The sequence below is a fragment of the Anastrepha obliqua genome, chromosome 4, assembly GCF_027943255.1.
Source record: "Anastrepha obliqua isolate idAnaObli1 chromosome 4, idAnaObli1_1.0, whole genome shotgun sequence".
NCBI lineage: Eukaryota > Metazoa > Arthropoda > Insecta > Diptera > Tephritidae > Anastrepha > Anastrepha obliqua.
In genome coordinates this window covers 78,675,670-78,819,848 of record NC_072895.1, presented here as the reverse complement: position 1 = coordinate 78,819,848, position 144,179 = coordinate 78,675,670, and the positions used below count along the sequence as shown (strand labels likewise).

At 36.4% G+C, this 144,179-nt stretch overlaps 2 protein-coding genes across 2 annotated transcripts; one reads left to right on the top strand and one right to left on the bottom strand.

The window, feature by feature from the left end:
- Positions 1 to 89,096: 89,096 nt before the first annotated feature.
- Positions 89,097 to 91,515, top strand: LOC129245602 (chitinase-like protein Idgf5). Its single transcript, XM_054883869.1, has 3 exons — positions 89,097 to 89,233; positions 89,881 to 90,438; positions 90,503 to 91,515. Exons 1-3 carry the CDS (start codon positions 89,128 to 89,130, stop codon positions 91,141 to 91,143), a joined length of 1,305 nt encoding a protein of 434 aa, XP_054739844.1. The 5' UTR covers positions 89,097 to 89,127; the 3' UTR covers positions 91,144 to 91,515.
- Positions 91,516 to 104,457: 12,942 nt separating this feature from the next.
- LOC129244435 (tubulin beta-3 chain) lies at positions 104,458 to 140,086 on the bottom strand. Its single transcript, XM_054882059.1, has 4 exons — positions 139,664 to 140,086; positions 108,224 to 108,332; positions 106,903 to 107,147; positions 104,458 to 106,838 (listed from the first exon to the last, which is right to left on the bottom strand). The coding sequence occupies exons 1-4, from the start codon at positions 139,718 to 139,720 to the stop codon at positions 105,885 to 105,887; spliced, it is 1,365 nt and encodes a 454-aa protein (XP_054738034.1). The 5' UTR covers positions 139,721 to 140,086; the 3' UTR covers positions 104,458 to 105,884.
- Positions 140,087 to 144,179: the final 4,093 nt, after the last annotated feature.

The following is a 144,179-nucleotide window of genomic DNA, read 5'->3' as shown; positions in this document are numbered from 1 at the left end:
AAAGTTTGGTTCATCCTTTGTGATACCATTGCAAGAGGGTGAAGGAAAAAAGGGGAGAATGGTGAGTGTTTGTGGACTACGAACGGTGACTAGTCTGCGGTTGTGTTACCCTCTTTATGGTGCTGTTCATCAGATTTTTGTTATCAACACCTGCTATATCAGCAGGCGCAGAAAAGAAGTGAGAACCAAGATGCTTGAATCTTAGTCCCGCGAAAGCTGGGCAGCTAAGGAGCAGGTGCTGAGATGATTCCACCTCATCCTCCATACAGCTGACGCAAAAAGGAATCGAAGTAATTCCGAGTCTCACGGCATGTATACCTCGCGGACAGTGCCCCGTGAGGATGCCCACGAAGTTTGAGAGATGACATTTTGTCATCCCCAGGATATCCCTCGAACGCCTCCTATCCAAACGTGGCCAGAAGGACTTTGCGACCCTACACGTTCGTGTATTTGACCAGCGCTCGCTGAGTTGGTGCAGAACCCATCATTCCAGGAGTAGAGCGCAGGTTGTCAAGGGGATCCTGATCCTCTCCTTTCGCGGGCACATTACCTCACAGGTCCCTTGTCCTGCCAGCTCGTATATAATAAGATTGGTATTATTATGGTATTATAGAGCCAAAATACAACTCTAGGCGAGAGGCCCCATCTTTTGCCAATAGCGCCCTTGTACCCATACAAGGCGATTGTTGCCTTCCTTACTCTCTCCTCAATGTTGGGCTTCCACGTTAGCTTACTGTCAAGGTACTTCACCTTGTCAGAAAGCACCAGCGGAGCGCCCCCCATCGAGGGGAGTTGAGCTCTGAGTATTTTATATATATTATATAATAAAACTAATTTTAAATTTGCTAAGCTCGGTCCACAAATTTAGGTATGTAAATAAATTTGAATTTTATTTTTTGATGCCTTGACCACAAGAATGAGGCAGCTACTATTTATTTTTGATTTTTTTTTTTGTAATATATAAAGTGTTTACAGATCGGCATTATTTACACACCTCCTTTGATTTCTCTTCCCAATTGTCTCAATAATTAAGTCATGTTTTTCATTATGAAAAAGGATACTTTTTTTTTAATTTTTAACATTTCCTTAATTTTTGAAAGTTTTTCAGAGTCCCTATAAAACTAATGAGATATGCCCATTTTTGGTGGTTTTATTTTCTTGCTTTGAAATCAATTTAAATAAATTTTAGACGGTGATTCACCAGATTCAATGAATGCATCTCATTATAAAATATTCCTTCAATTCGGGTCACTAATGCTTGCAAACGTAAAATTACCAATAACTTTTCACCAGATAAAGTCATGATTCAGCTTTCAACGGAAATTTTAATTCTTCATTATTGTGAAACTCAATTTTTCAATACTACTACCTGTGAGCACACATACACATATATATATATTTTCTTATCTGTTCACAAGTTAACCAGTGCTATGCGCATGCGCCGCACGTAGATTCGTCGTTACGAGCTTTTTGGTTACAATTCAAGTACATAAAAGCCATCCGTAAATTGGGCGATCCAATTCCAATGTTCGAATTATAAATGCAAACAAAGGCAGAAAACGAAAGATACCACTGCCGTAAGCAACAAAGCCACCACGAAAATAAATAAAAAGCGAAAGTGTGACATCTTTTCACTTTCAAGGCCGTTTTACTGCATAGAAATCGAAATCAAAAATTTTAGCGCCAATTTGAATAGCACGATCGCGACCAACGTGAACACAGAAACCAGTACCTACGACAAAGAAATTGCGCCCGTACAACTTTTAGAGAAGGGGCAGAGTAAAATGGCATTAGCAACATTTACATTTAATAAATTCGCTACGCACGGAAAATACAAGAAATTTGTTTATAATTGGAAACTTATTAAAAAGGTTTTATGAAATTCAGCAAGAGAGCCACGTTAGCCCACAGAGCGCTGTTTATTATTTTAGAGTTATATCGATGGTTTTCGAGAAAAGTGACATAATTCAAAAATACAAAATACTGAGTTGGGCCAGTTTTCTAGATAAGTGACGCGTCAATTCGATCACCTGACAAAACGACACTAACGCCATAACTCAGAATTGCTTCAAGATTCGCTTATGACGCTTTTCCAGATAAAAATATATAAACTCTGTAGTTGATTTTTGCATTTAACGGCAAAACTCCGAATTTGGAGTTAATTTTGAGTTGTGTCGCTTTTCTCGAAAACCATCGATATGGTGTTAGCATTGTATGTTATATGTGTGTATGTGTGTAGATACTACATAAATAATATTTCTCTCTTTGTTTATATGTCACAGACTTAAAACGAGAGTAATTGTTAATTTAAAACAATGTCCCAAAAAATCTTTTCCAAAAATCTATTACAAAAATCTGGCTAATAAATTTTCTTCTAAATTTGTTATTCTTTATTTGCAAATTATTAATAAAGAATGTAAGCGATCACAGTAATAAATTCTTCATTCATTTTAATACGTATTCTTCTTCTTCTTAATTGGCGCGATAACCGCTTACGCGATTTTGGCCGAGTTTAACAAAGCGCGCCAGTCGTTTCTTTCTCGTGCTAACCGGCGCCAGTTGGACACACCAAGTGAAGCCAAGTCCTTCTCCACCTGATCTTTCCAACGCAGAGGAGGCCGCCCTCTTCCTCTGCTACCACCAGCTGGTACCGCATCGAATACTTTCAAAGCCGGAGCGTTTGTATCCATTCGGACGACATGACCCAGCCAACGTAGCCGCTGGATCTTTATTCGCTGCGCTATGTCTATGTCGTCGTAAAGCTCATACAGCTCATCGTTCCATCGTCTGCGATATTCGCCGTTGCCAACGTGCAAAGGTCCAAAAATCTTACGCAGAATCTTTCTCTCGAACACTCCAAGCGTCGCTTCATCGGATGTTGTCATCGTCCAAGCTTCTGCGCCATACGTTAGGACGGGCATGATGAGAGTCTTGTAGAGTGTTAGTTTTGTTCGTCGAGAGAGGACTTTACTACTCAGTTGCCTACTTAGTCCAAAGTAGCACTTGTTGGCAAGAGAGATTCTACGTTGGATTTCAAGGCTGACATTGTTATCGGTGTTAATGCTGGTTCCTAAATAGACGAAGTCTTTTACAACCTCGAAATTATAACTGTCTACAGTGACGTGGGTGCCGATACGCGAGTGCGCCGACTGTTTGTTTGAAGACAGGAGGTACTTCGTTTTGTCCTCGTTCACCACCAGACCCATTCGCTTTGCCTCTTTATCCAGTTTGGAGAAGGCAGAACTAACAGCGCGGTTGTTAAGGCCGATGATGTCAATATCATCGGCATACGCCAACAATTGTACGCTCTTATAAAAAATTGTGCCTGAGCGATTAAGTTCTGCGGCTCGTACGATGCTCTCCAACATCAGGTTAAAGAAGTCACACGACAGCGAGTCACCCTGTCTGAAACCTCGTTTGGTATCAAACGGCTCGGAGAGGTCCTTCCCAATTCTGACGGCGCTACTAGTGTTGAGCAACGTCATCTTACATAGCCGTATTAGTTTTGCGGGGATACCAAATTCAGACATCGCGGCATACAGGTAACTCCTTTCCGTACTGTCGAATGCAGCTTTGAAATCGACGAAAAGGTGGTGTGTGTCGATTCTCCTTTCATGGGTCTTTTCCAAGATTTGGCGTATTGAGAATATTTGGTCGATGGTAGACTTTCCAGGTCTGAAGCCACACTGATAAGGTCCAATCAGTTGGTTGACGGTGGGCTTCAGCCTTTCGCACAATACGCTCGCTAGAACCTTATAGGCGATATTTAGAAGACTAATCCCGCGGTAATTGGCACAAATTGCAGGATCGCCCTTCTTATGGATTGGGCAGAGCACACTTAAATTCCAATCGGCAGGCATGCTTTCATCCGACCATATTTTGCATAGAAGCTGATGCATGCACCTTACCAGCTCCTCGCCGCCATGTTTGAATAGCTCACCCGGTAGTCCGTCGGCGCCCGCGGCTTTGTTGTTTTTTAGCCGCATTATCGCTATTCTCACCTCGTCATGATCGGGTAGCGGAACGACAATTCCGTCGTCAACGATTGGGGTATCGGGATCTTCACTTTCTCGGTGACATGCGCAGTTGTCACTGTTCAATAGGTTCGAGAAGTGTTCCCTCCATAATTTAAGATTGCTCTGTACGTCAGTCACCAGTTCGCCGTCTTTGTTCTTACAGGAAAACGCCCCGGTCTTGAAACCTTCTGTAAGCCGCCGAATTTTCTGGTAGAATTTTCGGGCGTTGTTCCTGTTGGCCAGCATCTCAAGCTCTTCGCACTCACGTATTTCGGCCTCTCGTTTCTTCTTTCGGATAATACGTCTCTCTTCCTTTTTCAGCTCTCTGTAGCGATCCCACATGGCTCGCGTTGCGCCCGATCGCAGCGTGGCTCTATACGCGGCATCCTTTCTTTCTGCGGCAGCATGACATTCCTCGTCGTACCAATTGTTTTTTCGGGCTCGCCGGAATCCGATTTCTTCTTCGGCGGCGGTACGTAGAGAACGAGAAATGTTGCTCCATTGTTCGAGGATGCCGGTTTGTTGGGCAGTGCTCTCCGAGAGCAGGAGTGAGAGTCGAGTGGCGAATCTTCTGGCTGTCTGTTGTGATTGCAGCTTTTCGATGTCGAACATTCTTTGCGTTGGTAGATGCACGTTTTTTGCTGCACAGAGGCGGGTGCGCAGTTTGGCTGCAACAAGGTAGTGATCCGAGTCAATGTTGGGTCCTCGGATCGTACGTACATCTAATACACTAGAAGCGTGTCTTCCATCTATCACAACATGATCGATCTGGTTTCGTGTTTTTCGATCAGGAGACAGCCAGGTGGCTTGGTGAATCTTCTTATGCTGGAATCTGGTGCTGCAGACTACCATGTTTCGGGCCCCGGCGAAGTCGATCAGCCTCTGTCCGTTACCGGATGTTTCGTTGTGCAGGCTGAATTTTCCGACTGTGGGACCAAAAATTCCCTCCTTGCCCACCCTGGCGTTGAAGTCGCCAAGCACGACTTTTATGTCGTGGCGGGGGCAGCGCTCATAGGAACGTTCCAGGCGCTCATAGAAGGAATCTTTGGTCGCATCGTCCTTCTCTTCCGTCGGGGCGTGGGCGCAAATTAGCGATATGTTAAAAAAACGTGCTTTGATGCGGATTGTTGCGAGACGCTCGTCCACCGGAGTGAACGACAGTACTTGGCGACGAAGTCTCTCTCCCACAACAAATCCGACACCGAATTTGCGCTCCTTTACATGGCAGCTGTAGTAGACGTCGCAAGGTCCTATGGTTTTCTTTCCTTGCCCCGTCCATCGCATCTCTTGGATGGCAGTGATGTCAGCCTTTACTCTCACGAGGACATCAACCAGCCGGGCAGAGGCACCTTCCCCATTAAGGGACCGGACATTCCAGGTGCATGCCCTCAAATCATAGTCCTTAGTTCGTTTGCAGGGGTCGTCATCAGTATAGGGAGGTCTCATCCGAGGCTTTTTTAAAGTTTTCATTGGGGGGGATTTTTAAGTGGCGGGTCCCAAACCCAACGCACAACCAGCTATCCTGGAATGTTTCGCCTTCTCACTTTAGCTCACTCCCGAACGGGTGTTCGGAAGCTACCCAGAGGATACGTGGGCTAATCCCGGCCGTTGTGAGCTGCTTGAACCATATGCAGAAGAATCGTCCTGGCCATTCCCAAGTGAATGGCGATCAGTAACTTTCCCCACTTGCGTGGACTTCTACACATGGAACCATCCTCCAATACGTATTATGGTATGGTAAATGTCTGCTTCGTGCTGCTTCAGCCAACTGCCACATAGTCCTTAATCCTTTCAGAAGTGACAGCAAATTTCTCTGTCATTTGTCCATGCTTCGCTAAGCCAACATCCTAGATACTTAAATCGGGATACTCTTTGGATCGGCTTGTCATATACATAAATGTTGGAATTGGTGATTTGTAGAGAGTTTTTTGAAACAACCATAAATTTGGTTTTTAGGGTGTTAATACTTAGGCCGTATTGCAGACTTTTTCCGCTGACTTCTTTAAGGGGATATTGCAGGTTATTAATTTTGTCAGCCACTATTGCGGTGTCATCGGCAAATCGTATGTTATAGTTGACTGATGCCAAAGCATCTTCAAATATACATACATATATTCTGGGTATAAATTGAAGAGCATTGGTGGCAAAACATATCCTTGGCGAACTTCTCTTTTAATTGAAACATCACTCCTTACATCATTTTGTAGTCTTACGTTCGCAGTTTGGCCCCAATACAAGTAGGAAATGCACCTTATTTTTTTTTTCATTTTTGTCCATTTGCATTAAAGTGTCAAATGGTATGTTATTTTATTTATTATTATTATTTATTGTTCGACTTTCTTAAAATAAACATTACATTTCATTTTTAATCATTAACATTAGAACGTACGACAGTGACACTAGGTCGTTTGTCGGAAGAAAAAAGAAAAAACAAAATCTTACATTTTACATATCGCACCCTAAATACAAAAGGGTCAGAAGTCAAAATTTTCCACACTCGAGCTTGACTTGTTTACAGTAGCACAGAAAACAAACTATGTGACATATCACGCTGAAATTTGCCATGTAAGCTTATAACAGTCCTACCAAAAAAACAAAAAATTTATTTTTGCCATATGTCATCCGCGGACCGTTTTATTGATAACGTCTCGTTCATATTTGAGCAGAAGCTACATTTTGAGTTGTGACCCTTTTGTATTTAGGGTGCGATATGTTACTATGGTACTATGTATTGAATTCGCTTAAAATTAATTTTCTATATTCTATAGCACCAGTGACGAACTTAAATAAGTTATTATATCATGAAGGGCCAACACCATTTAAAATATCTATGATTTCATCTCGGTTTAAACTATATTTTCCGAAAAATCTTTGACGAATTCTTTTAAGTATCGGGCATTTTCCTAAGAAATGTGTGATGTCTTCTAATTCATTTAAGTTATTGTACATAAAGCGCAATTTAAATCCCTTTGGCTTCCCAAGTATATTAAATCACATCTGGCTTTCATAATCCACATAATTTTATAGATTCCAGTATTATCGTTTAAATAGCTTCTGGCGTTGTTATGGTCTAATTCCTCATATAATCGGGTGCTTTGGTGTGCCCTTTCCCATAAAGTTCGAATATTCGAATCATGAAGATTTTCTATTATTGAAATTATATTTCTATTCCACTCTCTTTTATTTGAAGTGCCCCAGTTACATGTTATGTTTAACTTTTGTGCTAGATTACTAATTTCTTCAACCCAAAATATCTATTTTTCTAAAATCTTTTTTGATAGTATATGAGGCAGTCTATTATCATCATATTCAAATAACGTTTTGAATATATATTTTAAGTGAAGCTGCAGTGTATACAAATGAAAACTTGGAACATTTGTCTCCTTTGGCAGCGGCGAATATCGCAGGCGATGGAACGATGCTTTACGACGACATAGACATAGCGCAGCGAATAAAGATCCAGCGGCTACGCTGGCTGGGTCATGCCGACCGAGTGGAGGTGTTCGATGCGGTACCAGCTCCGGCTCTGAAAGTATTCGATGCGGTACCAGCTGGTGGTAGTTGAGGAAGAGGAAAACCTCCTCTGCGTTGGAAAAATCAGGTGGAGAAGGACTTGGCTTCACTTGGTGTGTCCAACTGCCGCCGGTTAGCACGAGAAAGAAACGACTGGGGCGCTTTGTTAAACTCGGCCAAAATCGCGTAAGCGGTTATCGCGCCAATTAAGAAGAAGAAGATCAGCAATGATTCAGCAAAAATTAAAAAAAAGAATTCTGCTTAAAATTGATTTTATGTAACCTTTATAGACTCATTTTTATCCTTTGCTCCTTGACAAAAATGGTCTGGTGCATCCCTACAAATTTGCGACAAATTTTATGCCACGACAAAATTAACATAACACTTTGTGAATGGTGAGTGGGACGCACAATTCGTCTCTCCCCATCTCGACTGGGCCATTGCTAATTCGTATACTGGTGCATACATACATACATATGTATCTATGTATGTATAACAAACCAATGAATCCGTGTCTCTGACGAAGTATAACCACTAAACAAATGTATGCATATTTGTATGTATATATATGTATGTATGTGTTTAGTCACGGCTACCAGTTTGTACATATTATACATATTAGCCATTTCATTGTTTTTGTGGTGCAATCATGTTTAGTTCGTGTCTATTTGGCGGGATGCGTGCATCTATAATTTTCCACGTTTGAAAGCTGTCAAAAATTCGTTGCTTTCGCGTTTTGTTTTTATTGTGTTTGCTACGTTTTCTTTTCGTTCGATCGATTACGTCACATTCGTAATCATTAGCATTACTTTTATAACAAAATATTATGTATATTTTGGTTAACCGTTACACGGATGACATTCCCCTAATTTGAATTTAAAATGTGGGTATCTCGCCGACAACATCATCAGTTATTATTATGCTTACCTGTAGTTATGTATATTTACTATACACAAATGTTTGTCTGCATATAAAAATATGCTTTGATTATAAATAGAGGTTGAATGTCGGATGCGGCTCTTTATTCCAATTTCCTTTTTTAGTTACTTCTCCATTTCGGTGGGTCAATTTACTATCATTTTTATTATTTCGAATTTTAGTTTTGGGTTAATGAAATGCAATCTGAGTGGCAAACTTAACCTGCCCTAACTTATGGACTCGTCGGGGATCAGCGCCGTAATAATTATAATAATTCACGTGGAAAAGTCCAATGGATTCAAACTCGATAAGAGTTGCACCAATTTCTTGTAATATGAGTTGTGTGGCTTATTTCAAACACAAGCTGCAATAAAGTAATTTAGATTATGTAAAGATGCTTCTCCATTATTTATTTTCATCTAAATCACTGAAGATTAACATTAACATGCCTTTTTCAGAGTACACCTAATTCTCTTTATACTCAAGAGATACGTTTCCAAAAAATTCGAGTAGAAAGAGAATTAGGTGAAAACAATATTAAAAATTATTTTAGAGTTCACTTAAGAATTTATTTCATACTTACACATTATAATTCATTAAATATATTATAAGCAATAAATTATTAAACGAGGAGAGCAAAATCTACCGAGCCTGAGAGACTTTTCGTGAGACTAATTTAAACGATTCGTAGATGCTCGAAAAATCCCACTATATTTGCTTATGAGATTCAAGAAAATTTCATAAAATATTGAAAATCGTGTTGAAACAAGATTTTTTTTCTTTTTAACTAGTCTTAAATCAAATTCGTGTTAAAAGAGAAATACCTAATTCGTGATAAATGACGTGATAAATACTTGTCGTTCGCCGATACTTATAGCACCTTGCCAATTTTCTCACGTAAGACTTAATTTTTTCGTAGTTGAGTTATTTATTCGTGAACATGACTGTACAGTGACTTCCTGAACTCAGTAGACTGACGATTTTTTTTACAAACACCACGCACATATACTCTTACAACCAACCTGCTTTGAAAAGCCGCATGATTCAAGTTGAATAGGAAGCATAGACAATAGACCGCACCAAAACAAGTTCGACGTACACCCTTAGGTTGGGTTAGGTTCACGCGGTTGCCCTGTGGAACACATTCAGGCTCAGAGTTTGACCCATCTCCCCTAAAACCAATGTATTATTTTCAGAAATTTTAGAATTTCCCTTGAATTCAAAGTATTTTTGCAAAGCAACTTAGAAAAAAATTAGTTTCTTTTGAACTTTACATTTTTCATTTTATCTGAATGATTTTTGCCGAGCTTCAATTTACTGTCATAAGAGTGGTATCTCATGATGTAGGAACTGTGATCTGGTGGATAAATACTTGAACGGGGTACCCGAAGTGAAGTAACTTAAAAAAAAAAAAAAAATTATGTTCTCGAGACAAGAACATCGATATGTCATACTTTAAGATCCGAGTGTAAATACGATATAATATAACGACAAATATAAAAAGGTGACCCTTTCGTTTAAATAAAAAAACTTTGTTTTTCGAAATTGTCTTGTAAACATATTTCATACTCACCTGTACCTTTTCTTTGTAAGGTGATACAGTCTAATGGATAGACATTGAGCAGTAAACGAATATTCTGAAATAGTGGTCAAAATACTCCAGAATTTACAAACAAAGTGCTAAATGAATGTCAAAATGCATTACATAGTTTGATTTGTTTTACCTCACCATACCAAAGCTCCATATAGTACAATGGGTCCAGTACCATTTGGGTATAGATCCAGAAGGTCATTTTAGGTCAAAGACTTGTTTTGTTGTCCAAAGGTTTTTCGTTGTCTTTTTTATTACTGAGCTAAAGTGGGCATCCCCAGTGATATATATTTAACCGCTTCCTTTAGAGGTACCTCTATTCCATTTATTCCCAGGGTGGGTATATTTAGAACCCTTTTCCTGGTAAATGGGATAATAGTGGTTTTGGAAGGGTTGATTGATAATCCCTCTTTTCTTCACAGCCAACTTTCACATATTATGTTCGAATTAAAACTGATAAAGAGGCTTCCTCTCACTTGAATACAACCTTGTACACCAGTGTCCTTTTTGATATCTAAAATTGTGTGAGCGAAGTTTTCTCAAATTTTTGTGTTTACATTTTAAAAATTCAAATCAGTTCAGCAAAAAATCGTTTTCATGCCATGGCCCGTCTTGCATATTTGATTATCTGATGAATAATTATTCGCTCTGGCAGCTGGCCCTCTCCCGCTTTTTTGTAATTAAATTTTGATAGTAATTTTTATAACTACTTACTCGTGTGCATACCTTCGACTCATATAAAATGAGTTCTCTCTGCACGTTGTGCGTTATTTCTTTCTCGTTTTTGTGTGTGTTTTTTTGCATGAAGACGAAAAGGTTTTGGCAAAATTTCTTTATATCCGTACTCATACGAATTTGTTTACGTTCCGCACACGCAGTTTTGTGGCCCATATAAAGGGCGCACACACACATCTACATGTGAATTTATTGGCTCAAATTAAACCTGCGCTAAGCCAACTACTTTAATGCACAAGCGGAATCAATAATAAATCGAAAAATACCTATGGACAACGCTTCAACACCTGACCACACGTAACAGCAACAGCAACAACAAAAACTATATTTACTATTCACTAGAAAAACTTGCACTTTTCAACCATACCAAATTTTGTTTCATATGTAAATTACACACCTACTTACTTACATAGACAAATTGTCCACTTGTTTCTTTAAATATATTCACGCATTTACAAGTTTTATTGGCTATTTTACTCACGTCGTCACATCGTGTTGGATGGAATATTAAAAGTTTTTTATGTTATTTTGAGGCCTACCTGCACAATGCGCTGGGTGTTGATGAGCCCTCTAGTGCTCTAAAAACTGAGGAAGCGCTAGTACGCTGCAATATTTACTTTTCAATTAGAAAGTCTTCGTCGAACTAGCTCGATTATTGATGATTTTTACCAATTTAATAACCTGACTATTAATTATTATTATATAATTTAAAAGTATTTGCATTTGTGTTTGATTTATTGATTATCGAATTACGTATGTACATATGTATCTTGGCGTATCCGAAAGTCGAAAGTTGGCTCGCTATGGGTTGGTAATTAGACATTAGGTGAAATGTTGAATCGAAGCTAAAATTTTTGAAAGAAAAGCATTTTACATCCTCCTTGATTTCAAAAATATTTTTTGATTGTATAATTTACTACTATTACGGATCCGCCCTCGGAATATTATTTATTTTACCATAACAAAACCGGAACTAAAACTGTTTTAATATTTAAACAACATTAATTGGACTCTTACTTACTTACCTTTAAATAAAACAATTTCAATTGTGTTCTTAATTCACATCAAACTTCGTCACAAATGCAATTTCAATATAATAGTAGCGCGGCGAGTTACCAAGTTTTAAATATGTTTTTTTTTTATTTAATTTTTTTTTTATATTTTTATAAGAGTACAGTGTCTAATTTTGTGCAAAACTCACGAAGATTTTACAATTTAAAACAAAATACATCAAAATTTTCAATTAATATACATTTCCCCTAAGTTGAATAGGTGGTATTTGGCCGAGGTTCTTCACCAATTTGTAGTGTTCGTCTTGATTTTGCCTAGGTGCGAATCGAATATGATTTTATGAGAGGCTTTTTTATAGCAGAAATACACTCGGAGGTTTGCCTTTACCTGATGAGGGTCGACTGCCAGAAGAAACAACTTTTTTCATAATTTGATGTCTCATATCCACAATAAGCTTCGAAATCGGACTCAGCGCATTGTGTTCACGCATGTATCCACTCGGCTACTTACATAACGGTACAATCATTTTAAGCACCCAACGAAACCAACTTCAACTTCTTAATATCCATGCGTGGTCCACCTAATCATACTTTTATTTTACAGTGGGCTAAAGTTTCAATAATGTCTAATTTTAATCGAAATATTATAGTTTAAAGAGAGTTCCTGCCTTCGAAGTCCCACACCTCAGTTAAATCCGATTTAAATATTATTGAGATCGCCCACGCCCACTTTTTATATCTTAAGACTAAATTTCCGACGCTTCCTCTGATATTAAAAACTATATCTCTCATTGTCTGGGAATATCTTTGATTTCATAATTAAACTAAACTAAATTTTTTTAAGTAAAAAAAAAAATGTTACAGGGTGGTCCGTATTTAGCCGCATACTTCATTGTTTCTATTTCTCTTAGTAGTTCTAGCAAATTATCACACAGGCCCCTATTAAAAGTTGGATTCGATCTTCGATATTCGCTGGTTATCGAAGACAGAAATTCGAATGTCAATTTAGTATTATGAGCGGTGCAACCCTATCGAAATTTTCGTTGTACACCGAATTCAGAGTCGAATGCAATTTTGCTTTCGATTGTGTAGCGTATTTATTGTTTTATAGTAACCAAATAATAAACATATACTAATTTTGTTAGGTTTATGCAGGAAACACTTACTGTAATTCGATAGTCGACACTCGTTTGCTCGAAACTTCAATTCGATATCGAATGCGCGACGACCCCATTTTGGTTCCCGTATTTCGATATTTGTACTATGGTTTTCATATTTTAGGAAGTATTTGAAAAGTGGTTTATAGCTGTCAAAAAGTGCATGAAAGGAATAAAAATTAAAAGTAAATATGTACAATTGGCGTTATTTTTTAATTTCGGAAGATTTTAATGAGGAAAACTCTTCAATAAATAGAAGGAGAATACGCGATGCGTCGAATCCAATGGAATTGCCCGATTTATAGTAAGATTAATACAAATTTCATTAAGTAAATATCAAAGTATTATATTTCTACTTCACAGCTTCCAAACAAAATACCGACTGACCAAGGAGGTTTTTATGTACGTTCTTAGTGAAGTAAACCTTAGAGAAGGACTTAGGAGTACATATATATCTGCAATTTTGAGGCTAGCTGCAACGCTGGAGATATTAGCAGGTGGCGGTTACCAGTGGCAAACTGGCGGCGCACACACAGCAGCAATGGGGCACAGTACTCTGTCGAAGATATTTCGCAGCACATTTTCGTTGGTGGAGGAAACTCTATGCAACCAATGGATATCTTTTTGCAAAGAGTGGTTCCATGAAAAATATAACTTTCCTGGCAGCAAGTAGTGCAATGTTAACGAAATTTAAATTTTTTACTGTTTTCATTCATTGCAGTTGTTGGTGCCGTAGATGGTACTCATTTAATGCTCTTGAGACCTATTGACCTATACTTCAACAGGAAAGGAAAGCATAGTATAAACGCGATGATTGTAAATATATACTTACACTACCACATAATCCTTTTTTCTTGGAGTTATCGTACTCGACATTTTTTATTGCAGATATGTGACCATAAATTAAGAATCAAAACTATATGCCCACAGTACGGTGGGGCTGCGCACGACTCCTTTGTTTGGAAAGCTTCAAATGAGAGGAAGATAATGAAGCGGCGCTATAATAATGGAGATACAAGTTCGTGGCTATTAGGTGAGTAATTAAATTGAAAAAAAATTATTAAATTTATTTATTTAATTTATTTGTTTAAATTTATTACTGGTAAATTAAATAAAATTTCTAAAGTATAACAAAAAATTGTACTTCATTTATTTCTTTTTATAAAAAGTAAATAACTAAGTTTAAAGTTATCACATACATAAAGTAACTCATTAATAATTCATTTTTAGTTCTAGCAATGCGATTTCACATTTCAGTTTTTCCAAGTCTAGCTCTAAGACTTGAATCACCTTTAGTTGTCTCTTTGTGTCTCCTTTAGTTGCAGTTTCCTATTTGCGATTTCATTGCTCTCTTCGAAAAGCATCAACACTTCACTTTGAAACTTTTCTTGCTTCTCAATCTCTTTTTCATTATTTTGACTTTGGGGTGTGAATACCTTTTTCTTTTAGCAGCTAGTTGCACCTGGTCGATTCCCACTTCCTCACGTATATTAATTTTTGGCGACTCAGTCTTGCTTGAGGTTTTGCCTTCGTCGTCACTTGAAGAATTATCGGCGCTCGAGATTAGGCTCAAGTATTCGCTAACGAAAGTATCGTCTGCTTGAGTTAAATGCGTCGAGCGATCTAAATTCACAGTAGTGCTATTCTTCAGCGAAGAATCGAATGTTGCTCATAATAAGGGCCGCAATCTCCGAAAACAACCTTAAAATTTATTTCCAAAATTCACTGTCAGATCATCTTGCGGTGCATATTACCAGCCATTTGGGTATATCACCTGAGTCGTAGGTTTGATGAATGGGTTAATGGGTATGTAATACCCATAAGGCAAATAAAATCTCCTAAATAAAACCCAAGGGTCACCTTTATAATCAACAAAATTTAGCCGCTGTTGCCGCCCATGAAAAGTGACTTAGGCTTATTTGGTTCCTCATTTGGTGCTAAATGATTCCTGCGATTCCTGCATAATATACAGTGGCATACAATTTGTGGAACCATACTTTGTTGAGGCGAACTCTTGATGACCTCACTTGGTTGCCTGAGACACATGGCATGATTTTTCTACTTTGAACTACTTTTTGGAGAGTACGTCAATTATAATAAGCCAGCTGCGGTAGACAGCCTGGAAGCCGAGGTGCTATTAGAGGAACAAGACCGGTTATGATGGGAGAAAGTGGTGCAAATGCACCGACCAGATGACCTTCTTAGTTTTAATTTAAAATACGATAACCTTGTATTTTATTGAGAAAAGTTAAAATAAAAAAATACCAGTCTAACGGTTAGACGCGATAGAAGTGAAACCTTCCGTAAAACAAACTGAGAGAGAATAAGACGAAAGCAGCATTAGGAGCGGGATAATTATAGGTTCATTATAATATTGCTATAAAGTTCATATTTTATTTTCTTCATTTTATTATTATTCATCCTCAATGTTTTCAATTTCAACAAATGATACGAGTGGCTTATGATAGCTAAAATATGATACAAATGCTTTGGTTTCGATGTTGTCAACATATCTTTGAAATACCGCGTCAATGGTTGTTTTTGATCGTGTTGTCGATTCAGTGCGATTGTTACACATTTTTAAATTGAATGTTGTATTGAGAACGTCAATTAAAGGAACCGCTGTGTCCAATGCAAAATTTACGTTAAAATCGCCACTTAAAATCATTGGAACTTTATTGTAATCTTTTCTAAGTATCCGCGATACTTCTGGTGTATACTTTATTAAATTTCCGTGAATGATTTCCGTGATGCTATTTATTGATTTTTTTTTCTGTCGATACTCACGACACTTTTCTGTATTATTTTTCGGCATAATTGCGGTAAATATTTAAAAATGAAAATATTTACGAATATAAAAATACACACGCGGTTGCTATTATGAGCGTCCCCAGCAAAACCTGCGTGACCGAAACTCTAACACAATTACATTTTTTTGAATGTTACAAACACATATGCACGCAGATTTTGCTGGGGCGTGACCGAAACTCTAACACAATTACACATATGCACTCGTATTTGTTTGAAAATCGACTTTTTTTTGGTTCTCCGTCACCTTTGGAAAATGTGTAAACAGTAAGCAAACTTTATTCATATATTTTTCCTCATTTTTGCATCAGTAAAATTAAACAAACGCCGTAGCCGAATGGGTTGGTGCGTGACTACTATTCAGAATTCACAGAGAGAACGTCAGTTCGAATCTCGGTGAAAACACCAAAATTAAGGAAAACTATTTTTCTAATAGCGCTCACCCCTCAGCAGGCAATGGCAAAACACCGAGTGTATTTCTGCCATGAAAAAAAGCTCCTCATAAACATATCATAAAATAAAATAAAATAACTGTATAAAAAAAATTTTTTTTCTTGTGATTCGAACCAAGAATTTTGGATCGGAAGCTCACATTGCTAGCCGCTCTGCTATCGCGCCATGCTGTCGGCGCTGGCCTAAAAGTTATTTAGTTCGTCGCTACGTTTATATGTAATATTCGTAGCCAAGAGTGTCGCTTTTTTCGTTTCACTTTTTCTCAAATCACTCTCAACGATTCTAAAGAAGTTTTCACTTCAAAAAAATTATTCATAATTTGTTATTTCTGCAGTTTCATAAGTTAATACCACAGAAGTGGTACAAGCACTTTTGCCTCTCAAAGAATTACTTCTTGTTCTGAGTTGCAGATTTTGTCGTTCTTATGAGTATCAAATCTCCTATTCAACTACTACTCGTTTGCATATTTGCTGGACCTTTCATTGGCAGCCGATACGTTGATCCAGTTACTCTCAGGCTGGAATTAGTTGCAACGAATCGCTGTTGCTGCTGTAGTTTACGTGTTAAGCCGTATGTATGTACTTGTAATGTGCTGATTTTTTTGTTGTTGCTTTACTAAACATATCTTTACCATCGTAGTTACTTGTCGAAACTCTACAAGATTTGAATTTTGTCTTTGCTGCTGTCTGCGGTTTAGTCGATTGTTGCCTGCAGCTATGGCTTTTCTATCTAATGAGATTGTCTGATATGTTTGTTGTTGCCTTTTGGTGTCATTTTATCTTTCGTGATCTTTCGTGATGCAGTTCATCAGCACTTGTCTCACTTTGACAGTACCATAAGTCAGCTGACATGGAGGCATGCATGCATATGATCAAATGCATTGTATAACAATATCTTCAGACAAGGGCCTGCGGACTTTTTACTATTCATAGTTTTCAACTATCCCATTTCGTTGATGGAAGACATATGCATACATACACATGTGGAAATATCTGACTCCCCAGCTGATAATACTTAGTTATTTACTACTGTGAGCTTTGTTGTATTTCTTTTCGCTTACCGTTTCGCTGCTTCTATGGAAACAATTCTGCAGTAAAGTATCATTTTGATTCTTTTTGTTATACTTCTGTTTTTGCACCAATTCGGTATTTCTCTTACGGGGATTTCCATTTATTTCAGTTCAGTTCGGTTACGATTTTGTAAAGTCGCAGCTTGACTGGTCACCATTAAAACTTTAAATTTAGTAAATGCAAGGGAAGAAATCTTGTCTACATTCCAGTACAACTGTTGATTGCAGTAGCAGCAATCGAGTGGTATTTCTATAACCACCTATGCTTGAATGAATGATCACTTCTTGGCTTTATGGTTTCGTGGCTATTTTCGTCTGCAGGCAATTCTCGGTTGTTTCGGCACTTCACGCGCCAATGAAAGCGAAAGGAAAACTAAAGCAGCGAAATGCAGTCTTAATTTTCCTCTACAAATGCACCGAATTTTATACCACCACGTGTTATGACGTTAATGCGCTTTGTCATTGAGTGTAAAACTGATTAGGTGGAGATACTACTAAAAAATTAGTTTAAATGGTTTATTTGTTGACTTTAGTATAATAACAAAGCAAACTGAAAATATTTTGGAAAAATTTTAACAATATATAAAAAAATTAATAAATAATACAATAAAATAAATATTTGTGGTGGGCGTCTTTATGTTATTCTACAAATGGAGGGACCTACTGTTTTAAGCCGACTCCGAAAGGCAGATAATTTTTATAAGAAGTTTTTTCATGGCAAAAATATATTACATTCGCACGTTTGCCATTGCCTGCCGAGGGGCGACCGGTATTATTAAATCTTTGTTTTTTAATTTTTTGGGACAAACATTTTTTCCATTTTTTTTTTTTTTTTGTAAGGACAATTTTTTGCAATTTTGTTAGCTTTTTGTATTTGAATGCCAAACAAAAATTAACAAATCTGGCGGTGCACTTTGAGAACTCTATACAAAAATTTTCATATTTAACATTAACGTTTTGCCACTCCCTTCTGCGGCCATCACAGCCACGGTTAGCAAATGGGTAACCACCACCCACAAGCGAGCTTGGCAGGCTGAGAGAGGCTGCAGATGGACTAAACTGATGTTACCGTCATGTCCGATCGACTGTCGCAAACCCTTCTGTCATTAAGCAGAGGGGAGTGCAGACGGCTGGTTGGACTAATGACGGGCCACTTTCTGTGGGCGAAGCACATCGAAAGGTTGGACATCTCAGACAGTGTACTCTGCCCAGCTTGTGGAGAGGAGGATGAGACGGCGGACCACTTCCTGTGCGTCTGCCCCGCCTTCGCTCGAATCAGGTTTGTGGTTTTTGGCACTGATGTGTTAAGAAGCGACCATCTTGGCTCCTTGGCACCAAAAGATCCACTCAGATTTCTTCGGAGATCGGGTAGATTTAAAGAAAATTAAAAGGGAGTCCAAGTGTAGTACAATGGACTTAATTAATGTGTGAGTGCTGCACTTGCTAGTTGTCCCGACAAAAAAAAAACGATATACGAGGGTGGTTATTTATATTTCTGACCTAACAATTGAACCATGATTGAAACCGGTTTTACTATTTTCAAAATATTCTCCATGATAATCGATATACTTTTTCAATCGTTTGAACCAATTTTCGAATCACTTTGACCAGGACGTTTTTTAAATTGTGTGAGATCCATTGCGAACACACATTTTTTACCAATATATGATCAAGCAGAGTCTTATTGATGTTCGTCACACTAATGGCCAATGGTGTCGCAATTTCACGGTATATGACATGATGATCTTGCTCAATCCCTTCGCGCCCACCACCGGTATTTCCACGCATATCAACTAATTTTGGATGGAATTTCATGAAATTTAGTCCAAATTGATTTTTATATAATTTCTAAAATCCTTTGTAAAAAAGCAGATAAAATTAAATTTTTATATAGAATGTTTTGTATATATTATATAATATACTTTATTCGGTTCTTCACATTCTTTACAAATTATTTATGTCTGAAATGTGCATTTGCCGGAACCATATTTTTCGCAATTCGAACAGATCTTTGTTGTTTTATAACTTCTAAATTTTATTTGACAAATTTTTCGTACAGACAAAGCGGAAAATGAATGTGGACGGTGTTGGTAAACGCTTTTTTTGTTGCGATTTTTTATGTGCATCGCCAAGTTCTGCAGTAAACTGGGACAAAAATTCCTGTCTGGAAATGTTTTCGCCCGTCATTGCTTTATACAAAATTCTGGTATTTATTCCGGCTAGGTCCAAAATGTTGAAAAATACCTGAAGTGGTCACCTACAATTTTTCGACTTCATGCAGTATTTCCTTGCCATTGGATCACCACATTATAAAATCTAATAGTTTCCGGGATACGTTTGTTGCTTTTTTCTATTTCTATTGTGTTATATTTTGAACTTAGTACATTTTACTATTGTTGTTTACTCTTTTCATTTGAAACCGACTCTGAGGTAACTATAAAAAATTCACCGGTCATATTGACCGACCGCGGTAGGTGGGTCACATAATACATTTTTCTTGGAAAATGGAAAAAAAACCTAGAAGTAAAGAGTGAAAAAATACTATATGCATATTCTAAGATTGCCATATACATATGTAGTTTGATAACGGTATTATAAAGTTTAAAATGAATAAGTTTTACAAAAGTTTGAAAACGGTAAATTTGACCGGTACTGGTAGGTTTAGTGTTAAAAGGATTTTCAGAGGGTTAAAATTTTCTACAGAAACACAATGATTGCGCAATAAAGTTTAATAAGAGTTATATATACAAAGTTGAGATGGATTCATTGCAGTGTTAAAAGTAACCTACGATTTTTTCAAAAATTTTGTTGTTCATTATTCCGTCCAGTTTTGTGAAACAAAACGCTTATTTTGGGTTTTAAAAACTGTTTTTGGTTTTTGTATTTTTTTGTTCTGAACAACCTTCCTCAAATAAACAGTTATTTAAATATGTAAGAAGTTATTTGTAATTTAAATATGTAACTTTTGGCTACCGTTTTTGAAAATCGAATAATCAGCCGAAATTCCGTTCCATTGAAAGCCCGTTGGACTATTTTTTGTGGGGAGCCGTTAAGGACAAATGCTATGCGAACCATCCAGAGACGATTGATGCTTTAAAACACGAAATCGAAGTTACCATTCATGTAATTGGAGCCCATACAATCGAAAATGTGCTTAAAAATTGGGTTGATCGAATGGCCTACTATAAAGCCAGTCGTGGCAGTCATTTGAACGATATAAAAAAAATAGTTTGAAAAAATATTGATTAGTTTTTTTTTATAGACGATTCAAAAAGCATATTTTACATGGCCCACCCTATAGTTCTAGGCAAAGCCTTGGCAGTTTTTTGACAGCGTGCCTTTGCACTCGGATATGCGGCTACCCTCATATTCGAGTAGCTAGATTAATCACCAAAACAAAGCAGATCTAAACATCGGTTTGCCCAATTTCATTATTCCCATAGGAGAAGACATGATTGATCTGCTTTAATACTGGAGATGCTATGAAAAGCGAGTTTGTGTTTTTTAAAGGTTTTATTTAAAAAAAAAGTCTGCAACGGTGCATAGTTCACATTTTATCGTTTTTTCTTAGTTTCTTTTCGTATTCGATTTCATCTTTATTCCTTTGGTTCCATTTTTTTCCCCCAATTCGCTTTGTGCGTTGTTTTCTTTTATTTTATTTTTTTGCATTGGCCTATGCTTTTTTCACTTCTGCAAGCGTTTTTTTTTTGTTGTCACTGGCACTTTGCTGCTAACATTTTTTGTTGTTGTTTCTGTTAAGGTGGCTCAGCTCTGGAAATTTAGGTCAAAGCATTATTTAAATGGACAAACGCGCGCTCTCACAAACACATTTATTGTCACTGACACAAACTTAAACTATATAAACATACATACACTTATATGTATGAATATAAGTAAACCGTATACAGCGCAAGGCACTAACATTCACGTCATATAAAGAGTAACTCTCTGGCCGGCAATTCCATCGAGCGTCAAAAGAAATGTCCAGCCAACGCCAGCCAAAAACATCGCTGGGCTACAGTGCACACGACGAGGAGCTTCATGTAGTTTCACTATTGTTATCCAAGCGAAAATATACCTACAAAAATACTTATATAGGCACACATACACACTTCTCTTTGCACTAAAGACAAATAGTCAGACGGTCAGATTAACGAAGTACTTGGTAGTTGTGTATAAGTATTTAGTAGACAAATAGACGAAGTGAGCGGTTGAAAGAAGATGCAAAAGGCATAGCGCGGACGCTCGCATCACATATTCGGCGAAACGTCGACGGATCCGCCGTTTGCATAGCAGTGATATAATCGTATTGAACGAGCAGCACTTACTAGCCAGAAACAAACGTAGGCCGAAGGCAGATGGACAGACCCACAAAAACGCAGTCAACGTGGTGCTGAATGAGTGGTACAACAGCAAATAGAGTCAGAGGTGGTGACTGTTTTAGAGTAAAAAAGCTCCGGTGAGTATCGCGACCAGCAACAGCCAATGGGCAGTAGCGTCCGCGTCATCGTCGGCTGAGTACGCCACATCAGTTGCATAATCATATTCGCAGCGCTTCAACAAGCTTTAAACTATTTTTCGGTATTAAGTTTTGGACTTTAGGCTGTGTTTTTACAAATTTTTATGAGTCAATTTTTATACCCTTAAGCAGATTCTGCAGTTTACTAAGCATATCTGTGTAGTTTAAATGTTTAAGCTAAGCTCGGTTATTTCTTCAACGAATTAACCAGACAATCAATGTTTGTTTTCCTTATGCCACATCCCTTATGTCCGCCCATTTAGGGTTTACAATTGTGCCGATAATTCAGATGATCAGGAGAGTCTTTGCACGCATTCAGTAAAATATGTAGCCATTTTTTTTTTTAATTTTTAAAAATTTTCAAAGTTATACTTATTTGTCTTTGACTATGTATGTATGGACTCTATACGTACATTAGAGTATCGTAGATCAAAGAAGAATACATTTTTTGCTGATTAGAAAATTTATTTTTTAATTTGTATATTTAATATTTACTCGTGCCGCAAACGCTTTTCTCATAAAAAAATGAAATTCTCCGTAAATTTGGTACAAAATGTTTACGGCTCCCTATTATTTAATTTTCCTTCACAAATTTCCAATAAATGATATATATATACATATATAATGGCGCGTACACTCTGTGTGGGTGTTTGGCCGAGCTCGTCCTCCTATTTGTGGTGTGCGTCTTGATGTTGCTCCACAAATGGAGGGACCTACAGTTTCAAGCCGACTCCGAACGGCAGATGTTTTTATGAGCAGCTTTTTCATGGCAGAAATACACTCGGAGGTTTGCCATTGCCTGCCGAGGGGCGACCGCTATTAGAAAAATGTTTTTCTTAATTTTTGGAGTTTTCACCGAGATTCGAACCGACGTTCTCTCTGTGAATTCCGAATATTAGTCACGCACCAACCCATTCGGCTACGGCGGCCACCAATAAATGATACCTTGTGATGTATTCAAAAAACGTTTACATTTTTTATGCGAACTCTAAAAACTCCCAAAATTACCAAATAAATTAAAAATCAAAAATTAAAAGAAAAAATGTGACATATAATTTTTTTTATTGTAGGTATAATTTTTTAGACATTGCAATTAGACAAACGTGCAAAACCAGGGGAATTCGATAAGGGATTGGCGGCACACGTAAGTATTAAATAAGAGAAAAAGTTTTAAAATAGGTTTTTAATTTTTGGAGGTAGCATCAAGAATTTTTTTTTGTTGCATCCTAATGTACATGCGTATAATCCTTTATTTGGCATTTGGTCGACCTTTCCCTTCAATTTATAGTATGTGTCTTTATGTTTTCCCCACAAGCTGGGGAGACCTACAATTTTATGGTGCTCTATGGCGAACGACAGATACCATAATTTTTATAACAAGCTTTTTCAGGCAGAGAAAAACTTACTCTGCAATTTGATGTTTTATGTCCAATCTATAGAGGCCTTACAATTGTAAAAATAATAATAAACTAAACTAATGGAATTTAAACACCTATACGCGCATATATACACACATCAATTACACTTGGACCAAACTTCAGCCGATGGATTATGGAATTCCCATTCCATTGTATAAACACTATCACTTTTTGCAAAAATTGGTGAATGCGAAAACCAACTTAACTTTACGTCTTCAAAGCGATTATCGCCATCGCCATAACCATAAACGAAAAATAAACTTGCCACGCGACCCACTGACCAATCTGTGCTTCGAATTCTTACTTCTGCCCACATGCACCCATCCAGTGCTGGACCAGTCGCAGTGCCGCCCAACCGCCGGAGTACTCGTATAATTGGCAGAGTGTTGTTTAGTTTGTGGATTTCGAGTTTCACCGCATCGGCATTTACCACCGCCTAGGCTGTAGTGGGACGAATGGTACTGGTTATATTCTATTTATTTTTATACATAATCATGGCTAATCTTTTAATATTTGTGACTATGTCTGTTTTCCTGACGGCTGTTTATTTTCAATTGCCTAGGTGTGGCTTCCATTCGTGGACAAGTGTTGGCCATTTAAATTGCCTAGTATCCAAACAACGTTTTTATTTCTTTGTTGCATTTTACTTCAAAGCTTAATATTGTCTGTTGGATGTTTGGATAGAAAATTATGTATGTACGTTGCATTATGTATTGATACTCTACCTGAAAGTGGTCAGAGTTGATTGATTTGCTCCAGGTGGTAAGCGTTTACGTTTAGTACTATGCCTGGCTAATTAAAGATTATCGTTAAGTAAAAGATGTTTCATGTCTAACAAATCCATTGACACGATAAATTTTAAACATTTGCTTATTAAATGACATTAGTAATTTGTCTTACGAATCATTTGACGAAGTGATGTGTTAATTAATAAATGTTACAACCTTTCAAAGGCGTGTCGTCAATATAATAAAGAAATATAATTTCCATCCAGCAAACTTTAAACTGGTAAATATTATGTATTTTGACGGATTCACATTAGGTTAAGTTAGGTTGTAGCGACTATTCACTATGAGGCGCACACAGGTTCATAATACATGGTGATGCCGCATGGAGAACTTGTTCTGACCTCCGTAAAACCAATGTGAAATTTTCAAAATTTTTAGAGAATTCCTAATTTACACAGTACTACGATTTACTAACGCATTAAAAAATTGTCTACGTGAAGCGATAGATAAAGCAGGAGAGTACCAATGCGACATCGTCTCTTCTTTTTCTTCGTTTATGCTGAAAACAGTGAACACCGTAAACGCAATCCCGACTCAGCTGTTCCGATCAAACTAATGAGAACCCCATGTAAATGAAAAGTTCCTTCCTTCCGTATCGTAGTACCGTCGATTTTATTTCACGATTGTTAAAAAAATCCCGTAATACCGACTCAGCTGATTGCTCTCTCACCACACAGTGTTGCCAAGCAGTACATTTCGAAATCATTTACAAAATAAGCTTAGAAAAATGATAATTTTCGTTAAAATAGCTTAAAAATACTGTTGAATAATGTTAATTATAGATAAATGAACTATTTGCATTTGTTGGTTTTTGGCTTTGGTTTATTAAACAATGAAAAATTCTAACTGATAACGCGGATGTGTGAAAAAGTGTGTAAGAACAAATATCAATGGCAACATTGTGTAGATACAACCAAACGCATACACACACAAACCGATGATTATACCGCTTCAAAGCCCTGATATTTGTGAATTTGATGAGTATACATATGGCTATAATTCGTTCCGTTCATAATTCCGGAGGCTTCTGGAAGGGATATTTGAACAAATAACCTCGAGTGAAATTGGAGAGTCAATCGCAATTTGTATGATATCAGAACCAATTTTCAGCGATTGAATAATTCTTCTCTTATCTAAAGATAACAGGTTGATTACTGTACACCTGACTTTATAAACGAGCATCGAATACGTGAAATGCCAAGAATGGAACGCAAATCGTACAAAGGTTTTTTCAAAACAAATCAAGTTTTAAATGTCGGTTTAGTTCCTGGCAGTAAAATTAATTCATTATAATAACAGGTGGCGCAAAATTAACCTATTATGGAAAGATTTATAATATTTGCAAATATCGTCCTACAGCAATCATATTTGACACTTGTGAGCACGTAAGGGTCAAAATAAAGATTTCCGTCATTCAAAATATTTTTTTTTTTTTAGTAAAAATTTGAATGGTTAATTTTGCGCCACCCGATTAATTTTACGCCACCCTTTATTATAAATTCTTTATTATATCTAATATTTATTATTATAGCCTCTAGTATGCAGAGTATTTTCTAGAAAGGAGAGAGATTTTAGTTGTGTTTCAGCAAAAATTTAATTGTCTTCAACAAAAAACAAAAAAAAAGAACTCTTCCATAAATCGCTCAATAAGTTTGCTATTGCGAAAAAATTATTTACAATGTAGTTACATAATATATTAGGAGCTTACACAAAAATAGAAAATTAAAAAACAAACTGCAGATGCGTATCATTATTATTAAATATACGGCAGGTTCTTAAAGTCGTGGGGAAGTATAGCTAAAATAAATGAGAAATTTGTCATAAGCACTTCCACTTGTGTGAAGACGAATCAATGCTTCGGGCGCGGGTAGCCTTGGAAAAATAATGTGGCACAGGTTTGAAATGTTTTATAAATGAGAAATATTTTTGTATTAAATACTGATGAATATTTTCTGGGATAAAACACAAAACTATTCAAAATACTAAAAACTTACTTCCAATATGGAAGTTTTATTCAGAGAATTCGAAAACATGTAAAGAAATTATGAAATTATGGTACCACCGTTAAGTATTTCGCCGAGAGGCGGTTTGAGCTCTAGACTCAACGTCCGGTACTGTCCTAAGTAGCACCTGCATGTTTCCACCCACTGTTTAGGTCTTTTGATGGGAGAGCCACCCCTGTCGTATCAGTACTTTCCCAAACGACATGGCCCTGTCCATACCATAGAAAGATAAGTTTCTATGTCTGGTATCGTCAGTTTTCCTGCACTTTCGTGTTTGACGGCTTACACATTTCCTTGCCGTTCGCGTCTTTGCCTTGCATGTTCGCTGTATCGAAGTTGTTGCATTATTTCGGCAGCCACATGCTATATGACGTTCTATGCATCTTTGCTCTTCAGCATCAGCGGCACTTAACTCTCGGGAGTGACGATAAGGGCGAGTTTATCTTCTAACGTTTTCCTAAGTATTCTGAAACGATGACATACGAATGCACATGTTCTGGTCGTCGATTCCTGGCTCACAATGCTCGCAGTATAGAGGATATTCATGCCCAAAGCGATGAAGGTATGCTTTAAAACATCCATGACCACTAAGGATTTGGGTAAGGTAGTAATCGACCTCCCCGTACCCTCTTTCAAGCCATTATTTTACTCTAGGGATGAAACGGAAGGTCCAACTGTCATTTGTTGAACTATCACATCGTGTCTGCCACTTGTCTACGCTGCTCAGTTTTCCCATTTTTAAGTGTTCCATTTTTAAGTTGTTCATATGGTTTTCGTTGCACTTTATGTTTTTAGCTGTACACAGCTCCTGCAGTATCAGGTCAAATAGACATAGGCCAGCTATGATGAGCACCGCATCTGAATGCAGAGCAGACTCTAAGCGCGCACAAACGGTTCGAGGAATTATTGCTTATTGGAACTTAGAAACTAAGCCTAACTCACACTCGTTTGAGAATTATTTCATTAATACTCAATTAAACTAATAAGATAAAAAACAATGAAATATACTAGTGAGATGGTTTGCGTGGTACTCTACTCTTGAAGTCGAAGTGGTGCTCTGAGAGTAATGTGGTTGCGGCGTAATTTTAAATGGATTGTGAGAGAAGGCAGAAAATAGTTGTTTGTAAACAAGAATGACAGAAACAAGATTGCGCCCATCAGAGCGTACGTGACGTCACGTTTGCTGAGTTGTGCAGTATTGCCAACCATTTGCTCTTCGCAATAAATTTAGTGCTTTTTTATACCGAAAATGCGAAAATTTTTAAGTTTGGTGTTTGTTTCTTTTTGCTTTTAATTTAAGGCTAGCGAAACTTTAGGTTAAAAAAAAACTGTATTATTATACAAAAGAAGTTTAAAAAAGGCCACTCTGAGAAGATTTTAGTGCTAATGAAAATTTTTTTATTCCTATAAAATTTGATAATTTGAAAGTGCAAATTTAATTTTTGGCTCCATTTAAGGTTATGCAAAAATATTAAATGCCTATCTCTCAACTCTTCTTAAGATTGAAAACCTTTTTACACATTCTAAAAAGCCTTTGAATTTATTGAATGCGAATTACAACCATAGAGGTGCAATCGTTTCTTCCGGCCATCAATCCTTAGTGGGACACAGGGCATCAAGAGATGTATTCATTGTAAAAATAAGCAACAAAATAGCAGAAAATACTAAAGAAACCTTACTGACATATTTACAAAATGAGTACCTTATCTAGTTACATAACTTCAAATATAGCAAAAAAGTCGTTCCCTTAACAAAAGAGTCTCGCTTAACAAAAAAACCTCATAAATTAAATTGTACATAAGCATAACACATATATTTAAAAAAAACGCACATTTTAAAGACAATTTGTCAAGCATACAAAGTTCTTTGAGTAATTCAATAAAAATTTCGTGTTTTATTTTCTTTAATCAACTCTGCAGTAGCGAGAGAGAAATTTGACTGCCGAAAGCAGAAGAACACCAACAACACCGGCAATCGCGGGCAATGCCACCAGATTTTAAAAAAAAGTAAAGCTAAATAAAACTGAGTGAATTATTTAAATAATTATTAAAAAATGTATATTTTACAAAATTATAAACATTACTTTTAATTAGAATAGGCTAGAAAAATGTCATGTAGAATGAACTAAAACTCCGAGACAAAAAATAATAAAAATAACAAAAAAAATGATAAATCAAGTTACGAAAATGGTAATCTGGCCATACTGGAGCTAAAATCACGTAACTAGTTGTCAAATTCGCTGAGCGCAAAGTGCATCATGGTTTGTAAATAAAAGCAAAATGTGCAGTAACTCTGCAAATACGCCCGTTCAACTCCTGTTTTAATCAAATTCATTGAGAAGAGAAGAGCAGTGGTGCCGCGATATGCGCAATCCTCTGTGTTCTCTCAAATGCACCAGTAAATTCCATACTCCATATAGTCATAGTGTTAACACCTTGGCAAGCGCAACGTCACTACCGAGCAGCATTAAAATTTCCTTGTCTAGAAATATCGTCTTAACCCTTTCGACATGATGCCTTTGGCGGCATCTGCTCATTGTCACCGGCCAAATTAAGACTAGATTTAATTTAATTTAAATTAAAAATATATTTAAATTAAATATATATGTATTTATCTGATATTTGACAGATCACCAGTCAAAATTTTGTGCTGCGTTCACATTTTAAGTAAGAACAACATTTTTTTGTTAAATAAATTAAAAAAAAGCTGAGCTTTATGGATATTTGTTATAGGTGTGCTATTTCTATACTCATAGCTGTGAACTAGTAAGTTATATTACTTCCATTACTTCGTTAGTTATATTACTTCCATCCGTCCAGGTATCGAAAATTGGTAGAATTTCTCGAATATATTTGCTTCTTGTTCATATTCAACTCAATTGAGCATTGTTATATATGTATGTACGTGTGTGCATGCAATGTGCATGTCATTATTCACAGATTTTAGGGTGTCACCAAATAACTCGTTAATTCTTTTAACAACACTTTCAACAAGCTTCATTAGCTCCTGATGATGATAAAGCACCACAGAAGTTAGAGTTAGTGAAGAAGAAGACGACCACAACATCAACGCAGCAGAGCTGAGTCGATTGGCTGCCAAATAAATTTATCTTTCACATGCCTTCTGCCTCTTTACGCAATACTTGCTGGAGAACAGTTTAGAGGAGAATGATTAACAGCGATAAAGCAACAACAAAATAATAGCTTTTGGTATTTGGGTCAAATAAAATTGAAAACATTGGGAAAGTATCGGACTTCATTCACTCTATGAGAGAGTGAGAGAAAGAGAGAGAAGAGAATTCGTGTCAATACTGCAATTGCAGATCAATGAACGTCAATCGCTGCTTTACACAAACAAGTCAGTAACAAAATTAAACAGAACGGTGCCAGGCTTGCTGTGTGGCAATAAAAATCATAATAATTCTCCAAAGATTATGCCACTTAAATAACATAAGCAACTGCAATTACTAGAGTAGAACCACGACAATAGCGAAATATAAAGAAACAATTTTCCTTAGCTTGTCCTTATCCGCTTACGACAATTTACGTATGTCATTGCAACACGGCAGCAATTGGTTGGCTGCGTCATTTGTAGCAGCCCTACGTTTGGTTGCCATCGATGAAAATAATTCCCAAAACTTCGGCAGCCACAACAGTTCTTTACGCTTCGTTTTCTCACTAAATAATTACACAACCGAGCGAATGCGACTGACTAATACTTTCGGTTTCAACTTTCAAAGCTGACTGTGATTTATGTGCCCTACAAATGTTGCGGCAAGCGGCATGCGGATAAGAGTTCGACTCCTGCAACAGGAGGTACGGCTTGCAAACGGTCGGCAAAGAAGCCGTTCTTGTCAATCTTATTGGCAGTAGATAAAGGTTGAAAGCAAATATTTTTCAGAAATTTTTTTGCAGTCACAACTATGTACCTCCCCTTTCCAAGTTACCACCGTAGCATTACTTGCAATCACAATGCCGCGCAGCTAACGAGCGGCGATGACACTGCAACTGCCAACCAACATTTTCTAGTTGCAGTGGGCATAATCCGCAGCTACTGAAACGCGCTACCTTTGTTAGCAACAGTGCCGTCTACACCTCATTGCTGCAGTTCCACTCAAGCTGTCTGTTGGCTGTCTACTTGTGTGACTTCGTCTGCTCCCTTTGGTTAGGCTGCTGGCGAGAAATGAACTCACCTACTTCCACGACCGATAATCAACCATCGGCTGTAGGTACTGAGTGCGCGAGCTAGAAGCAAAGACATCTATCCGCTGAGATTCTAGACCTACATCTTGGATTTTTTTACTTTCATCGTGTCTGCTGGCACTTCTTTTGTTGTGTTTGTTTTTTATATAATAGTGAGTATTATTTGTCGTAATTGTTAAGTCACGTTTTGCTATAAAACTGGCAGTCTCGGTTAGCAGCTCAAGCAGCCAACAATCTGGGCAGCTACCCAACTGCTTCGCTGCTTGGCTGCTTGGCTGCCTGGCTGCTGTTTAGCTGCCTGCCAGTCTATTTTTCTGCTCACCAATCGGCTGCTAACGAAGCATTGTTTGAATGATTTTTCGAGGCATTACAATCTTTGTGTCTTTTAATGCTGCTAATATGATAATTCTTGACTGACGTCTCGCGCGTTTGGAACATTTCGTATATATGCATATAATCAATCGCTCTGATATACAGTGATACGTTTTCGAAATGCAGTAACTCGGAATAGAATTTGCACTTACATATACGAGTATCACTTATTGTATACGTATATGTAGATGTAGGTAATTTTGAAAGCACCCTACCAGATACGATACGTAATACCAAAAGAAAAGAATTTAATTCTTTACACTTTTTTATAACCTCTTTGCCACATAAAATATGTACTAGAAAATATTCTCCTATTCTCAAAAATATCCCTTAAAAATACCCCTTAAAAGTAGACTTGTAAACCTGTTCAACCAAATTTTAACCTGCGGAACTTACCCTCAACAATAGAAAGTTGCCACAATTTTACCCATCCCAAAACCCAATAAATCCACCTCCTATGTAGAGAATTATAGACCAATATCCCTCCTTCCCTGTATGTCCAAAACTTTAGAGAAAATACTTTCTACCCGAATTATGTGCTACGCCAAAGCAAAAGGACTTATAAACCCCCACCAATTCGGCTTTCAGAAAGGGTTGGGAGTTATGGACCCCCTATTCTACCTCGAACATTTCGCCACTTCAGCCATGGCTGCTCGAAACCACACATCCGTATTGAGCTTGGACTTCGAAAAAGCATTTGCTAGAATAAAAGTACATATAGTTCTTGATGAGCTAAAATGTTGGACGATTGGTACCAAAATATACAACACTGTTAAATCTTTTTTATCAAATCGGAAGTTTGTTGTTTACGCAAATAAGCACAAATCTCAAATATACAACCTTCATAATGGTATATCTCAAGGCTCATCCCTTTCTGTAACTCTCTTCACAATAGCCTTCAACAAAGTGAGCTCCATAATCTCTTCTAATCCACTTGTTGACCACTTCATATACGCAGATGATGTTTTAGTTTTCACTAAAATAAAAGACCTGAATAAAGTCAAAAATGTACGCGTAAAAATTTTAAGTGATATCAACGTATGGTCTGTAAGTTCTGGTGCCAATATTTCAGCAAGTAAATGCTCCACATTCCATATATGTCATAAACATAATTGCTCCTTTCCCTACATATCCTTTTCTAACATTCAAATTCCCCATTGTAACACTTTAAAAATATTAGGTCTAATATTTGATAAAAATCTAACATACAAAGAACACTGAAATCAACAAAACACACTAAATCAATTAGATTAAGTTTATTCTCTAGATTAAACATTATAAAATTTTTAACTTCTAAACATTGTTTGTGTCATACGAATTCACTTGTAAATATTACAAAAGCCCTTTTGTTATCAAAAATCGATTATGGACTGCCGATATATGGACACTGCGCCAAGGCCCACATCAAACTACTCCATGCTCCGTACCACATCGCAGCTAAAAGAAGTATTCGAGCTTTCCCAACCTCGCCAACAAAAGTAGTACTTGCAGAGACCGGATTGCCTGATATTTCCTCCAGAATTGCACGTAATACTATGATGTTAATTCCTAAGTTGTTTCACGCCCGAAACGACTTATTGCTTACACAAGTTAAGACCGTCATTGAAAAACCAATCACAACGAACAAACCTTCCACCATAATGCGTTGCTTAACCCTATCGAAACGGCTCCATATCATATCAACTCCGCCATTGGTTGAAACAGCAATATTTCCGACTTGCTCCTCGCTTATACCATCACTTATTAATGTATCACAAAAACAAACCAAAGACTCTACCAGCACTAGTGAATACCAATGCAGCCACAATGCAGCCCTTGAGCCTTTCAAACGTGATTGGGAGATAATATATACGGACGGATCGAAATCCGGCACCAGTGCTACGTTTGCCGTGACAAATAAGTTTGGTGCCCCCATTGCCCTCGTACTGCTCGGTATTTACAGTCGAAGCCGCTGCTTTACTTGAAGCAGTACTTTTTGCCTCTCGCTATAGAAAGAAAACTGTAATTTGTACCGATAGTAAATCCGCCATCGAAGCTGTTTTCAACCAATTAAACGATACGCCAATGACCATGAAAATTCGCAACCTTCTATTTCAGTACACCAATCAAATTAAGATAATGTGGATGCCCGCCCACGTAGGAATACATGGTAATGAAATGGCGGATAAAAGAGCAAAAGAAGCCAATAGAGAACCTCTGTATATGGCTGACTACTTTACCGAAAAAGATATACGCACACTTGTAAATAAGCATCTAAGAGACCCGTTTTCAAGTGAATGGCGCAGTTTTAGCCATTACTACAAAGGCCATAATCCCACTGGCGGAAAACCTACTTACCCCACAAGCTCAGCGTGTAGGAAGATAACAGTATTCGCGCGTCTCAGGATTGGTCATTCACTCGCAACTCACGTTCATCTCTTGAATGGCATCTCCCGACCAAACTGCGTACACTGTGGATCTCCTGATTTCAACGTGACTCATCTCCTCGTTACTGCCCAAATTTACAACCAATCAGATCATCGATATTTGATAACAACAAATCATCAGATTATCTTGCACAAACAGTAGACTGTCATATAGAGCTGATTGCAAAATTTGTTACACTTTGTAAACTTAATATAGTATAACTCCATAATTTTTTCTAACAATAAAAAACAAATATATACTTAACAAAACTTAATTAGATTTAAGAGTCGGGACTTAATATGCCCAGCAGTTATAATGTCCGTTTCTAAATATTTTTATTTGCCTGAAATGTTAATATTTTCGTCTTTAGTTATAAATTCTCTTAACTCATATTAAACGATCTCTATATGTGACCTGGTCTACGAAAAGGTACCTTACGTGCGAAAACAAGTTTTCGAGAAAACAGCAGTTAAAGTTTAAACTTCTAAAAAAATCAGTCTTTTTTGTATTTGTACTTTTCTTTTTTTTTACTTTTAACAACCTTTTAAACAAATTATAACTTTCTGGTTTTCACCATTTTAAAGAGCCTTTCACACACTATTCGAATCAACAAAAAAGTGAAAAATGATTTTTTGACACGTAAGGTACCTTTTCATAGACCAGGTCACATATAGTTATAATAAATATAAATTAATTTTTACTTAAGCCGAAGGTCCTGGCAGCCAGTGCTTTTATCGTTCAAATGACTGCCATGACTGTAAGCTATTAGATCAACTCAATTTTTAAGCACATTTTCGATTGTTTGGGCTCCAATTTCATGAATGGCAACTTCGATTTCATGTTTTAAAGCACCAATCGTCTCTGGATGGTTCGCATAGCATTTTTCCTTAACGGCTTCCCACAAACAATAGTCCAACGGGCTTAAATCACAGCTCCGAGGCGGCCAATTGATATCGGAATTTCGGCTGATTTTCGAAAAAAAATGACCCGATGATGCCGCCAGCCCAAAAACCGCACCAAACAGTTACTCGTTGTGGATGCTTTTGCTTCTCTACAGTAATGTGTGAATTTTCTGAGCCCCAAATCCGACAATTTTGCTTATTGACGTATCCACCCATGTAAAAATCAGAAAAGAAGAAGAAGACTCACCCCTTTGGAAATAGGTTTTCAATATTTCCCAATTTTGTTCAAGCGTATAGCGTCCCATTTCGTAAATGTCAAACCTTTAAGGTACTTGACCACCTTGGAAAGCTAAAAAGTACAACATATTCAATAATTTTTTTTTTCATGTTCTGTATAATATATTAAAATAAATTTTTTTTTTAATTTTTATTTAGAGCTTATATAATACAAAAAAAAAATTGATTTATTAAAATTTCTTTTTTTAACATATATCCAGGAGGCGCCAAAGTCGAGGCCTGAAGAAAATCATGTCTTGCGGCGGACAGTTAATCTTAGAAATGGTAATTCTAAAACAAAAGAGAGAAACAAAATTTTCAAAAGGAAGGTTCCTTGCGTGAGAATTTACCACAAACTGACAAAAAAAAAAAAATAATAAAAAATGGCGGATGTTTGAAAAAAAGTTAAGAAAACACCCCTGTTTTTCACAATGTTATGCTTAAAAAGCAATACTTTATTAACTTTTTTTTTGCAAAATGTGGTAAATTGGCATACAAAACATCTTAACAAATAAAACAAGACCAAAATCATTAAAATCGGCTAAGCAGTTTCGGAGATAAAGTGTCCGCCATTCGAAAAAAAGTAATTTCTGGAAAAACGCGTTTAAAGTTGAAACTTGCTATTTTCTTTCCGCTGAGTCAGCAAGTAATGAGTGCAGGATGCGCCTGCACATTTTCACTGATTTCACTTTGTTAGAATTCGAATTTAAAAAAACAATTTCAGGTGATGATTTTTAAAAGTATAAGGATTGAAAAAATGTAAAAAAAAAAATTTAATTTTTTGAAACTTATAAGGTGGTCAAGTACCTTAAGTAAATTATGAATACATTTGACATGTCATTTGTGTTACCATTCTCAAAAAAATAGATGGTTCAAAAAGCAATCGCTATATGACCCACCCTGTATTATTTAATAAAGAGATGCAGTACTGTAGTTATCGATGGACCTTCTTCGAAACAGTACATTGCCACCTCTGGTGTACCTCAGGGTAGTATTTTAGGACCTTTGTTATTTGTTTTGTATATTAATGATATTTGTTCGTGTTTTTCCTTCGCTAATTTTCTTCTCTATGCTGATGACCTAAAAGTGTACGCTGAATTAAGAAATTCTAGTGATTCAGCCGCCCTACAGTCCGAGTTGAATAATTTATTTTCCTGGTGCCTTATGAATGGTATATTCTTTAATATTGAAAAATGTCACAAAATTGTATTTTCTAAGCTTCAAAACCCCCTTTATACCTCTTATCATATCAATTATACATATCTTGCTTCGTCTGATGTGATAAAAGATTTAGGTGTTTTCTTTGATTCAAAGTTTAATTTTATCACGCACCTAAATTACGCCGTTGCCAATTCTCTTGCTATGCTCGCTTTTGTTAGACGTCACTCATCGGACTTCACTGACCCATATACTCTTAAGATATTATACTCTGCGTTTTTTCGGACCAAATTAGAGTATGCCTCTTTTATTTGGAGACCTTGTCATGCAGTCCATATAAATCGAGTGAAGAGGGTTCGAAAAATTTCGCACTACATTCACTCTATTTCTCAGACCCGACACCATCATACGAATCACGCTATCGTTTGATTAGTCGCTTTCCATTAAGTGACGGCGGTACTTTTCAGGCAGTATCATTTATCTTTGATCTCATTAATGGGCAAATTGACTGCCCGGTCTTTCTAGAAAGAATACAGTTTAATGTTCCTTGCAGAAATTTTCGCCATTGCAAAATTTTTCGTGTTGGCTTTAGTAGGACATCATATAGTGCCAATGCGCCTCTCGTTAGAACATTGTCTGACCTTAATTATCTCGCCTCCCTTTTGGATTTAGACTTTTCTAGGGCCAAACATGTATTTCAAACGCAATTAAAAAAAATATTTTCTATGTTAGAAATATAAATGATACCTAGTATACATTTGTTATTTTACATTATTACATTACATACATACATTATTCATTTTTTTAATAACTTCTATATGTTTTTGCCATTTAATGGTTTCTTATGTTGTTCATCTAAGTTTTCTACACTGTTTAATATTAAATATTGCAAATTTGTATTTTAGTTCTGAAATTTATATCATAAATGTCTGTTCTGAATTTTGTTAGACATTAAATAAAGAAATAAATAAATATAATGGAGGAGATTGATTCGATTTAGGTTGGCGCACTGTCTCAGGGTGTCGAAGAAAGGAGCGCCCAGTGACCTTAGTCGTCTAGCTGCCAAACCCGGACATTTACAGAGAAAATGCTCTACAGTCTCCTTCTCTGAAACGTCCCCACAGCTTCTGCAATGGGGGTTAAATGATAACCCTAGCTTTTCCGCGTGTGTGCCGATCGTCCAGAGACTGGTAAACGAAGCTACAAGTTTGGAAATTGATGGCGAAAAGTCCAAAGGACTTTCTAAGTCCTTCGTATATCGTATTGGGGCCAAAGGGCTTTCGAAATAGCACATGAAGAAATCGAGCTCCATCTTTTCTGGGCTTTCCTGAGAAATAATTTGTGCAGTTCCCCTTTAGCAACTGTCAGGAGGATGCCGATGACCGAGTTGAGGTCTCTGAGGCCAATTCAGTCTCCTACCTGGCAAGCTCATCAGCAATTTCATTCCCCTCTATATTCCTATGTCCTGGAACCCAGGCAGAATCTGTTGCAAAACACGAGGAACGTTCTTCGATCTGCAGAATTTATTCAACAACTGTAAGCAATAATTGACGAGCACTCTTCAAAATCAATGAGGGCCCTTTCGAGAGAGCTTAATGTTTCTGAGGGTATTATGTGTCGAGTTGTCCACAAAGGTCTCCGGTATAAATTTTATGTTATGCGCAGTTTATGCAAAAACGCAAACAGTGAGTTATCCGTCCCAACGCTTTCTAAACAAAATTAAACGTCTCGAAGCGCCTGAGATGTTATGGTTTTTTTTAAATTTCCGAACTTATGGCCGCCTAACTCCCTAGGCTTTAATCCCCTGGATTCCTACGTATGGGGCGAAGTTAAGCATGAAATCAGTAAGCATCTTCATAACACTATTTCTGCTTTGAAGGCTGCAATTAGTACCGTTATGGTCAATAGGATTAAGGAGCATTTAATTCGGGCTTGCAATCATTTCCGGACCCAGATCGAGGAGGTTATTGCAGTTAATCGAAATTTTATCAGATGATTTTATAGATTTATAATAACTTAATGATGTGTTAAAAATTCATCAAATTTCATTAAATTTAATTGAAAATAAAAGCTAATTACAACTGCTCATGCTTGAAACGCCAAGGAACCTAGTGAAGCCAATTTGCGCGTAAGGAAAGTGAATCAACCCATTTTCCATCCTGAGCTTATTTAAGTGTAAAAGATGATGATAGGATGATAGTTTTGCTGAAAATTCAATATTTTTCGTAATATTATAAATGTTGTAATAAAGGAAGAAATTCAAGTATTACAATTTATGTGTAATTTCTCTAATTCCTCAAATGTATAAATGTAAATCGTGTATAAAAAAACAGGCAAGCCAAAAAGTAAAGGTTAAAGAAGAATGATTACATGAAGAAAATTTCAGCCAATTGGATTCCATATCTAACCTACTTTATCAAAGTAGGCAGGCTTATCGCTGAATAAAATAAGCGAATGATTTGTTCATACGAAATTGACGATTGTTTGAGAATAAAGAGACAGTCATCATATTTTAGTATAAATAAACACAAGTATTAATATAAGTATTTACCAGAAATACACCACTGTGCTTGCGCGTCTGAGTAGGTCACTTCAAGCTGTAAAACATACATACATGCATACATACTACGTTTAGTAAATATATGTACGCGTATGTCTCTGCTAATGACGGTCTCTTATTAGTATTTGTTTTGTACCTCGGGTTTCAGAATTGAGATTTTTGTATTGTTTATATTTAAGCCACAGATATTAACTATTAATAAAGCAAAAATATTATCTTTGCGGCAAACATGAAACCAATACAACAAAAAAACAGCAACATATGAATATACATTACTTTTAAAACGAGAATATGTAACGCCGCCATGGAAAGAGGCATTTCGGACAGGCAAACGATCTGACGTAACAAGGAGTTCGTGATCTCATATGCGCTGCTTTGATCCTGGCCCCGACCCCAGCTACGTGCCCGCTTTGTTGGCTTAGATACGAGCGTGATATTTTCGTGCTCATATCCTACCAACTACATCAAACAGTCTGTTGATGTGTGGCACTTAATCTAAAATACATACATAAGTTTTGCCTGCATGCTTTTTGAATGTTTTGGCATGTTTGTGACATTCACTTCGATTTTTTGTATTACATCTGTCTGCCAAGTCGACGGCATCGGATTGATCTCTCCTTTAATATGAAGCTAATATTTTATGAGTTAAACTGCCATCCCGCCTCTGTAAATTATCGAAATGGTGTTATGGTTGTTAGGCAAATTAGGGCGTGTTCTAAGCCTTTATCAGTTTACTTTTCTGCCTCAGTCAGCTCCATTTTTGTTTGTTTGGCTTGAATAATATTATATCATAGTTGAGTGTATTCACCTGAAAACAGTATTCATAAGGTTCTGCAGCGAAATTGTTTTTTAAATATCGAATTCACGATTTTGTCTCAGAAACTTTAATAGTCAAAGACGTCAAAACCGTCATTGGCGCTTACACCCTTTTTGGGTGTTTGGCCGAGCTCCTCCTCCTATTTGTGGTGTGCGTCTTGATGTTGTTCCACAAATGGAGGGGCATACAGTTTTAAGCCGACTCCGAGCAGATATTTTTTTGAGGAGCTTTTTCATGGCAGAAATACACTCGGAGGCTAACCATTGCCTGCCGATATTAGAAAGAAGTTTTTCTTTATTTTGGTGTTTCACCGAGATTCGAACCTATGTTCTCCGAATGGCAGTCACGCACCAAACCATTCAGCTACGGCGGCCGGCTTCAAATTACAATACCTGTAAGAAAACTAAATTCATGAGGCATATTCTATTAAAAACTACTGGGCAATAAAACACAAAATATAGTATTTATGATTCAATGAAAGGCAATAGAGAGATTACCATAGGAAGAACACACTGATTACTATAGCATCCCGATTATTGCAAATAAAACCAGGCTCGGTGCAGGTATCGAGGTTGTCGCAAGCACTAAAGTTTTTTCTATACAAATTAGAATAGTTTTTTTATGGATAACAATCCAAGTTTATTACGAAAAGAAATTGCCTATATGACGCAATGTCTGAATTTGGTATCCCCACAAAACTAATGCGGCTATGCAAAATGTTGTTGCTCAATACTTGCAGCGCCGTCATAATTGGGAAGGACCTCTCCGAGCCGTTTAATACGAAATGAGGTTTCAGACAGCGTGACTCGCTGTCGTGTGACTTCTTTAACCTGATGTTGGAAAAGATCGTACGAGCCGCAGAACTTAATTGCTCTGACACAATTTTTTATAAGAGCGTACAATTGTTGACATCATCGGCCTTAACAATCGCGCTGTTAGTCGGCACGTCCCTGTTGACAGTTATGACTTGGAGGTTATAAGGGGCTTTGTTTATTTAGGAACCAGCATTAACACCGATAACAATGTCAGCCTGGAGATGCAACGTAGAATCTCTCTTGCCAACAAGTGCTACTTTGGATTAAGTAGGCAACTGAGAACTAAAGTCCTCTCTCGACGAACAAAACTAACATTCTACAAGGCTCCATCATGCCTAACGTATGGCGCAGAAGCTTGCACGATGAGGCGTCACTTGAAGTCTTTGTGAGAAAGATTCTGCGCAAGATTTTTGGACCTTTGCACGTCGGGGACGGCGAATATCGCAGGCGATGGAACAATGAGCTATATAAGCTTTACGATGCCATCGACTTAGCGCAGCGAATTATGATCCAGCGGCTACGTTGGCTTGGTCATATGTCCGAATGGATACGAACGCTCTGGCTCTGAAAGTATTCCATGTGGTATCAGCTGGTGGTAGCAGAGGAAGAGGAAGGCCTCAGAGTTGGAAAGATCAGGTGGAGAAGGACTTGGCTTCACTTGGTGTGTCCAACTGGCGCCGGTTAGCTCGAGGAAGAAGCGACTGGTGCGCTTTGTTAAACTCGGCCAAATTCGTGTAAGCGGTTATCTCACCAATTAAGAAGAAGAATTCAAGTTTATTCGTTTTTATTTTATTAATTATGTACCCTTCGCTGCGGCGTCACAACATCGTTTAAGCAAGTATTGTTTTGCTCTGCCCAATCCCAGCATACTTCATATCGGTTGCTGATATTGCCTCCTCCGATGTAATTTTATTTCAGCATTACGTCGTTATCATTACGTCTAAATGAGTCCAAACACCAAAAATGCGACGCAAACGATAGTATTTGGCTTCAATTCTTGCACGAGCTGTACATTGTAGGCACGTAAGTCAAAATCTTTACAAAAAATTTTCGAAAAGTGGTGAAGAAAATTAGCTTTTGCTATCGATATCCACATCAGCATGGTGTTGCCTGTGGATACTAGACGTTATCTCCACAAATTTTTCAAATGCTTTCGATACTGTCTCGGATGGTACTCTATTACAGAAACCTTAAAGCTCAGACTTCCATTCCTCATTCTTAGTTTGGATGAGGTCATATTTCTGCAAAAGAATCGCATATGAGATCCCACATTTTTGAAGTCATCTCTGATAATCCTAACATTATTGGCCCACATTTATTTGTCCTTCATTTATTTATGTTGTTAATTTCTTTATTATTATTTTTTAGTCTTTTGTAATACAAGTACATTAACTACTTCGAAGTTACAAAATTCAGAATCAATTAATTTTTATACTAAGCAAACTTAAAGCTATGTAGCAATTTAGACAATATTATTGTTACGAACAGTCTGGCAGTACGGTCAGGATAGATCCCACTGTGGCTCAAAAGCAACACTGAAATACGTGTCGATCGGTGATTGGTCGAAGAGAAAAGAAGAAAACGGGAGAAATATAGGAAATCGAGAGCCGTGTAGGAAAAAAGGCAGTACGTGAACAGACAGCAGGGCAGACAGAGCAACCAAACTTTTTAATTCATTTTTGTACACCTTAATTAAATAAAGTTATTTGAATTGCAAAAAATGTTTGCCAACAATTATTATTTAAATTTAACTGTATATGTATGCATGCATAATTCAAATTAAAATATACTTAGAGATAAATGTAGGAATGTTCAGATAAATAAATAGGAACATGAAGGATGAAGATTAATGGTAGAAATTAGCAATGGAGTGGGGAGCTAAAGAAGATCGCATTGCAGTGATTGCACTACAAAAGTGTGGTAAAAGTACAAGGGAGATTTACGAATTGCTAATAAAACTTAATATTTCGAGAATGTTTGCTTACCGGACGATCAATCGTTCTTCCCATATGTCTGAAGTGACAGACAGAAAAAGAAGTGGTCGTCCTCGCATGGCTCGAACCAGTGCAGTCATAAAAGCGGTTCGAGGAAGAGTCCACTTACATCCCCTTAGAAAGCAGAAAATCATGTCCAGGCAAATGAAGGTATCGACCTGATCCATTCCAAGCCAAATTGGAAATAATATCTACATGAAAACCTTCCGTCGTTCAATTGGTCATATTTTAACAACGCGCTTGAAGAAAAGTAGATTCCACAGCTGCAAGCAGCTCCTTCGGTTGCAAGCGGGACGAAGTTTTTAATAAGCAAATCAACAAAGCCTATGCTAAAACTTCTAAAAAGGCAAAAAATGTTGTTCCAAGGGTGCAACGTTGCCACCATTAAGCCTCCGTAATGGTTTGGTGGGGAGTGTCTTGTCTTGCTGAATGGCCTAATCGTTTGAAGGTTTGTGTAACAGAAAATGCTGACCATTTCGAATGAAAATTAAATTTGTTATTTATGTAATGTTTACATAATTAAATATAACTAACTTCATTAAAAAGTATGATATTATAATTTCATATCTATAACGGACTTAACTTGTATCAGAACTTATGGCGGAACTTAGTAGAACTAAAATATTCGTGTTTTACCCTTTTAGTTACTCCTACCGATCACAGCCTTGACAGATTGACGAATTGAATTCCAAACCTTCGGAAGCTACTTATTAATGAAGAACAAGGACAAAAATGAAGACAACTAGGAATATCTGGGTACTATCAGACGTTGATGCCTATTCGATCTCATACATCTTAATTTCTCGTAAAGGTACTTGGGAGTCCTTCTCATTAATGACATTCGTGTTTGTTTGCATGATTTAAAAGTTTTGCTTTGTACAGATAATTGAAAGGTTTATACATAGCAGAATTTCTACTTTGTCAGATATTTTATCTCAACAAAAAGATTTGAAAGAATTAATCGACTAGAGTTTTAGAAATAAATATATGTTAATATCAGTGAATGCTAGATCAAATAGGCACTGCAATGAATTCTTTAAGTTTTTCTAATATAATTGATTCCGAGCTGTAATTTTTAGCTTTATTGTACCAAATACCTGTTCTAAATTTACAATTCCCTAGATATAATATTAGAGTGGAAGAATGGATCAATAGGTTGGAATCCGATTTATTCCACGCATTCTCACTCTTTAGTCTTCTGTAGCAGATAAGCTTTAATACTCTTCAAATATCACCGCGTTTTCATTCTACGTTTTATATAAAATTTCCTAATCAGAACCTCGAGAAGCATTGCTTATATATTTCTCAAAGCTTAAAGCTTATGTTTTATTACCAATATCTTGTATATTTTTTCCTCTTTAGTTTTGAGTTAATATAGTATAAGTTCATAATTGTAAAACTACGCTGTAAGGGCGCAAATAAATAACTAAATATTATTTTTTCTTATGAAACATATGTACTTGTTGATCTTAAAGCAAAAACTACTTAAGTCAATTCTTTTTTTTTCCAAAAGCGAACAACAACTTATAGGCACGTAGGGTACCACAAATTACAAACATGCACTGAGGTACAACAACAGCTGCTTCTCACCATTTGTTTGGTATCTTAAATAAAATGTGTATGAATGTAGATACTCCAATCTGTGTGCAAAATATTTCGCTTATAAAAATAGCTAACGTTCTTTATAAAAACAATTACATCAATGTTCAGACCGAATTCACTACTGAATGTGAAACCTAAAGTTTCGCATAGTTAAACTCCTAACGAATAACTACAAAAACTTGTGAATGATTTTAAGAATGTGCTTATATGAGTACGTAACCACATACATACATAGGTATGTACAAAAGCACAAAAAAGTATCTCACTGACAGTCGTACTTTCTGAAAAATTTAGTAACTCTATACAAATCTTACAAACACATACATACATAGCCGTATGTAGGTGTAGGAGTGGGAGTTTGGTGGAGTTCAGCAATGGTGTTCACCATCGTGATATTATAATTAATATTCCATCAAAGTCCATCAAAAGTTCGACCACTTAACCCTCTCCATATCTCCAACCCTTCCTTCCGCATCGGAAGTAATCGTCGGAGTTCAACGGATTCGAAAAACAATTATTTCAGTGCTATGCTTATGAGGCATTTATGATCGGGCACAAACCGAGCTATATGTGCGAGTTCCTTTGTAAGTTGGAGAAGAGAGGCGCGTTTAGAAAAAGAAGAAGCGAGAGGCTGAAAGGCTGAAAGGCAAAAATAAGTTGAGATACTTTTAGTTGGGAGCTGCCCAAATAGTGATCTACACAAACTATATATATATATATAACGAAAAATCCCACTTTGACTCATTTAGAGTGCTCCAATCGAGTCCAAATGTATGACCGACCCCCACTAACTTTGGACTGCCGATCCACCCATGCCAGTGGCACACCCCCTGGAACTCCCCTGGGGGGTTCCCCATACAATCATTTCAAAATATCACCATTTTTGGCCTTTACATGAGAAAAGAAACTAAAAAGTTCGACCCAAATTGGGGGACATCAGAATTCGTTTTAGAGGTATGGTTCCTTCGGCAAATTTTCTTATTTTGATCCCTAGAATATGATTTTCACAGAGCAATGGGCGATTTTTTTGCCTCCCCACAAATCGACCCGGCCTAATATATATATATATATATACATAATAGGAGCGTACACCCTTTTTGGGTGTTTGGCCGAGCTCCTCCTCCCATTTGTGGCGTGCGTCTTGATGTTGTTCCACAAATGGAGGGGCCTACAGTTTCTAGCCGACTCTGAACGGCAGATATTTTTTATGTGGAGCTTTTTCATGGCAATACACTCGGACGTTTGCCATTGCCTGCCGAGGGGCGACCGCTATTAGAAAAATGTTTTTCTTAATTTTGGTGTTTCACCTACGTTCTCTCTGTCAATTCCGAATGGTAGTCACGCACCAACCCATTCGGCTACGGCGGCCGCCACAAACAATAATAATCCTTTAATCCCTTGCCATTGTGAGTGAACTGATTGTTCCTTACCAATGTGGATTTATATCATAGAAAAACTTAGGGCGAGTGCGATAACCGAGATTAATGGAATGTTTGTTACCTTTCCTTCTGGGTGAGCTCGTTTATAACTTCATTTATTTGAGTCTGATAACTCGTAAGGTTTGTTAAATATTTAATATTATTTTAATAAATGTAGTGAGTCTTATGGCTCGAGAGAGTCTTTTGATAAGAGCTTGCTGATATGATGCATTGGTGCAAGGCTATAGTATGCGCGACGTGTACGTTTTAAATTTACCTATCACAAACTTTTTGAGAGTTGACAGCGATCAGCTCGGCAAATGAGCAGAAGCTTAAATTACTGCATACTCGTAGGCGGGACGGTAACTAAGCGCAACTCTCTTCACCCTTTGTCTACCGCAAAAAAATACTTGCATTGCCGTTCGGAGTGTAGTTCTTCCTAGAAAATTTGTTTTAGCGATACCAACAATTAAAAAATAATAATATTACATTAGACATCGAAATAAACAAAGTGATAGAGTTACAGAGCTTAAAAGCTTCAGTTATTGACATGAAAACACATTAAAATTTCATTCGGACTCATTGGACTTGGCCGGTAGAAGAGTTGGTATCGGTTTCGGTGCCACGAAAATGAACTGGTTTCAGATATGGTGATTCTCTATCAATGTGAAACTGAAGCAAATAGTTCGAGCTGTGGAGCTGAACCGCTGCTACAAATCGTCGCAAAAACTAATGGTATCCGATGCGCCTCGTGTGAATCATCGCGCCGTTTGTTTTGCCTTCCGAAAACGAATAAAGGAGGAAAACAGTTGCAGCTGGTGGTGCCGGCACAGGTGATAAGCTTTAAAAGTACTTGAGGTGATGCCCATTGGTCGAAATTGTTATGAGGAGAAAGCATTGGTCTCACTTTGCCCATAAAACGTAAGTAAATGTTACCACTTAGTAAGCCTACTGTGATAAATGTTCACAAATTTCCGGTTCTTAATTAACCTTTGATATGAAAACGTATTTCAACTCAGGCGACTGTCCCATATACAACTGACTGCAATAACCTACTTACTATGTTATTTACACGGCACAAGTAGTCAGATTAAACTTAACTTATATTCACTATCACCACACAAAAATCGTCAAATCAGTGTGGTCAAAAGCAGTCAGTGAAAGATCCGTCCGCTACTTCCGTTTCGGCATTTCAACGGGGCATCTTGTTAATCTGGAATCTCAGCACCGTTACATTAATAAGTATGCTTGCCGTGGCCGTCAGAAGCTACTGTTATTTTCAAAGGAACTGACATTAAAAAACTTAGTATTTATAATGAAATGGTTAACCAAAAATGTAACAATGAACCAAAAATTATAACTTGTCGCACAAACTACAAATACGTGTAATGTGCGCAGATCAACTCTTGACCCTATAAGCTGGTATTCTATCCATCCAGCCGTTCTTCCATCCATCCAGAAGCAATATGTAGCGGCCACTACCACTGCAACAACAATAACGGTACGCGCAAAAACAGAGCAATAATAACAACATGTCAACAACATGTGAACTAATAAAAACGCACTAATTTTTAATTCTACTTAACGACCTAGCCGTCAGTCGGTTAGCCAGCGAGCTAAGCCGCACAGTTTGTCAAGCGGCGAACATATTAAATTAACCGGTCCAGAATTGACCAAAACTCCATCAGCCATCTAAGAAACTACTTGTAAAGCCATGCATAAGTAACTTGACTTATGTGTGTGTTGAGTATTTATACATTTGCGATTGTATTTATACATTCAGGTACTTATGCACATTAGGGGGGGTAGAACATTTTCTCTAGTTACAGTGTATTTAATTTATCAATTATGGATATAGAGTTTAAGCAACATTTTAAATTAAGCCTTTGTAAGTCGGGTAATTAATTTATTATTTACATATCCCTAATTTAGTAATTTTTTTAATAAGTATGATATCGGTCAGTTTCATAATATGATACTTTGTCTGGCAAAATTCGTATCCTGTAGACCAAATATGTAAATAAATAAATAAAATATAAACAAAATTATAATACTTTTTTGGGCGTGGGGGTATAAAATATATGATTAGCTCTAAAACTAAAAAACTATTAGTGCAAGCGGGCGCACTAGCCGAATGGGTTGGTGCATGACTACTACTTGGAATTCGGAAAGGCCGTAGATTCGAATCTCCGTGAAATACCAAAATGAAAAAACAGTTTTTTCTAATAGCAGTCGCCCCTCGGCAGGTAATCGCAAGTCTCCGAGTGTATTTCTGCCATGAAAAACCTTCTCATATAAAAAAAAAACAATTTCAAGTACGGAGTCGGCTTATAACTGTAGGTCCCTCCATTTGTGAAAAAAGGGTGTAGGCGCTAATTATATATACAGGGTGCACGATATGAAGTGTTACCAACTTCACACTGCTTGTATCTGTAAAACAGCTCATGACACCAACGTCAAAATTGTTCTAATGACAGTTTAATATATTGTTTATAAGCCATCAAAAGCATTTGCGTCTCAGTTTTGTTGAATTTTTTTTCTGTGATGGAATTCAAACGTAATAGTGTGATTGCGTTATATTTGGCTGGAAAATCACAACCAGCCATTGTTCGTGAGCTCAGTCATCTCAAAGTAAATAAAATGTTTGTGTTTCGCACTATAAAACGTTACAATGATATTGCAAAACGCTATGGAGGTAGACCAAAAAAAACCGCAACAACGTCAGAAATGGTTTGGAAAGTGAAGGCTCGACTTGAACGAAATCCACGTCGAAGTGGAAGAAAAATGGCCAAGGAACTGAAAATATCGCAAGACAGTATTCGACGCATATTGAAAAATGAGCTCAAGGTCTAGGCTTCCAAGCCCCAAAAAGCACACGATCTTTCACCCCAGAAAAAATAATTCGGTGCGAAAGAGCAAAGGAGTTGTTGTAACATTGTGTTTTCTGATGACAAAAATTTCCCAATTGAGCAGTTCATAAACACTCAAAACGATCGTGTTTACTTGACCGAACGCTCACACGAGAATTTGAGCCTACGTATGGCCACTCGAAGCAATTTTCCATCGCAAGTAATGGTTTGGGCCGCAGTGACCGCTGATGGACACTCTCCAATCGTTTTTATCGAGCCTGGTGTCAAAGTGAATACGACTTATTATCGGGAAAATGTTTTAGAAGATGCTTTAGAGCCGTGGACACGCAAACATTTCGATCGTAGATCATGGACGTTCCAACTGGACTCGGCACCGTCTCATAAAGCTCGCGTGAACCAAGAATAGTTAAAAAATCATGTTCCACATTTCGTTTCGTCCACACAATGCTTTCGAATTCGCCAGACGCAAACCCGATGGACTATTCCATCTGGTCCATTTTGGAGAGCAAGGTGAGGACTAAAAAATATGCCAGTATGGATGCGCTGAAAAAAGCGATTATACGAGAATGAGCCAAAATACCTCAAGATCAAATTCGTGCAGCATGCAACTCATTTTTTGACCGTTCGAAGGCTATAGTCAAGGCAAAAGGTGGTCATATCGAGCTAAAGTGAATATATGTTAAAACTGTAATCATTTTTGAACAATTTTGTCTTTGAAATCAATAAAAACTAATTTCTCACAAAAAAGTTATGGTGTTTTGAATAGGTAACACTTCATATCGTGCACCCTGTATATATATGTATATGTACATCAGTACCCGTGAGCGATGTAAAAAAAGTTCAAAACTTGCATAAATTTCTTACACATGGACATATATGTATTTCAAATAAAATTACTTATTTTAATTTTAATTTGTCTTATGAAAAGTTTCAAAATTACAATAAAGTTCATGTAATATTTTTTTGTATTGTTAAAGAGAGTGGCTGTTAACCCAATTTTTCAGTACATTTGCGGTTGTTTCGGTACTAATTCCCTTAATAACAATTTCGATTTCATGTTTTGACTCTTGAACCGGCTCTGTTTGTATTTTTTATTATTAATCGATTCTGCTGATTATTCGATTAAAGAAATTCGTTTTAATATTTTTCTACTATGTTCATGCAAACTCAACGCATTTTGTGAATACCTAAGTATAAACTCAATTTCTGACTCATCACGGATGGAATTTTAGCAGTCAAAGTATATTAAAAAAAAATCTAAAAAAAATCAAATTTCAAACATCCTGTGGACTATGTGGCATTGCCTCAATTATACAATTAGTTTTTTAAAGGATATGTTTAACATTCGTATTATAAAAGTTTGTACACAGCGTGAGAATTCAGTTCAACTTTTTTATAAAAGACAGTTGAACAAATTCTTGCCACTTAACAGAGACGAAATGGGTTCATTACCGCGACACACCTCTATAGTATTGTAATTTTCTAAAACAAAAACCTTTTTTTTTTTTTTTTATTCCCCATTTATTTTATACATCTGTCCTTTGACATTAAGTATGTTGTTTAACAATTTGATCAGGATTTATATACATCGCTTAATGGCCAGTGTCAAAAGCGATAAAATTAAAATAAACGAAATAATAGCAATTAAATAATATACAATTATACAATAAAAGTTTCACTTTACATGATTACATTTTACAACTATTTTTAATTATTTTTTTTACATATTTATGGTTTTTTAGCTTTTATCATACTAGGTCGCTTGGTCGGGTTCTCTTTAAGGGGTAACACCACTGTAGAAATTTCAAAAAATTGATTTTTTTTTTATAAGCTTAAAAAATTCTTTGAACCTTTTAAAATGCAGAACAAAAAGTTTTATACGTTACCGAAGTCTATTTCATAAATATTTTAAGCTTTTAACCAAGCGTTAGTGACTGCTACTTAACGACTTCTCCAAATTTTCAAACTTTAAACGCGTTTTTCTCAAAACACGTTTTCTGAAATTGGCACGCAGCATAACTCAAACAATTTTAAATATTTTTAATCAGGTTTTTCACTACGTCTGTATAATAACCTTCTTAAGAGAAGAGCGTAGGGGATTTTCGATAGATTAATTTAAACGATTGTTATAATTATTTAAGTGCCTTTTTTAGTCCAAAATAGAGTTTTTTCCTTCAAATGCTTGCTAATTCCACAAAAATAAATATTTTTTAAATCCCCTACGTGTTTCTCCAGCTATTCTTATCTAGATTAAGAAAAAAAATGTTTCTTTGTTCCAGATTAAAATTTGCACCCTCTGTGCTGCGTGCCGCGGAGCTCCTTCAAGAGAAACCACATTACAAAAATGTCTCCAATGCCGCCATTTTGTAAAATTTTTCGATCAAACTTTGTAGTTTTGTATTTTAGTATATAAGTATTATAATAACTTCCCAAATAAGAGTGATTGTTTCCCCTTTCCTTCTATACAAAAAAATTCTTTAAAAATCGTGTTTATTTTACGCGTGTACGGTGGTGTTACCCCTTAAACGCCTTTTCCCGTTTCTTTCCCTTTCAAGAAGTTTGTTGATTGATTTCTGCATTACCTAAAATATGAAACATTCCGAAAATTTCAGATTCCGTTATATCAAATAAAAGTTAAGAATTAATTGAAGATAAATAATAACTTAACTAGTTTTTATTATACAGGTACAAAGTTTTTAATGCGGATAAATAATTACACTTTTTTTCTTCTTCGGCACGTGAATTTTTTATATAAATCACAAACGATTTCTTTCACTTCATGCAGAAAACCTTACGTATGCACACATAATCCTGTTGAAGAATACCGCTACCTGGCCCTTGCTAAAAGCTAAAATGATTGTAGAGTATTTTACAAAACAACTTTTCTGTTATATTCCTTATTTAAATTAACCTAACCTAACTTTTGATTATTGTTTACACAAGTTGACTCTTTCGACACTCTCTCCTTATTTCACTCACACATCTCATATAAAAAGTGACGTTCATTTCTCTACTTTCCAACCTGTGTAATCTTGTATTCTCATCTTCCCTGGGTTTGTGTCATTTCAAGAAAATCAAAAATCGGGTAGAGTAAAACAAGTCGCTTAACAATATCATTTAAAGTTTTACAAGTGAGCGAAATTTTGTGGTAAAGCCAGAATTTGCTCGCATAAAAAATTGCCACCTTAATGTGGACACATACCTACATACTTTCGGAATGCATAAGCAGCAACATATACACATGTGTACATACATATATACATTGTAAAACATAAACCGTACTTCTGTTAAAAAATTAGGCTATCCGCTACTGGCACCAACCATTCCCATTATATTTAGTGCTTGTCTTTTAAGACGGTATTTTTTATTTTTGGATTTCATTGAATTTTTAGCTGATTAAATCTGAAAATTATAAACATGAGCCGCGACAATTTACACGCATTGATACGAACTTTACCAGCATATCTGCGATAAACACGCGCCGTATGTTAACATAAATACATACGTGTATATACTTACACACATACAGACATACTAGTATATAAATTTAAAAACAAAAAATAATAGTTGAATCTTTCGTCTTTCTCATGGAACCATTTTTCTTTAATGCTGCACTGCAAAATACATCCTTCAAATATATTTAGATCAAACTCATCCAATTTGTGGCTTGTGCTTCAATATTATTCTACGATTAGCAGGACCTACATACATTTTTAGGAGTAGAAGTTTTTTATGAGAAGCTTTTTCAGGGTAGAAATGCGCTCGGAGGTTTAACATCGCTGAGAGGAGGCCGCTGTTAAAAAAAGTATGCTTAATATTCGCAGGGGAACGCGCAGAAGGCAATACTTCCGTCCGATATGAATGTTCCATATATCCCTATAAAGTTGAACTACTAAGCGCACTTTATACACCGCAAAATATTTAGAGTGTTTTTATACTTTGGAGGATATAGATGGAATGAATCCATTTTTATGGACAGAAAGTATGTAATTATCAGGTTTAAAGATTCAAACTGTGTTCTAAAATAAATACTGCTATAATCTCCTTCAAATAGGTTTAACTCTAAAAGATTTCTTTTAAGCTTAGAATGAGGTAAACTTGAAAAGGAGGTTTGAGGTGATGTCAACTAAGCGTTTTATATCCGATACCGCTTCGTTAAGGCAATAACTCTTTATTTGATAGAAAGCATTAATATTGATGAATCTGCTATTTACAAGCGTTTTCCGATTCCATTCAGTCGTATATAGTAAATTACTTTCTTTTGCGGTCTCATCTCAAAATATGTAAATAAAAATTTATTGACAAGCTGAACTTATTGTATTAGCCGTATTCTTTTGCAACTGACCTGCAAAGAACGTTTAAAACCGCTTATAAAACGTGACCAATTTAGAGGTATCGGATTTTAAATTGAAATAAAACAACAAAAATTCAAACTGATTGGATGTAATGGCTGGCAATTTTTCTTATTGACGTAGCCATTAAGCTAAAAATGAGCCTTATCCATGTACACCGTAAGTTGGCCTGAGCGCGCGATGAGCACTTTTCACAGAGCGTCCATTATCTTAAGGGGTTACATGGGTTTCGTCGGGTAAAAAAGGCCTATTTTCAATATTTTTTTTGTATGTAAAAAATTATTTATTTAATTCAAACTTTTTTCTGTCTTATAGATACATATTTAGAGAATAATTTCTGAAATTTTCAAAAAAAAAATTAAAACTCCTCCATTGTGACGTCATTTCCGGTGACCCCTCGAAAAAAAGACGCGTCCGCGTTGTCAGCATAACTCCTGACAGGCTCATCAAAAATGAAAAAATAAAAATAAGTGCTTTAGTTAAGACCATAAACTCGTGCTTGAACGAAGGAAAGAAAAACAAAGTAAAAATTGGAATTTTGGCAGACATTTTTCCAAAAAAATTAAAATTTCGGTCAAATTTGCTTGACATTTTGTTTTTTTTAAATAGGTGTAGTTGAAAAAAAAACAAAATCCTTCGTTCAAGCACGAGAAAATTGTATTTCGAACACCTGTGTAAAATTTCATCAAGATTGAGTAGTTTTCAAGAACATTTGACAACCGACTTTGAAAACACAGTTCCGAGAAAAACGCGTTTAAAGTTTTGAGTAACAATGAAAGTGGCTTGGAGCGCACACCTTCCAAAGGCTGTATCTCCGAAACCATTATTCGGATCGACTTGAAAATTTAGGATAATATAATATTTCTGAGATGTTGTAGAAATTAATAAGCAAAAAAAAAACAAATCGATTTTTTGGACCAACGAAACCCATGTAACCCCTTAATACAATTGTACGATTTGTAAACGTTCTTGAGGCGTTAGTCTTTACTTAATGAAATGTCAATGAATGCTACAAGAATTACATATTTATTTTGATAGTAGTAATGTGTGATCTGTCAAAAAGACCCTATTGGAAAAATTTCCTTCAATCTGATCACCCTTTATTTTATACTAGCAAACCCGGCCCCCTTCGCTGGGCACACTAAAATAGAATAGATATGGTTTAGAACAGAAAATATATGGTTTTCATATTATTTATTTCTTTATTCTTTATTCAAGCGCTTTGGCCTAAACAATATTTTTTGTTTTTCTATTTGTTTTTGAGTAAATAAATATAAAATATAAATTGAAAATGAGGAAAAAAGAAGATTGTTTTTAAATTTCAAATCAACGTATATGAATAAACAATCGCCTTTTTTCCTGATCATCCATGAATTTTTCGTTTCAATTTATATGTTCTATTAAGGATTGGAGCTTTTTTAACCACTATCCATTTATATTTTTCAAAAAACGAAAGAAATTGTTTTTTCTACGAACACATAATTTCATTCGGATTTCACATTAAATTCTCAAATTTCGTAAGAAATTATTCACTGTTCCAAAATCCACTCCAAAAAAATTCACAAACAATTTTTACATGTTGCACTTACGTTTTTTCCTTATGGCATCCAAATCAGAAAGAAATATTGACACATTGTAACTCACACTGTCAATTTGACAGTTCAGTTCCGCCCCAAGCGTTAAAAAAGTAAGCGACATTATGGCTGGTTCAAAAGAACGCTGTACCCGTTGCCAGTGCTCCGAATTACAACCAAACTTTACGAAACCCATTTTCAATACTTACTTAACAGTGTGCATAAATTTGGTTTAATTCGATGCAAAGACATGGCGGGTCCACGTTTTGGCATATATTTCGAGACCCTAGTCATCAATAGGTATGAAAATTACCCCGTATTAAAGCACTTATCAACAGCTTTCATTTGATACCCATATTGTACATACACCTCCGAAGGTTACCCGGGTCCACGTTTTGACCTATATCTCGAGACCCTAACTACCAATAGGTATCCAAACTATACGGAAACCATCTTCAATACCTCCTTAACAATGTGTGTAAGTTTGGTTTAATTCGGTGCAAAGACACGGCGGGTCCACGTTTTGGCATATATTTCCAGACCCTAGTCATCAATAGGTATGAAAACTACTCCGTATTAAAGCACTTATCAACAGCTTTCATTTGATATCCATATTGTACAAACACATTCTAGGGTCCACGTTTTGGTCTCTATCTCGAGACCCTAGTCACGGAGCGGATGGAAATACTCTGAACTAAAGCATTCACCAACAGCTTCCATTTGATACCCATATTGTACATACACATCCGAAGGTTACCCGGGTCCACGTTTTGACCTATATCTCGAGCCCTATCCACCAATAGGTATCCAAACTATACGGAAACCATCTTCAATACCTTCTTAACATTGTGTGTAAGTTTGGTTTAATTCGGCGCAGACACGGCCGGTTAGCGAACACACACAAAAAGTTGACTTTATTTTATATATAAGATTTTTTTCAGTTTGTGTCCGAAAAATCCAAATATCTTACGGAACCCTATTTTTTTCCAAAATAAAATGTAATCCATGTTACTCTTGGATAATGTGGTTTTCGAATGGTGAAAGAATTTTTAAAATCGGTCCAGTAGTTTTTGAGCCTATTCGTTACAAACAAACAAACAAACAAAAAAAGTTTTCCTCTTTATAATATGTATTAGTATAGATTGGTGTCATCTGTTAAAATATAATATATTATTATTTATTATTATGCGCCATTACGCACTGCGACCAGAACTGATCTATTGTGAAAGGCCTATTTTTTGTAACCCTAGAGTTTTAGGTGTTTTGAAAATTTTAGCACAATTTTGGGTTTGTTGTTCCAAAGATTGCATGGAGATACTACGATACCACTAAGGTGATGAAGTCTCTGTCTGCCCAACGCAGGACATTCACAAAGCACATGTTCTGAGCTTTCTATGTCCATTTCGCAAAAGCGGCAGACATTGGTCTCAGGTAGACCAATATTATTTAGATGATACCTCATATCCTGTTAAAAGACGCAGATCTACTCTGCTTAGTGAGAGAAGCTTGTCAGATATTCCTTTGTTGGGACTTAGGAATAGTTTGGCTTGACGCTGACCGGCACAGTTAGCCAGAATTCATTAATGTGGCCATTTGTGAGTCCACAGAAAGGCTCAGGACCAGTAAGTTGCATATTTGCTCCTTGTTTTGCAAGGTCATCAGCCATTTCATTTCCCTCATGTCCTTCATGTCCCGGAATCCAGCCTAGCGTTACTATGTTGAGGTTCCCTAACGTGTTGAGAAGGTTTAGGCAATCATTTACCAATTTAGAGGTGATAGTTATTGATAGAAGGGCTTTTAGAGCCGCTTCGCTATCTGAAGGTATGTAGATGTGGGTACCTCTCATTTTCCTGCTAAGGCATTCTCTCACACATATTTCAATGGCATGTATTTCTGCCTGGAATATTGTTGGGTATAATCCCATCGGAATCGATTTTTTGAATTTAGGCCCATTGATTTCTGCCCCTGTTCTACCATTTTCCAATTTGGACCCATCGGTAAACCATAGCTGGGAGCCAGGTTTGAAATAGAGTTAAGAATAGGGAGTGAGATAGAGTTAAAATATATAAATAATATATGACGTGTTTGTAAAATTTGCGAACGAAAAACAATACTAATTCAGTAATTCCGAAGAATCTTTGGTAAAAATATTTTTTATATTCGGTCCTATTAATCAGTTCGCGTATAGTTAAGCCTTTCAGTGGGCTAGTATAGCTCAAGTGAGCCATTGTGCTTTTGCCTTCCACGTAATTCGTTAAATTATCTAGCATTTTTTTGCGGATCGGAGTAATAAGAGCTCTATTTTTGCATAGACGTATGTATATAACTCATTCACCGTGGTCACACTTCAGATATTTATGGTACAATTGGTATGTTTTGGTATTCATATGAAAGCTTAAAAGCTCAATCCATTTCATATCATTCATATTTCTTCCTAGTAATTAGTTAACTTCTTCTTTTCATATGGATGGCTCTATTCACTATCATTCCAATTGAATTCTGGTTTTAGCGTGCCTGTCTTAGCAAAAATTAAAGTGTTTACAATTCCCAGTGGGGTGGAATTGGAGTCCATCTTTTAAGATTCTTTGAGAATGGAACTATGCACCGAATGTATCCTTAAAGTATCTGAGGTATCTAATAAAATACTCTGTATACGCACATATATAAGCTTAAAAGGCACACCTTTACACTCTTATTCTGTGCACTTGACCAATTCAAAACCTCACTTATTTATCAAGATTTCGGTATACTGGTAAAACTTTTCTTTTGGCGCGTGAAATTTCTCGGCGTCTCGTTAATGATATGGCACCAAAATCTGTATTACCTTTGACTATAAGAGCTTAACCAGAAATGTGTTGACATTAGTTTACGGGCTGTGACAAAATCTGTGTGAAAGTGAAGGAAGGACAACTAAAATTTTTCAAGTTCGATGAGGAGATTTTGGAATGAGGAAAATTTTGTAAAATCAAAGTATGTGGAAATTGGTATTTAAAGAAAAATGAGTTTCATCTAAATTAGTGGTCATATAATCGTTGCTTTTTAAAGCTTTCAGGTTTATCCATATTCTCATTTTTTTTTCATAATATAAATATGAATATATACACACATATAGTGATAAGACATGACAATTTTTCTTAAATATTGTACATAAAAATAAACTACTCAATTAGTTAAACTCAGCTATCAAATAATTTCAATAGCGTAAAGCTGAATACAAAAAACCCTAATTTTTCTCCAATTTTCATCGTTTTCTTATGATATTATATAATTTGTTTTTCTGTTAACTCTGTTTTTTTTTTTCTAAATAAATATCGAAGAATAAGCGAATACAGGACAACTTCCAATAAAATGCTTAACATTTTGTTCTTCATTCAGATTGCAAAGGCTACACATTTTTGAAAAATTTCCGAATTTATTGGCATTAACCATAAAAAGGCCACATCGTATTTTGAAAATCATTCAATCCGTATTCCTTCTTTTATGTAGCTAGGCTATAACTGGTGGCGAATCATGGGTATCTGGTTATGACACCGAAAACAAAGCCAAATCGTCCCAATGGAAGAGTCCGAGAGAGCCAAGAGTCGATAGCAGAAAATTGCCGAACACGCAAAACACTTGTCTCATTTATGCCTCTCACAAACAAAGTAAACATTGCTGAAACCGTGAACATATCTTCGAGACGAGTGTACCAACATAAAAAAATATTGTAATAATCGAAAGTCGAATGTACGTAGCCCGCGAAATTCGAAAATTCACCTTAATTTTTTGAATAAACCTCGTGCATATAAATATTATTTGGCCGAGATCATTCTCCTATTGGTGGCGTGCGTCTTAATGTTCAATGTTTAATGGAGGAGTCTATCATATAAAGTAAACCCACAAGACTTATTTGATATTTATTCTATTCTATTTATTCTCCATTCACCGTATTCGCCTGATATGGCTCCCTGCGACTTCTACCTATTCGGAAAATTGCATTAGGCCATGAAAGGAAAACGTTTTCCGACGGTAGAGGCCGTCCCACATCCTGAAGGACATTCTGATCAATGTCCTGAAACACTCTTTCGAAAAGCTTTTAGATCACGCAAAACAGTGTCTCGAGGCCAGAGGGGACCATATTGAATAAATAAACTCAGTCTTGTTTATTTTGTGCTTCATCTTGTATATTAATAATAAATGTCAATTAGCAACAAAACCAAAAGCTTTATTGGCAGCCAATAAGGGCGAAATCGGAATCGAAACAGAGTTGCATAAACAGGTAAAATAATTTTTCAACAGAAAAGAGTAAAAAATGCTTGACCACTTTTAGCAGAAACCGTACTGAGTTCTTGTGGCCGAATAGTCAAAGAATCAATAAAAAGTAGTTGAAAAATAGTTAATTAATTCAAAGTCAGCTAGATTCCTTGCAGGGTTTCTTTTTATGTATGTATGCGCGCATGTATTTATATATAAATGAATTGGCAGACACGCATTTTTGATTTATGGAAAATTCCCAATTCTGGCCACGTTAGCCACCTAAAATCCAACCGTAGAACCACCGCGAAATTGTTTCGGAAAGATCATAATTAACACACAATAAACCCGCGCAGGCAGTGTGGGCCACGTTGGCTGTCAGCTCAGCACCGCATCTCAACACAGATTGACAGCTCGACTACTTTGTGGTGGCAAGAGATAGCAATGCACCAAATCAGAAACTTCAGCGGAGCCGTTGGCAAATATCACTGAATTTCTGGTTTTCTATTCACATGCCCGCTATTTTCTATGCACCTATGCATTTATAAGTAAGTATTTTTGTATATATAAATACAAATGTATGCATATCACACACACACCTACTTACTTATATGCCCATATACATAATTACATATTTTGCTTTAGATACATATATACGAAAGCAACAACTGAAATCACAGTTGATGAACTCAATATCAACCGTGCAACTCATGTCATTCATTCCTACATTCAATCGCTCATTAGATCGCTCATTCAAATTACTTGTACGAGCATTCGACGGAACAACCAAAAGTAAGTTTTTGCCGAATTCGAGGTATCATGCCTTTATTTGCGCTTACAGTGTGAAATTTGTCGCTTGCATCAGGTGCGAAGTAGAGGCAGATTGACAGCCAGTTAGTCAGTCAGTTAGTCGGTTAGCCACCATGAAACACAGATATGTGAACCAAAGCGTGGCATCAATCTCAGGCGTACGTCAGTGGCTCTGATCGGCGTAAAAGTGCAAATGGAATGAAGCGCCAAGCGGCACCAACTAATGCGCATTCATTCTCGTTTGTGCTTGCTCCCGGGCACTGAAGCATCGAGCGATTGGGCAACCTTCGAAAAAGATAAAAAGGTTAAATGGAATAAAAACCTTAAAGGCTCTCATTGGCTAAATTTTTGTCTAATTTGATTTACTGAAAGTAAAAATTACTTAGAATTAAATTGATATTAGCTAACTTTGTACTGGTAAACTGTTAAGTGATCGCCTTATCTGGCAGGTTCTGCACGTTGCTACCTTTCGACTACTCACAGGTTCAATGCCTGCAACACAAATGCCGAATACAAAACATTTTTGTAATATCGTTCGCCTCTCGGCAATGGCAAATCTTCGACTGCACTTCTGCTATGGAAAAGTTTCACCTGCCGGTAAGTTAGGTTGCATGACTGCCCCATGAAAAAGGAGGGTTGGTAAGAAAGCATTTGAAGGAGGAGGAAAAAAAGGACAGGAAGTTCCATGTGCATCCGATACCCAAGCTTGAGAGTTCCTTAAGCATACTTCAAACATTTCAAAATCTAAGCCTTGTAAAAGAAGAACATATTAAGTATAGGGTGGGCCATGTAAAATTTGCTTTTTGAATCGGCTATAAAAAAAAAAACTAATCAATATTTTTTCAAACTTTTCTTTTTATATCGTTCAAATGACTGCCACGACTGGCTTTACAGTGGGCCATTCGATCAACGCAATTTTTAAGCACATATTCGATTGTTTGGGCTCCAATTTCATGAATGACAACTTCGATTTCGTGTTTTAAAGCATCAATCGTCTCTGGATGGTTCGCATAGCATTTGTCCTTAACAGCTCCCCACAAAAAATAGTCCAACGGGCATAAATCACAGCTCCGAGGCGGCCAATTGATATCGGAATTCCGGCTGATTATTCGGTTTTGAAAAACGGTAGCCAAAAGTTCGAGTGTAACTTTGGCAGTGTGACAAGTTGCACCGTCCTGTTAAAACTAAATGTCGGTTATGTCATCCTCTTCAATTTTTGGAAACAACTCGTTGAGCATGTCACGGTAACGCTCGCCATTTACTGTAACCGCGGCTCCTCGCTCATTTTCGAAAAAAAATGGCCCGATGATGCCGTCAGACCAAAACCGCACCAAACAGTGACTCGTTGTGGATGCATTTGCTTCTCACAGTAACGTGTGGATTTTCTGAGCCACAAATCCGACAATTTTGCTTATTGACGTAGGCACCGATGTGAAAATGAGTTTCATCAGAAAAGAAGAAGAAGACTCACCACTTTGGAAATAGGTTTTCAATATTTCCCAATTTTGTTCAAGCGTAGAGCGTCCCATTTCGTAAATGTCAAACCTTTAAGTAAATTATGAACACATTTGCCCTGTCATTTGTGTTACCATTCTCAAAAAAATAGGTGGTTCAAAAAGCAAACGCAAGGTGGGCCATACTGTATAAAAGGTGAAATGGCTCGCTTCATCATCTTTTATACAGTTTTCGCACAAGTGGCTCGTTGGTATGGAGAGTCTGACCGTATGAGTTTCACTCCGGTGAAGACTTTCACTATTAACCCTCAAAGGCCTAATTTTTCTATCGTGTTAAAAAAAATCATGTTGGACTAATTTAAAATGAACGAATCTGAAGTCTGTTTTTCAATATACCTTTAGTTAACTGGTATAGATGAGAATATTTACCCCGCATTATGACAAGCCGGGCATTCCAGAAATAAAACATTTGTTTGTCATCGGGTCCTAATTCATATTTATGTAGTAATTTTAGTTATGAAATTCAAAGAAAAAGTTGTTGAACTTGAATTACATTAATGAGTGCTAACTTTTCATTAAAATCCTAAGCTTTAGATTTGCAACCGTGCATTTTGCAAATTTGTTTGCCATGCAACGACCAAACTGGTCGTAACGAACATAATTAGTTGGGAAATAACTTTGCTTCGGTAATGATCGCGTTGAAGCAGACGAAGCGGAATGTGAATGTCCTGGACCACAAGATAGGGCAGAACTACCCAGCACATTGATTCAACTACTTCACAACGGTTTTTTGGCATTTGTACAGTAGACCGGAGTGAAATACGTAAATTTTTTCAAATCATATCGTAATAGCAGGGAAAAGTTGCTACATATCAATACAAATTCAGGAAAAAAAAGAAATTTCAAATCGGTTAATATCTTCCGTTCGCGCAATGCATTTAAAATTTACAAATTTTATAATAAATTGAACAAATATTCGAAAAATTGTAAGAGGTGGAAATGATGTTAGATAAAGTTCATTTTTTGTAGACTATTACAACATCAGGTATAGTTTGAAAAGAAAAACGTCTACCGCTCTATCAAAGCCCCTACAGCCCCTGAAAAGAAGTGGAAAATGTCATTTTTTGTATAAATTTACGTAATTGCGGGTGGTTAGTTTCTCTATTTTAATTTTTGTGTAAGTCTTCTTGAGTATATAAGTAGAATAAATTATTCCCCTCTTAGCGCGCCCACTAACCACACTATCTTAAAGAAGTTTTGTACAGCTCTTGGCCCGCCCTTTTTGGACGACTCAGAACTCACCGCGTGAAGGTGACTGTACTACGAGTTCCACCCACTCCCTTCCCAACCAACCAACCAAAGATGAAAAATTATTTATTCGGGAGTGGCAAAGTCTGCTTTAGTGTCAAATTGAGGCATAACTGTACGAGAAGTGAGTGCTGCTCTTATAAACCCATCACGTCTCTCGTTCCCATACACTTTTGAGGACGCTTGAGTTACTAGTTTTACGCAACGCTCCACAGCTTGCGTATGGCATGGAATATTTGTTAAATCTATGGTTAATTTAGGTTTTTCTTTATCAGAAATTAATTGCAAGATATCTTCAGAAGAAAGGCTGTCTAAAATTGGGGGGCAGGTAAGTTTCATTTCAGACCAATTAATTAACTCAAAATGTTCATTTGCTTCAAAGTTCAGTTTAGGAACCAAAAAGTTTCTAATATTTTTGTCTTTTGAAGGGATTTCTTTTATTTTCAGAACTCGCCTCAATTCAAGATCGCGGACATGCTCTCTGTCATCTACCACCATCGAGAGAAGAATGTTTTCTGGATGGGCAAAAAAGGAATTTGTTTGAATAACCTTATGAACTACTGCCTGGACTTCTGAAGATAAGATTCTACATTTTTTAATACATTCTAAAATATGTTTAGGTCCGTCAACTATTGACGAATTTGTTTTGATTTCGAACCATAGAGGTGCGTATACAGTCAAAATGTATTTTACAATTTGAATGAGATTTTTAGATGGCTACTGCAAAGAAATGTATAATCGTAGGAACCTGTTTGCAATTGTCAACCAACGAGAGTGTGATATTGGTCCCGGATCTCGATTTGCTAGATCTGGGGAGCAAAAACCAGCATCAATAGCAATGGCAATGTCATGTAAGTATTTCTGATCTTTACTTAAGCTTATTGCGTCAAGCGTTCGTGGAAGAGAGCATTCGATCCTCTGAAAAGCAACGATGGACAAAGATTCACATTTAGCCAGCTGCTTGCCAAGAAGCCCACTGAAAGACTGAGGACCTGTTGTTTTACCATCAAGTATTTCAACTAGATGCCTCAGAGGTAATTCATTAAAATGGAGGAGACAGATAGCCCATTGTACTGGTCTTTTTAAACGCGTTTCAATGAATTTTATTGCACCATTCTTCCACCCAGTATTTGTTGACGTACCATCACATCCAATCACTACAACATTAGATTTATTTATACCATTTTCTTCAAAATAATTTACAATGCTGTATGCTGTGTCCTTTCCACTTTTTGAAGTAGGTACTAAATGACAAAGGTACTTTGAGCCTGGTTCTGCTATTACTGAAATGTGCTCTTCTTTTTTTATAGATTGATAACGTTTGTTTCCTTTTTCAACTAAAACTAAAGTGTCATCCATCCTGCCATCAAAATACACACACATCGGATCGCTTAATTGCTCTATTGCATTCCCCGATTCGATAAGTTTTAGTCTACATTTTTCTTTTTCTCTTCTCATTTTGCTTCGATCAACAACAAAAGAAGTATCTTTGTCCGTTATAAGACCAACGTCTTTAAATGCACTAGACACAATAGCTGCTGCTGCTCTATCAGATACTCCAAAACGATCACTTGTTAAGGCCGTTGCTGGAAGTGATAAGCGCATCTGTGCATTTTTTGAACTTGCTGACTGAGAGGAAATAGAGCGTGGGGTCTGAAAATCGGGATCATTCTTATCATTGTCAACTTCAGGAGTTATCTCTGTTTCAGAATCAATACTACTACAAGAAGGTCCAGGTAAGTTGGTCTGACTTAAGTGACGAGCTTTTCTCTGCAATTTTAATGTAAGCTTTTGAGTTTCTTTGGTATCTACTGTCCCAATCTTTCCTTGTCCGAGATATCTTTGAGCATATAGAAATTTGATTTCTAATGGCGGTATCTTTCTATCTTTAGGGCATGTGCAGTTGATAGTTACCGGCTTGGGACAAATACACTTGTCAAAGCTTCTTTGACAAAAGCAATTGAGTGTCATCTCGCACTTGCAGGACTAAATGTCAAATAATGTACTTGAAGATTGTTCAATAAAATCATTGTACTTCTTTTGTTTCTCAGGTGTGTCTTTGTCCCTTGAATAAGATTTACGAAGAGTGTAGTATCGATCATGTAGATGTTTAATCTTTTGTACAACTCTTGTGTGGGAAACTATTGGAATCGAAGCCTTGGAATAAAGGGACTCAGTTTGATGAGCTACAGTATCTGCTACAACTGTGAAGCTTAACTTCTGACCAGAACTGGCAGCAGAAGATTCTACTGACATTTTGTACCTCACTTCTTGCCAACATTGTATAATGTCGGTATTAGTGGGAAGGACCGATGACAGCAGTGGTTTAGGTGCACCAAAAAATGGGCAGTGTATGTCCTTACAAGTAAGAGACATGAATAAAATGTTTCAAGAGATTTAATGTTAAGTAATTGTGTAAACTATGTAATTCAAAAGAACATCGAATAGAATTTTTTTTTACCAAACAGCGCTGTTCGACAAGAGTGAAAGCAGAACTGGTAATGACCAGAGAGTACTAGCTCTTCCGTGCACTTCGTTTATCGGTATGCCAGAATCAAAAGCAAAATGAAAAGAAAGACGATGGAATACAAGTAACCAAGTGGAAGACGATCTAAAGCACAGACGTGTTGTAGTAGCCGTAAGCCGCTTTCACGCAAGCCTCATTTGGCATAGGCTTCCTTAGTAGATTTGGTGTAAAATTGGTAAAAGTTAATCGCTCAGATCCACAGAAATGGATAGATTAGTAAATTAAAAATCTACTACTCAATGCTGAAAGTGCTATGTATAAAAAGGGAGCTCGATCTTTAATCATTTACCACTTCTACAAGTTTTCGTAAATCAGCTAGATTTGGGATAAAATTTGTAAATTTTAAATGCAATGCGCGAACGGAAGATATTAACCGATTTGAAATTTCTTTTTTTTTCCTAAATTTGTATTGATATGTAGCAACTTTTCCCTGCTATTACGATATGATTTGAAAAAATTTACGTATTTCACTCCGGTCTATTGTACAGTCGGTAATAAAGACCGAGAAAAATTTAGTATAATGTATATCGCTTTGAAAAAAAGTTAAAAGGGGGATAGAGGGGTGTAGCCTTATAGTTTTTAGGTAATTTAATGGTAAAGTGATGAAATGAAATAAAAACGAAGTTCGTATGCAGAGATGTTCAGTGGAGGGTTGATTGTAAAACTGCAGTATTTTTTGCTGTAATTTAAAATTAAGAAATCGAAACTTAAAAACAATGATATTAAGCGTATCACAAAACATAATAAAGTAATTAAAAGCCAAAAATTGATGTTAAGTAATTATTTATGCGCTCACATCAAATGATTTACTTAAGATGTGCAGTATTGAGTTTAGCGAAAAAATAGGCATAAATAGACTAGAGAAGACCAAGAAAGAATTGAAAAGATGTGGTTTAAGGATTTGAGAGAAAATTGTGTTTGTCAAATGTGTTGGCCCCAGTTGCGCTATGAAAAACACTCACCAAGTTGAACTCTGAATATACTAATACTAATTTAAAATTTGGGTATGCTCCCTTCGACTAGCATATGGGTTTAATGGGAAGCTTTTTCTCAGCAGAGTTACACTGCATGGTTGTACAACAACCAGTGATCGTTTTTAAACTATTTTTATATAACTCCCAAAGTTGAAGTCAAACCCAATAATTTAGTATGAAATTCCTTATTTCTTTCAAAAGAATACCAAGCAAATGTTCACATAGGTTAAGTATATTTTATTCCTTCCGCACATGATTTAAAAAGATCCAATTACAAATTTGTACATTCTTCGCTTCCTATGAAGTACCACAACAATAACAAGCACTCAACAAAAATAGACAAATCACATTTAATTTATACGAGCGGCGCATGGACAACACTCTTGCCAGCTAACGGTAACCGGTGGCCGGCGACCGGTAGAAAACAACAAGTAATCGACAGCAAGTGACTAGCAAAAGCAATTTGTCTAATAAGTCGCAAAGCAGCTCTGCTGAGGCAGACTCTTGTCCAGAGGCGGCTAGTTGTCAGGTGGTGGCTGGCTGGTCACTTGGCGTTGCATGTTTCGGGCTCAGTGGCGACTCAGCCTCGTTGTTGGCGTGCCAGCCCGCCAAACATAGCTGCCGAGACGCTTTTAACCATAAAAAGGTGTTAATTTTAATTTAACGTTAAAAAATAATTGAAATTGAGTATTTGTTGCTTGTTCTTTTCGTTTCTTGTTTTTTATTCAATGCATCAGATTTTTCTTTACATATGTACATGTATATATATAAATGTAATATATATGCACCTACACTGTACTGTAACTGTTAAGCAAGTACTAGTCATTCTCGAAATGCAGGAAGAATTTTGCACCATATTTTTGCTTTGATAGAAACGAGTGTCGGGTGGAGTAACTATACGGTTCTGTGTTGGTTGGTTGGTTGGTTTAAGTGGTGATTCTTCCAAAATCCAACTAGCGCTTCCGCACCATTTTGTTGGAACATCCTCGTTACTAACTTGTTTACCAGTTATTTGCAGCATGTCTATATCCAGTCTGTGCGGTTCAGGAACCTTATCAGGTTGTTGACATCTAAGCCAGACAGCTATTCAAGGCCCTCGAACAGCGGTTTGCCCAGGGATAACACTCTGTCCTTCCATAGGACATTCGTAGAGGAAACGGAAGATTGTTTCTCCGGTTGTTTGCAACTGTGACAGTATGCGTTGTGAGGGATGCCCATTTTGGCTGCTTGTTCCCCCACAGACCAAAAGCCAGTTATGACTGCCGTTAGTCTCCAGTCGTCTCGTCGTTTCATGTTTATCAATGTTGGCGGGGCTGTTTACTGAGTCATATTAGGTGTAGGATCATGAATTGAGAAAATACAATGATGGTGTATCAATTTCAGGTCGACCAAGTATTCACTAAAGTCTTAATGTAGAGAACGATTCATAGTGTGGGCTGTGGCAGAGTTGGAGTTGGTGGTAGAGTAGAGTGGCTTCTTCCTCACCCCAGCAGCTGTTTCAAAATCCGTAGCAGAACAGAAAATTTGCCTTGACTAGTAAAACATAATTTATTGTTGGAGTTTGTTTTTTCTTAGAATATCCACAGCCCAAGAAACTTATTTCCTTATTAAATTGGTGCTTTTGTTCGTCCTCTTTATTGTTGGTTTCAACTAAGTATTAAGAGAAGAATTCTACACAAATTTTATATTCAGCACTATCACACAACAGATTTTCTGTAATTTTTGTTGTGACTTTAAGAACTTAAGAGAGAAATTGGTAAATAAAATTATTATTATTATTATTACTATTAGTGCACTGTTTCAGTGAAAAGCACAGATTTTCGATAAAGCTTCTTTTATATAATGCCCAGGGTAGAAGACAGGTTTGGGGAATTCTTATCTAACTAAGCAATTAACCCTGATAGCTAGTGCGATTACATTAGATTAATTTATAATTTTAATTATACATATATTAGCCAATAAACAAAAAAAAAATAAATAAATGTACTTATACCTAAATATAGGTCCAAGTTAACAGATTTTATATGCGACCACCTCGTATGCCAGCGTAAACATAACATTCATATATCATTCAGAAATTATAAACATATAAACCAACTGCCATTTCAAATACGAATTTGAAAAATGAACTTCGACCGTGACTAACCCCTTTTATAGGCGCACCAAATAAATTTCTTTGTTCATATAAATAGATATTTGCGTTATGGTTTTATATCCGCACATTATGTCCTAAAAAATAAACCATCTTTCGGTCGCTTGTATGTAATATTATCAAAAAAAAAGTAAGCAAATGCAAAAGGCTGCCTTATGTTCCATATGAAATATACTTACGTACTTTTACACACTTAACTACTTGCAGTTTAAATACAATAAAACAATTGGGTTCAACTCATAGGCAGCATCTGACAAATGGAGATATCAGCTCACTTTTTAGGGGTATTAAGATAGACAGACGACACTATTTGAATTGTAGATATCTTTACTTTCCACAACAAGAAAAATCCAGTGCATACTCGTTAGAGATCCATCCACTTTTTATCAAACAGAAGAAAACATTAGTCTAAGCGATTTCCTTTCTTCGTCTTAGTTGCAAAAACTACTGAAAAACACAGTTTATTCGCCCCAACAACAAAGCTGATGGATTTCCCCCACAACTGTCTTCTGTGGTCGCTCAGCTCGATGGTCGGTGGCATCGGTTTCGTGTGTACTTTTTCGTGTTTGGCTTTACATGGCATCTGAGCATGATCGGCAGCTTTGGCGTAAGAGGGTTGGCGGGCTATTAAAGTTGGCTTGGTCGTTCGTTGCCTTCTTGAAAACTGGGTCAGTTGTTGTTGTTAGTGTTCATAGTTTTTCAATTATTTTTGTTTTTAATTTCATTTATGACTTCTTGTGCACGTATTACCTTACCGTTTGAGTCTCTTCTTGGCATAACTAACATATGTAAATATGTATTTTTGTGCTTCTTAATATGTACTTATGTATATATATGGTAATATGGCCATTATAGGGTGTTTCAAAGAGTGCTTAAGTTAACTTTAGTACTAATAGATTTATAATTATATATTTCCATTTAATTGCAAATAAATTATAAACTCCACCCTAAACACAGGAAGGGGTTCCTTCTCCATTCGTGGCGTTAAGTGTTAACTTGCTGTCGAATAGCTCGCCCACCCTGAACAAGCAAGAAATCTCAACTTTCTACAAAGCTCTAACATGACCTTCATAGGTGGAGCGCCAGAACTTCTGCGGAGCCCTCTAAGCGATTTTATACCTCTGTCACAGTTGGACGGCAATTAGAGCTCCGGGCCTTGCCTCTTAAAATTCTAGACTTTTGCTGTCATCGATTTCTGCAGGAGATGTCGAAGGGTTAGGTTAGGTTAAAGCGGTTGTCCTGTGGGACACACTCAGGCTCATAGCTCATTGTGATGCCGCGTAGAGAACTTGTCTCTATCTCTCCTAAAACCATTGCGAGCGGAGATCTTCCAACTAATTACAAAATTTTCTACCTAGAATTGTAAATCTACGACTGTCATCTGCAATGTGCCAGTGTCGCAGCGTTCATTAATGCCAAAAGTTCTGCCTGAAAGGCACTACAGTAGTGGGGAGCCAAAGACTGAAAGAGATCCCCAAATGTTCGGGGTATACATCTCCGCCGTCCCTGCCCTCGAGCTTTGAGCCATCTGTGAATACATGGATGGACTCGCCCTGTCTTACATCGTCCCGTTTCCACTTTTCCCTTGAGGGTAGGAGGGTCGTGAACGTTGTATGAGTTGACGAAACAGAAAGAAAGAAATAAGTTTAAGTTTAACTTGAGACCAAGTAGGCAAAAAACATAGGTTTATACTTCTTAAATCTCTAGTGTTAATACCTAACAGAACGTACCTCCAAAGAAGAATTTTCGGACGCTCAATAAAACACAAGATACGCCTTTAACGTTTGAACTTAAGATATAAAGCAAGAAACCTTATTTATTATTCATCTTATCAAACTTAAGTTATTATATATATTACAATTAATCCCACAGGCACACATTAAACACCCGAGAATGAAGTATTAATCCAATGTTGCAAAAAATTAGTTTCTAAAATCAGTAGCCCTCGAAAAGTAGCGGACATTTCTACCACGATTGGCAAGTTTTGACAATTTATTTCTTTCATATTTAATTTTAATTTTTTTTTATGAAAATGTATTTCATTCTCCTATAAAAACCTTTTAAATCCTAGATTCAAATTTTGTACAAGCTTATAAAAAAAAATCAACAAAATTTCAAACTTTTTAGCCAGAATTTTTAGAAAAATATTGGGTATGCATTTTTATGGTCCATTGAATTTTCGTATTATAAAGTGCACGTTTAAAGGGGCTCAATGCTCCTATTGACTCTTGAAAGTTGTTTTATTAGTTGACGGTGTTAGGTATTTTCTTCCATTTAGAAAAAAAATTACAAATTTTTCTGAAAATGTTTTTATTTTATAGGCACATATAAGAAAATATTTCAAAAAACTCTGTAGCAAAGTTTTTTACATTGAATAGATATCACAATTATTAAGTTTTTTTCAAAATTCATTTTGCTTCTTATTGTACACAAACTTACAAACTAATTTTCAGAAAAATTGGCGACAGTGTCAACAATACTTGGATCATTTGACATGGAATCACTTAATCATTAAATTGAACATTTTCGGCAGGTTGATGTACACTGCTAAACGAATACATGCCCGGATGTATGCAAGCAAAGATTGAGTTATTTCTTTAAAACTCATTTCTAATCCAATTCTTGCAAATATCTAACATTCCTGTAGTCTCAGCTGGCAAACGAGTCAACGGGGGTGAGGGCCTGCTCGCAGATATTAAAATTTATGGGACATAATCATAGTCGAAAATATGCTTACGTTCTGTATTTTTTAAACAGATGTTTATGAAAATCCACGTCATTTATTTTATTCATAGTCGAATTAGTTCCGGGTTTGAATTTAAGCCCATCACGAGCTGGTAATAAAGTAGGTTTTTTAGCAAAATAAAATTATAGGAAATTTATTGAAATATTGAAACTAATGAACAAAAATTATTTTCAAAATATTGAATGACTTTTTAAACTTATTAAATATGAAAGATTATTACGATATCCTAATCAATATAAATTAGATGAAAATGTTTTTTTTTTCAACAAAAAAGAAATCACCAAAAGTCAACGCGAATTTCGAGCCAACTTGACTGACATACTTGTAATTTTTATGAAAATTTTTATAATTCTTCAAAATTTTGTACGAAGTGTGATATTTTAAATTATATGATTTTTTGTGGTATGAACAATTATATATATTGTATATTATATTATATATTATATATCCGACGGTCGTAGCCGAACTAGTTGGTGCTTGACGGCCATTCGGAAGTGCGTAGGCTCGAATCTCCGTGCATTAAACACCAAAATGAAAAAAGCTCCTCATAAAAATCCATCTGAATCGGCTTGAAACTAAAGGTCCCTCCATTTGTGGAACAAGATCAAGACGCACACCACAAATAGGAGAAGGGCTCGGCAATTAGGATATAAGCGTCAATATGTGTCGAATCTTCCATTCTCGACATGTACCGACTCGCCGGTGGCTTCACTATTCTGCACTTCACTTCGCTACCGACACGCACTCTTCTTTCAATCGCCATAACTCCAATGATACAAAGTGTACCTTTTATCACACGCGTTTTACTTTTCATATCCTACTTCTTATAATTCGCTTTTTACAGCTTTACTTTCCATAATTTCACACGTATTTTTCTAACAAGTACTCTTCCTTGTTCAAAGTATACCAGCCTTGTTTCGCTCAAGCAATACATTATTGCTTGAAATATCTATTAGGTTTCTGAACTATGAACGATATTTTTGTAAAAACGTATAACAAATTAAAGGACATAATTGTATAACTGCACTGATTGACGTTATCGAAGATATTCGTGAGTCTATTGACGAAGAAAAAGTAACTTTTCCTACCCTACTTGACCACACAAAGGCATTCGATTCAGTTAACCACACAGTATCTTATTAACAAAACTCGACAAATTTTTGGGACTTTCCTCTACCTCTATACAGTTAATTGCCTCTTTTCTAAAAAATAGGTCACAAGCTGTCTGTAGTAGGCCACTAATATCATCTGTTTTAGAATTGCACAGGAACTCCATTCCTGCCTTGACCTATTGGTCCTCTTCTCGTTTCTTTATACATCAACGACCTACCAGCAATCTTTACTTTACTCCACTACGCATTCGCATCCTAATCGTTAAAACATATGCCATTATTGTAGGTTTGTGAAGTCTTTATAAATTGTGGTTATGAGTGTAAACAAGAGCTTAATGTATTGTTTAATAATATTACTCGTTATATGTTCGGGACTAAGGCACGAGACCACGTGTCTCATCTTTCTGACACAATCTACTCCATGTCTTGGATAAGCTTTTTCAGTTCAGATCCGTCTTACTTTTGCAAATATCTACTACTCTAAAGTACCTGGGTACCTCACCCTCAGAATAACTACCACGACGTCAATGAGAAATTCTATACTTCTCGCTGCTAGATGCAATACACTACGGTCAGAAGGACAGGCCTTGGTGCATGTGACTCGACTTTGGAACTCTCTTCCCTAAAGTTTAGTATATATAACTAGCATAAACACATATAGACGAGAACTTAAAAGATATAGTACCAAGATTGATTTATTTTTCTTTGAAACTTAACGTATCTTTGTAAATATTAATATTGGGTAGTCGAAAAAGTCTTTTCGTATTTTGTCAATAGATGTCGTTGGAGTCATCTATCTCCAGTGCTACCAATCACATTGTGTCATATCATATGGTGTTAGAAAGGTGACATTTTAAGCTGCATTTAACCAAAAAAAAAAAATTAAATTCGGAGAAGTTGAAAAAAGTTATAGCTGTTCAAAAATGAATGAAAATAATGAAGAAATTCGCTATATTTTGAAATTTTTGTATAAAGAAGGGAAGAATGCCACGCAAGTCACCAATGAAATTTGTGAAGTTTACGGAGACGATGCTGTATCAGTTCGTGTAGCAGAACAAAGGTTTGCTCGCTTCCGTTCTGGAAATTTCAATGTGAAAATTGCACCTCGCTCCGGTCGACCTATCGTTGAAAAAGTCAATGAAATTATGGAAAAAATTGTCCAAGACCGTCACATAAGCTGCCATGACATCGCCAAGGCACTAAACATTCATCATCAAACGGTTTTGAACCATTTAAAAAGGCTGGTTACAAAAAGAAGCTCGATGTTTGGGTACCACATGAATTGTCTGTGAAAAATTGAATGGACCGAATTAACATCTGCGATTCTTTGCTGAAACGAAATGAAATCGAACCATTTCGGAAACAATGGTAACAGGAGACGAAAATGGATCAAATACGACAATATTGTGCGAAAAAGATCATGGTGCAAGGGTGGTGAAGCTCAACAAATGGTCGCAAAGCCAGGATTGACGCCTCGAAAGGTTATGCTGTGTGCTTGGTGGGATTGGAAAGGAATCATCCACTATGAGCTGCTCCAGCCTGCTCAAACGTTTGATTCTACACTTTACTGCGAACAACTGATGAGATTGAAGCAAGCAATCGAAAAAAAACGGCCAGAACTGATCAGCAGAAAGGGCGTCGTCTTCCATCAGGACACCGCTAGGCCACACACATCTTTGATGACTCGGCAAAAACTGGGAGAGCTTGGCTGGGAAGTTTTGATGCATCCACTATATAGCCCTGACCTTGCACCATCGGACTACCATTTGTTTCGGTCAATGCAGAACTCTCTTAACGGAGTAAAGTTGGCTTCAAGAGAAGCGTGTGAAAATTACTTGTCGCAGTTTTTCGCCGAGAAACCACAAAAGTTTTACACTGATGGAATAATGTCTCTAGAAGAAAAATAGCTAAAGGTGGTCGACCAAAATGGTACATATTTGGTTTATTAAAGTTCATTATAAATATAAAAAAATGAGTTGAAGTTTGATTAGAAATACGAAAAGACTTTTTCGACTACCCAATATTAAAATTGTAACCTGTTGTGAGTAGCACTAATAATTATAAGGTTTATCTTTGCTGTGTTAAATAAAAAGTAAATAAATAATCAAGATTTTCCAATATGTTACGCTGCTATTATTGTAAACACAGATGTACATATAATAATATATTATTAAATATATAACTTTATTCTGTAGTTCTGGCGATTCTCATTTTCTAAGTCGACAGGAATAAAAAAATAAAGTATATTATAATATAACAGATTTGTGCCAAAGGAAAATTGAGGAAAACATAATACTAAGAGGTAGTAAAGAAAATAAAACCAATTCAAAATGATTAGCCCGAGTTGAACTTAACCAGGGTTTAACGCGGGACTGTGATTATACGCCTATGAATTTTGTGAGTACGTCTGCATTCAGCACGTTTTACAACAGCAATTTATGCTACTTTAATGCACGAAATAAATCGACTGTCGATTGGCAGTCTGCGCCTCGGGTTTCACTCTTCAACACTATGTAAATAAGTAAGAAGATAAGTAGAATTTGTAAATAAATAAAATGGAAGGCATGAACCCCGCTTCAGATGCAACGTTAATATTCCAAACCGTCAGTTAGTTTTTACTTTTTTTTTCCTATAAAGTTCATCTATTCTGAAGCTAATAGTTCTTAAGTCTTATATGTATGTATGTGTGGATGTTATGTATGTGTGTATGTAAATGTGTACTTCGTCAACTGGCAGATCTCGAACACGTGCTTATAATTCAGCTAAGAACTAACAGTATATCAATTACAAACACTTAACTGCATACATACATATGTACATATGTCCATTGGCCGTTTCCATTTGTTAAAAGCATATCAGGCATTATTATTTCCTAGAAATAATAAATATGTAACTCTTAAAGTTATCATAAACTTCTTTCTGACAATTTTGGCATCTTTAAGCATACAGCATACATACATGCATACATAATTGTAGGTACATTAAGATTATAAGAACAACAAACGGATTCAGTATGAATTGGCAATGAGACGCATAATGTTTCATTTTCATATATCTTTTCTTAAGATCTTTCCGTATTTTGGCTTATTCTCGGGAAAAGACATTATTAAAATGTTTTGCTGGCAACGACTACCCCCTTAATGTAAGAGTTTGCAAATGGTAAAAGCTGATACCCGGAAAAAAAGCGGCATGCATCTATCCATATTTTCGCTTTAAGTTTTTTCAGTCGGACCGTCGATTTAATTTTTTGTTCGCCGCATTTTGCCGTTACCTCTTCTAAAATTTTTGTTTTTAGGGTCTAGCGTTTCTTTATTATTTCTGAATTTTTTCACTTTTCAATAGAATACAAAGAACTTATATACTCTGGCAGACTTCAAAAAAATTTACAAGTAGACAATCGGTGCGTTTTGGCTGTATTACTTAAACACATTTTGACATCCGAGTAATATTATAAAGGGTTTTCCAATAAGAGGTGTTATTTTGATATTCAAAGAAAAATTATATTTTTTAATATAAATGATCGGATATTTCTTTCATTATAAAGAGGAAGGTATGCCGTTAATGCTTACAGGACAATATCCTTTTCATGAAAATTTCCATAACCGAATTGCAAAGTGGCTGCCCTATGTCCTCGATAGCCTCACGAATTCCATCTTTGAGGTCTTGAATCGACCCTGGGCTGTTGGCGTAGTCCTTCTCTTTCACGTGGCCCCAAAGAACAAAGTCACAAGGTGTTAAATCACAAGATCTCGGTGGCCATCTTTTCCCGTAAAAGATCAATGGTTTCGTTGCTTGTGTGGCACGTAGCGCCGTCTTGTTGAAAATAAACGTTATTCAGATCAATACCATCCAATTTCGGCCATAATAAATCGTTAATCATTTCTCGATAGTCCAATCCATTCATTCATAACACCTGTTATTGGAAAACCCTTTATAATATCGAAAACAATTATTTTACAAAATTTGACGATATGGAACACTTATTTTGCTGAGCAGATTATTTGTCATGCAGAGGCTTGTGGTACCCTCCATGATAAGGTCAATGATATATCTTCTTCTTCTTCGCCATGGTCCCCTGGTTAGGTCGGCCCTCCCCTTACGCAGTCTCCAGGTTACATGGTCCTGGGTTGTCTTTTCGTTAACCGCATTCTCATATAATTTTTCAGGATTTAAAAGAACTGCGACGTTGCATTTATGGAAGCGGCTGAGTTAGTTGCATGCTGATCTGAACTTCTCAGGATGAGCCCATACAGCGCAAGCGATTTTCCCTCAATTTCTTAATTATTGGAGTCACATGACAACTAGTCCGGTTTTGTTACGCCCGATGCCCAACGGAGCATTCTCATCTCCGCCACATGGATTCTTTGCTTCTGCTTAGCGGACAGCGGCAAGCATTCAGAGGCATACGTCATTGCCGTTAGGTCACCGTTTTACACATTTTGTCTTTTAGTTTCATCGGCATTTTTTTATCACACAGAACTCCTGACATTGCCAGCCAGCTTTATCAGCTGACTTGTATGCGGTTCGTCACTTCGCGGTCTAGTGGGCAATCATTGGTTCCAACAGAGCCAAGATATTTGAAGATCTCAGCCGTGGCTACCTCTTTGATACCAATATGAAATGCGAATGTAAACTGCTCTGTTTTCTTTCTGCTTATGCGAAAGCCATTTGATTCTAATACTCCAGCTCACGTGACATTTTATTTTGTAAAGTATCCAGATAACAGCGCAACTTCAACGGCGTATAGCAGCGTCCAAGATAGCGCATTTTGCAGTTGATGTGTTAGCGTATCTATAAACAGATTGAAATTAAGAGGGATGAGGACCGTGCACTGATGTACCCCTACCTTTAAGGAAAACTTCTCATGTTGGACTTGCGATGTTGCGTGTTAATCATGTCTTTCACCACCTTTGGAATGTTTTACGGGATATGCTTTTTTCCGTACCTCGCACTAGAACTGGAACTCGATCGAACGCCTTCTCAAGCTCTATAAACACTGCCTGTGGATTCTTACGCTGCGCCCGAGATTGTTGCACCTGATGTCGTAAGATATGAGTTGCAACTGCCGTAGATCTGTCGCTACAAAGCCAAACTGATTTTCACTGACCTGCGCCGCTTCCTTGATGCGAGCGTAAATAACTCTTTCCCAGATTTTCATGGTATGAGGCATTCGTTTTTGTTGTTGCATTATCTGGTATCACCCCTATTTTTGGTAAAACGGTATTGAGTGACTGTTACGCCATGTATTGGGTATGCCGTCGTTTATGACCGATAAGGTCAATGAGATATAACTGCAGAAAATGAAATGGATCAAAAACTAGGACGTGCTTTTGAGTTAAACTAACAGATCGAAATGTCTATTCGTACTAAGGCAAAGAAGCTGTGTAGGACACCCTTCCGTCGAGTTTGCTGAACAAGGAAAGAAAACAGGGGAACAAGAAAAAGTGTACCGCTAAAGTATTCCCCACTGAAAAGAGCAATAAATTGAACCACCTTAAGTTACATATGTAAATAGTTTTAATTAATATTTAGTATTTGAATTAATAATAATTTTAATTTTAATAATTTTTCATAAGCTTTTTCTATTCTTCCCCTATAAAAGCTATATCTGAATTCGCTCATGCGCTGATCCGCTGGACAGAGTCGATTCGTCAATCCAATTTTCGACCACAATTGCGCACAAGTTGAGAGTTGTGGAAATATCACTAAGCTCTTCAAATCTCTGTCCTAGAACAATAACTGAAGTCCCAGTACACAGAGGCGAAAGTGAGCAAATCTTGCTACCGATTGGGTGAGTTGACCGATCTTCCTCCGCAATACGTTGTTGGTTACCTGAGCTATTTAATTATACTTAGCAAACAACAACGAATCTGTTTGAAAAGATATTTAGCCATCAACTTTGATACAATTTCGCTCAGTTTAGTTGCATAAAATTTTGTATTATTATTTTATTGTTATTCTATTGAATTTCAGATGTTAAAGTAGACTATTAAATATTAACGTTGAATCACTGACGATGGTAGACAATTTTACTGCCGGTGTACCACTCAGGTCGTTCAACTGTTGATCGATAGTACATATGTATGTATATTTCTGATATGCACATAGCTACATCGTATGCATGTAAATACATACACATATGTGCAAATGTGGGTATGCATACATTCAATGAGTGGCTGCCAGTGGTTAATTTGCGTTTGCTAGTCAAGCTGGCGTTGACTACTCAAGTGTAGTATTTGTATGTATGTTGTGGCTCCAAAGCTCTTTTACCATATTTCTTACCATTTTCTGCTGCAGACTTGTTTAGACGAACACACAGTCTTGTACAGGTATACCTGCTTTAAAACGGTTTAGGTCTAACTTACATAAAAATAGAGTAGTAAATAGACGACAATAAAGAGTTGGGAGAAGGATCAGTGAAATATGCGTACGTATGCATGTACAGTTCTGGTTTTATTCTCTTGGTATTACCGCATTCCAATCTTCATACTCCCATATTTAAACATTAATATAAGTTTGATGAACTCACTAATGTTAATACAAGAGCCATTTGGTGAAAATATCTACTTTTAATCCTGACGTCATTGTTTTGAACCACAACTTTGCAAAGGTTTTGAGTACCATACATTCTACTCGTTTCTTTAATGAAAGTTGTTGATATTCTCTATGCTCACAAAGGAAATTCCTTTCCTTTCCTGTAGGGGCTTGCAATAAGTATTTTACAAGAAAATTACCTACAGCCACTAAGGTAAATTATTGCCTACTTTATACAGAATTCTTAGCGAAATATTCAATGTTTTTATATAAGTATAGCCCTTATATAATATATAATTATCGTGGGCAAAATAAGTTCACTCGTATATACTCGTATGTTTCCGACAGCAATAAGTAGGCCTCCGATTGCCTTTCTGCTATGCAAATGTTATTTGTAGGGCAATATTTAAAGCACATAGAAATTGGTGGAGAAGTTTGCCCTAGATAACTTTGAAGTATTTATTAGCCAGATTTTATTACTACTAATGGATTAAGTGGGTTTAGAGCTTTCCTAAGTTTTGTTTGTAAGACCAAATCATCAATTTTATGGTGTACTCATCTGAAAGAATAATCCAAATAAAATTAACTCGGGCTGCAGAAATACATAAATGGTAAGCAGGGCATATTTCAGGGCAGCATATTTCGACCGACTCTTCAAAACTCATCTTTTTTTAACAAACAGATAATTTGGAGTAATAGCACAAAGAAGAGTAAAGTTCAACTTCATATTTTAATTCTCATGTGTTTCTATCGGTTTTTCTGTGTATTTTGATTAGTTTCTTAGCGATTTTGAGTTTTGTCAAGTAACGGATGGTGAAGATGATGACATATTTGATGTAAGGAATGGAGATGAAAAAGGGAGTCTGGGTCGGTCACCTTCAACCAAAATTATTTACAATTTGTAAGTAGAAGATAGTACACTTTAGAAATCAATCTGTTTGCTTGTCAAAAAGTAAGAATGAATGTGACAAAAGAAGCCTAGTAAACTATTTTTGTTATGGTTGTAGCAGTGTGAACCGCTCGAAATCAAATTGTATCGATCAAATTGATATCCTCCACATTTGTTGTAGCGGATATTAAATCTATTTCGATTTGTTATTAATATAATGAGAACATACAATGACTGGAGGTAATTGACCAAAATTGGACAGCATAGATACGTTGAAGCTGAACACATGCATCGGTTTACAAATAACGGCTGGGGCATATAAATCGTATGGTGCAAGTGCCATCTGACGAAAGTAAGAGCAACGAATTTTGCGACTCTTGATGAGTTTGCAGTGTTTTATGAACTGCTAATCTCTTCAAAACGGTAAACGACAAATTAACACCCATTTAAAAAACAAATGGATTAACCAGTGAAAATTTATATATCATCTAGTCGTACACAAGAACATCACAGTTGATGAGCAGTTAGTGTCACTTCGTGGCTTTCAATAAAACATTCCATCAGAGGATGGAAAGCATGGTATAAAAATATGGGCACCTTGCATTGCAATAAAAAGTACTGAACAGGAAGGAAGCCAAGGTGAAATATATTGGGTAGTCGAAAAAGTCTTTTCGTATTTCTAATCAAACTTAAACTCATTTTGTTTTATATTTATAATGAACTTTATTAAACCAAATATGTACCATTTTGGTCGACCACCTTTAGCTATTTTTCTTCTAGAGACATTATTCCATCAGTGTAAAACTTTTGTGGTTTCTCGGCGAAAAACTGCGGCAAGTAATTTTCACAGGCTTCTCTTAAAGCCAACTTTACTCCATTAAGGGAGTTCTGCATTGACCGAAACAAATGGTCGTCCGATGGTGCCAGGTCAGGGCTATATGGTGGATGCATCAAAACTTCCCAGCCGAACCATTGTTGTGCTACACGAACTGATACAGCATCGTCTCCGTAAACTTCACAAATTTCATTGGTGGCTTGCGTGGCACTCTTCCCTTTTTTATACAAAAATTTCAAAATATTGCAAATTTCTTCATTATTTTCACTCATTTTTGAACAGCTATAACTTTTTTTCAACTTCTCCGAATTTAATTTTGTTTTTTTGGTTAAATGAAGCCTAAAATGTCACCTTTCTAACATCATATGATATGACACAATGTGATTGGTAGCACTGGAGATAGATGACTCCAACGACATCTATTGACAAAATACGAAACGACTTTTTCGACTACCCAATATTAATTTAGTATTTTGCAAATAATTCTATACATATCTAGCTTTTTTATGCACAGGTGATGCGTTGTTCTTTCATTATCGGAGTTTCTTCCTCAACGGAGTTTCTTCCACTTTTTTACAACGTATGAATCTGCTCATTTAGCAAACTTCTTTAAGCCCTGGTTTAGTTCAAACTAACAATTTAGTAAACAAGCTTGGAAGATTTCTTGATCCTGTGTTTGTTAATGGCAATCTCACTATAAATATTTATCAATCATTTTTCCACTTTAACCTAGACACCATGTCTCATTAGGGCTTAAAGTAGAAAGAATTGTGTATAATTTTTCCTCCTTCCTCAAATCTTACGTCTCGTGTGCTGAAAATTGTTTTTAACTCCCTTGAATAAAAAGAGGCCGTGTAAGCTTCTTTGATTAACGTAACTAAGTAACTTAAGCTAAGGTAATTTAACTGGTAGTTTTATAAAATAAGTTTTATAAAATGCCTAGAAAAAGTAGTAATAAAATTTTCTTTTCTAAATTTCAGCACTATTAGAGACAACTTAAGTATTTAAATGAATTTCTTTTCAGTAATTATATGCTTAAAATCAAGTCGAATATTAAATTTAGCAATAAGGTCCTTTGGCATTGCGTTAAATATAAAAATCTTTCCCGGGGTGCCATCTGCAGTAAGCCTTGGTACAAAATTTCTGAAAACATCTACCAAAGTACCTAATTTGTTAGCTGAGTTTTTCAAATTGAATTTTGTCCAAGGTGATGTTAATTTTGATGTTTCAGAAACTCTGTTCTCATCTAATCAATTAATTTCATAAAATTTTGGTAATTTTTGGCCTTTTAGGCTAAAACTTTATATACAAACTGATGCGGATGGACTCCCTTAAATTTTTCTTAAAAAGATTGTCTAGAGATTGTATCTTTCTTAAAATGGATTTTCAATAAATCATTGTCTTCTGGAAACTTTATTGATGATTGGAAATTAACATCAATTTCGGCATTTTTTTAAGTAGTAAGAAGTTATTATAGCACCATTTCGAAGCTCTCGTATGTCTCCGAGCTATTTAAAGCGTTAATAGCGTTATCAAAGAGAAGTTGTATTTTATTACTACAAGTATAGTTTCACCAACAGTTTTGTTCCGAGAACTTCATAAAAGAAAAAAAAAACCCAAATTGTGAAATGACTACTTATAGACTCTTCGTTAAGACAATACACTGGCTCATTCCGTCTTGTCTTTCAAAAGGTTTCTAGCAAGGCATAGCATTGTAGCGTTAGACTATCCTCTTAATTCTTACGATCACGAATCAGTTTGCTAAGATGAAATTGTGAAAGAAATAGTAGCATGAAGAACCGAAAGTGTCAAGAGGAATCTAGCACTGCTTTGAATAATGGAGCGTTATAGGGATAGCAAAGAGGTGTATAGGTGTATAGGAAAGTGTCTTTTACATCATCGAATTGATTATCTAATAACGGCACTTCGTCCATAATAAATGGTCTTTCAAAAGACGTTGTTTAAAGTTGTTGTTTTAAAGGAAAACATGAAAAAATTTAAATCCTTTTAGTTTTTACTATTTTTATTCGAACTACGGCGCTTAACAAGATGTTTGCAATTTACCTTTAATCAGCCACTTCTTGCTTCCCCTGAAAGAAAAATAATAAAATTCCTCATAAACAGAAAACATCCATAGTATGTTATAAATTATTTAGGTTAGGGTAGGTTTGGTTTGGCAGCCGCATCGCACATAGAGACAGCGATGCCGCAGGGGCTGGGCTACATTTGCCCTTCCATATTGAACTATCCTGAGTTGATGACAAAGCGTAAAAGGTTCTTGATACCTAAAATGTATAGATTATCTATATTCATTAAGTAGTAGAAGGTGTTGAATTGTTTGCAACTCCTCCTCATTCCTGCAGCTACGACAGAAATCATGCATGTAAACGCCTAATCTCCTTGCGTGATTTCCTATGAGACAATGTCCTGTGAGGGCCCCTACTAAGGTTTTAATTTGAAGTCTACTCAATATTATAATAGTCTTGGGCAGCCACAGATTTAGCCCTGGCCATGTTTGCCTAGCAATTTCACAGGTGTTAACGCTAATCCATCTTTGATTTGCAGAACTGATATGGTAAGTGCGTCCCTATAAGGAGCTTACAACTTGCGAGAGGTATCTCCATAAAATTACTTATGTTTGGCATACAAGTACCTTTTGTTGCAAGTTGGTCTGCCCTACAGTTCCCTGGTATATCTCTGTGGCCTGGAACCCAGCATAAGGTTATACAATATTGCTTGGCCATCTCATTTAGAGATTGGCGACAACGTAAGATACTCCTTGACGTTGTTTGGAATGCATCCAGGGCTCGTACGGAAGCTTGGCTGTCTGATAGAAGCAGATATCTGGTGAAGATATTCTGTTAATCTCTAACCATCTTAAGGCTTCATGAATAGCGTTTATTTCCGCCTGAAAAACACTACAGTGACCGGTAGTTTAAAGGTTTGAAGTTCACTGATAAAAAGCTCTTTGCAATATAACCCTGATCCTACACCGGTATCCATTTTAGATCCGTCCGTGGATATCTTAACGGGTGTGTTGGGTGATGAATCTTCTTCAAGCCATTCCAGTCAAGAAGGGATTTTCATTGAGAAATTCTTTCGAAGCAGAGAATGGGATGGCGCTAATCACAATCACTGAGTATATCCGTATAGGAGTCTAAGATGGTTGAATCTCCATGTGTGACAGTCTTCCATTGTGAGCTCGCTCTGAGCCTTAAAGCGGAGCAGGGCGCTGAGTATTTGCAGAAGAGATCTAGGGGTAGCAGATGTAATATGATACCTAAAGCCATGGATGGCATGGTTTTCATGACGCCACATATTGCTAATTCCGCTGATCTCTGCACCTTATTCAATCGATTAGAATAGGTTTTTTTCTGCATAGCACACCACCTGACAACATTTCCATATAGAAGAATGGGTTTGATGACAGCAGTATAAAGCAATGAGCAACCTTAGATTTAATTTCCCAGGTCTTACCTAAAGCGCTCTTACAGGCATGAAAAGCTAGGTTCGCTTTCCTAATTCTTTCTAAGATGTTTGACTTCGAAGTCAATTTCCTATCTATGTTTAGTCCCAAGTACTTTGTTTCTTCCGAAATCACAAGAGCTTCCCCCTTGAGCATAATTGGACTTAGCTGAGGGATTATATGTTTCCTAATAAACAATATGAACTATGTCTCGCCTGGGTTGACACCACACTTTTCTGCCCACCTAGAAAGTGTATCTAGAGCATTTTGCGTTAGGTCTCTTAATGTGGATACCAATTTACCAGAGACAGCAATAACAACATCACCGGCGTAAGCTTGCACCTTACAACCCACCTATTCCAGTATTAACAGAAGTTTATTTACGACTGCGTTCCCTAAAAACGGTGAGAGGACTCCACCTTGCGGTGTACCTCTACGCACCAATCTCCTGAGTACCGATAAATTATTTAATAATTTCAAATTTAAACGAAAAAAATTTAAATAAATACCGAATTTAGTAGCATCCGGTGCGCAAAAAAAAAAAACCAGTGCTATTATTATTTTTTTGGAGTTATATTTCTCCTTGGGGAAAAATATTTTCTTAGTTTGGCGGGCAACCCATAGAAACTTTTAAACAGTAACAAAACCTCTGCTGTTTTGTCCGCAAGACAGTTTTCACAAAGCACCGTCATATTTAACGAGGTTTACCTGTACTTACACGTTAATATAAAAATATATGTGTGTATGTGCATATATATGTACGTTTGTTGTTATTGCTATTGTGCAGTTAATGCAGTAAGCGTTTGTTTTTATAGTTACTACCTCAAATGCATCCACATAGTAACTGTTTTTTGTGCTTTTTTTTCTTTGCGATTATAAAATCTGCACTTCATCGCACTGACCCACATTTTCCCATTCCTTTTCCTTTCCACCGCGATTCGCGCGCAAATTCACATACATAATATAAAAATGTTGTTGTGTATTTCTTGTTTTTGTTGCGATTGCTTTGGCTGAATTCAGTGTTGGTGCTGTAGCTGTTATTAACGCTTGTTTCATAGCATATCAATTCAAATCATAGCTTTTTTTGTTTTGGTGTTACCAAAACTCAAAGAAGTCGTTGTCTGCTGTCTGTCTGTTTTGATTTTTTCAACTCTGCTTGTTGTTTTGTATTTACAAACTTATTTATGTTTTATAATTGTTTACAAACTAAACTTAGGATATTTCCATCATAGAAAAACTCATTAGAAGCAAAAATGTAATTATGTTGACTAATGTAGATACATATCCACAGACCTATGCATGTATATGATTAAAGTTGTGTATGTATGTATTTATTTTCATTTTTTTACAAATCCGTTGGTGGGTTATACAAAATTTAACAAATTTAGATTGCTTCCCTTATAATAACTTCAATTTAATAAAATAAATTATTTTCTGTTACGGAAATGAGATCAAGTAATGTACAGGGTGTCCGGTGGCGGAATTAGGAGTTAAAAGTTCAATAAAAAATAATAAGTAATGATAAAAGTTTATTTCATCCTATTTGTGGCGTGCGTCTTGATGTTGTTTCACAAATGGAGGTGGGCCTACAGTATTAAGCCCACTTTTGCTATTTCATACACGGATATGCGAACCTACGCACTCCCCAATGGTAGTCATGCACCAACCCATTCGGCTACGGCGGTCGAAGTGTAAATAAGTGAAATTTCCGTTTCCACTTTACAGTGGCGATCCCAAAGAGAAGGCTTGGTGTGCATTGTCAAGCAGTGGAATAATTGGACCATTTTTGGTTGGTTGGTTGCTTACAGTAAATGGCGAGCGTTACCGTGACCTGCTCAACGAGTTTTTGTTTCCAAAAATTGAAGAGGATGACATGGACGTCATTTGGTTTCAACAGGACGGTGCAACTTGTCACACTGCCAAAGTTACACTCGAACTTTTGGCTACCGTTTTTGAACGAATTCCGATATCAATTGGCCGCCTCGGAGCTGTGATTTAAGCCCGTTGGACTATTTTTTGTGGGGAGCCGTTAAGGACAAATGCTATGCGAACTATCCAGAGACGATTGATGCTTTAAAACACGAAATCGAAGGTTAAAAAAATATTGATTACTTTTTTTATAGCCGATTCAAAAAGCAAATTTTACATGGCCCACCCTATATAAAGATGTTTTTTGTAGACAAATTCGTTGGAGAAAGTTCGGTTTTTAGAAAGTTCTGACCACGTTTTGACGAAGAAAAGTCCGATTTCTTCATTAGAGGATGCGGAGGAGATTTCGGATGTTTGTATGGCATGTATTCTGTTCGAAGGGAAGTTACCGTGTAGGATATTAACCTTCTTCCAAAGAGTACTTGATGGGGTTTGGTGGTTATATCTCTGGTAAATTCTACGAAGCGTTCTCTTTTGAATTTGGCATTTGCCTTTTTGTATTCTAAAATATTTTCTTTTGTGGGGTTGCGCTTTGCAGTTTTCCAGAGATACACTTTTTCGTGTCTGAGAGAGAATAAATTTTCATTCCACCAGTGAGTAACCCGACTGTGATGGTTTGGTGTACGAGTGGGAATTGATGCATTAGCGCAAAGTTTAATTTTCCTTGTTAGGATTGCTGTTGATTGGTTGCTGTTGTTTCTGTTTAGTGTAAGATTGTCAAAGCGAAAACCTATTAGGGTCTGGTAGGAGGACCAATCTGCTAGCTCTAAGTTGTAGCGTTTGGTATTATCTGTGTGTGGCAGAGTGTTGTGATTAAATAAGCTCAGTGAAATTGGGTAGTGGTCGCTGTCGTAAGACTCATCAAAGATTTTCCATGCAGCAGCGTTGTTGAGGGGAGGATTGCAGATGCTAAGGCCTATGCGAGTGTGTGAGGACCTTATTGAAAAATGTGTTGAGGATTTGTCGTTAAGTAAAATCAAATTACTGTTTTGAATGAAGTTACTGATTATTCTTTCTTTTTTCTTAAAGTTCGGGGAGCCCCAAAGCGGACTCCAGGCGTTTAAATCGCCCAAAAGCAGGAATGGGGTATCTGAGTTTGGAAAGAGATGCTGTAAATCGATTTCTGTGAGGCTATCTGTAGTTTGTACATTGGGAATAGTGAGATTGTTGCTGTCTGATATACAGGGTTTGATTGAAAAGTAATGAGTCTTATTTTTTTTAAGCAGTTTTATTAAACCTTTTGGCTTATACAACTAATATTCTTCAAAATAGGACCCTTGAGCGTCAATACACCGCTGGTAGCGGTCCTTCCGCTGCAGGAAACATTTTTTAAACTCATGCGCCGGAATCGCGTTCAATTCGGCTGTCACAGTTTTTTTGGATCGCCTGGATGGAGTCGAAACGCCTCCCCTTCAGCTTTCTTTTCAGGCGCGGGAACAAGAAGAAGTCCAAAGGGGACAGGTCTGGGCTGCACTGGACAAAGATTGGTACCCGTAAGCCTCCTTGAGTAGCCCAATGGTTTCGGTACTAGTTTTGTTTAGCTTTACGCAAAATTTGATCGAGTAACGTTGCTCCAACGATCGCTGCATTTTCGCCACTGCAAAATTCTAACACACTTTTAAAACAGCTTTCCCGGGGGGAGCGATGTTGACTGCACCGCTGTTGCCAGCGAACTGGGACCGGTTTCTTGTGGAAGGGGAAGGTCCAACGATCATTTTCCCCCACCAGCCGATTCGGTTGATTGCTTGGCAGACGCTCCGCGCGGGAAGGCTCATTACTTTTCAATCAAACCCTGTAGAGAGGTTCATAGAGTTGCTATTTATTATTGGGTTTATTGCTTGTTGGCTTGTGGATGAATTAAGCATGTGGTTTTGAGTAGTTTAATGGTTTTCTATAATATTTGTGTAGTTTGAGTTGTTAGAGAGAGGAATAGTATTGTTGGGTAAAGGAGAGTGATTTGATGAGTTATCTTGGTTAACTGTATTCTGTATTTCTATTATAGAGTTTTCTTGTTGATTAGTGGATGGATTAAAAGTGGCTCTTTGAGTGGTTTCTGCGCTTTCAGTAGTATGGGAGAGATTTGGTAAATTGGATATAGTTGGGAGATTATTGTTGTTGTTGTTTTGAGTACATATATGCTTTCTGTTCTTTTGGTTTTTTTACCTTTTTTTGTATTGCTTCTTCTAGATTTTCCCGTGGGGAAATATATTCTTTTTGATTATGATTAACTGTTTCAGTGGCTTCGCGAAAAGAGCACTTGTTTAATGTTTTGTAGGTAAGTATATCTTTCCTCTTTTGTAATGTTGGACATTTGATGTTGTTGGATCTATGCTGTTGCTTACAATTAATGCACTCAACTTTTATACATGGTGAGGGGTCGTGAAATGTAGAGGAACACACGTTGCATTTATTTTCGGATTTACAATGTTCTAATGTATGACCTAAAGTATAGCAATTTTTGCATTGCATTGGGGATGAGATATAGGGCTCCACCTTTACTTTCAACCAAGCTACATTGACTTCGACAGGTAGTTCGTATGCATTAAAAATAATAATATGCAAGGGAGTGTTTATGACTTTACCGTCTTTAAATTTAGTATTTTTTTTTGCATTCTGTGGCTCCTTGGTTTGTAGACCTTCAACAATTTCATTTTCAGTTAAGGTGGATAGAAAAGTAGAGTAAATCACACCTTTTATGATATTGAGTGTGGGGTGAAGGCTCACTGAAATATCACAAAAATTTAATAATTTAGTAGCTTTAAGACATTTTGTGGTTTGTTGATTATTTTTTGTTAATACGAGGAGATCTCCATCTCTGGTAAACGAAATTGAGTTTGGCTGCTCTGTAGTGATTGACTCTAGGGCCTTTTGTAGTAAAAATATATGAAATGTTTTAGTGGTTTCGTGTTATCTTTGTTTTTCACAATAAAAAATGTTGGGCAAGTTGTTGGGTTGACGTTTAATGGTTTGTTGTTTTTCTTGAGGTAAGGAAAGTCACGTGTATTATTAAGGTTAAGGGTTTTACGTTTGGATGGGGGCTCTTGCCCGAGAATTGCAAAGTAATTATGATCCCTCCCTCCTCGCTCTGAGGATATGGTAGATAATTTTTTTTTAATCACACTGCGTTTACTTATATAGTTAAGTTTCACGTTTTGGGTGTAAAATGAAACGAATTAAAATTAGAATAGCACTATACATACAACAACACAAAATTTGATCGCTTTGCTAGTATAGAGGCACAGTAAGAAGATGTGAACTGGTAGACAGTCAATTACTCACTGTATCATTATTTTTATTAACAATAGGCAAAACAAACGAATGCTAGCTTTTCCTTGCGTCGCCAATGATATGTTTTATACGTTAGTAATGCTTTATATAAGTAGTAGTTACTACTCAACTGGGACGGATCGTCCGATTTAAGTGATACTTTGTTGTTGTATTTGTTTCGAAAAGAAGAAAAATATTACAATGAAAAAATTTAAAAAGTCTCCTAGAAAATATTCCAACTTTTGTTTGTCCTTGCTATATCCGTTTCTAATATTCTTCTCCAGGTTAGTGATGGTCTGCCTCTGCGTCGGCTACCTTGCGGGGTCCAATCAATCGCATTATGAGTGTTAACGTTCGGATCTCTTCTTAAAATGTGTCCAAGCCACCCCCACTTTCTTTTGAGTATTTACATTCGCATTGGAGTTTGGTTCGTCATAGCCCATAAGCTTTGATTGGATATGGTGTGGGACCAGAAGATGCAAAGTACTGTACGGAGGCAACGGTGCACAAATACTAGTAAGCGCTGCAAGTCTGTGGCCAAGTTTCGCAGCCGTACAATAGGGTGAACTTGACATTAGAGTTCAATATTTTTATTTTAGTGTTACAACTGATCACAGAGGATTTCCAGAAACCTTTAAGAGATCCAAAAGCCTGTTGCGCTTTACTTATGCGATTGGTAATATTTTCTTCTCAGCCTCCGCTTTAAGATATAATGCTGACTAAGTAGCTAAAGGGTCTAATTTCTTCAAGCTCAGTACCGTCAATTTTAAAATTGTGTGTACAGATCGAGTTTAAATGCATTACCTGGTTTTGCCGATGTTTATTTCGAGGCCTACTTTCGCGGCTGTTTCATTTACTAGCATTAGTCCTTTCAACATGGGGGCCGTTCATAAACCTCGTGTCCCGAATTTCAGAAAAAATTGACCCCCCACTCCCCCCTTGTGATTCTCTGTGATCAATCTTTACACCCCTCCTGAAAGACACGTGATAATTCGTGATATAACCGATACCCTCTACCCCCCCTCCCCCCAGCGCATCACGAGGTTTTTGAACGGCCCCATGTCGGTACATGTGTGTGTCATAAGGCATATACCGTCGTTTGCATGAGAAATTTTATTTTCATCAGAATTCAACGAAATTTTGAGGAAATTACTTTGAATGGAGTTAATTTTGAAAAACTAGATGGTGTCGGAGTATTTGTAAAAATATGTGGCATGTTAGCGTATTGTAAAGCCGATATATTTTTATTTACGCTCTGGACAAATAAACGAAGAATGTAATTTAGCAACATTTAATGCTACAGGATTCATTCATTTTATATAAATTTTGAGCGGGACGAAGTTCGCCGGGTCTTCTAGTCAACAACATGCAAGTTGTTATTTAGAACAATTATATCTGGGGCGTACTGTATCGCTCGCATAGAAATATGTATTTGTATGCGTGGACTAATTAATTAAATTTGCTGATAAGTTCATCTTATTTAAGTGTTTATTTAATTCTTTACTCCGCAAATTGCAAACAATTTTAGTTTGCATTTTAAACTTGAACTGTGTAGATCATTTCAATAAGCGCAAAATGTTGAAAGTAATATTTTTTTTAATAAATTTGCTCATATTCATAGTGGGCATACAAGCCGCCAGGATGGTTTGTTATTATGACTCAGCGAGTCATATTAGAGAAGGTTAGAATTGTGGGACTTATAAGTATATGAATACATACATATGTATTTTTTTACTTGTAAAATAGCAATAACAAAACATAAAAATAAAAACAAACATATATACATATGCAGTATAGTAAATAGAAATAGACACTGGTAAACTCTCCAAATATGTGTCTATGTTAATGCTAAGAAAACAAAATAAATTAAAATAAATTTAAAAAAATTTAAAAAAATTAAAAAAAATAAAAGCATATTTGTACAAATCTGTGGTATACCTATATATTTTGTATATTGCTTTGTTATTGAATTGTCTTTTGGCAAAATTATAATTGAAATGTAGTGACTGACATACATAAATTTCAATGCATAAATAGCAGTGCATTTTATTTAAATCTACATTTATATATACATTTATATCTATTTGTACTTACATCTATGCATGTATGTATTTTATTTTTTATTCGAAAAATAATCGGTGCCATTAGGTTATCAGCGGTATGATACACTAATCACTAAACCGACAGCACTCAAAGTAAACAATATACGCAAATATGTAAATATGTTTATTAAGTCATGTCTCAGAAAAGCTTGAAAGGAGTAGTTATTTCAAATAAACATTAGTTGTATCCATTTCATAAATTGTATAAAAATCTAATTAATTGCAGGTCCGGCTCAAGTAGCCCCGCAAGACTTGGAGCCAGCCTTGCAGTTTTGTCAATATCTGGTTTACGGTTATGTCGGTATCGATCCCGAGAACTACCAGTTACGTCCTGCTAATATGGAATTAGATGTAGCACGAAATCACTATCGCACAATCACCAACCTGCGCCGCAATCATCCCCAATTGCTCATTTTACTGTCTGTGGGCGGTGATCGCGATCACTTTGACCAGACACTTGAAAATCCATATCTCAGTGTGCTAGAGAGTCAGGCGCATCGCAACACATTTGTCAATAGCGCTTTGACGCTTTTAAAAAATTTTGACTTCGATGGTCTCGATTTGGCTTGGCAGTTCCCTAAAAATCATCCAGTAGTGGTGGAAAACAAATTGAAAAAGGCTTGGAAAACCTTCAAAAGTTGGTTCTCAGGTAGCAAAGTTGTTGATGAGAAAGCAGAAGAGCACAAAACACAGTTCGCAACTCTGGTGCGTGAATTGAAGGACGCCTTTCGCAGTGACGGACATATTTTGACTCTAACGATGCTACCTCATGTGAATGCTAATCGTAAGTTGCGTAAATCTATTTTCCAAATATATGTAAATTTACACTATACGTATGGTTTACGCAGTTTTCATCGATATTCCCAGCGTGATTCCTTTGGTTGATTTCGTCAATCTTGGTAGCTTTGACTTTCAAACACCGGAACGTGATCCGAAGGTGGCGGACCATACCGCACCCATATACGAAATGTTTGAACGCGATCCCACTCACAACATCGACTACCAAGTGCAGTACTGGCTCAATAACTCAGCACCTAGTAATAAAATTAATATCGGTGTACCGGCGTACGGGCGGTCGTGGGTAATGTCAAGGGATTCAGGTATTACCGGCTATCCACCGATTGAGCGCACGGAAGGCCCAGGACCTGCTGGTAAACAAATTCGTATTCCTGGCTTACTGAGTTGGCCAGAAATCTGTGAGAAATTGCAGCGGGACAAGGAGTTGGATGGCGATGACGCCCCATTACGTAAAGTGGGTGATCCGCGCCAGCGTTATGGAAGCTATGCATACCGTTCGGCCGATGACGAGGGGCTTTATGGCTTATGGGTGGGATATGAGGAGCCTAGCACGGCAGCTACTAAAGCGGGTTATGTGTATGCTAAGGGTTTGGGTGGTGTGGCTCTGTTCGATTTATCACTGGACGATTTCCGCGGCCAATGCGCAGGCGAGAAATATCCAATATTAAGAAGCATTAAGTTCAAATTGTAAACGAAATAAAAAAATCACGTTGTTTAAGGATTTCATACACGGCAGTGAGTGAAAAAATACAATAATTAAACCTTTCAATAAAATACATAGTTAAAATGCCTTTTGTGCAGTAATTAGCGTGCATTGCATGCCAACTAGGCAGATGGGCACCAGATAGTGGAATCCATATGCAATTACATGTACAAACACACATACATATCTGAAACATGCTAAAACCATTATGAGGATGGGTCATGTCCACTGCCAGAATTGCTTTCTTTGATACTGGATTTAGTAAAAAATAGTGACAAACTATTCAGTATACTTGGTGTTGTCATTCAGTAAATATGTACGAAAATTAGAGGCAAAATGCAAATTTTTATCAAACGCAAATTTATTCTAGTACGAGTATTCATGTATTTCATTGCTTGCAATATGGTAATAAATTCTTGTGCGCGGCAAACAACGGTAAGTTCTTCTTATTATGATACTCAGATATGCTTATGTTCATATCTATGTCAAAATGCACCAAGGTCCAGCCAAAAACTTAAAAATTTATAGATTGAGCAAAAACATTAAAAATGTTGGCTCAAAGTCTTTAATTGTTTTTATGGAGGTAAGCAGGTATATGGGTTGCCAGAAATTGTAAACAAATAAAAAAAAACTAATTAAAGCAAGCGAGGAAGGTCTGGACCGAACTTTATATACCCTGGCTTGCTGTTAATTTATTAATTTTTGGAACCAAACAAAGCTTGTACCAGCAGACAGACGGACGGAAATTTAGTCTTAACAAATAAAAAAGTGGGCCCTATTTATGTGGAATTTAAATGAGGTAGCGGCAGCCACAGCCGAATGGGTTGGTGCGTGACTATCATTTATTATTTATGAAACACGGGGGGAAGTTTTTTCTCTCCTTTATACTGTTCATAAAAAACCATCAGGAAACTGTAGGTCCCTCCATTTGTCGAAAAACATCAAGACGCATACCACAAATTGGAGGAGAAACTCTGCCAAACACCCAAAAAGGGTGCAAGGTCCAATTATATTTGTAAAAGGTGACGCACACTTAATCACCATGTCGAAAAGTTTATAATTTTTGCAAATGACGACGTACGTGAATCGTGTTTGACACTTGTGAGCTAGCTGCAGTATACAAAGAGACCAGCAATCGAGCGCGTAAAGGTTAAAATAAATATTTTTATCACTCAACATTTTTTTTTTTATATTATTTAGTGAAAAAGTTATTCAAAAGCAAAAATCGATGATTAATTATGTGCCACCTTGTATATATAAATACATACAAATATACATGCAATACATGTACCGAAATTTGGCCTATTTTATTAAGTCGTCGTTTGATACACACAAAATTACACAAATTTTCAAAATTTTACTTGAGTTCAATATTTGTGTCAAATTTGAACAATTTCGGACACTACCTCAAACAATATGTATACCAAGTTTCATTGAATCGGGCGGACGGACAGTCATGTCTAATTTTAATCATTTTGGTATGTAACGAGTGATTTTTTAGCTATTATCTTTTCAAACAGTTGGTTTAAACAGCTGACGTACGTTTCGTGTTTTGTTTTACTGTCAAACATCTTCAGTTTTTTCTATAATTTAACTATGAATCGTCTTACAAACGAACAACGTTTGCAAATCATTGAATTTTATTATAAAAATACGTGTTCTGTTAAGAAAGTTTATCGCGTGCTTCTTCCATTTTATGGTCAGTTTAATCGACCCACTGAAGCGGCTATTCGAGCTATTGTGACTAAATTTAGAACCAAATTTACATTATTGGACATCAAACCACCAACAAGCTTACGTAGAGTGCGAACTGAAGAAAATATCGCAGCTTTATCGGCCAGTGTTAATGATGGCCATCAATTATCGCTTCGTCGCCGTTCGCAGCAATTGGGCCTCTGTTACTCAACAATGTGGAAAATTTTGCGACAGGATTTAGGTATGAAGCCTTTCAAAATAAAGCTGGTGCAAGAATTCAAGCCGAACTACCTACCGCAACGCAGAATTTTTGGTGAATGGGCTCTAGGAAAGTTGGCCGAAGATCCACTTTTTATCAGCGACGAAGCTCATTTTTGATTCAATGGGTACGTAAATAAGCAGAATTGTCGATCCCGGAGTGAAGATCAGCCAGAAGAATTACAAAAGCTACCAATGTATCCAGAAAAGGTCACAGTTTGGTGCGGTTTATGGGCTGGAGGTATCATTGGACCGTACTTCTTCAAACATGCTGCGAATCGTAACGTAACTGTGAATGGTGAGCGCTACCGTAAAATGATATCCAACTTTTTTTTTGCCCAAAATGCAAGAGCTGGACTTGCATGACATGTGGTTTCAGCAAGACGGTGCCACATGCCACACAGCACGCGTAACAATGGACTTGTTGAGAGTCGAGTTCGGTGAACATTTTATTTCACGTTCGGGACCTGTCAATTGGCCACCTAGATCGTGCGATATAACACCTTTAGATTATTTTTTGTGGGGTTATGTTAAAGCTCATGTCTATTCAGACAAGCCTGGAAGACAACATTAAAGCATTGTGAGATACGGATGGACCATTTGAAGCGCAGTCGCGGTCAACATTTGCATGAAATTATATGGACTGTACTATCGATTTAAATAAACATTTCATGCATTTTTCTGAATTTTACGTGTGTTTTTTGAAAAACTTTCCTATAGCTCTTAAAAAATCACCCTTTATTTATATGACTATACCTATATCCTTCTCATAATGCCAGCTATAACTCAAGAAAAAGTTTACATATTTTTGCAGATCTCTTCAAGAGCACGTCTTTTAAAAGAAGGTTATTGCGAAATTTATCGATAACCACGCCCATCTCTTATATAACCGTAATTTTCAAAAAAAATTCTATGTTATAAAACAGGCAAAATTACATAGATTTGGAACCAGTGATGAACCCAAGAAAGGCAGTCAGTTCGACTACCACTACTATCTCGAGGAAATCGTTATTACTCGTATAATCCCTTATTCTTATTATTTATGAAAATAAACAAAGAATAATGAGTAATAATCTTGCTCCCTTGTGGCGCAAGAGAAAATTATTATTTATTATTTCCAGGTACCAAAAAAACCTGTTAATAATACAGACCGAATATTTTTCCAAATATCGCAATAAAAAAATTTCATATTATATTTTTTCTGATGGCGGTTGCCCCTCGGCAGGTAAAGACAAACCTCCAAATATATCTCTGCATGGCAAAGCTGCTCATGAAAATCCATCCGGCCTTCGAATCAAAACACAGATACAAGCAAATTGGAGGAGAAGCTCAGCCAAACAACTAACAAAAGGATATACATACATTTTGTCAAAAAAATATCGGTAATTCTTCATTTAAAAAGCGCGCGTTACACATATGTCTCAATTTTTTTGCAGGAATGTTGGTACAACTGTCCACTATAATGTTGCAAGGTTTGAGCGTGATCTGCCAATTACCTTGTTTTTGACATTTAATTACATACATAGGTATATCAGTCAATCGCAGGTGTGTTTTGCGATTTTCACTATGGATAAAAATATCGAACAAAGAATTTGTCTTAAATTTTGTGTTTTGGACGGGATTTCGTGTACCGAATAGATGAAAATTTTTAGGAAACCCTTTGGCGAGTGTGCTTTATCAAAAACACGGGTCTACGGGTGGTATAAAGCTTTTGCAGAGGGCCGAGGAGTTGTGGAGGGTTTGCCCCGATCTGGTTGCCCATCAGATTCAACGGATAAAAACATCGACAAAGTCAAGGAAACGGTGCTGGGAAACCATCATTTAAGCTTCAGGGAGGTAGCTCGTGACCTTACCGTGTCTCACGAATCAATTCGCAACATGTTACACCATCAACTGGGCATGAGGGGAGAATTTCTTTCAAAAAATTCATCGGAAGAAGGTGGCTGAAGACATTCTTGAGCAAGTGAATTAGGGCCCAACGTTTATCCAGCGCATCATAACAGGTGATGAGACAGGGGTATATGAGTTTGACATGTAAACCAATCAACCGGCGGCTGAATGGTGCTATCCACATGAGCCGAAACACAAAAACCCACTTGAAAGTCGATCAAAAGTGTTGTGCACTCGGAATTCGTTCCAAATGGTTCTATGGTAAATAAAGAATATTATTTGGAAGTTATGGAGAGAATGTGCGTAGGAAACGGTCTAATTTGTGGAAAGAAAATTAATGGATCTTGCACCATGATAACGCACCGCGGACGCCGCTTTGAGTCGATAGAGGCCATTAAGGAGAATTCGCTGAAGGAGCTGAAGAAGATCTTTTGAAACGCGTGTAAAAGGTGCTTTGATGACTGGAATAATCGTTGGTATATGTGTTTTGCTTCGAATGGAGCCTATTTTGAAGGCGACAAAATAAGTTTTGATGATTAAACAATTATTTAGCTTTTTATTCGATTATTATTATTTTTTATGTTAGTGCAGTCGTTTCAGAGATATGTAGATATGTTCACGGTTTCAGCAATGTTTAATTTGTTTGTGCGAGGCATAAATAAGGCAAGTGTTTTGCGTGTTCGGCGATTTTCTGCTATCGAAAAGAATGATCAAAGGAGATGTATCAAATATTGTGTAAAAAATAGAATTAAGTGCTCAAAAACACTTGAAATGGTGAGAGTGGCATACGGTGAAAGTACTCTGAGTCAAAAAAATGTTAACAAGTGGTACAAGCTTTTCACAGAAGGTCGAGCAGATGTGAATGACGACGCTCTCTCCGATAGTCGTGAAGAAACTAGTTATGAAGAATCGTCGAATCACAATTAGAGAAATTGCTGAGGATGTCGGTATAGAGGTTGGCATTACACAGGTTTACAAATAAATAATGATTTTCTTACCCAACAACCAGGCCAGACAATTCCGATTTAAACTCGATCTCTGAGTTCGAAAATCTACATTATTTTTTTCTCTGTTATTTGGTTCTTGTGATATCAATACAATTTATTATTATTAGTATTAAATTGGCCACTTGTTAAGCTTTACTTAAGTAGGTATGGTCAAAGCAAACATTTTTATTCTCATGCGAATAACATTTGTATTTATTTGAGATCATTCATTTATTCTTAAAGTTTATTTCGATTAAAAGATTTTCAGAAATAAGTAAAAACAATTTAAAAAGTTGTTTTCTTACAAGAAAAATGGGTTTGGTTTTTTGATTGTTAATTTTTAACCTTTGTAAATATCTAATCCCATGACGATGGTCGTTCGTGTCCGGCCCATTTTTTATGAAACTACTGCACAGTGCATGTTTCATACTATTTGTTTATGATAAAGTATTATTAAAATAAATAAAAAAAAAATCTCTTCGGATATGTTTAGTTAAAGCTTATAAGATACCTTATGAATTTTTTAAAAATTTCTGTTGGCGTTATATAGTAGAAATAAGCGCCGACCCATCGATTTGGTATTAAGGGTCCAATGGAACATTTTAATGAAAAATGGAGTACAAACAAATACTAGAAAATTTAATTTTGATCCATTATGTATTCTCCAAGATATTATACATTTTCATTATTCTACCTTTTTCCTGTAGCCCAAAACAAAAACTATGATGTTTCTTAATGAAAACTACTTTCTGCGCTCTTTCGGAACGACTAAAATCTTATAATTACGTTTACTTATATTTTATACTTTTTAACCCTAGAATCATGAGATGTTTTTCGTAGTGCGCTAATCATAAGATACGCTATGCCGTTGAGCTGTTATTATACGTACATACATACATTCATATATACTTACATATGTATGTATGATTGCAACTGATTTTTCTTCTTGAATTTAAAATAATTTTAATTTCAGAAAGCTTCCGCTTGTATTCCCAATATATCATTGGAGGATTGTGAACATCACGAGCAGTGCTGCTCAAACTTCTGCCATCCAGATTTTGGATTGTGCGTATTTGATCTAAATAATATGCCCGCGGTACTGTTTTAAGAAAAAAGTTTCAACAATCCAAATTCTACGCATTTTTTATTAACAAAATATGTGAAGATTTTGTGATTTGGAGGTAAGAGGCATTCTTTTTAAATATTTTAGTCAAGATATTCAAGTTTTATATAATTTCATTTCAGAAATAGATGTGTCAGAGTAAGAAGAACATGAAGGAAAAAAGGACTTTAATTAATTTTGTAATTTGGTTTGAAGCTTCTTTGGAATTTTTGGAGTGCGTCTTGATGTTGTTCCTCAAATGGAGCGACATATAGTTTTGCACAATTTTAATGTTAAGGTGGACGAATCCTTTGTTTAAATCAATAGGTTACACATAACACATTCCAAAACGTATATGGCATATTAAAATATATATTATATAAGTATGTGTACAAGTAGACGGATGAAAGAATACAGAAGGTTGCACGTAAAATATATCTGCATTATCAGCTGTTGAACTGACGTAATTGTAGAGTTTCCCTTACAAACAACTTTTTTTTATTTCTTTTTCGCTATTTCGACACTCTCTTTTTTTCTCACATCAATCTTTCTTTCTTCAATCTTTTGTCTGATTTTAGATCAGAAATTGATGAAGGCTGGTAGAAACTTGAAAACGATTTGTTAGCGAGATGTCTGAGGTTCAACGTATTTGCGAAATAATTTTTAATGAAATATCAAAAAGGACCTTTTTTGTAGTAAAAGTAAGGACGTTATTGAGGTTTTTTAGACAATGATGAAGATAGTAGCCAAATAAGCATTGCCGACAGATATTTTTTTATTATAAAAGCGTTCAAAGGAAACTGGAAGTACCTATGGGCTGCCTTATTATTTTCCAAAATTTCCCTATATAATTTTTAATAGGAAAAACTGTTATGTTTGCGTGACTATTGTCACTTGTTTAAATCAAAAATAATCTAATGAAACAGGACCTAAGACTAAGATTGGTTTTGCTTGCTTCAAAGCATGTCAATATTTCCTTTCTATCGATAGAAAAACATAAATTTTAAAATATGCCCGGAACAGTTATTCGGATCAATATTTCTCGGATATAAGCACCATCAAAAATGCACGAGATTCGATGATTATAAGCGGGAAGTAAAGGGTGATTTCTTAAGAGCTATAGGAAAGTTTTTCAAAAAAAACACATAAAATTCAGAAAACTGCATGAAATTTTTTATTTAAATCGATATTACAGTCCATATAATTTAATGTTTGAAGATTATTTCATGCAAATGTTGACCCTGACTGCGCTTCAAATGGTCGATCCGCTTAGTCCAATTTTGGCATACTCTTTCCAATGTTTCGGCCGGTATCTCACATATAAATGCTTTAATGTTGTCTTCCAATGCGTTCATTGAAGCAAACTTGTCTGAATAGACATGAGCTTTAACATAGCCCTACAAAAAATAATCTAAAGGCGTTATATCGCACGATCTGGGTGGCCAATTGGCAGGTCCCAAACGTGAAGTAAAATGTTCACCGAACTCGCCTCTCAACAAGTCCATTGTTACGCGTGCTGTGTGGCATGTGGCATCGTCAAAATTTCCACGTTCTTGAGTAACAGAGGCCCAATTGCTGCGAACGGCGACGAATCGATAATTGATGCCATCATCAACACTGGCCGATACAGCTGCGATATTTTCTTCAGTTCGCACTCTCGTAAGCTTGTTGGTGGTTTGATGTCCAATAATGTAAATTTGGTTCTAAATTTAGTCACAATAGCTCGAATAGCCGCTTCAGTGGGTCGATTAAACTGACCATAAAATGGAAGAAGCGCGCGATAAACTTTCTTAACAGAACACGCATTTTTATAATAAAATTCAATGATTTGCAAGTGTTGTTCATTTGTAATACGATTCATGGTTAAATTATAGACCAAACTGAAGATGTTTGACAGTAAAACAAAACACGAAACGTGCGTCAGCTGTTTAAACCAATTGCTTAAAAAGATAATAGCTAAAAAATTACCCGTTACTTATGTTGAAATCCTCGGCTATAAACATTACCGGAATTAATGTAGAATTTAAAAGTACCGGGAATGTTTAAATAAAACAAAACAGAATTAAATTTCAGCCAAATTTATTTTATCTCCTTCAAAATATGACCCGTCTGAAGCAACACATATGTGTCAACGTTTAACCTAGTCCTCCATACACCCCTGGTAGACCGTCGAAGGGATGGCCTTCAGCTCCTTCGTCGCATTCTCTTTGATCGGTGCGATGGCGCGTTATCATCATGCAAAATCCATTAATTGCTTGCTCACATTTCCGGCTGTTTGCAACATACAAACACCGATGGAAGGTACTCATGCTGCACTATGCCTTGGCAATCGAAGAAAACAGTCAACATGACCTTCCCGGTTCTTTTTGCTCATAGGGTATACATATCCCATCTTTTCACTGACGGACAAGAAGACGGTCGCAGTTGTTGTTTTTTATATGCATACATTTTGCGTTCCATGAAGGTTTGTATACATTTATATATACTTAAGTATTATATATACATATGCGTGTATGCGCGTTTGGCTTTCTGGATATTAAAATATTTTTTCATCAATATGGGTATGTAAGTAGTTCAGATTTGACTGAAGAGATTAAATATATGAATGCATATTCATATGCATTGGCTTTATGGATGTTTTACATATAAATCAGTTCAAAAGCAGTATGAATAATTTTATATAGAAAATAAATTTCTAAATAACAGGTATTAGAAAAACCTGAATACACTATTTTAAATCAATTGTAATTAAACCAACTACAAAAAATTAAATAAAAATATCGAACAAATAAAAGTGTGTACAAGACTTTAACCTGAGTCATTCTCTGGTGTTATTGGTTAAATAATGTGTCTTTGCTTGCTAAAGTTTTTCCTGCATGGTTATTCCATTCGGTGGGCTGCAAACAGATTTGAATTTACTTACATGAGGGCCCTCTGACGGCGATTTTGTGTTCGCTATGCTTGTGTCATAGCTAAATTTACTTTCGTATTCTACAAATAATTGTAGATTCCGAACAGAGGGCGCTATTATAATTCAGTAATAGGTAGAGCAGAGAAACCACACTAAGTTTTGTGAATTCACCACACCATGAATGAAGATTCTACGCCACAAATCTCTCACCCCAAGATTTTACCTCCTAAAATTTTTATCGTTTTCCTATTTTAGAAATCATCAGCGAATACATATATAAAAAATTAAAGACAAAAAAATATTTGACACCGTGAAAGGAATAGTTGACTACTCATTTTCAATGCCAGTTTTGAAACTGACTCTCGACGTTTCTCATGTGTTCAAAAGCTACTAAGCCATTTTTGCAAATTTTTTCAAGCGTCTCTTTAGTTCTTCATTGCATTTTGCTTCTGAATCACTTATGTTCATTATATCGTTTTGCTCCTCAAATTGAATTTCTATATGTAGAATTTGTAGAATTACAATAGCGCCCTATGTTTAGAATTCACCACACCAAGAACGAAAACTACATATCAAATATGAATGCACCACAAATCTCTCACCCAAAGATTTTACCTCTAAAGATTTTTATCATTTTCTTATTTGTGTTCAGTGCAAACATTTCGATCAATTAGAAAAAAACCATCGAAATCATTCGCCAAATCCAGTGCTCCCTGAAATTTAGCAAAGATTGGCACTGAAATGGTGCTATTTAGAAACTAATAGTCTAAGTAGGCAAAGTACCTCGGGGTTATTCTAGGCCGTACACTTTGGTTGTGAGGCCTATCCTGGAAAATATGGCCAACATTGGAAAATATGGCATCAAAGAGCAAATTTGAAAGGGGACAAAGGATGCCATTCATGCTTATTACAGTATCGCTCTCCTCTACTCCCACCTGTGCCTTGAGACTATACTGGACCTTCTCCCCATATATGTACATCTATGCCAAATTTCGGGCCAATTACAACGCAATCCGATTTAATGCTTGCCCACCTTGGCAATACTGGGTACTCAAAAGTTTTCGGAACTCTTCGGAGGATACATAGAGCGATGTGTGGATTACACTGCTCCACAATTCTGTTTTGAAAATATTTTTTTCACACGAATCCCAGAAAGAGGCGAGTGTACATAATAAGGTTAAAGACCTTGGCCCAGGGTCAGTGGCTATCTTCATTGATGGCTCAAGACTAAATACAGTGGCTCAACAATGAACTCGGAAACCCAAGTGATATAGTGTAAAATAAAAAAATATATATTAAAATACAAATCTAATGCGTTTATAGTCACATTTATTTTCCTTCTTCAAGTGTATTTTTCGAAACTACAAAAAACATAAATAAACTTCAACTCATTCGTACATAGAAAACTTAAAGAAATGCTTACACAAAAGAACTCGCACATTTATATAAAGTACAGTTAAGCAAAAAATATTTAAGAAAAAATAATATAATTAATATTGAGTCGACAAGTCGTTATTTTCACAGCATTCAGTATTCTTCAGGCATGGATTCGACCAGCTTTTTGCATATTAAAGGATCTATTTTCACCCACTCTTCTGTAATAGCATTTTCTAGGTCTTTCTTGTTTCTAATAACATGCTTTTTCAGTTGGTTTTCCAAATGAGCCCACAGACGTTCAATTACATTGATGTCTGGAGAGGGTGGAGGTGCATAACCCGCATACGGGCATCAAGTGCCTCATGCTTGTTATCGTTGTCTCGATTTTCAGCTCTTTGGACCAAATTTTTCATAGATGTTAGGTATTGCTTGCAGTTCATATTGACATTAATAAATCAAAAATTTCTAGTACCAGCAGCGGACATAACAGGTTGCGCTAAAGTAATCCTTCTATCAGAAAATGCTATAAATTTTGCGATTGGCCTTTAATGTCAGTTCTGTTTTGACATTTGTGTAGTAAACACATGCGAAATACACGTTAATAAACAATGTTACGCTACACTGCTCCAGAACGCGGAATATTGCTGTCTATTTATTGCACCAATAATCGGTCAGTGACTTTGGCACAACGTGAATTTCGTAGCAGATTTCCTCGCCGTCCAACGCCTACTGGTTAAACACTGCGACGTTTAGCCGCTCGCCTCGAAGAGACTGGCACAACACGAGATGCTGCCAGGCGTGGCAGACCCCGGAGTAGCCGTTCTGCAGAGAATATTGCTACTGTAGCCGAGGATGTCATGGAAGCGCCGTCGACATCGACCAGACGACGTGCCACGCAAATGGGTATCAGTCGACGGTCTTTACAGCGAATTTTGGTACAAGATTTGAAGATGTTTCCGTACAAAGTCCAGACGGTGCATCAGCTGTTAGCTGCTGACCGCCAATCGCGTCTAACATACGCTCAAGCCGTCCTTAATCACCACCAAGAGGAAGTTGATTTTTCATCAAAAATAATCATGAGTGATGAGGCCCATTTCCATCTTAGCGGGTACGTAAATAAGCAAAATTTACGCTTCTGGGGCACTGAAAATCCGCGTGTAACCCACGACGAGTCATTACACCCGCTCAAAGTCACTGTATGGTGTGCTGTTTTCGCTGGAGGAGTCATCGGACCTTTTTTTTTCGAAGACGTCGCGGGCCAAACGGTTACTGTGAATGGTGAGCGCTACAGAGCAATGATCAACGAGTTCTTTTTGCCGCAACTTGATGAATTGGGATTGGAAAACATGTGGTTCCAACAGGACGGTGCAACGGGACACACTGCACGTGCCACAACCGATATGCTGAAGGATGCATTTCCCGGGCGCCAAATCCCCCGTTTTGGCGATTTGACCGCTACAGACTTCTTTTTGTGGGGGTTTTTGAAGTCGCGGGTTTATGTCAGCAAGCCTCAGATTCTTGCAGCTCTTAAAGACAATATCCGTCAAAAATGTGAGGACCTATCGCCGGAAGTTTTGGCCAAAATGATGGAAAATGCCATAAAAAGGGCTCAAATGGCAATCAACTGTGGCGGCGGCCATTTACATGACATCATATTCTTGACTTGATGTAAAAAAAATTAAAAGACCAAATAAAACTAATCCACAAAAAGAATCAAAGTTTTTCATTTTTTTTTTTAAATTACAGCCAAAAAACATCGCAAGGTTACTTTTGCGCCACCTTGCACAACTCCATACCATTACCGACCTACACATGTGTCTTCTCCACACATATGATTGCCCATCTGACCTAAATATGTTAAACTTGCTTTCATCTGCAAATAAAACGTGCTTCCAGATCTCGGAATCCTTATCGCCATGCGCTTCGCGAATTTTATTCTTTTGTGTCGCTGAATCTCGTTCATGAAAGGTTTTTTTTGCAACTCTTATATAATAATTAATCTTTTGCAACACTATACGTATACTTTTGAGGTTGCAGTTAATATTAATGTGTTGGGCGACTTCTGTTGCGAGCTTAGGAGCGCTCAATTTTGGTTTTTCTCAATTTGTTCCATATCCACCTTTCATCTGCATCCGAAAACTGTTTTGGCCGTAGCGATTTCTTTTTATTTTCCACTGATTTTGTTACTTTGAAACGTTTGATCACGTGGTATACAACCGAACGGGTTCTATGTACTTTTTCTGCGATTTCCCGAACGGTTTTACCCTTTTCATGATGACTAAAAATTACATTTTTCACTTCAATTGAGCTTTGTTCACGCTGTCTTTATTGAGCCACTGTAATAGAGTTGAGACTACTGCAGCTATAAAACAGGCTGTATTGTATGCTGTTGTGGCACAACTGATCACTGCCTACTCTCTATAGTCAAGTAGCCATTAAATTTATACAGTGCAATAATACTTCTTCCAAAGTAGTAATTGAATATAAAGTACATAGGGCTATTCTAAATGAACTAACTAAGCGGTGTAACTCGTACGTTGTCTAGGTCCTCAGATATAGATTTCCTGCAAATTGTATGGTGGGCGAACCAGCCAGGAAGGCACCTGATCTTAAATCAATCCACTCCGCCCAGTATGTAGGCAAGCCAACGGGGAGAGGGTGGAGGGGGTTGACCACTTTCTTTGTCATTGCTCTTACCAGAATGCGATATCACTGTCTAAGATCTAATTTCCGAATGTCTGATAGACTTGGAACAGAAACCAACCAAATTTTTTTATTGTTTATCAGAGAGACAAAATGGTTGCACCTCATCGGGAATTAAGAGGGGCAGATTTGTGCGCAAATCTGCATTCATGCTAAAAACGCCTTCAATATTATGCAGAAATAATTTATTTATTATCAATACACCTTTATTTTTTGCGTTTGATGAGTACATAGTATTTTATTTTAGTAGCAAACCACCACATTTTGGGTCAAAATATTTAAATATATCGCATGGAAGACAATAAAAAGTACTTGCCGATTTTATCGTGGGCGAAGAAACAAAGCAAGGCAATGGTATATATTTCCGTTAATTTTTATTTAAATAACAAATTTAAAATTTTGATTTTATTACGAACAGTAAAAATAAGACACAGTTTTATTAAAAATAAGAAAATTCTTATATATTAATCAAAATACCATGTGAAATTATTATTTATGAAATTAATTCCTGATATAGTTTTTTCTTTTCTGAATTTTCTTTGATTTTTCCACTTCATAAAATTTAGCCAAAATATTCGTTTCATACCTCTGGGTACAGATATTGCCACAATAACTTAATTTTAAATATTTTATAAAGAGACACGTAAAATTAAATTTGCTGGTGAAGTTTTTACATTGGTTAAGGCGAGTTTGCATAGCCGTTCAGTGATGCTTGGCAGTTTATGCAGAAGTTTAAATAATCTTTGAACATGTGAAGCATGTCTGATTTAATTCAGTAGACGTAGACGCCGTGTCGGCGTAGACAGCTAAATCATTCCACCTTACACTTTTATCATATCTGTATTGAAAGCAACAACAATTCGTTTCGATTTGACCAGCTCGTAGAACTGCATGAAAACTCGCCTTTACGCAATTTATAGAAAAACTGGGGTGACTCTCTGAAACGAACTGAATGATAAATTTAGTGTTAGATGTCACAAATAAATATCAAACTATTCGTATTAAAATTCAGTTAATACTTAAGATGCTAAATCTAAGGAAGTTTTTATTAAGGCTTTATTTATGAAAATATCAAATGTTAAAACTACTAAAATCGATGTTCAAATTGAATGAAAATGCGAAGAGAAAGTGAAAATAGTGGAAAGTTTTTATGGATGACAATTATGGAGAATTTAATGATATGTATGAGTGTAACGTTAAACTATTATCAAAAATGAATAGTGTTTTAGGTTGAAAGATGTGAGTTTATGAAAAGTAATGACAAGTTCTTTTTAATGTTTTCATAAAAAGTTTCAATAGAACTAGCAGAGAAATGCGATAGACGTGCCCTTAAAGTGTATAAAAAATGTGTTCGAATACGATTTGTAACTTTTGACTATAAACACACACACAGGTGTGTGAATATGACTCGTATGAATGTATGCTTGAATATATGAATTTGTGTGCATGCCTGAGTATGTGTGTGCCGATATTTTCAACTACATACGCGTTATACAATAAACTCGATTAAGAATGGAACATTTCTTTTTACGTGCGAAATACTAAATTAAATTTAATTTTTTTTGTTGTTTTGCTTTTTGTCTTGTAAATGTCTCGCTTCCAGCTATGAACATGAATACGGCGGAAAGCAGTACAGTCGGGTTGTTGTTGCTATGCGTAGGTGCGCTAAAGTATGCCACAGCTGTCGTACCTCTCCCTCCAATCAAAACGCATACCCGATAGCCACAAACGTTCTCCTAACGCAAAATTTGTTGTTCTTCTCCTTCCCACCGCACCACGCACGCTCCCCATTCCTCTGGTCTCTACATTAAATACAATCGCCCTCCACCTCCTCTTGATTCACCTCCTGATCGAATTCATCGTCTGCGGTAGCCTCCTGATATTGCTGATATTCCGACACCAGATCGTTCATATTGCTCTCCGCCTCGGTGAACTCCATCTCATCCATGCCCTCGCCAGTGTACCAATGCAAGAAGGCCTTGCGTCTAAACATCGCCGAGAATTGTTCCGAAATACGTTTGAATAGTTCTTGAATGGCGGTGGTATTGCCAATGAAAGTCGAGGACATCTTTAATCCTTTAGGTGGGATGTCACATACCGCTGTCTTCACATTATTCGGTATCCATTCCACGAAGTATGAGCTGTTCTTATTCTGCACAGCTAACATTTGTTCGTCCACCTCCTTCATCGACATACGGCCACGAAAAACGGCAGCGACGGTCAAGTAACGGCCATGTCGGGGATCGCAGGCAGCCATCATGTTCTTAGCGTCAAACATTTGTTGCGTTAACTCGGGTACAGTCAGAGCGCGGTATTGTTGAGAGCCACGCGATGTTAGTGGCGCAAAACCAGGCATAAAGAAGTGGAGGCGGGGGAAGGGTACCATGTTGACGGCCAGTTTACGTAGATCGGCATTTAGTTGACCAGGAAAGCGCAGGCAAGTGGTGACACCGGACATGGTAAGCGATACGAGATGATTCAAGTCACCGTAACTGGGATTGGATACTTTCAAAGTACGGAAACAAATATCGTATAGAGCCTCGTTGTCAATGCAATACGTCTCATCAGTGTTTTCCACCAATTGATGGATCGAGAGAGTCGCATTATATGGCTCGACGACTGTGTCGGAAACCTTTGGCGAAGGCACCACAGAGTAGGTGTTCATTATGCGATCAGGATACTCTTCGCGTATCTTTGAGATAAGCAACGTGCCCATGCCAGAGCCCGTGCCACCACCCAGCGAGTGCGTCAATTGAAAGCCCTGAAGGAGATATGGATTGTACATAAAAAATAATAATCAGCCTTTTATAGAGATATTCACTTACCTGCAAGCAGTCGCAGTTCTCGCACTCCTTACGCACCACATCCAGAACATTGTCCACCAATTCGGCACCTTCGGTATAATGGCCCTTAGCCCAATTATTACCAGCTCCCGACTGACCAAATACGAAGTTGTCAGGGCGGAAAAGCTGTCCGTACGGACCAGAACGCACCGACTCCATGGTACCGGGCTCGAGATCAAGAAGAATGGCACGAGGCACATATTTTCCACCAGAGGAACGCGTCACCGCTACAAAATAAAATCGTTGAAAAAGTATTAGAAACAAGTCGAGATAGTAACAGATAGATATGAATAAGAAGACAGAGGAATGTTAATTATTTATGCCACAAATAAATAACAGATAAAACATACCATTTTTATAGAAAGTGAAAGCCGCTTAGACAAGAACTTTCATTTAAATAGACTCGTACTGAAGTCGCATATCCAGAGATTCGAAAGAGCCCACAAACATCGCAAATGTAATGGAAACCAGCAAACACAATTTTGTTTTCCTCTCCTTATCTCTTTTGGTCAAGCCTACTTCTATAGCTATAAATATCCCCACACCTGATATATCACCGCAATGACAGAATTATGAAGTGTTCGAAATGCGCGGCACGTGCACTATCTCATTTTTCAACGCATGCGTACCATGCACTAAAACAGTAGGAAGCATACCCACGCAGCGCTGCCCAAATCAGACGAATGAGTGCTAGCACGGCGACGGAATTTACATGTCTTCTCACAATGGCAAGTACCCAGTATATGGATGCATTCATTTTGAGTATCCCAATAGGCAGGAGTCAATGAGCTCGGCCAATGCAAGTCGAAATAAAGGCCAGTGCGTATTTGCACTACAAAAGATGATGCCGACCCTATTAGTATTATTGGTACTACAACAACAACAACATGCCAACCCTACTATTTGTGCCTAAATGCATCCTCAAGATGCCTTTGCTGTAACGTCTACACTTTGCAATCATTAATAATTTTTATTTTATTTGTTTTAGAATTTATTTTTGCAAATCCTCCGGGTAATTGTGAGATAATGAGTTGAAAATTGGAAATTGGTTTATTTACGTTAGCGTTAAATTCAGCACAAGCAGTCGTGTGGGAATGCAACTGATAGACCTGTACCACAAATATCGCTAGCAACATCAGCTGCTGCTCTTTGTTGCAATTTCAGATTGCAGTAATTTCTTTGCGAAGTGCAGAAAATGCTATTCCAACGCATTTAGTTTTTTATTCTATTTTCCTTTCGGTTAATATTATTTTATATTTTTGCACAGTTAGCTTACAGTTTTGCGTTATTTCGTTTTTCTTACCAGAAGCTTCATTGTAGTAAACACTGACACGCTCCAATTGTAGATCACTGTCGCCAATATAAATACCATTGCTGTCGATTCCGTGCTCCTCTGAGATGATCTCCCAAAACTGGAATGGAAAATTGAGATAAGATAAAAGTTAATAAGAGTGCCATTATTTTTTGTATGTTTGTATGTACTACATATATAATTATTAACGCACATACAGGGTGGATTCTTTCTTCCAATTGAAAGAAATGAGCAAAAAATAATTTTTCAGTATTCAAGAGAGAAAATTTTTCATTATTTTTGGAACACCATTTTCATTCAAGATGGCCTAGGCTGACAGTATTTCAAGGGTTCTTAGCTTTATCTAGACAGTAGCTTGCTCGGTATTCGCCTCAAAGGCCCGAACCATTAATGGATTGTTACCGCAACATCGTTCTTTTACGAAAATAACACCCACAAAATTCGAGAACTGGTGTTATGCTAGCCTAAGAAATTCTCATTAGCGCGTCTGATTCATCAATGGCTAGAAGTATCTCGCGAGTTGGTGTACTTGCCATCGCTAAGATCACTTAAAGCCCACCTTTCTAGGATGAGATCACAGGTATTCAAGGATTGGTGTTTCCTTTCTTTAATTTGGCGGGAAACCTCTTCAGGAGTCACCTAGCTAGGTACGTCATCAATCGAACAGTATCCTGCAATGTTCTTATGACCGAGTTTCCATTTGAGCTTAATTTCAAAGTATGCAGATAAGATTGAAAGTGAAGTTAGGTATTCTCCGACTTATTTCGCGCGCACCATCAGCGAGTCCAGAGTTCTAATTGCGGTTCGTCCATACATGCTTACATCCTCGGTGGCTTGAACTTTTGCTTGATAGAGAGCTTCTCGGAAAATATTTCTTCACCAACCTTTCCGTCCAACTTCGACTTCGAGTTCACGACGCCCTGTTGTTGTTGTTGTTGTAGCAGCAAAACTATTCCCTATATACATATGTACGAAGAGTGCTACAGGAATGACAGTCCTTGGCCGGATCTATAGTAAATCCGAGTCGTTCCAGTAACGTAGATCCGACTGTCGGAGGAACGAAACTACGTCCTGTCTTTAAATCTGCCCCGTCGCTCGTCCTTTTTTCCCTTGAGGCGTTACTCTGACTTTTATGCCTGTTTTTAAATGGCGGTAAAAAATACACAACAAAATCAGGAAAGGAACTCAGCCACCAACACTAATATCTGAACAGCCCAAACAATAAAATAATGAAAATCAAGAGCGTCAAAGAAATCTTTAAACTTAATAATTTTAAATGTATTCCGAAATAGAAGTGATTCCCTATGATAATTGGAACAGATTTTACATTTTTTAAAGATGCGAATAGCACCTTGGTTACCACATACAACTACAAATAGGCTATAAAAAATAGCCACGGGAAATTATGCAAATAGACTTGAAAACCTTTGCACTCACAACTTACGGTTTCGAATCGATCGAGGTGTAAGTGGCATTCTCGAGACCTGATCTTCAAGAGAAGTTTCACAGAAATACCTAGTTGCCAATGTCAAAGTCTATGGCGAATTAATTGATAAGAAATTTGTGACAAACCTGACGCTTCGAAATTCTAATCTTAAGATAACAATATTTAATTAAAATCTAAAAAGCTCTATAGAAAATTACTTAGTAGCAACTTTTTAAGGAATTAAGCATCTCAGCTGGCATCTCACAAATAAAAATAATTTGTAATTTTGGTATGTCGCCGAGATTGTCGCAATTAGCAGCGATGGAATAAAGAAATAGATGTTTAGGTTTTTATTTGAAATACAAGTAAATGAAGCAGCAGTTCGCCGGACTACTTTGATTGCAGCTGTCGTGGTACAGCGCGTGCGCATGCGGCTTGATTTAAATACATACAGAAGTATGAATGCATGTGTGTTTGCCTGTGATTTTCGTTGCCACTACTGTCTGTGCGACCTGGAGTTGTGCATTTTAGGTTGCAGCCATATTTGGACACAAATTACATACATTCGCCGATTCGGCGCACTAATACGACAAATCTAAGACTGAATGACTCCTTGTGTGTTGCTACACTTGAAAGTGCAGTGGGTTTGTTTGTTTTTGGTACGATATAAAAGAAAACGAAAAAATACAAAACAGCGAAATTTAATTAAGATTGATAAGTGGTCGCTCAATTGAATAAATGCATACGTAGTATGTGACTCCTTGAATATTATTTTAATTCTTATTACTTTTGCTTACTCACAATTGGATATTCATAAAAAAATAGTAGTATTGCAAATGTACTTGTGTACTACAAGTATCGATGAGAATAGAATTAACATTGAGATTAATTGTGAGATAAATTTGAAATATCAAGAGGATGCTAGACTATCGGTTCTACGTTATTGGAACGACCCGGATTTATATCCGGCCAAGGACTGTCACTCCAGCAACATTATACTACTGCAATAACAATAACAATAACAAAGGGCTTCAGCAGCCTCGCGATACCCACGTAACTTTGGTTCAATTACTCCTATTTATCCAGAATCCACCCCAACCCACTCAGTACTATATACATATGTACATATGTCCAGTATGCGATGGCACACCGCACGAAACTAACCACACTGGACCCAACCAGTCGAAACAGAACGTTCCTGGGCCTACCATCAGATGAGTTAGATGATGACGATCGGCGACTAAAACGCACTGGCAGGGCTTAGAAAAATGCTACAACAACAACAACAACAACACGCTGGACTGATATAGAAATTTTAAAATATATCTACATATCGATGGTTTTCGAGACAAGCGACACAACTCAAAATTAACTCAAATTCGGAGTTTTGCCGTTAAAAGCAAAAATCAACTACAGAGTTTATATATTTTTATCTGGAAAAGCGTCATAAGCGAATCTTGAAGCAATTCTGAGAGATGGCGTTAGTGACGTTTTGTCAGGTGATCGAATTGGCGCGTCACTTATCTAGAAAACAGACCCAACTCAGTATTTTGTATTTTTGAATTATGTCACTTTTCTCGAAAACCATCGATATGTATTATTAGGATGCCCCAAAAAAATATTTTTCCTTTCCTTAGCCGTGATTTTCTTCTATGACAAAAACAACTAGTCCCCTATATTTTATTTTATTTTATTATTTTTAAATGTCTAACCGCCAGCGCTTTGGATAAATAATAAAAAACAAAATGTTTCATGTTTTTGGTAAAACAAATCTAGGAGGTTCGACCATCTTAATGCGTACATATGTATGTACACTTTATGAAGCTAAAAGATGCTGACCGCATTTTCAGGCACTTACGCTCAACCTTAAGATGCACTTGAGATAGTTTAAATAACTTTCCTTTGCTCATTTTTGTTTCTGATTTCATTAATACTTAAATAAGTATATTTAGAGCCTCAAAACAACTCTAAATCTTTAGATGCCGAAGAGATATTGTGTACAAAATCCCCAAGCCTGTTCTCTAACTTAATTTTTAATACAATAAATAAAAAAATACAAAAGTGTCGTAAAATGAAACAAACATCACTCTAAAATCGTAAAATCATAGTATGTATTATAAATATATATCTATATATACATTATATATATATATATTAGTATGTTAGCTCATCTTTGACATTTTAATTCTCGTTTGCGACAAATTGCTGAAGCTGAATCAATAACAAGAAACGTAATATACTCAACTAAATAAAAATATCAAATGTCTAAAATCAAAACTTTCAGTGATTAATGACTTCTAGAATTTGGATGCATACCATGCCTATGTGTTATGCGTGTATGCATGCATGTTTTCATAACACCAGTGCGTGTGGCTTACCTAAGTCTCCACCCCACATATTCTATTAATGTTCTCAACTCTGCGCTGCCCTGATTTATAGCTAAATTTAAAGTAAATGCATACACACGCACCGGAGTATATGTATACGTGGCTTGCCAACTAAAAATTCTTTCCGGTTGGCATCGAGTAGAGTATCCACAACCTGCCACTTAAGCACGGCGCCTTTCCCCAATATAGTTAAAGCGGGAACGCGCCAACTTTCCTATGTATATGCATACGTGTAATTATATATGTTCCAAAAATAACCTCGAAATGTAAAATGCATACATATGTCCGTACATACATTTGTCGCCTCTTTAGATCGTTAAACCAGCAGCGCTTGCCATGCTGCTATAACAGTGAAATCCATAGAACAGGCTAAATAAATACTCATACGAGTACAAAGCTCCTGGGGAACAATTTTGTCTGGCAAAGTGATATGTAGATACATAATTTCAAAAATATCACAAGAAAAGTGCGTTTCTTGTAAGACAACTCATGCAACGCGGCCTGGGAGTGCAACGAAGAGCAGAAGTCGCTGCTAAGGAAATTGGAAAAGGTGTGGCGGCGAGTGACACATCGCCTAGAAAATTTGGTTACAAGAAACTTCGAAACATTCAGAAACGTTGTGTTGCTCTTAATATTCGATGCAGATGAGTCATTTAATTATAAATGCACACGTTCATCTATATATACCAATGCATTCTTTAATGTACATATTTTAGACAATATTTTTAAGTGCTTTTATGTATTTCAATGCCTTCTACTGTTAGAAACCTTGATTGAAAAGCCTTTACTTAATGTCTACAATTTATTGGTTAGTGTAGCCAACCTCAAAATTAGTATAGGGATAAAAATTGAAATCGTTGCTGTTGCTTTGAATGAAATATTTTAATTCGCCTTTGGATCATGTGCTAAGGGAACTCAGCTAATAACTGTATAGCAAACCTTTGTAGAAGACCTAAATAACAAAAGTGGCGGTAGGCCTATTATTTTCGATAAGAGTCAAAAGGTTAGCGGTGAACTATGTGGATATACATATTGGATACGATTATTATTACATGCGCAAGGGAAGAAATACCACTAATATAGGAGCTTATGAAGAATAACGAATAGTCAACAAAGTTGGCAAAGGAGTGTTTTAGAAAAGGTAATGTTGACGTTTTTGTATGGCCCTGCAGTCTCCTGAGTTAAACCAGATTGAGCATCTTTGGACAGAACTAAAGAAGAGAGTTCGGGCTTTCAAAACCAAAATAGGAAAGAAATGTGGAACCAATTTCAAATGCCTTGGCATTCTACTTCTCCGGCACTTGTGCAAATTTAGTTAATTCAATGCATTGAAGATGTGAAGAAGTCATAAACGGAGTAGGAGATGCTACGAATTACTCAATGAATTCCAAATTACGCTTCTTAGAGAGAATGAAATTTTATTATCTTGAAGGGATTTTAACAAAATATCTGGAGGTTTCAAAAGTAAAAAAAAAAAATCTAGCATTCGTTATATGAAAGAAAATATAGTCAAAAATCTAAGCGAAGTTCAAACCACTTTAAGCTGACTCAGTATTGTACCAAAATTGAATGGGCTACCCTATTTGTCTACAGATGCTGACTAAAAAGGTTGACATTTGAATTGAAATTGAGCTGAAATTAATTAATTCTAAAGTGATGAAATTAATTATTTCCAAAAGAAAGGGACAATCGGTGTCAACACTGTGGATAATGTAAGTAAAATAAAACGCAAGAACTGTTTCCAAAGGCTTTAGGTTCATCAAAAGCAAGCGAGATTTTCATTGAACGAAAAGCGTACATATTTAAGGAACACGTTTTAGTCACCGTTTAATACTATTTATATTTTTATGTCAGGCACAGGGCAGTAGGATATTCCAAATTGGAATGAACGAAAGCCGACTTAAGCTGCAATTAGTGGTCCCGTAGCCGTAACGCCATAGCCGTAACATTACAGACTGTGTCGATTAGTCATACCATAACCACAAACAGCTGATATTGAAGTATCAAATGTCAAGTATTTTACAGCTGCTTATGGCTACGGGGAAAAACAAAATTGAATAGATACATACACAGTATGTTCAATAAATAACAGAACTTTTTATTTAAATCATGGAACACGTAGAGCTATCTATCAAACTTTGATCATATTTAGAAGGTACAAGCGTCAGCTTTCAACCGCAGCCAACTTCATGTAAATCGTTTGACAGGTTAAAAAGTTACGCGCCTTTTATTGACAGTATGTTTCGTGCTTGTGTCGTAAAAATACAATGGAGCAATTATTAAATTCTGTCTTAAACTTGGAAAAACATATTCACTGAAGTTGCACATTCCTTAATTTACTATAGCTTTTTACTATAACTTGTGTAAAAGTATCTAAAAGTTCTAATTAACCAAATCGTTTTATGGTTCTCACTTCAATGCATACAAACATATTCATGCTTATTGTTAGGTATATATGTACATGTACGTATGTAGTCTTTATATAACTACTCTCCTTTCGGTTGAGATGATTTAGTGAACATGACTGTGGAAAAATCGACCAATACACGTACAAGACCCAATTTCGATTCTCCAATTAAGATCAATTATTTTTAATATTCAAGACATAAATTGGTGTTTAAAAACATAATTAGCTATAGAAACATAGAAAAAATAAAAATCATGGAAAATTACTATTCTATCTAAATCTCCATTTAATGCAGATAATAGCGCTTTCAAGTTAATTTCCGGTGTCAATTAAAAATTTGAAGAAAGTATGATGCAGCAAGTGTGTAAAATGCAGTAGATTATCAACTGGGTGGGATACGCACTTACATACATACATACTGGCATATGTGCACACAGATAAGCAAGGTTGTATGTACACCCCAAGAGGGAACCGTTGTCTTTGAAAAACCATAGACAAAGCAGCAATTAATAGTTTCGAAAATAAATTGTCTGTGATTGATTTTGCAGCTGATGCTAGTGTTATTGTGTTGTTGTAAGCATTGCAACTGCTCGAAAGAATGAGATTCTACACATTTTTGAGATTTGTACACATTTTTGGCTGACTTCTGTTATTATTATTTTTTTTTTGTAAAGCTTAGGGGATTCAAGTATTCACGATTGCCGATTTATGATAAAGATTTTCAATGGAACGAGGTAGCGAAAATTACAAGAGGATAATTAGTTCTAGTTTTAGAATAAATTAGATAAGACTAATTTGAGAAAGGAAATATCATGTTTGATTGCTCACATAGTAAATATCGCAGACTATTTCTTTTATAAGTTAACCTAACCCAGATATGATTTGTAAAAAAATGGTTTTGTTTGAACTGCGAAACACCTTTGTGCACCTCGCTGAATACCAAATAAGGATATGTAGGGATCGGTCTTGTGTTTTGAATGACGCCAAACCCGAAAATTTGAATTGCTGTACAAACACACACACATACATACTAATTGCGGAAATAGTATTTTTCCACTCAATTGCCTCTCAAAATTATATCAAAGTATTTATTCAAATATGCCGAAAAACATATGAATGTATGTATATGTGTTCAAGTGGGCACACCCGTCTACAAAACACTCACACACCCCTTCTGATTATAAATTTTGACATTTAAACTCTTTGATTTAATTTTATTTAATTCTCAACAAAAATACCATATATACAAATAGGTATATATGTAGTTATATACATATAAGTTAAAATTCTAAGCTCTGTACGAAATTCAGAAAACTTCAATAAAAGTATAGTTCATTCTTTAACAAAAACCATGTATACCAAAATTCCAAAGTTGGCACCAAATTCATTTTACGATTTTTCAGTCACTTCAAACCTTTACTTTATTATACTAAAATTAAATAAGCCTTTAAACAGCGTACGAAAAAGTTTTCTAAAAATTCTGATTAAAAATTTGGAAAATTTCGATGTAAATTTAATGAATTTTTCTGAATTTCGTACAAAATTTGGAACTTTAATTCATATAACTTTTGTTAAAGAATAAGCTGTACTTTTATTGAAAAATAGTCAAAATTAAATTTCAAAAATTAAATGCCAAAATGTATAATCACGAGGTGTGTGTGGTTTTTTTTATGGCCGAGTGTACTTGGCTCTGATAATTTAAAGAGTTCGCAACTTTTTTAAGGAATACGTATTCAAACGCGTAATTGAGAAAAAAACATTGCGAAAAAATTTTAGGCTTATTCATCTGTTTAATTAATATGATTATTATTATTCGCTTTCCATTCTTCCAAAAGCATATTTTTGTACTCAATCGTCCGCCCATTAAACGACTAATCAGAGGTATTTTTTTTTCCTTATTTGCTTCTTGTACGTTTTCTTGCATTTTGTATTTGGGCTGTTGAAATTGTTCCCAAGCACAAGTCTGACAAAGTACGTATATATAGTGTACACACACACATATATAAAAATACGTATAAGTGTATTTTGTGTAGCTGGAGAAGCCAATTTCGTGTTAAAGCTGAAATGATAGAATATTCTGCATTCTTTGCATCGTGGTATTAAAGCTAATGCATAAACTCGTAACTATGTATGTGTATTTAGTCAATAATTTATATAGTTTTAACTGATCATATGCAAAGCGTTTAGACTATCAGATTTATAGATTTGCGTTTCTTTAGTGAAAGTGTTTATGGCGGTAATTAAAAGAAACTATTAAAACACAATAAGAACAAACGTCCAATATTATTCATCAGTAAACAGGCCAACAAAATTAAGCGAAAGTATTTTACCAGAGCATACTTTTCTAAAGCTTTTCGACGTGCTGAATCAAATCCGGGATCATAAAAGCTCGAATAGTTCAGATTTGCGAGACATTTTAACGGCAATGTGCAAAAAACGTGATTTTGGTCCATATTTGTGGATATGAGGTGACACAAAATATGCGTTTTCCCCGAATGGTAAGGCATTCGTAAAAGCAACCTCACAAAAATCGGTGACCGGCGAATTTACGCGAACGTTGCAACCACAGATGTACGTGTATAAGGGGTAAAATGCATGTAAAGTAACAGTGCATAATAATTAAAACAAAAAAAAAGTGTAATAAAAATATTATATTTTATAAATAAAATGCAAGAAGCTGATACCAAATTTGTTCCTGTCTAATAATAGGACACTTCACGAAACGGTGATTGACACCATTAATCTAAAACGACCCCTGCGACGAAAATCTGTAATCGCGTCTTGCATCGAATATGCTAAAGAACTAGGAATTAATGGCCCGTCACTCAGGCATAAAGATAATCACCCACCGTGGTTTTTACGACAGTCGTCCTTTATTCTAGATCTCAGTAAATTTCCGAAGGAAAACACCTGCCCTAGAATTTACCAACAACTATTCCGCGAATGCTTGGCACCTTTACCTCCAGAATGGAGCCTTATTTTCACTGACGGATCAAAATCAGAAGATTACATATCATTCGCGGTTGTAAAATCTAGTTGTGAAACCACGCGACACTTACTGCCATTTTCGTCTGTCTATACAGCAGAAGCCATCGCGATATTGAAAGCAATTGACTGTGCACTTAGCTCTTCATCAAAAACCATAATTTGCACTGACAGTATGTCGACTATAGCATCCATTCTAAACATAAACAATAAAAACCACATCATATCGTGTATCCGTGACAAGTTAATTGCAACCCATAACAAAATTAAAATAATGTGGGTACCCGGGGCATACAGGAATCGCAGGAAATGAACTAGCAGATCTGCGTGCCAAGCTCGCCGGAAAAGAACCTTTAATCTCTTTTCAGTTCCTCGACAAGAGGGACTTGCATAATTTAATTTCTTCACAACAGTGTATAAAACAAATGACTGAATGGAAATCCATCCGACACCACTACACGCAAATTAATGGTGATAGAAATGCACCCAAGTACCCGTCATCATGCCGATGCAACGATATCAAAGCTTTCGTTCGACTAGGGCATACCATAGCCACACATTCGTATAGGCTATCTGGTATCAGCCCCCCATCATGTCAGTATTGTCCTGCGTCAACACTCTCCATCACACACCTGCTCAACGAATGTCCACAGTTCACGTCAATCAGAAGCAACATATTCAACTGCGACAACGCCATTGATCTCTTAAAAACCACTACACCCGAAAATATTGAGAAAATTGGCAAATATCTAACACTAACGGATCTTCGTAAAGTAATTTAACTCCCTGTAGCTATAGCTCTAAGTAACGTATTGTTAGCAATTTAACTGCTATCTCAACTTAGTTCTTCTCTTCCTATACTTTTTATATAATGTTTCATATTCACACATACTTTTTTCATACCGGTGAGCCGAAGGCCGTGGCAGCCAGCGCTCCTTTTTTTGCTGTGCAATAACAATTGTATTGTTGTTTCTCATTTTTATAAATAAATAAATAAAAAAATAAATAAAATGGGCAGAAAAACAAAAATCATACATCTTTCATAAATTATTTATGACTTAAAAAACTCAATCACCTTATTCTTTGCCAAATAAATTTTTCTTGGATATAAAAATTAATTAAGGGTTAAATTTTTCATTATTAATATAATTAATTATTAATTAAATTAAAAGCCCAACTTTTCTGATAATTGAGTTTTAGACATTTTATAAATTGTATTTTGCTTATTGGCCTCTTACAGAATCAGAAATGCTCGATAATGAGATATAAGTTTTTAATTGCGAAGTGAGATTAATTAACACACCCACTACTAAGAATTACTTAAAAATTGAAATCGCGTAACAAAGTTATAAAAAACTCATAATATAGCCAAACTATTATCTTTGACATGCATATTCCCGACTAGAATTACAGTGACGCATGCCGAGGAATCAGTTAGGCCCGAATTAGGCAGGCCTTACTGAGGCACGCCTCACTATTACCTTACCAGGCCCACGTTAGGCAAGGCAAAGATTGGCATGCCAGAACAATACCAAATTTGGTTGTGCTCACGAAAATCTGGGCAGTGTCTCACTTAGGCATAAATTGGAATCCCTAACTGATTTGTAGAAGGGCATCCGGAGTATTACCGAAGTTTGGTTTTTCGAATCTGCGCCTAATGAGGCAGATGTGTGGCGATACTTTTCTGGACTTAGGTCTAGTTTGGCTGCCTTATGAGGAGCAAATTTGGAATGCGGTCTGCCTTATTTGCACCTAATCACCGCCTTACCAAAATTTCTAGTCCGGTTATTATGATATTTCCAAGTTGTTGTTGTTGTTGTAGCAGGTCACTGGGTTCTGCCAGTTCGGTTCAGTTCCTTATCGTCATCGTCTAACCCATCTAACGGTAGGCCCAAAAAGCATGCTGTTTCGACAGGTTGGGTCCGGAGAGAGAGAGGGGTGTTAGGTGAGTGGGTTTAATATGGCTTGGGAATATGTGTATGCATATTGAGTATGGCTGCTGGATAGGTAGGAGCTTAACCTGTTACGTGATCCAGGCCGTAATTGAGCCAAAGTTGTGTGGGAATAACGAGGTAGCTGAAGCTGTTGTTGTTGCTGTTTTTGTTGCTGTTTGTATGCTGTAGCAGCATAAACATTCCCCATACATATATGAGGAACTCTGCTGAAGTGACAGTTCTTGGCCGAATATAAATCCGGGTCGTTCTGCTAACGTAGAACCGACTGTCGTGGGAACGAGGTAGCTGAAGCTCTTCGTCTTCGTCTGCAATGGGTGGTGGCTATTTCTTAGTCGATATACGGGTTTGCCGCTCGGTATTTGAGTTTGCTGTTTTCATTGAAAGCCTTATCACCAAAAATTGTAAGACTTGTGCGTTTTTTTATAAATATTTATTATCCTATGCCTCTCAAAAATTGTATTTAGTAAAAACAAATAATTTGGAACCTGACACCTCACAAATATCATACAAAGAAATTTGCCGCATTTTGGCTGTTAGTTCGAATGCGCTTCTGACGTCTACTGTCCGCTGAAAAGTTCAACTACCTACTCTGCATTCCCAGCGACAAAGACACTCATTGACTTTAGTGGGAGATACCAATGCACTTTGCAAATCAGAGACTGTATTTGCTCATTTCCATTTACCATCAGACAACGGAGATTTTTACGATAGATTTGCAGTGGTACTAAAATGAGGCACCTACAAATATACATACATATGTAAATATATACGTATGTATATGTATGGAAAAGTACATATATGCAAGTATGTAGCATTACTTCGCTCTGTATGTATGTGTGCAAGTATGTTTTATATTTTTAGTTCATCTCACATTTTTACAGCGTTTTTATTTTAATTTTTGATTTTCTTCGCTTTTCACTACTTCATTTACATTCACATGTAAGTGGGCATGCATGTACGTGTGTTTTTAAGTATGGATGGAAGTACAGCTGTGAACATAAAATGAGCAGTGTCCTCAAAAAATTAATTTGAAGTCATTTATTTTTTTTTCTATAAATCATACAAAAGAAAATTTCAATATCAAATATCCGAATAAATCCGATAACTACGTAAATAACGGGTTTCTGTTAGCGTCGTTACGTTTTTTAGTGCTTTCAGTGTTTTAAGGTTATACAAGAAATATTGATAAAATTTTGCACATAGCGAAACACTGCACCACAGATTCTGAAATTGAGAGCAGATGGAAGATCTTACACAGAAATACAAAATATTCTCTCATGTTTGGCAAAAATGATTTCAAAGACAATAAAGCAGGACAAAAGAGGAAGAAAATGAAAAACTTCCTCGCCAGACGATCGCAGATTTGTAAGGGACTCCAAAGAGAATCACATGAGCCATATAAATTAAAAAATAGGTGAACTTAAATGTTTCTGACGTGACTGTACGTACATAGAAGGCTACGGGAAACTGGATTAGCAGCTCGAATCCCAGGAAAAAAGCCATTCCTTGCACCAAAGCATAAGGCAAAACGTTTGGAATTTGCAAGAAAATAAGTTAGCTGGATAGTTGAGCCTAAAATAATTTTGTAGGGCGGCACGGGTTCACGGCAATATGCTAGACGTCCACCTGGCACCGAAAATCAGCCACAATACACTGTGAAAACCATCAAACATGTGGGCTCTAAAATAATTGTATCGGAATGTTTCTCAAATTATGGCGCAGGCCACATACACAAAATTGATGGCATTATGGACACCAATAATTTTGTGAAAATAATGCAGAATACTATGTTGCCGTATTGCAGAGAGGAAATGCCAATAAAACGGGTCTACCAGCAGGATATATACATATATAATTGGCGCGTGCACCCTTTATGGTTGTTTGGCCGAGCTCCACCTCCTATTTGTGGTGTGCATGTTGATATTGCTCCACAAATGGAGGAACCTACAGTTTCAAGCCTCCTCCTCCAAGTCTCCGAACGGCAGATATTTTTATGAGGAGCTTTTTCATGGCAGAAATACACTCGGAGATTTGCCATTGCCTGCCGAGGGGCGACCGCTATTAGAAAAATGTTTTTCTTAATTTTGGTGTTTCACCGAGATTCGAACCTACGTTCTCTCTGTGAATTCCGAATGGTAGTCACGCACCAATCCATTCGGCTACGGCGGCCGCCAGCAGGATAGTGATTCTAAATTCACGAATCGGAAGGCCCATAATTGGTTTCGCGTAAATAAAATTGAGGATAAGGAATGGCCAGCTCAGTTCCCCGACCTCAGCCCTATAGAAAATCTGTGTGGGGACTTAAAAAAAGCTATAAACACAATGCCAATTCGAGTAACGATCAAAAACTTTGGGAAATTGTTAAAGATGCGTGGCTAAAAATTCCGAAGCAGCGATGTGAGCAATTGATGGAATCGATGTCCCACCGTTGTGCTGCCATATTAAACAAGTTGTGAAATTCAACTAAATTTTAGTCTGCAAACTTTGGCAATGCAGTTATTATTAAATTTCTTTATAAACTTAGTCAGAATGCGTTTCTTATGTATATGACCACTGCCATTTTAATGTTAATCCTGAATTTATGTGTTTTATTATAAAAAATTTTGTTCTTTGTTATAGAATTGTGTTGAGTTAAAGAATATAATAATATTTCAAAATTAAAATAAAAACTCTGTAATCACATCGTAGATTACAATTTCTTTGAAAAAATCTAACAGTTTTTTGGTGCTGCTATTTTCGTATTCGCAACTGTATGTCTTATAGATTGTACAAAGACCTTTCAGCCGCAGTCGGTCATTGGCCGTCTTCTGCTGGCCGTTGCATGTGGTGAGTGTACGTACGCCAAAATCGTTGGTTCTCCCACCGCGCTATCAGCACCAGTTGCTGCGTTAATTTTAATTAGAGGGAACAGTGAAGCATGAAATGAAGAAAATGTGCCCATACGTAGTACTTTAGAAAGGCTCTAAAATAATATACTCGCTCAAAATGTATGTGCAATGTAAAATATACATACATGTACACAAACAGCATTCATACGTACATATCTGTGTTTATGTGTAGATATGAATGCAGTATAAATGCGTACGCATAGCGCAAGTTCTGTTTGGCAGTCCAACAGCGACTGCAAAGCCAGTGATTTCCCACCCAAAGCGAACGGCGCACGTTATCGCACGGAAGTGACGTGAAACAACCGAAAGAGCATCAGTTCCAATCGCTCATATACTCTTCTATCAATTCTTTCGGGCCAATACTGAAAGTTTACGATTTGTTAACAGATAAGTGTGACGCCATATCAGCTTTGTACCTTCCCTAGTAGTAATCATATGTGTAGGTATGTGCGTATGTTTGTGTATGGAACTGAAAGAAGTAGAAAGTGCAAGAAGCGCTATTGAAGCGAATCTAGGCGTAATAATTAAGACATTCATTTACTATGATATATTTTTAAATACCTCATTTAAAAAGAATGCCTGGTGTTGCATGCAACAAGTCTATGTACTAGTTTAAATAACATTCAAGTAGGACTAACGTTTCACTTCATTTTTAGCTTAGTCAGTATAAATGCTTATAACTGTAACGCGTACTTATTTATGTATACTAGTTGACTGATATATACACACACATATGTATGTATGTGTGTAATCAGATTGTACATTGATTTGATGAAGATCACTTTTTGAATCAACGAAAGCACTCGTTGGCAGACGTCTCGAAAGTTTTCTTTTAATTTGAGTGGCGTCGTTTGTAAGTTGCAGCCATGAAAATGTCAAGGAGTTATACGTATACACATACATACATATACATATGTATATGTATATATGCATGTGCATATTGATTTCTCTCAACATTGTGCATTGTATAATATAACTTGCTCTAAAAACTATGTTTTGGACTGATTTCAATAATTACTTTAAACCTCCTCTAAACATATTTTATTTATTCTTAACTGTCACTGAAAACTGTCACCTCTCTTGGACGCAGAGGAGGTCACCTCCTCGGTGAAACACCAAAATTAAGAAAAATATTTTTCTAATAGCGGTCGCCCCTCGGCAGGCAATGGCAAACCTCTGAGTGTATTTCTGCCATGAAAAAGATCCTCATAAAAATATCTGCCGTTCGGAGACTTGGAGGAGGAGGCTTGAAACTGTAGGTCCCTCCATTTGTGGAACAACATCAACACGCACACCACAAATAGGAGGAGGAGCTCGGCCAAACACCCAAAAAGGGTGTACGCGCTAAGTTAAGGTGGCTGTCACGAGAAAAGCGTTGAATGCTTACAGCTGCAAACTAGAAAAGGGAAAGGAGAAGAAAAAAACAGGAAACAGGAAACAGGAGAGAGGAAACTGAAAATGAACAGCTATTATTTAAACTTAGCTGGAGAAAGCAAACCTGCTAAAGATGACTGTTTGATGTTGTTTTTGTAGCAGTAAAAACGTTCCCCGTACATGTTTGGGGAATGCCGCTTGAGTTATTCCGTGGCCGGATATAAATCCGGGTCGTTGCGGTAATGTAGAACCGATGGTCGTGGGGACGATACTTTGAATATACTTTTAAATTGAATGTTTGATGTTGGTATCCGGCAACTGACAACTAGTAATCTGAGCTTTCTCGTTTCTTTGGAGATGGGCATGGGATGCCAACTGTTAATAGCCTTATTAACATTACCTTCTACATAATCATTATTGCCATTATCACCGAATACAAGCACAATCTTCACCAGAACATAGCCCCAAGGAAATTCTCAAATCGCCACATGCTGCAAGGGTGCTTCAACCAAAACAAGAGCCATGTTCTTCAGCCATTATCCGAAGACCATCGATTCTAAGGGCTTACAATTTTAGTATGAATTCCCATCGGTGAGCAACAGTGCGCGCCGCTTAGGTAATCTAAAATTCACTATACTCGCAGAAATCTGCGCGAAGCTGACCTTCCTTATTAGTCCGTCGGGCGCAGGATCTACCGTAATTCACCGCATGGACCTGGTACCTACAGCTCATAATATGTAAAAAAGAAAACATTTAAAAGCGAATGAAAGGGAAAGCAAGCATTTCCTTATTAACTTTGAGAGCAATGTCAACCAAATTTTTTAATTGCCGCTTGGCTGTGAGACTAATTATTTCTTTCCTAAGGGAGTACTACACTTATGAAAAATAAATCGTTTGCTTTTGTGATGAAGGTTTTTTCTACATAAAATACACCTCAATACTCCGGAGGCCTAAATTTAAAGCTGAGGCTCTTGAGATCTTGGCAAAATATTGTCCCTCCAAACATTTCATCCAGCTTGGAGTCCGAACCATCGGTGAGAGAGTTCACTGGTATTTGATTTCAAGTATTACACCTCGCTCAATGCTCTCACCGCTATGGGCCAACATAAGTCCCCGTAAATATTCCCTATCATTTAAGCTTAATTCGTAATTAGATTAGATACGTACGTACCAAACCACACAAGAGGTATACTACAATTAGTTAATGAATTTGTTTAAGATTATTTTTGGCGATAGTTCCCGTCTGCTAGCAATGAATACAATCGATGCCAATCTATAAAAACTATAGTTGCTTGAGTACAATATTTACTAACATACAAGTATGTGCATTCTCTTCAGTATATGAGTATACCCTCACAGTCCTTGCGAGTTGTCTTAATTATTATTTTTTCCCTTTAGTTTTTTATTTACTCCAGCCTTCTTCTGCTTCGGCTTCTTTTTCACTACAAAATTGCAAAAACAGTCTTTATCATCTGTATCAGTTCCTTCTTTTCCTCCATCATCGACATGAAATATTTCCAAATCACTGCGCAATGCATTTTGCAAAAATATTGCGCTCATACACGTAAATGCACTTTTGCACATATTTACAAGTGTGTTTGAATTTCTATACTGCCAACTTTTATGCTGCATAAGATATATGTATGTATGTACGAGTATTTCAGATACCAGACGGGAGAAGTAGCGCAGTCGACTGAAACTAACCTCAAAAATCTCTCAGCTGGAAATACGCGCCAGTGAGGAATTTTTTAAGATGAAATTAAAAAGACAATGCAACTATAATTAGCTTACATTTGTAGGACCATAAAATTTATTTAAGTGTGGTATTAATTTAAATGGTCTGGTATGTTTTTACGAGTGCTGACAGTTGGAATTTCGAAAAAGTGTGGATTGCATAAAATTGAGCTTAAAAAGCTAGATAATTTAGAATTAGTATTATTTTAAATTGTCCACATATATTAAGCTATATTAGTCTGCCATGTTTATTAAAACCCGTGTAACTGTTTCGGAGTTCTTTAATAAAACAAAACAGCTTTGATTTTCAAAGTGACGCGGCTGACGTTATTTTCGAAATACCTTTGCATTTCAAAGTTGTTCTTGTAAATCTATTTTGTTCCAAAGTACAAAGTTTCAAATGTATCTTATTTTTTGATAGAGAGCCTTACCCACTGCGCTTAAAAAAAAGTTATACTGTGCCAAAATAAAGGTAGAAAATAGAAAACTAAATACATTCTTTATCAACTCTAGAACCAAGGTGAAAAGATGGAGCAGGCGGCCAAAAGTATTGCTGTTGTTTCTAGGCCCAATACGATGGTTCTAAACATTCCTATCTGGTCGAAGTAAAACAGACTCTTCTGTGAAGGCTACTAATTCAAAATGTCGATAAAATCATAGAAAATATCGAGGCTTATCAAGATGTGAACGAACACTTGAGCCCTTAATTTTGAAAGTGGTATAAGTCCAAAATTTTAAAAATCTAGTTTATCAGCTATGTCATTTCAAATCCTAATAAAATATCATAATCTGAACAGATTAGCAGTATGCCATGAAAATTATCTTGGTAAAATGTGTTTATTTTTTGGTTGGTAAAAAAAATACGGTTAGTGTTTTTTTGATAGTGGTATAAGTCAGTCTGTTCACAAAGTTTGGCAAAATAGTTAGTAATTTTATCATGTCTTCAGATAATGGTTCAGGTATGATCAAGTAATCTTTTTAATGTAAAAACGTACTATTTACAGTTAATTAATTCTACGGCGAAGAAGTATAAGTAATGATCCCAAGAAATGGAAACGAATAAGATTAATATCGTTTTCAGATGAATCAGTTCATACTTTAAAAGTGAATTTGGAACCCTTATAAATGGAAGAAAGCAGCATGAAATCAGGAAAGAGGACACGAAATCAACGTAATTATGCAGAAAAAGAAAAATGAAGAAAATTAGTGGGGAGGAATATGAAACAAAAGAGTCTAAGCATGAGAGTGGTAAACTTTCGAAAATAAAGATTGCTTTTGTTCTAGAAAATTTATAAATGGAATCGGATATGAAGACAGGAAAGCTAAAGTTGATTCTTTTTGGGAATTAGCAAGTATCGAAAAACAGAATTTGTTTCTATATGGTTTGGTTCGAAAACAATCAATAAAACAAAGACGAATTATGAAGGATATATGAGAAAATGTAGTTTTAAGTTTCTGGACGTCGCAAAATGGCTGGATCATCTAGAAAAACAGATGAAGAAAAATAATACATCACGTGTGAAGGAGTGGGCTTAGAGGAAAATATTCAATACGGAGTTCAACTTAAATTTTCATACTCCTCGTAAAGACACATGCCAAAAGTGGGACTCGCTAAAACTAAAAATTGAAGCATCTAGTAATGAAGACGAGAAGTTGCATCTTATGGAAATTTATCATTCACATCTTAACAATGCCGAACAGGCTAGAAAAAGTTTAACAGATGCCATACCAAAAGCAAAAGATAACCCGAGTGAATATTACGGATTCACATTTGATCTACAGAAAGCACTTTCTTATCCAAAACTTTCTGTTTTGGTAGCTTATTATAAGTGCAACATGTATGTATTTAATTTAGGGTTTCATAATTTCCACAATCAAAATGCTGAAATGTATGCGTGGAATAAAACAATTGCCTCAAGAGGATGAAAATCGTAACATTAACATAGCTTTAATTTGGTTAAAAATTCTTCAGTCATCTGATAATAATGTTGAAAGAGTTGATTTCTGGTATCCGGCCATTCTTTTTTGCCAAATGAACGCGATTTTGGTTTGATAGAAAATTAAAAAATCGAAATATTTATTCATACCTGAGCATTATTATAATTTACTGGAAGTATGTAAAGGGAAAAACCCATTTTTAGTAGTACAAATGGCTCAGAGAGATTTCATTTCGACAAAACAACTAAAAGAATCAACAAATAGTAGAAAGAAAAACACCAATGGAGAAGCTGTGTCTTGGCTAAAAATACAATGGATCAGATTTCTAAAAATGCTCCATATAAGATCTTTTATAAAACTTCCTTGGATGACAATTCCGAATTCAAAGTATTAGACCTCTCACTTAAAGGAGGAAGACCTCGAATGTACGAAAATATTGATTTGCTTCCATTATACACAACCCTTAGACCAATAACAGAAGAAAAACGTAAAGATATGATGGATTTACACTTTATTTCCCTAAATACTAATAAATAATTTACTTAGTTACAATGAAATGTGTTTGAATAAAATTTTAATTACTAATAAAAACGTTTCCTTGATGATATAAGTCATTTATAAAGGCTTGCAGTTAATTTTGAAAATGGTATAAGTCATTTCAACCTTTCAGAACCACATTTACATTTAAAATTTGTTATAAATTTCACAACCGTAATAAATACTTGTTTGTTGGCACTACTTTACTGTCGAAAAAATAATATTCCATTGTACAAAAATATTTTTTAATTCTTTAAAATGTAAAACTCTATATATTTCGAAACAAGGAAAGCATGACTTACACCACTTTCAAAATCAAGGGCTGGCTCCCTTATTTCACTACAGAAAACAAGGAAACTAACCAAAACTAACAAAATACTCGTCAAAATAAGACGGGAGAGCGCTCAAATCTTTTAAATCTACCTAATATTATGTTTTAGTCTAGGAGAAACAAGTTACAAATCTTTTTTTAGGAACTTCAAGAATATTAAGAATGGACCAAAGGCATGTAAATAAGAACATAGAAGTATGTATTTTATTTTTGTATAAGAATTAAAAATATATGTCACTGCTCAGGGTGAATTATAAACGAATATATATATATATATATATATATATATAATTGGCGCATACACCCTTTGTGGGTGAAAGGATCTACAGTTTCAAGCCGACTCCGAACGGCAGATATTTTATGAGGAGCTTTTTCATGGCAGAAATACACTCGGAGATTTGCCATTGCCTGCCGAGGGGCGACCGCTATTAGAAAAATATTTTTCTTAATTTTGGTGTTTCACCGAGATTCGAACCTACGTTCTCTCTGTGAATTCGGAATGGTAATCACGCACCAACCCCTTCGGCTACGGCGGCCGCCATATTTATAAACGAATAAGGCTGCCAAATAATGTTAAGCTCATAGAAGAATCGCGACCCTATTGGCGAAGAAAGCTTAAAAAGCGCTTAAATCCAATTTCATGTCCTAAATATAAGAAAATGTAATGGATTTTCTATTTTTTTGCTGAGCTATAATAAAATTTGTTGCAATTAAGAATTGGAAAGCATGGAGCAGGGTATCTAAGAACATACCCAAATATTTGCATAAGTATACATATAGATTTGTATGCATGTATGTGAGTTTTAAGTAAATAAGATATTCATTAACACACTAACAGATAATTGTTGACATGCATTGAAGCATTTCTCATTCATCAACGTCGTAATTTACGGCAATGGCAATGAGTTCCTTTGAAACACGCAAAGTTCAGCACAACAGCGAATTCACTCCATTCAACTCTGTTGCAATCGAAACAATTCACATGATTTGGGGCAGGGACAATAAAAATAATCTCTAACCACGTGTGATGAACCCAAGTATGCATATATTTATTACTCGTAACAAATGTACATACATATGTATGTACATATTTGTAACATTTGCATGCTAAGGTAAATATGAGGAGACTTTGTGTAGAAGTCTTGCTTTTACAACTATTTCACTCAGGTAGAACTTAAATAACGCTGATATCAGATATGGTATTAGTATTGACAATGTAACACATTTGTCAGTACCTATAGCATATAATCAGATTAAAATATTGTAATGTATAAAAGCCTGACAGATCATCACCGAAGCATTGCACAGGCCAACAACGTTTACAAGGGGTTCACATTTAAGTTCAAAGATCAGCACTTCGTGCACTTTTACATTATATGCATTCATTTGATCATTTCCTGTAAGAGCATTTCAAATCACAGCATAGAAATACAGCATTAAGCTTACGAAACCTTGAAAATTTGCTTTATGTGAAAATTGGTTTTACTTAATCTAAGTAGTCTATAAAATGTATTCTGCAAATAAATAAATGCAAAAACAAAGGTTTTCCCTCTGACGACCAGCGCAAGTGTCCGGGAAGTATTTTGAAGTTTTGTGTTAAAATAATTACTCGGTAGTACATTTTACATTTACAACAATTGTAATAATAGAATTTAGATGAATATTGTGATTGCAGCCATGGTAACAATAAAAGGCTGTAACAAAATGAAAAGCCATACGGGCCGTCTCGGGGATACAGCCACCAGCCGTCTAAATGTGGCATGTTTTCCTGGCATGCTCACTTTATCGTAAATTTCTCTACGTTTATATAGGACACACATACAACCAATATGTATGAAATTTGATATATATAATAGTGTATGTAGAATTTACAACTATGATATATTTACATATTTCAGTCCTACAAGTGTTGTAGTTGTTTATGTATTTAAGTTTTTATTTGCATTAAAGTAAATGCAAACCGTTTCGATTTGCCCGCAGAGCAGCAATTGAGGGCGATTTCGTTGAGGTTGTGTTGATACTGGGTGAAGTAGTCGGTGGAGTCAGGTATGTATGTACATACAGATAGTGCTTGTAATGAGTGATAAACAATGATATGTATATGTATCATTTACCAAAACACATGAACAAAATTTACGTTTAATAAAGCAATCACTTTTAATTCGGATACGAGTGGCTCGTGGGAAAATTGTGTTTTAGTCAAAAATTATTAGATCTGCATAAATTCAAAGATGGCGTTCAATAACTGTGCAAAGCAAAACTGCTAGCGATTCAGGGAATTTAGTTCTTAGTTGGCTTTTGAATTGTAATCGCCTCCGAAGTAGTTCTAATTTGGCGAAATAGCACTAGTGAAATTGTAATGTTAATTACTTATTTTATAAACACAGTTCGTCACATAATAGCGTTATAACAGTTTTCTGAAATCCAAAGTACTTATATACATACATATGTAGAAAGGCCAGGTTTTGATTATTAATTTATTTATTATTTAATTTTTTGTTTTACTTTTTTATACCTACAAATGCAGTTCATAGTACAACAAAAACTATAAAACTCAAAGTTGCAAACTTTGTACAAAAGTAAAAATAGTTAACTTCTTATTCTTCTTAATTGGCGCGATAACCGCTTACACGATTTTGGCCGAATTTAACAAAGCGCGCCAGTCGTTTCTTTCTCAAGCTAACCGGCGCCAGTTGGACACACCAAGTGAAGCCAAGTCCTTCTCCACCTCATCTCTTCAACACAGAGGAGGCCTTCATCTTCCTCTGCTCCAATCAGCTGGTACCGCGCCGAACACTTTCAGAGTTAGAGCGTTTATATCCATTCGGACGACATGACCTAGCCAGCCGATGGATCTTGATTCGCTGCGCTATTTCTATGGCGTCGTAAAGCTCATACAGCTCATCGTTCCATCGCCTGCGATATTCGCCGTTGTCAACGTGCAAAGGTCCAAAAATCTTGCGCAAAATCTTTCTCACAAACACTTCAAGTGACGCCTCATCGGGAATTGTCATCGTGCAAGCTTCTGCGCCATACCTTAGGCATGATGGAGCCTTGTAGAATGTTAGTTTTGTTCGTCGAGAGAAGATTTAACTACTCAACTGCCTACTTAGTCCTAAGTAGCACTTACGTTGGATTTCCATGGGGACATGCTGGTTCCTAAATAACGGAATGCTGGTTCCTGAATAAAAGAAAAGTATTTTACACCTCGAAATCATAAGTGTCAACAGTGACGGGGTGCCGATACGTGAGTGCGCCGACTGTTTGTTTGATATCAGGAGGTACTTCGTTTTGTCTTCGTTCACCACCAGACCCATCCGCTTTGCCTCTTTATCCAGTTTGGAGAAGGCAGAACTAACAGCCGATGATGTCAATATCATCAGAATACGCCAGCAATTGTATGCTGTTACAAAAAATTGTGCCTGAGCGATTAAGTTCTGCGGCTCGCATGATCTTTTCCAACATCAGGTTAAAGAAGTCATACGGCAGCTAGTCACCCTATTTTAAACCTCGTTTGGTATTAAACGACTCGGAGAGGTCCTTCCCAGTTCTAATGGCGCTGCTGGTATTGAGCAACGTCATCTCACAAAGCCGTATTAGTTTTGCGGGGATACCAAATTCAGACATCGCGGTAACTTCTTTTCGTACTGTCGAATGCAGCTTTGAAATCGACGAAAAGATGGTGCGTGTCGATTCTCCTTTCATGGTTCTTTTCCAAGAGTTGGCGTATTGTGAATATTTGGTCGATGGTAGACTTTCCAGGTCTAAAGCCACACAGATAAGGTCCAATCAGTTGGTTGATGGTGGGCTTCAGCCTTTCACACAATATGCTCGCTAGAACCTCATAGTCGATATTTATAAGACTAATCCCGCGATAATTGGCACAGATTGCAGAATCGCCCTTTTTATAGGTTGGGCAGAGCAGTCTTAAACTCCAATCGACAGGCATGCTTTCATCCGACCATATTTTGCATAGAAGCTGATGCATGCACCTTACCAGGTGCTCGCCCCCATATTTGAATAGCTCAGCCGGCAGTCCTTCAGCTCCCGCGGCTTTGTTGTTCTTTAGTCGCGTTGTCACTATTCTCACCTCGTCATGGTCGGGTAGCGGAATGACAATGATTGTTGCGAGACGCTCGTCCACCGAAGTCAACGACAGTACTTGGCGACGAAGTCTCTCTCCCACAACAAATCAAACACCGAATTTGCTCTCCTTTACATAGCAGCTGTAGTAGACGTCACAAGATCCATAGCTTCTCTTCTTAATGATGTTATATTACAAAAACAACTTCATGGTCTGATTTCTGCGAGAATTGATCTCCATACAATTTTCGGCGTATTCTCTCTATATTTTCCGAATTCGTCGAGTGAGTTACTGTTTTACGAAGCTTTAACTTATTTTGGGTGAAGTATTTCAATAAGATTGATATTGGGTTTGATTGTGACGGCAAATCCAAAAGATTACTTAGGCATTTGTATGCATTTTCAGGTGTGTTTGACTCAACGCTGGCTTTTGCTGGAAGAGCGTCACAACTCAAAGTAAACAATAAATTGAGAAAACGGCTTCAAAAATAAGATAGAACTGCATAAAATAAAAGCTGCAGGTAATTTTTGCATTCCTACCTAAAATATATAGTATTTGTTTTGCGTCTTGCAGCAAATGAGCGATATGTACATTCGTATCGTTTGCAAAATCGCCTCCATAGGTTATTGTCCTCATATGCAAGAAACGTTTTTGTAGCATTACTTTTTAAAATCCAATTTTTGGGAAAATAATTTTTTGTTTTAAAATTTTGGTACCCATTTTTTGTCGTTTGTTTTTAAACAGCTACGTATAATCCCTGCAAAGTTGCATATTGGGATCTCCACAACTTTTTGAGTTATATTCAAATAGGTTCAAAAATTACCAACAAAATTTCCGAAAAAGTTAGAATAAAAAATATAATTATTATAACGGTTCTTAGTTGGAATAAAAAATATAGTTATTATAACTTTGTTTAATTCATCTTTTATCCTATAAGACTAATCTAAAAATTATAAAAAAGTTAAAAAGATAAAAAAATAATAATAGAGCCAAAGATCATATTAAAAGTCTCTTAACCAAAATTATTAAAGTTTCTTCTTATAATACGGGGGTATTTTGAAAAGCCCCTGAAAATTCAGAGAAATAGCACTAATGACGGGTAGCGGGGTTATATTTAGCTACTAAGTTTACTAGCATCTCTCACACCAAGCCTCAGCTAGATCGGTTTATTTGTTTGTGTTTGGCATTTGTTTGAAAAAGAATTTCGTGTGGTGATTAAACATTACTTTATGAACTTAATGGAAATAGGGTTCCAACTCGTTTTACACCCTCCTATTCTCCAGACTTAGTTCCCTCGGACCCCTCGAACTACTATTTGTTCCCGAATTTGAAGAAATGGCTGGCGGAAAGAGGATTTTATTTAAACGAGGAAGTGGTTGAAGAAACGAATGTCTATTTTTCAGACTCAACGAAACCTATTATTCGGAAGGGAGCAATAAACTAGAATATCGTTGAACGAAGTGTAAGGCCAAAAAGGAGACTATGTCGAAAAATAAAAAAAGTTTACCCCAAACAATTAAATAGTTCTTATTTTTGCCCGGACTTTTCAAACGACCCCCGTATTCAAGCCTACAAAGCAACCAATTTTTAGAAGAATCCCTCAGCAGTAACATACTGTATCTTCGGATAATATAAGGGAGTGAGCTCAGATAAAAGGAAGTGAAAGGCACAACACTTTTATATTTAAAATGCACTACTTCATTGCTCTATTAAATGTGCTTCCTTCAGCGATTTGGAAACGTCGAGTTAAAAAAAGCGAAAGAAAGTCGGAAGTGTTCTGTCATCAAAAACAAATATTTTATTTACACGATATTTACAGTAAACTAAATTTTGAAAATCTATTGGTAACTAACAACTCCTGTACTCTGCCTCGTCCTGTTTCTGGTATTTGAAATACAATATGGGATATGGATATGTTAACCATAAAATGCATGCCATCACAAGATTCCGGTTAATAATACTATCCCGTAAACGAAAATTGTGGAAGTATCTTTTGCTCATACAAACATATTTGAGGCAATTCTACAAATAAAGGAAATTCGTTTTCATGTTTAGCAAACCTACCGCTATTAACAGAAGGCGGTAAAAAAGAATGTATATGCGAGTATATATAAAAATACAAACATGACCGTAAATTTATGTATGTATGTATGTATGTACTTCCTGTAATTTGAGCCTTACCGCTACTCCTTGTCCTGTGCATTGAAGAATATCAATTGACTATGTGGGCAGCACTTCCGTATGCCACCGATTTAGCCGATGAGTCATTTTGACATTTTTGGCTTTTCAATAAGTTCCTTCAACTCAGTATTGCTGCTTGTGCAGTTTAGTAAGTAGATGCATTTTACATACGTACATATGTATGTATTTCTTTCTACGCTCAGGTACTGCCTTTTGTTATTATTGTTTGATTTTTACTGTTCCATCTGAATATTCTTATCTTTGCGTGTCATTCCAGAAGGTCATCCAGAATTTGCAGTTTTTGCACATTCGAATACGAATCATTTTTATAAGTATGCATTTGCCTATTAGCTCTGGCAGACGCTCATGCATGTGCTGTCCAGCAGTGTCCGTGTGACACACGTACTTGTTGTCGGCTTTTGCATGATGAAAATCAAAAATTTTAGATATTAGCGTCATGCACTCGACACGCACACATATAAGCTACTGTCCAGCTTGCATGAGTGTATTCCGGAGCTACATATATAAGTGTGCACAAGCCATGCACATATACACATATGTACATATATTTATTTGTATATATGGATATTTCTCTTCTTTATTCACTACGCTCAACGCCCAAATACAACTTACACCAACATACGGCGATAAGGTTCGAACTGGAAATACTCTAAACTCAAGTCTCAAGTGGCTCTGCATTGTAGTAAACTGTAGTAATTTGATATCCAAGCAAACTCATTTACATACGTACATGCATACAAATATTCGTATGGATATGCATATTTACATACATATATCCGTATACAAACGTACACTTTGCCAGTCTTACATTTTGATATGGTTTCTCTAATCATAAAACCTTCCCGATTACGTCGCTAAATGTCAAAATATGTTTTTCGGAAATCTATCAACAAATTAGAATCATTCCACTTGAATATACAAAAATATGGGAACATATTTAGTTGTTTACTGCTATTTATATGTATAAATACCCTGCAGGGAACATCGGAACTAGGGAACAAATTAGTTGTTAGCGAGGCACGTATGTGCTATGATGAAGCTTCTACCCGAGTTTTGTTAGAAAAAGGTACCGGAAGAAGCTTGCGCCTTGGCCCCATGCGTCCCCATTGAAGTCCCTTGCTAATCTGAACATACATATTTCTAAATATTGATTTATTTGGAGGTTCGAGTATAATTGGAAAAAATTAAATGTCATTAAAATGCTGTTATTCAATGATAAAAAATGTGGTATTAAGTTTTTAAAGTTAAATATATTCGGTTCATTTTCAACTTTTTATATGTACATATACATATATTTTTTTTTAGTTTTTAGGTTAATCAGCGGCTTCCTTAGCCGAATGGGTTGATGCGTGATTACCATTCGGAATTCGAAGTTCGCAGTTTTGAGTCTCCGTAAAACACCAAGAACAAGAAGAACACGTTTTTTCTAATAGCGGCAGGCAATGCTCAATCTGCCGGGACAGTAAAAATATTTACAAATAATCAGCAGGCACGCTATACCTCCTTAATTTTAATTTCGCATATTTTTTATTTCTCATAACTTTTTGTTCTGTTCATTATGTTCAAATACGTATTAGTATTTTTATGGTAATTTTTATCAAAATAATTTAAAGTGAATTTAAATGTCTACAAATACGTCAAACCGAGCCGATAAATGAGGGCATGGTATTAACGTTGATGGCGCATACATAGGTCAGGCTACAAAGAAACACTGCTACAAGATACTACAGAATATTCCTAGAGGGAATATTCATATTTAATAGCAATTCTTTGATAGAGAAATGTGAACATGTGTATTAATCACATAATGAAAAAATAGAATATGCTGATGTGTCTAATCATTCAAGGAGAAAAATAATAAATGAATGCGAAGATACGATTTGCTCCAAGTATTCATGACTTCCATTTGCACATCAATGCGATAAGCTCTTGCTTTTCCCTGCTTTCTCTCTGGAGATAAAAATAGCCTCCAATATACAACATACAAAACTTGAATTTCACAGAAAGAGTTGATATCAACAATACTTTGTCATTAAAACAACTATTTCGTTTGATAAATGCAATAAAATTAAATTTTCGCAGAAAAATTAGTCTGAAAAAAATGTATGCTTAGATCAAAAGACATGACTCATGCCCCCCTAATCAGGCGTCGGTGCACTTAACCCAATGCACTTTTACGTAAATAGTTTTTGCTTTAATTATTTGGTTAGGAAACATTGACAAAGAAAAAGTTTTGCAGACATTCGTCACTCCAAATTCACTCTGAATATACAAATATGTGTGTGTACGAGTATGTAGGTATGTAATTACTTAATTAAGCGATTATTAAGAGTTTACTGGCATTAAGTCATACAAAGGAAAATACGTATCTACATATGAATACTCAATACATCTGTATGTACTTATATATGTGTTCAATTATGCACATGTGGTGGTGGTATGTGTTTTCTTAGAATGTTTTCCATGCATATAAGAAATATATAAAAGATACATACATACATATATAAATAAATAGATTCGTATGTATATATGTATGTACTTTGGTAATGCGATAAGCAGTTGCTTGCTATGCTTATAAATGTGTCAGCGTGTGTACTTCCAGGCAGACGTCGAAAATCTTTCACTCATGTGGGATAAATAAATACACAATTCTTTTATTTAAGAACGCTCGGTTTTTGTGTTTGTTCTCCATATGCGATGTGTATTTGAATGGAAGGTCTCGGATACATTTGATGTTATGGAAGTTGCGCATTGTAAATATGCAAAAGCTAAATTCAATTTGAGACCAACGTACTCGTAAATATGATACTACAATTGGCAAGAACTGTTTACTTTTTTGTGATTGCTTGATTTCTTAAGTTAAAATTGTGAGATCTAAGCAGAAGATCAACATTAACCAAGCATGCTTGCATACATACATATATGTATCTATATGGACATCTTATATATTTCGTACACATTGTGTATTTTGAATTATTTAGAGGGTATATTCCAAAGAAAAAATATATACAACTACATACATATGGTATTTTATATGATCTCCTCTTGGAAATAGTTTGCATCAGTAGAAATCTTTGGAACAGGTAGAACGAAATAAAAATGAATTCAAACAATAGAACATCCAAAAAGAACACCGAAAACATTCAAAAAAATTTGTTACTTTTTTTTTGTATTTTTTATTTTTTTATTTTTCAAAAGCTCTCAGGAAAGGCTCTGCACATAGTATGCATGTGCATACATATATTGTATTAAATTGTAAAAGATACGCACAATACTTTAAGAATTGACAATTTTTTTTTATAAAAATATAGTTCATGCTACAACAAAAAAATTAAAATTCTAAGTCTAAAACTTCGTGAAATATAAAATTGAAATAAATGCACCCAATTTTAGTCAACATTCGCACAATACTTTAAGAATTGACAATTTTTTTTATAAAAATATAGTTCATGCTACAACAAAAACATTAAAATTCTAAGTCTCAAACTTCATGAAATATGAAATTGAAATGAATGCACCCAATTTTAGTCAACATTTCAGGCTTTTTAATCAGCAGTTTTAAATAAATTCCGAGTGTGATGTTTCATAGCCTATTAACTTCTTAGTCAAATAAATGTATGAATTGGCTCGAAAATCGCTTTGATTTTTGACAATTATTTTTTTTGCTGGCGGTCTTGAACATTTGCTCCATATAAGAAAGCGTAGAGTTCCTACATTTTTCTAAAATTAAAAGAGGTAATTACAAAATATTGTTGTAGAAAAAAATGGTCAATGTCGTTGAAGTCCTCAGGACCTCCTTTGTAAAAAAACAAAAAACTGGAATACTCTTAATTTTCTAACTTCCTTTGAAAAATGCTAAATATAAACTATTATTTTCTCGAGCAAACAATAAATGCTGAAACGTAATTTTTATTTTTTCGACTAAATAACAAGACATCTTTCAGTCCCATTTGGTACTAAACGAATCATCTTGAATCCTAGATTTCAAAAATATATAGTAAGTGGTATTTCGTGTTTCCCACTCAACAAGCGAAACAAAATAAGCTGCGGTTTGATTTCCGGGTTACATTTTAACCGTTATTATTTTATTTAAAAGTCATATAAATGTCAGAATATAGAATAAAATTTAAAAAATTTAATTTTGGAAAATTTAATTTGGAATTTTGCGAAAAAGTCTATTTAATCAGACTAGAAGTAGAGTAGGAAATGTTTATGAAAATTTTTCGACTTTTTAATTTTTTGCAAGCTTGAAACTTTAGATTGCATAGCTTTTGTTGTAGTGTGAATTATGTTTAATAAAAAAAAGCCAAGAAAACTTTTACAAATGTGTACCTAACATATGAGATGGGTAGGCTCATATAAAATATGTAAATATTTGCCACCACTTTTTAAACTTCAACTCTTTGTATTGTGTTTTGTACTCCTTCTTTGGCTGCTTCGCAAGTAACTCCACTTACTAATAATTGGGCTGTAGTTGCTTAAATATTTCAAAAATTTTGCAAATTAATTTCTCAATTATGTTGGAGGATCCCTGACATTGATTTTCCAACAGAGAACCTGACATCATCAACGCCATTATCAGTTTTGCTACGCACAAGTTTCTACGCGCGTAAAGTTAAAATTTATAGCGAATAACTTCTTACGTACTATACATACATACATACACATTCATTTATACGCGTATGTTACATATACATCTATACTCTATATGTTTGTACGTATGCCCATACGTACTTTTCGTTGACAGTTTCGAAAATTGCTAAGGAAACCCGCTGACAAAACTGGATTTTTTCCAATTCACCAAAATGTGCGCAATTGCGGTTGGCTTCAAAAATTCTACAACTCGCATTTGCAGAAACACAAAACGCACAAAACCTGCAGCAAATCAAACAATACCAAAATAAATTAACAATCAAAAGCAACAACAATCGCAAGCTGCAAAAACTGCTGTAACAATATGCGCCTAAAATGCAGCGAAAATTTGCGAAAAGAAATAACTAAACTTCGCCTGACCGAAATTAAAATGCAATGCATTTTTAAATTTTTTTGCTCGTGTTTTTATCACCGCTGACAATGCGAAAAAAGGAAACTCGCTCAAACGTTTGCGAGATTGTTGACTTGAAGTTGGATCAATCGATCGATCGATTGGTTGCTCGATCGAATTTCAAGAAATTCCCACTTACCTTAGCACCGATTTGATTGCCACATTGACCGGCCTGCAAGTGCACGATTTCCCTCATTTTGTAATAAGTTGTTTTATATAATTTTTTTAATCGAAATTCGCGAATCCGCGTTTAATAGTTTTTTTTTGGTTACAATCTGAAATTAGGGTTTGCCAATCAGAATCCTTTGCTTTTTTTCGCAAATTTCAATGCAATTTTGTTGTGAATTTGTTTGAAGATCACACAGGAAATACTAAAACCATTCAAAATTTTCAATAATGTGTATACTGTTTTTGTTGTTGCTTTTTTTTTTTTTCTTGGGTATATCCTGCACACAAAGGAATTTTTTGTTTCCCCAAATCAGAAAATTGGAAATACTTTGCTAATTGCTGGAACAGATCAGAGCACAGAAGTGGACAAAGCACTTGGTGACAACTCGGCGAACGAAACTGAACTGATCGTGGAGGGAATGCGCTATGCCAGCAAGAAGCATTCGCCGGCTGCCGGCATTCACGCAGACGAAGTTCGCCGCACGCCGCATGCGTCATTTATGGGCGAGAGTGCATGTGTGTACTAGTGTGTGTGTATGTACATTTTTATCTACATGCATGCTTTGGTTGGGTGGTGGAGATGAGCACACTGCGGTGTTGTTTTTGGTTGAGAGTTGGAGATATGCCGCACAGGCAGTAGATAAATATTGAAGTCGAGCGAATCAGAAACCGAACGAGTGAGTGTACTGCACGAAATGCATTAGGTGATCGAAAACACTGCGAGAAATATGTGTGTGCTTTAAGAACTATTCACTTCCTATTACACTAGTATATTTAAGAGCGCGTTTTAACTACTCATATTTTAATGATTAATTGAATGATGTAGAATGATTATGATTCATGAAAAGCAGATCAACGTTTACAGATTAAATTTTTCTTTACTTTTTTGTACTTTCAAAAACTATTTGTATTATTATTTAAACAGCGTTCTTTTTAAAACTTATGTAATGGAGAAAACACATGTAATGCGTTGTTGTTGTTGTGGTTTGATAATTCTGCTGAATATGAAACCGATAACATATTAAAAAAATTCTCAATTTTTCTCAGATATTCATATAGAAAATTGCATGCTGTACAAACGATAAAAATAAAATATATACGAAACTTCTGAAGACTTTAGCAGAGAGTTCATAGAAGCCAACAAAATCAAAATTTATGCACTTAGAAGTTCAGTGAAGACTTCAAGTCGCAAAAAAAGCGTTACATGTCCGGCCCAAGGCCACTTTTTTCTACAAAAATTCAAAAACGTCTCTATTGGGCCCAATAAACCAAATTTGGACTGCAGCCGAAGAAAGGAAAAAAAGAGGGAATCTCACTTTCAAATGGTAAAACCAGGTTTTAATGGTGAGTATTATATATTCAAACTTTTTAGAAGTTGTACTAATCAGCACGCTTCGCTACTTCTGGTGAATAATTATTTATTAGAAATAAGGCTTGTGACATTGGAATGGACTGTTTGTACTTCCTATTCAAACCTTTGAAGAATCAGACCATCTCATGTTTATTATCTATCATTATAACGTTCCATTATAATGGAAGAAAAATAAAAAGAATAGAAAAATTATCATCTCCACGCGGTTGTGCGTGCTTGAGTGTATCGAGAAACTTAATCTACTAGGAACACACAATAGCATCCGGCTAATTTGGGTCCTATGACGCAGGGGTATAACTGGGAACGAAATAGCGGACGCATTGGAGAGAGAGGCTGCGGTCTCGCCTTTAATAGGACCCGAGCCCTTTCTCGCTATGGGACAACACATTATCAAGGAGAAGCTTAGGAGTGGGACCACGCTAGGCGAAATTTTTACCGGGAGGGTACAACCAAAAGAGGTTTAAAAAACTCATAACCTTCCCCAAGGATAAACCGAGAATGCTCGAGGGCATTCTCATAGACCACAGACTGCGAAGTCATTTGCACATGATAGGGACTTGGTCTATCTGAGGTACCATACTGTGATGAGTAGAGAGTACAAAAGATCATGAGGCCGAAGCGCAAACCTCATAAAGCTTCTAAAATAATCTAATATGTTATTTATTCCAATTTATGGGTAATAAGAACCATTGAGAGTTGTGACGCTTCTACATAAAATACCTTCTAACATCACCTGCTGCTCAAATTGAAATGATGTTATGAAAAGAATTTTGCATGCAATTCCATTAAATAGAAGCGTTTCACTCATTTGTTGGCAAGTATGTCAAACATTTTAATTTTCTTTTAGATCTACCTGCGTCGCCTTTATGACAAGCCCCAGGTCTATTCATGATTTGGTCATTGGAGAAGTTCTTTAATAATATGAACTTAGTCAAACGACTTGAACATATCGTACGTGCCAAAGATGTTGTTCCTTCGGCTCTTCGCCCTGGGGTTGACAGCGCACGAGCAATGGAAGTATCATCTACGGAAGGTTCTGTCTGCACTTGGTATGAGTTACTGATGGAACTTTGTAAAATTAACAAACAGTTGTTGTACCAAATAAGAAGGAGGAAGATCTAGTAAAACTTTCGAATAATTTTCCCTTAATACTCCAAAGACCATTGCTTCAGATGTCAACGTTTATGCTTTTGCTCTATATAGGGTTAGAAGTTCATAAAGTGTGGTTTTGTTCGTCGAAAGAGGAATTCCCCAAAGTAGCACTTTTTCAGATTCTGAAGTCACACAAAGGGATGTCACCCAGTCTGAAATATCGGTTGGCGTCAAACGGCTCGGAGTGGTCTTTGACAAGCGACATTTTACAAACATTAATTCTAATTGCCTGGCATACTTTTCCCGACTATATTTTTCATAGGAGTTTAGGTTTGTCTCTTATCAGTTCTTCGTCGCCTATACATCTAGCACTTCGTCAGCACTCGCAGCTATATTTTCTTCAGTCGCCCTCTTCATATTCATGTTTCATCTTAATCGGATAATGGGGCGCTGTTGCTGCTACTAGTGCCATTCAGCAGGGTGGATAATTGCCTCTTCTGCACACTCTTTTTTGTGCAACTCTGGACATCAGTCGTCATGTAACTCTCCATATTCTACAAGGAACCACCCAAGTTATCAAGCCAAATTTCATAATTACGTAATTGCAAAAATAAGTCTTCTGCAAAGCAAATGCGCTGTTTTCGAAATTAATCTACTATGTACTTTTAATTTGCTCCATAACGGCATAAAACGAGCCTAATCCATAATGCTCAGCAGTAAACTACAAAAAAAGCATATCTATGTATATGTATGTATATTAGGGAAGATCTTGTTTTTATTTTTTTCAACATTCCCACACTCGTTTTTATAGAACACAGAAGAATGCTAAGGGAATGTCTGGAAATGAGCTATTTTCAGTGACAGCTCAAAATCTTCTAAGTATAAAAGCATTGCTTAGTTGACTTATTAAGAAGTGTTCCATTTTTTTTAATCCCCGAAAAATCTGAAATTGCTCGGTACACTAAATTGTTCTGTCTTTTGCCCTTCAACGCCTGGAAGTTACTTTAATATCAAATGAAATGTATTGTTTGTTTCACTGAATATAATTGGTTTTGGGCATATGATTGGTATAATTTTAAGACACTTAATTTTGAGAAGAAGTTTGTTTTTTCGATTTTTGAAAAACCTTTTCTGAAATTTCAGAATATTCATTTTAAACTAATCAAACTTCAACTCATTTTTTTTTATATTTATACTCGTAATGAACTTTATTAAACCAAATATGTACCACTTCGGTCGACCACCTTTTACCATTTTTCTTCTAGAGACATTATTCCATCAGTGTAAAACTTTTGTGGTTTCTCGACGAAAAACAGCGACAAGTAATTTTCACAGGCTCCTCTTCAAGCCAACTTTACTTCATTAAGGGAGTTCTGCATTGACCGAAACAAATGGTAGTCCGATGGTGCAAGGTCAGGGCTATATGGTGGATGCATCAAAACTTCCCAGCCAAGCTCTCCCAGTTTTTGCCGAGTCATCAAAGATGTGTGTGGCCTAGCGTTGTCCTGATGGAAGACGACGCCCTTTCTGCTGATCAGTTCTGGCTGTTTTTTTCGATTGCTTGCTTCAATCTCATCAGTTGTTGACAGTAAAGTGTAGAATCAATCGTTCGAGTAGGCTGGAGCAGCTCATAGTGGATTATTCCTTTCCAATCCCACCAAACACACAGCATAACCTTTCGAGACGTCAATACTGGCCTTGCGACCATTTGTTGAGCTTCACCACCCTTGCACCATGATCTTTTTCGCACATTATTGTCGTATTTGATCCACTTTTCGTCTCCTGTTACCATTCGCTTCAGAAATGGTTCGATTTCATTTCGTTTCAGCAAAGAATCGCAGATGTTAATTCGGTCCATCAAATTTTTCACAGACAATTCATGTGTTACCCAAACATCGACCTTCTTTTTGTAACCAGCCTTTTTTAAATGGTTCAAAACCGTTTGATGAGGAATGTTTAGTGCCTTGGCGTTGTCATGGCAGCTTATGTGACTGTCCTGGTCAATCTTTTCCATAATTTCATC

Coding starts and splice junctions, on each gene's coding strand:
- LOC129245602 (XM_054883869.1), top strand. CDS start 89,128: ATGTTGAAAGTAATATTTTTTTTAATAAATTTGCTCATATTCATAGTG. Junction 89,234..89,880: donor AGCGAGTCATATTAGAGAAG/GTTAGAATTGTG, acceptor AATTAATTGCAG/GTCCGGCTCAAGTAGCCCCG. Junction 90,439..90,502: donor ACCTCATGTGAATGCTAATC/GTAAGTTGCGTA, acceptor TGGTTTACGCAG/TTTTCATCGATATTCCCAGC.
- LOC129244435 (XM_054882059.1), bottom strand. CDS start 139,720: ATGAGGGAAATCGTGCACTTGCAGGCCGGTCAATGTGGCAATCAAATC. Junction 108,333..139,663: donor GCAATCAAATCGGTGCTAAG/GTAAGTGGGAAT, acceptor TTTCCATTCCAG/TTTTGGGAGATCATCTCAGA. Junction 106,839..106,902: donor AGAACTGCGACTGCTTGCAG/GTAAGTGAATAT, acceptor TATCTCCTTCAG/GGCTTTCAATTGACGCACTC.